The sequence below is a fragment of the Bombina bombina genome, chromosome 6, assembly GCF_027579735.1.
Source record: "Bombina bombina isolate aBomBom1 chromosome 6, aBomBom1.pri, whole genome shotgun sequence".
Classification (NCBI taxonomy): domain Eukaryota; kingdom Metazoa; phylum Chordata; class Amphibia; order Anura; family Bombinatoridae; genus Bombina; species Bombina bombina.
The window spans coordinates 1,155,147,814-1,155,291,992 of record NC_069504.1 but is presented as its reverse complement, the minus strand read 5'-3'; the positions used below and the strand labels follow the sequence as shown (position 1 = coordinate 1,155,291,992).

The following is a 144,179-nucleotide window of genomic DNA, read 5'->3' as shown; positions in this document are numbered from 1 at the left end:
TTAAACAAATTATGAGTGGTGGCACTGGGCAAGTGGGCACAGAATACGCTGTGAGCCTGACACAAAAAAGCAGACTGATGTTTCACAATCCAAAAAGTTTTTTTTTTTTAATGTACACTTACACTAATATTAAACAAGATATAAGTGGTGGCACTGGGCAAGTGGGCACAGTATACGCTGTGAGCCGGACACAAAAAAGCAGACTGATGTTTCACAATCCAAAAAGTTTATTTTTTTTAAATGTACACTTACACTACTATTAAACAAGATATGAGTGGTGGCACTGGGCAAGTGGGCACAGTATACGCTGTGAGCCTGACACAAAAAAGCAGACTGATGTTTCAAAGTCAAAAATGTTTATTTTTTAAATATTAAAAGTACTGTTACAACAAATATGAGTGGTGCCACTAACTTGGCAAGTGGGCCTGGCACACACGCTGGCAGGCAGGCAACTTCAATTAGATTACAATAGTAGACTGATGTTTCACAGTCAAAAAAGTTTTTTTTAAAAATATTTACAATACTGTTATAACAAATATGATTGGTGGCACTAGTTGGCAAGTGGGCCTGGCACACACGCTGGCAGGCAGGCAACTGCAATTCAATTGCACTAGCAGACTGATGATTCACAGTCAAAAAAGTTTTTATTTTAAATATTTACCATACTGTTATAACAAATATGATTGGTGGCACTAGTTGGCAAGTGGGCCTGGCACACACACTGGCAGGCAGGCAACTTCAATTAGATTACACTAGCAGACTGATGTTTCACAGTCAACAAAGTTTTTTTTTTAAATATTTACACTACTGTTATAACAAATATTATTGGTGGCACTAGTTGGCAAGTGGGCCTGGTACACACAATGGGAGGCAGGCAACTGCAATTAGATTACACTAGCTGACTGATGTTTCACAGTCAAAAAAGTTTTTTTTAAAAAATATTTACACTACTGTTATAACAAATATGATTGGTGGCACTAGTTGGCAAGTGGACCTGGCACACACGCTGGGAGGCAGGAAACTGCAATTAGATTACACTAGCTGACTGATGTTTCACAGTCAAAAAAGTTTTTTTTAAAATATTTACAATACTGTTATAACAAATATGATTGGTGGCACTAGTTGGCAAGTGGGCCTGGCACACACGCTGGAAGGCAGGCAACTGCAATTCAATTGCATTAGCAGACTGATGATTCACAGTCAAAAAAGTTTTTATTTTAAATATTTACAATACTGTTATAACAAATATGATTGGTGGCACTAGTTGGCAAGTGGGCCTGGCACACACGCTGGCAGGCAGTCAACTTCAATTAGATTACACTAGCAGACTGATGTTTCACAGTCAAAAAAGTTTTTTTTTTAAATATTTACATTACTGTTATAACAAATATGATTGGTGGCACTAGTTGGCAAGTGGGCCTGGCACACACGCTGGGAAGCAGGCAACTGCAATTAGATTACACTAGCTGACTGATGTTTCACAGTCAAAAAAGTTTTTTTTTTAAAATATTTACAATACTGTTATAACAAATATGATTGGTGGCACTAGTTGGCAAGTGGGCCTGGCACACACGCTGGCAGGCAGGCAACTGCAATTCAATTGCACTAGCAGACTGATGATTCACAGTCAAAAAAGTTTTTATTTTAAATATTTACAATACTGTTATAACAAATATGATTGGTGGCACTAGTTGGCAAGAGGGCCTGGCACACACGCTGGCAGGCAGGCAATTTCAATTCAATTGCACTAGCAGACTGATGATTCACAGTCAAAAAAGTTTTTATTTTAAATATTTACAATACTGTTATAACAAATATGATTGGTGGCACTAGTTGGCAAGTGGGCCTGGGACACATTGTGGGAGGCAGGCAACTGCAATTAGATTACACTAGCTGACTGATGTTTTACAGTCAAAAAAGTTTTTTTAAAAATATTTACAATACTGTTATAACAAATATGATTGGTGGCACTAGTTGGCAAGTGGGCCTGGCACTCATGCTGGCAGGCAGGCAACTGCAATTCAATTGCACTAGCAGACTGATGATTCACAGTCAAAAAAGTTTTTATTTTAAATATTTACAATACTGTTATAACAAATATGATTGGTGGCACTAGTTGGCAAGTGGGCCTGGCACACACGCTGGCAGGCAGGCAACTTCAATTAGATTACATTAGCAGACTGATGTTTCACAGTCAAAAAAGTTTTTTTTTTAATTATTTACACTACTGTTATAACAAATATGATTGGGGGCACTAGTTGGCAAGTGGGCCTGGCACACACGCTGGGAGGCAGGCAACTGCAATTAGATTACACTAGCTGACTGATGTTTCACAGTCAAAAAAGTTTTTTTTTTTAAATATTTACAATACTGTTATAACAAATATGATTGGTGGCACTAGTTGGCAAGTGGGCCTGGCACACACGCTGGCAGGCAGGCAACTGCAATTCAATTGCACTAGCAGACTGATGATTCACAGTCAAAAAAGTTTTTATTTTAAATATTTACAATACTGTTATAACAAATATGATTGGTGGCACTAGTTGGCAAGAGGGCCTGGTACACACGCTGGCAGGCAGGCAACTTCAATTCAATTGCACTAGCAGACTGATGATTCACAGTCAAAAAAGTTTTTTTTAAAATATTTACAATACTGTTATAACAAATATGATTGGTGGCACTAGTTGGCAAGTGGGCCTGGCACACACGCTGGCAGACAGGAAACTGCAATTCAATTGCACTAGCAGACTGAAGGTTCACAGTCAAAAAAGTTTTTATTTTAAATATTTACACTACTGTTATAACAAATATGATTCGTGGCACTAGTTGGAAAGTGGGCCTGGCACACACGCTGGCAGACAGGCAACTGCAATTAAATAACACTAGCAGACTGATGTAAAAGTTTTTTTTTAAAAAAGTTACACTAATGTTACAACAGATAGGAGTGGTGGCACTGAGGATGGAAGTAGGCACAGTATATGCTGGCAGCCTGACACACAGGCTGGCACTAGTGGCAGGCTGGCCTGGCAACTAAAATTAAATAACACTAGAAGAATGATGTAAAAGTTTTTTTTTTTTAAATTTACACTAATGTTACACCATATATAAGTGGTGGAAAACAGAGCTATTAACCACAGTATATGATGTGGGCCTGACACACAGGCCTGATGGAAAATGAAATTAGATTACACTAGCAAAATGATCTAAAAGTTTTTTTTTTTTTTAAATTTACACTAATGTTAACCAGATATCAGTGGTGGCACAGAAGAATTAATCACAGTATATGATGTGAGCCTGACACACAGGTCTGATAGAAAATGAAATTAGATTACACTAGCAAAATGATGTAAAAGTTTTTTTTTTAAATTTACACTAATGTTAAGCTGATATCAGTGGTGGCACTAATCACAGTATATGCTGTGAGCCTCACACACAGGCTGACAGCCAGGTAAATGCAAATAAAATTAAGAACAAAAAAAAACAAAAAAAAAACGACTGAAGTTCTAGCCCTAAAAAGGGCTTTTTGGGCTGAAGTTCTAGCCCTAAAAAGGGCTTTTTGGGGTGCTGTCCTTACAGCAGAGATTAGATGAGTCCTTCAGGACTGTTGTGGACACTAAATACACTAGCCTAGCTATCTATTTCCCTATAAAATCAGCAGCAGCAGCACTAAACCTCCTCTCACTAAAAATGCAGGATCGTAATGAATCTAAAATGGCTGCTGCCCAAGAGCTGGGAGGGTCTGTGAGGGAGTGTCTGCTGCTGATTGGCTGAAATGTGTCTGCAGACTGTGAGATACAGGGTCAAAGTTTCCTCAATGATGACGAATAGGGGGCGGATCGAACATCGCATATGTTCGCCTGCTGCGGCAAACGCGAACAAGCTAAGATCGCCGGGAACTGTTCTCCGGCGAACAGTTCGCGACATCACTACTGTGAATGTGAAACATAAGTCTGCTTTTTTGTGTCAGGCTCACAGCGTATACTGTTTCCACTTGTCCAGTGCCACCACTCACATTATCTTGTTTAATAGTAGTGTAAGTGTACATTTTAAAAATAAAAAAACTATTTTGACTGTGAAACATCAGTCTGCTTTTTTGTGTCAGGCTCACAGAGTATACTGTGCCCACTTGCCCATTGCCACCACTCATATTATCTTGTTTAATAGTAGTGTCAGTGTACATTTAAAAAAATAAAATAAAATTTTGACTGTGAAACATCAGTCTGTTTTTTTGTGTCAGGCTCACAGCGTATACTGTGCCCACTCACAGTAGCTTGCACGCATAGTAGCACTAATTAAAAAAAAAATGACAGGCAGAGGCAGGCCAACCCACAGGGGCCGTCGTGGTCGTGGTGCTGTGATTCCCTTTGGCCATAGAATAATGCCCAGTGTTAGGCCTCGTACCATGAACACGAAAAGTTCTGATGAAATAGTTGACTTTATAACACAGGACACCCAATCTTCTACAACTTCCGCTCGTAACCTTGACGCACCATCCTCCTCCTCTAGCTTATCTTCGGGCACCTCTCAAGTTACCACTCGCCCGCCTGCTGCCACCACCAACACTAGGACCACAGCCGCCTCACTTGATCTGTCAGAGCAGTTATGTACACCTCAGTGTGAAGAAAGGAGTGATGTGCAACCATCATTGACAGAGGATGTAGATAACTGTGATATGTCTCAGTCAGGCAGCATTACAGACATGGACGACGCACGGTGTGATGATGATGATGATGTTGTACCCGCCGTTGCTTCCGTTGTTGAGTTGTCAGATACAAGTGAAGGGGTTGATGATGACGATGCGTCCGTGGATGTCACGTGGGCGCCCGGTAGAAGAGAAGAAGAACAGGTGGAAAGTTCAGATGGGGAGACAGAGAGGAGCAGGAGGAGGAGACGAGTTGGAAGCAGGGGGAGGTCGTCGCAAGGAGCTAGTGGCACAGTCAGACAGCATGCATCGGCACCCGGGGTCAGCCAGACAGCACGCCAATCAACGCATGCTGTTGCCACCACCAGAATTCCGTCATCGCAGAGCTCAGCAGTGTGGCATTTTTTTATGTGTCTGCCTCTGACAACAGCAATGCCATTTGCAACCTGTGCCAAAAGAAACTGAGTCGTGGGAAGTCCAACACCCACCTAGGTACAACTGCTTTGCGAAGGCACATGATCTCACATCACAAATGCCTATGGGATGAACACATGAGGACAAGCAGCACACAAACTCAAAGCCGCCATCCTCCTCCTGGTCCAGCATCTTCAGCCACGTCAACCACTGCTGTGCTCCTTGCCCCCTCTCAACCATCCGCCAATCTGTCTCTCTTCTGGAGCAGTTCCTGCTCATCTGCCCACAGTCAGGTGTCTGTCAAGGACATGTTTGAGCGTAAGAAGCCAATGTCACCAAGTCACCCCCTTGCCCGGCGTCTGACTGCTGGCTTGTCTGAACTGTTAGCCCACCAGCTTTTACCATACAAGCTGGTGGAGTCTGAGGCGTTCAAAAAATTTGTAGCTATTGGGACACCGCAGTGGAAGGTACCCAGGCGAAATTTCTTTGCACAAAAGACAATCCCCAACCTGTACTTGATTGTGCGAAAGGAAGTAATGGCATGTCTGGCACACAGTGTTGGGGCAAGGGTCCATCTGACCACTGATAGCTGGTCTGCAAAGCATGGTCAGGGCAGGTATATCACCTACACTGCGCATTGGGTAAACCTGCTGATGGCTGCCAAGCATGGAATGCCTGGCTCTGCAGAGGAGTTGGTGACACCGCCACGACTTGCAGGCAGGCCTGCTGCCACCTCCTCTACTCCTCCTACTCCATCCTCTTCCATAACCTCCTCGGCTGAGTCCTCTTCTGCTGCTGCGTCTTGCTCCACATCAACGGCACCCCCCCAGCTCCCCAGGTACTATTCCACATCCCGGATATGGCAGTGTAAGGTTGATACAGGATTTGATTGAGATATGTTGCCTGTAATCTTATCCCTAAGTTAATTTTACTGATCACAGCTGCAAACCTTCTATTTGGAGAATGTACCACAGACTGTTATGGCAATTATTATCTTGAATGGTTGCCGTTTTAGAGAGTGGAGTTGATAGATTGAAGATTCCTATTGCAATACTATTTACAATTACAATATGATAGAGGTAAGTAAAAATACAGAGATCAGCTTGAGATCTGATATAAGTTACTTGCCAGGAGTGAACACAGGTACTGTGCTGTGAGAGCGAGCAGGAGCTGTGGTGCTGCAGCGTGTTTGTGGGCGTGAGCGAGCAGTAGCGTGTTTGAGTGACACATGACGTCACAAGCTGTAGATGCAGCAGCTGATCGGCGGTCTCGGAAAGGAATGCTTCAGAGTGAAAGCGTATATTACAAGTTTCTTCAAGTAAGTTTAACACCGGAGTGAAGAGGAATTAGGTTTGTTGAGGATGAAATCCTTCACTTAATGATTTAGCAAGTTTTGAGCGTTAGAGGGAAGCGGAGGTGAAATCAATTAGCGTGTCCAAAAGGGTGTCAGTTCTGGGACACTGTTTAGAGCAATGAGTTTGTAATCCACATAAGAGTAGAGTTAAGACCAATTGATTATATCCTTTGGTAAATAGGTGGAATCTGTGTAAATCCAGTGTGGATGCAGCTTAGGTCTCTCTGACTTCTCAGTACAAGGAATCAAAATTACTAAGCACTAGGAACAGGGCATAGGCAGGATTTAAAGGTAAGGTAGGAGGGGTTAACAGAGGTAGGCAGGTATCCAAGGGAAATCCTGACATGCAGTGTCACGCCGTCTTGGGGTTGACTTGCCTGAAAGCAGAGAGTCACACCGCAGCAGCACTCCTGTCCGCCCTAAATGCACAGGTGGATCAGTGGCTGACTCTGCACCAACTGGAGATCGGCAAAGTGGTTTCTGACAACGGAAGTAATTTTGGTGGCGGCATTGAAATTGGGCAAGTTGACACATGTGCCGTGCATGGCACATGTGTGTAATCTGATTGTACAATGCTTTGTGCATAAGTACCCAGGCTTACAGGACATCCTGAAGCAGGCCAGGAAGGTGTGTGGCCATTTCAGGCGTTCCTACACGGCCATGGCGCACTTGCCAGATATCCAGCGGCAAAACAACCTGCCAGTGAGGTGCTTGATTTGCGACAGCCCGACATGTTGGAATTCAACACTCCTAATGTTCAAACGCCTGCTCCAACAAGAAAAAGCTGTTAACGAGTATTTGTATGACCGGGGTGTTAGGACAGCCTCTGGGGAGCTGAGGATTTTTTTGCCATGTTACTGGACGCTCATGCGCAATGCCTGTAGGCTCATGCGTCCTTTTGAGGGGGTGACAAACCTAGTCAGTCGCACCGAAGGCACCATCAGCGATATCATACCATTTGTTTTCTTCCTGGAGCGTGCCCTGCGAAGAGTGCTGGATCAGGCCGTAGATGAGCGTGAAGAGGAAGAGTTGTGGTCACCATCACCACCAGAAACAGCCTTATCAGCATCGCTTGCTGGACCAGCGGCAACGCAGGAAGAGGAATGTGAGGAAGAGGAGTCAGAGGAGGAATGTGGCTTTGAGGAGGAGGAGGAAGACCAAGCACAACAGGCATCCCAGGGTGCTCGTTGTCACCTATCTGGTACCCGTGGTGTTGTACGTGGCTGGGGGGAAGAAGATACCTTCAGTGAGATCAGTGAGGACGAGGAACGGGGCATGAGTAACTCGGCATCCAACCTTGTGCAAATGGGGTCTTTCATGCTGTCGTGCCTGTTGAGGGATACTCGTATAAAAAAGCTGAAGGAGAACGAACTGTACTGGGTGTCCATGCTACTAGACCCCCGGTATAAGCATAAAGTGACTGAAATGTTACAGAATTACCGCAAGTCGTAAAGGATGGAGCAGTTCAAAAGTAAATTAAAAAGTATGCTTTACACAGCGTATAAGGGTGATGTCACAGCACAACGGGAATCTAACAGGGGAAGAGATGAAAGTAATACTCCTCCTCCCACAACCACGCCGGCAAGGACAGGACACTTTCCAGACGTGTTGTTGATGGAGGACATGCGGACCTTTTTAACTCCTATGCATCGCCACAGCCCTTCGGGATCCAGCCTCAGAGAACGACTCAACCAACAGGTAGCAGACTACCTCGCCTTAACTGCAGATCTCGACACTCTGAGGAGTGATGAACCCCTTGCCTACTGGGTGTGCAGGCTTGACCTGTGGCCTGAGCTATCCCAATTTGCAATCGAACTTCTGGCCTGCCCCGCTTCAAGTGTCCTGTCAGAAAGGAGGTATTGTCACTGAGAAGAGAAGTCGCCTAGGTCAAAAAAGTCTTGATTATCTCACCTTTATTAAAATGAATGAGGGATGGATCCCAAAGGGACTGACATTGGGCGATACATTCGAGTAAAAACAAACATAAATTTTTCTGGCCGCTGCTACAGCAGCGGCTGCAACAATACCTAATTTTTCAGGCATGTGTACATGCCTAATTTTTCTGGCCTCTGGTGCTGCACTGTGGCTTCAAAACCCAAACCAAAAAAAGGCACATAACAGGTATTAAACTGCTAAGAATAGTGCTACTTAACACACCACTCATATCTGGTGGCACAGTAGATTGCACGCGCAGTGCCCCAAATTTGAAGTAGGAGGAACGACCAAGCATCTGTTTCCATCTCCCGGTTCCTCAAAATTATCTCTGGGTTCCTAAAAACGATGCCATACCTGTACTCGATTGTGCAAAAGGAAGTCATGGCATATGGGGTCTTTCATGCTGTTGTGCCTGTTGAGGGTCGGGGACCCTCGTATAAAAAGGCTGAAGGAGAACGACCTGTACTGGGTGTCCAAGCATCTTTTTCCATCTCCCGGTTCCTAAAATCCATGCCATATACACGTCCCCTGATAGGGGACGTAACAGGGATTAAACTGATAAGAATAGTACTAGTTAACACACCACTCCTATCTGGTGGCACAGTAGATTGCACGCAGTGCTCTGACAAAATGCAGAAGGACATTTGGCAGACGGACATTTGGCAGACGGACATTTGGCCGACAGGCAGAAAGCTAAAGACTGTTCCGATTTCGGCTGAGGGCAGATACACAGAGTGCTCTGTTCTAATCAGAGCCTCGGGTGCCTCAACTACCTCTGGGAACCTTACCATGGGTCCTAGACCGCCCGTCTTGTAATTCTCTGTCTGGGAAATTATCTGTCTATCAAATCTATCTATTTATCTATCAAATCTATCTATCATCTATCTATCTATCTATCTATCTATCTATCTATTGTATCTATCATCAAATGTATCTATTGCATCTATTGATCTATTGGGAGTTTGCGGTTGTGCAAATGGACTGTTTGCGGTTGTTTGCGGTGCGTTAAACGGGGAGTTTGGTCTGTCACTGTGAAGCGGGCGTAACCCTTACACTACCTGATCGATACAATATCATAACTGATGTTTTAAAGCACGTTATTCCAAACAATTTAGGAATTTTAGGTGATTTATGCCCTTTATGGATTAAAAACAGACTCTGCATCAACTATGTAATTTTCCATGGGAGTTTTGCCATGGATCCCCCTCCGGCATGCCATAGTCCAGGTGTTAGTCCCCTTGAAACAACTTTTCCATCACTTTTGTGGCCAGAAAGAGTCCCTGTGGGTTTTAAAATTCGCCTGCCTATTGAAGCCAATGGCGGTTCGCTCTGTTCACCGGTTCGCAAACTTTTGTGGAAGTTCGCGTTTGATGTTCCCGAACGCAAAATTTTAGGTTCGCGACATCACTACTACAAACATCCAGATTTGTCTGGGATCCAGGGACCGATCCGAGCAATATCATATTGGTATAAGAATTTACAGTCAGTATCAGGATAAAAACATATCAATAAAATTAAAGATTAATTTGTGAAACATTTTAGCATAATACAGAAAGAGAGGAAATCTGAAGGAGTTTTCAGCTGGCAGATGCCGCAACATTATTGGTTAGTAGGAAAGAATCTCAAATTAAATTGATGAATAATTATTATCTTACCCCGGACAGGATTAGTAAGTGGGCACATGATAGGAAACAAGGGAATTGTTTCAAATGCAATAAAGAGAGAACGGATCTGATACACTGTCTTTGGGAATGCCCAAAAATCAGACAATTTTGGGGACAAAATCAATACTGGCTGAATAAATTTCTGCAGAATGAATACAGGGTTGTGCCTTTCCATATCTTCTTCTTTTTATGATGAACGTATACAGTTAGGAGATAGACAATAAATATGGCCATACTGGCTGTACGCAATTTAATATTTAAAAAGTGGAGATCCCCTGATGCTCCAAGTCTGGGTGAATTTGTAAATAACACGAAATTGCAAATGACTATTGAACGGCAAAGCTTAATACTAGCCACTGAAAATCAATTTAGAGCGTTTTTTAATAAATGGAAGAAAGTAATTCTATCTTGGTCTTCTGCCAGGCAAAGTCAGTTCATTGCTTCACTGAAGCATTCACTTTTTTGCAATGCTTATTTTGAAAGAACTTCTTCCCACACAGTGGTTATGAGAGATCCTGTTGGAGGGTGTGGATAGGTTGGCCTATGGGTATGGAGTTGATATATTTTCTTTTTGTTTTGTTTTTTTGTTGTTCTTTTGTTTTAATACCCCATTTTTAAAGGTCAAATGTTACTAGAAGGTCTGGGATTCAAAGGCTGTTGTCCCAGACTTTAAGTCATATATAATAGTAATGATAAAGATAACTATTGCTTTCTTTTGGATTTAAGGATTAAATGGGCATAACATTTGCCTTACCATAGATTATGATGGTTTTTTATTTAAAAGAGGAAAGAAAGAGAAAAGAAAGGTTAAGAGGGTCAAGAACGAAGGTCCAGTGTCCTAGCACAGTATGAGGGTACCAGATCATTTGGTAATCTTGGAACATATGATGTATGTCTAGGGATGTGGTGGTATACCCCAGCGCCAACTAAAACCTTGTGAGCCTAAGGCGGTGGTACCTAGCTCCCACCTATAAAAATAGAACTACGAGAGATATGCCCAGGCGCCAACAGTGAGGAGGCTAAGGTTTAGGTATATGAATAAATTCTGTCGTGTGCTACAAATATGTGGTAAAAATATTAAAACAATTTATTGTACAGAAGTAGAGATAAAACATAAAAGAGAACGGTAAAATACAATATTTCATAAAAACACAATGTTACATGTGCATGGATCCACGCTAATAAAATAAAATATAATATGAATAAAATCTTGAGAGCATAAACACATAGGAGAATTGATCTCGTTAGAGATAATTTGATATATAGAAAGTGGATGATACAGATACAATTCAGTGACAATAAAAATGATTATAATTCAATTGACAATGTTAGATAATGTAAAAATATAGAAATATAAAAATATAAAAATGTGACGGTGCTCCAATGTCCAAAAAAGCAATGTGAAATGTTCCAAAAAAATGATGAAAAAATGAAAAAATCAGTGTAAATCCTGTGTTGGAAATGCAAAGGAAAAATGTGGAATAAATATGTCAATCCTTAGTTCTCTGAGGAACTAAAATCACATGAGGAAAAAAAGGAAAAAAAGTCAGAAATGGATGTAAAGTGAAATCCCTGTGTACAGTGTTGTTGTCCTTGTCTCTTAGTGTGTGATGTCCTTGTCCCTTGAAGTGTGAGGGGCCAGGGGATCCCTGCCCCAGTGGATAATATAAAAAAGTGCTGAGTGCAAAAGTTTCAGCAGGAAAATTAATAAAAAATGAGAAAAAATGGTGAAGAAAAAATGTGCTTTAAAATGTGTTTTAAAAATTCAAAAATAGAAACCTGTGAATAGAAATAATACACAATGTGTAAAACAATTTCAAATACGTACTCCTATTGAAAAGATGCTTACCAGGTCTACGCGTTTCGGCCTTTTCCTAGGCCTTTATCAAGACTAATGGTAAGCTTTAATTTGAGGTCTTTTATAGGGGAAGTGTGCCTGTGACCGGAAATAGGAATATTTTCTGACTTCCGTTTTTTTCGTAACTTATAAGGTTGTTTTTTGTAGATTATAAGTGTTTGGATTTCTTTTGTTTGTTGCGATTTTTATATAGAAGGTTTATATAACAGCTGTGGAGGGCTTAAATCGTGTCCACTTTATACTTAATAGTCCCTAACCTCCGTGATTGTGACGTCACTTCCGGTTGGATCGATACCGAAGTTGTTATGTTTTGCCCTTCTTGTTTGGCGATCGAATCACTAGTATAGATAGACGAATGGGGGATTTAGTAATTTGTATATTTTAGCTCTTGTATTTTTCTTAAATTTGGGATTTTTTTCGATGTTAATTTGGTTCCGTTTTTCGGAAAATTCTATTGGTCGTGACGTCACGACCTGTTGGCGCTGTTCATAGGCTCAAATTGTTGCTAGGTTTTAGCAGTGAAGAGCCGTTGTTTACTAGTAACGGGGGTGTGTTTCCTTATAGTAATTTTGATAGGTGGTACTTTCATTCAATTAGTTGGGAGTTTAAAAAGGCATCTGTTCATTAATGCCAGAGTATAAAAAGTTATCTGTTTGTTCTTGACATAGGTGTGTATGGTCCTGGCGATATCTGTACTGAACTTGGTAATGATAGGCTCAAATTTTTATTGGGTTTTAGTAGTGAAGAACCGTTGTTTATTAGTAACGGGGGCCTGTTTTCTTATAGTTGTTTTGATAAGTCATGCTTGCATTCAGTTCGTCATCTGTTTGTTAATAACAGAGTGTGAAAAGTCATCTGTTTGTTCTTAACAGAGGTGTGTGTGACTCTGGCGATATACTGGATTATATCTATGCTGAACTTGGTAGTGATAAGGGGAGTCAAATTGGAGATCAGAATTAGGCGATGAATGGGGAAAAAATGAATATACCAAAAATAATTGCATACATTAAAAAATGATGTTGTAGATAAGAGCGAGGGATATTCTTACAAATTGTCAATAATTCTGATATAAAGTGACATATGTATAACGTAACTCATGTTTCAGGTTTTTTGACCTGCATATATTTTTCTAAAATTGGTCATGTTTGCAGGTAGTTTTGACCTACTTATACTTCTATATAATGTGATTATAGTATCATAGTCAGGTACTGCAGATGGGGCAGTATATACATATAGGGGAGGATGGTATATCATGAGGTCATAGTTATTCGTATGTGATCGTATGCTTTGTTTTTGTGTGGGACCATATACTGTTTCCTGGTGGGATTATTTACACTGTGGTGAGACAAGATCTAGTTCGGGGGGATTTATCCTGCCATCTTTTTGGACAGGGTTTGTGTATTGATCACCTATTGGTTTTAAACTGGATTTGTTGGGATCTAGTAGTTGGAAGCCACCTTAAGACCACTTATACCTGGTTTAGTATAAGAGGGGGTTGGTGAGTTATATATATCGACTCGTACCTAGAGGGGAAGATCTTTAGTATGATTCACCTCAATTATACTAAATTATACAGGTGGGATAAGTCTTCCCTATTATTCAATCCCTTCGGATGGAGGCAATCCAATCTGAAAATCCACTTGGATTCAGCGGTGAGTAATTTCTTTGTATAGTTTCCACCTCTCCAGTCTTTTCCGATCTTCTGGATACCCATAAAGGTCAGTTCTTTGGTATTGCCCTTATGTTTGGTGGAGAAATGTCTGTATAAGGCTGTATCCATGTTTAGTTTTTCAATCAGTAGTATATGTTCACGTATCCTATCTTTCAGGATACGTGACGTCTGGCCTATATATTGGAGGCCACATGAGCATTGTAGCATATATACTACTCCACTGTCATGGCATCTGATCAGCTCATTGATTTTGTATTTCTCTTTAGTGTGAAAATTGCAAAATGTGGTCGATTTCATACCACATCTGCACGCTTTGCATAGCGGGCAGGGAAAGAAGCCTCTTATTTCCTTTCCAAATGTGTCTGTAATGCCTCGCCTTTTCTTCTTTTCGATGCTTGGGGCCAGTCTGCTCTGTAGGTTCTTGGTCTTTCGATATACAAACTTAGGTTTGGATGGCAATCGGTCTCCTATTAGGTCGTCATCTTTCAGAAGTGGCCAATGTTTCTGAAATATTTTCTCGATCATGTCTTTGTTCTCACTGTATTCTGTGATCATGGCCACATTGAGACAATCATGCTTGCCCCCATATTTATTTATTTTTTCCTGTTGATTGCAGGTGTATTCTCTTTTGTATAACCTGCTCCGGTGAATACAGATTCCTGAATAATATTTTCTACTATAATTTTACGAAAAAGGAAAATGAGGTTGCTATGAATAATATGCAAAATACGCACTCTTGCCACTTTTTATAAAGTGATAGAGGCCCATTTATCAAGCTCTCCATAACCCTGTCCGCCTGCTCTGATGAGGCGGACAGAAATCGCCTCAATTCAACCCGATCGAATTCGATCGGGTTGATTGACAACTCCCTGCTGGCAGCTGTGATTGATTGGCCGTGAGTCAGCAGGGGGCGGGCAAATCCCAGGTGTCTTTGAGAGAAGTAAAGCCTGAAGTGGTTACTGAAAATCCCAATGATGTATTTCCATTTATTCATTCTGATTTTATTTTTAGTAAACCCAAAACGCCGCAAAACTCGTCGAGAACGCTGAGGAAATAAGAATAGGTTTAATAAAGCCTTATGTAAGGCCTTGTGGAATGGGCGGGGAAAACGGTGTAATAAAGGGGTGGCTACTCAGGTTACAGAAGAGGAGCTAACAAGAGGTCAAAAGGAACCTGAACCTGAGCAAGGGAATGAACCTGTGTATAATGCCCCCGGGCAGGATGATACTACTAGTAGTTCTTTCGGGCCCTATCAGGCAAATGATTCCTTACTACAAAATGCCCGAAGTCGGGTAGTAGAGGTAAATGGGGTACCAGTGGGTGGTTAACCTAGAAACACTTTCCCCTGTTTTATCCTTAAAAATTACCTTCTTTGGGGGGGCGAAGCTAACCGCCGTACTGTGTGGATGCTTGAGAGCAGACCTCCGGATCTATTTTTGTTTAAAATACTAAAATTCGTCAGATTTCCTACCAAATAACCCCTTATTCTTTTGAGGGAACCTTCTGGACACCCTACATAGCCCTTTCTCTGGATCTAGTGACAATATCACATTTCCAGATGCAGTTGGGGTACATGGAGGTGCAACACCTATACAGCCGCCATCCTCTAACGCCCATTTCCACCTAGGGTCGGCACTCCGGAGGGTCGGGGCTCTGCTCTGGAGTTGCAGATGTCTATTTAGTGAGATCTTGGAACTAGGACGAGTGGCTGGATGCTGGATTGGCACCATCGACCAGAGACCATGCAACCTTCTAACCTAAAGCAGCCACTACTTACGGGTTGCTGAGGCCTGAAGAATAGGACAGACGCCCGAGGACGCTCAATAGAATAACCATCTAGGAGACCTAGTGAACACTGCATATGAAGGAGCCGGGGAAGTGCGAAGTGGCGCGAACGGCTGCCATCTTGGTTCTGTAGCCTACAAAGAATATCCGGAGGTATCAGACTCCAAACCATGCCATCCACTTGCTCCTGAAGATAATAGGAGCTATAGATCTCCACCACTTCAGCTCCTGGAACTACCCTACTTGCCTCCTTGTGACTAGAGCCATTTACACTGCCGGGACCTCCGGGGCTGTTACAAACTGCTGTTTGTAACTGGCCCTTTAAATGGAAAATTGCCCTGCTTCCCTGGATTTTGGAGAAGCCTATTTGCCAGCCTCCTTCCACATGACTATGGCCCCTGGAAGATTGTGCCCCTGAGGACATATTGACTTTTGTTGGGTGTGTGTGTGGCCCTTTAAGAACCGTCTGGGGACATATTGTGACTCTGGTGAACAATGCCCCCTTTAAGACTATGTCCCCAGACCTGTGAAATGACTTGTCCCTGGCTTTCTCCCACTTGGTTCAGTTTCATTGTGTGCCATTAAGAGTTAAATTTTGTTCAGCTTCAAGAAACCTATTCTAAATACAAGTCTGCTGGGATTAGCTCTAATTAGGTTTAGTGATCAACTTTCCCATTGTCTAATCAGACTAGTATTGATAAGGTGGACTGCATTGTTTTATTGTGTGTAATGTTATCTGCTGAAGTAAATGTTGTAGCCTGTCAAAGGGAGTGTCTCTCTATCTAATATCAAATGTGTGATGGGGGATTTTATGCCTCCCCCTGAGAGTGTCCTGTTTGCATGTAACCTCAATAAAAAGGAGGCTGTGTGCTCCAGCACATCAGACCTATGTTGACCCTCTAACTTGAAGCTTTGACTCATGTTTGTAGGGGACAGCTTCAGCTAATATCACTACAGGGATTGCTGACTATGGTGCTGATGATTCTTTGGTGAGCGCTAGGAGCATCCTTTTCTACGGTCCAACTTCCAGCCAGCCTGGAGGCAACCGTAACATTTGGCGGCAGCGGTGGGATTGGCGTCCTAGCGCAAGGAGCAGCACTGGTATCGTAGGAGAGTAATTGAGGGCAACGCTAGCCACTGCGCAGCGTCCCTACCTACAGCAGCATGGAGCTGACAAGATACTGGTCAGAACCATGTGAAGAGCACCTCAACCGGATCCGTCGCTATGAGGGCGCGGATTTCGTTCCAGAAGTAAAGAGGCGGCTAGTCCGATATGGTCCAGACCCTGCACAGGAGGTAGTCAGTCGCCTCATCCGGGAATTGGCTACGGAGAACAAAGCGGCACGAGCCTTTGAGCGCCAACTGTGGAGTTTGAGGGTATGGACACCTGGTCTCTCTCCCCAGCCGCAGCATGTTCCACAGGGAGAGGGGAGCAGCGACCTCCCTCCCCAGCGGCAGTATACTGTGCAGAGGGAAGAGACAACCGGTCTCCTTCCCCAACCAGAGATACCAGAGGCAGCAGGCCTCATAGACTGGTCCTGGGAGGACCCCCAGCAGGCAGGTGGAGATGGGACCGCAGTCTCTCTACCGGCCCTACAGGGATGCTGGGCAGGCGGCCCAGATCCCCAGCGACAGACCCAGCTACAGGGAGGGGAGAGCATCGACCTCCCTCCCCAGTCGGAGTGTGCCTTCCAGGGAGAGGAGACAACCGGTCTCTCTCCCCAGCCGCAGCATGTTCCACAGGAAGCGGAGAGCATCGACCTCCCTTCCCAACGGCCGCCGGAGTATCAGGAGGAGGAGGTAAGCCAATCTCCCCCTCCCCAGCTAACTCCTAACTTGGGCCCAGGGTTAACAGTGGAGATGTTAACCCCCACTGACCCCCACGTTCCCTTTGCCACCGGGCAGGACTATGCCCCAATTCCCCCAGCAGAAGAGCTGGCATCAGGACAGAGCACTGCTGGCCTCTGCCCTACAGACCTTGTCCTTGTTACAGGACTGGCCTGCAAACCCCTCACCCCAGCAGAAGCACTGGCACCAGGGCAGAGTGCCGCTGGCCTCTGCCCCCCAAGTACCATCAGCTATTTGCCCAGCTGCGCCAGGAAGGCAGAGGATGCTACACTGTCATCCTATAACCTGGAACTTACAGGCCAGTGCTACTTGTTGTGGGGGGGCTGCTTTGCTGCTAGTGTTTATTTGTGGGTGGGTTGCGAGACTAACTTAGGCACTGACCGACAGAAGGTCAGGTGCCTGGTTAGTCTCCCTCCAAAAGGGGAGATATGTTACAAACTGCTGTTTGTAACTGGCCCTTTACATGGAAAATTGCCCTGCTTCCCTGGATTTTGGAGAAGCCTATTTGCCAGCCTCCTTCCACATGACTATGGCCCCTGGAAGATTGTGCCCCTGAGGACATATTGACTTTTGTTGGGTGTGTGTGTGGCCCTTTAAGAACCGTCTGGGGACATATTGTGACTCTGGTGAACAATGCCCCCTTTAAGACTATGTCCCCAGACCTGTGAAATGACTTGTCCCTGGCTTTCTCCCACTTGGTTCAGTTTCATTGTGTGCCATTAAGAGTTAAATTTTGTTCAGCTTCAAGAAACCTATTCTAAATACAATTCTGCTGGGATTAGCTCTAATTAGGTTTAGTGATCAACTTTCCCATTGTCTAATCAGACTAGTATTGATAAGGTGGACTGCATTGTTTTATTGTGTGTAATGTTATCTGCTGAAGTAAATGTTGTGGCCTGTCAAAGGGAGTGTCTCTCTATCTAATATCAAATGTGTGATGGGGGATTTTATGCCTCCCCCTGAGAGTGTCCTGTTTGCATGTAACCTCAATAAAAAGGAGGCTGTGTGCTCCAGCACATCAGACCTATGTTGACCCTCTAACTTGAAGCTTTGACTCATGTTTGTAGGGGACAGCTTCAGCTAATATCACTACAGGGATTGCTGACTATGGTGCTGATGATTCTTTGGTGAGCGCTAGGAGCATCCTTTTCTACGGTCCAACTTCCAGCCAGCCTGGAGGCAACCGTAACAGGGGCATCAGCAGATATATGAGCACCGGAACAACATGGTGTCGGATGTCAGCACTATCGCAGAGACTCTCCAAAGCACATGGAAGTACCCGGTCGCACAGAACACTCTCTTTTATAACAGTACTCCGGGGTTTGCCTCCTTAACATATGTTCTAATCAAATGACAATCAGTTAACCTCTAAAGAGTTAATTTTGCACTGCATAGCATAATATGGACAGCGTCAACATTTTACTTAGTTTTGTTCTCTATATTTTAAATTATATTGTATTACAGGAAGCTGCATTTTTGTCCATAATACAAAGATACAGATATCCATATTGATCATTGGCCATAATGTGTAAACCTTGCCGTTTTAGCGATATAGTATTTCTGAAAGTTAGGTATAAGGTATCATGTATTTATGTATTATAAGGGGGTTTGAGAGGGCCTCCAAAGTGATGTGTTCAAAAGAAATAGTGGCACAGATGTTATTGCAGACATTTTATTATCATTTTTAGTATTTAGAGACTAGCCTTTTTTCGATGTCGCTGCCTATATCTCAAAGATGTTAACACTGGGTGAGAGGCGCCCAGCTATTACACATTAAATTAACTATAATCTCCATGGGGCATTATGTCCAATTTAGCCATTTTTACTTGTCTATGCTCTAATTACCCTTTACATCTAATGTATTACTACAGTTTGCACTCTTAGATATAAAGCATAAGTGCCAAGGCTGTCATTTATTAAATTGCTTGTACCATGCTGCCTTAATATTATATTTATTAATTAATCCAAGGTTATACACAGGGTATTTCACTTAATACGCTACCATCACTTCTGCATGGCAGCAGTCTTCGGGGGTTGGTGGGTGGCCCCTGGAGAAATGTACAGGGATATTGAAGCAGATAATGCTGTTGATATACCAACACCGTATCTTGGGTATAAAGCGCCTGGTAGGAGTATATAAATATATACATAATACTAGAAGTGTACTATAATGTATAGCTCTTTAATGTTGTTTCTCTACACTACTTGTTTGTTTTCTCATAGAGAAGCTCTGGCGTGACCCAGATGAATAGGCAACCTTAAAATTTCATGATAATGGTGCCAGGTACTGTTTATCCTAGGTCCAGTGTGTGCTAGGTACTGTTTGTGCTAGGTACTGTTTGTGCTAGGTACAGTGTGTGCTAGGTTCTATTTGTGCTAGGTACTATTTGTGCTTGGTACGGTTTGTGTTGGGTACTATGTGTGCTATGTACTGTTTGTGCTAGGTACTTTTTGTGCTAGGTATTGTTTGTGCTGGGTACTGTTTGTGCTGGGTACTGTTTGTGCTAGGTACTGTTTGTGCTAGGTACTTTTTGTGCTAGGTATTGTTTGTGCTGGGTACTGTTTGTGCTGGGTACTGTTTGTGCTAGGTACTGTTTGTGCTAGGTACAGTGTGTGCTAGGTTCTATTTGTGCTAGGTACTATTTGTGCTTGGTACGGTTTGTGTTGGGTACTATGTGTGCTATGTACTGTTTGTGCTAGGTACTTTTTGTGCTAGGTATTGTTTGTGCTGGGTACTGTTTGTGCTGGGTACTGTTTGTGCTGGGTACTATGTGTGCTAGGTACTGGGTGTCAAAAGAAACAATCAGTAACACTAAGGGTGTGTTACTACTAGGGGGCAGACAGGACCCTATATGATTACTATGTAAATAGGCTAAGAGAGAAGAGAACAATAAATTACATGTAATAACTATAATAAAATATACTATACGAAATAATGTAAACAAATAAGAAACAATTCTTATAAATATGGGACTATGAGAAACATAGGATACAACACAAATAATAGCAAATACAGTAATACGAAATTCCTGAAAGGTTCTTATCTGGAAATACCTGTTACACTATGCAAGCGTAACTCTAGGGGGCGCTAGAAGAAATATATAAAACAATCTCTAGCATAATACTGAAGTATAGTAAAAACAATAAAAACTTAAAAATAATATAAAATGATCAGATAATAATGTATAAAGACAAAATAATAATGACAATTACAGAAAAAATGAGACATGGACTCTCATCAAATGTGATGTGATCAATATAAACAGAAAATGCAGCTTAAAACAATATATAATAAATAAATAGTATTAAGTCTCTAATAAGTTCTTATCTGTATATGATATTGATGCTCAGACAGTCCCAAGATTAGGAGGGCACTTCAGAGGTTTATTAGTCCTCCTGGGTAGCGCATATATAAGATTCTCCCTTAGATCCAGAAGTCAGCTCCTTGTCACAAAACCAGTCTGGGTAAATACTCTCTCTGTGCAAAGAAAATCACAAAGACAAGGGAAGCCTGAGGAAACAGACAGAGATCTGAGAAACTAGTTGCTTGTTTATCCATTGTTACGGTCACATTTGTGACATTTTATATTGTATTTTACTGCACCATTAAACTATGGTATTTTAACTCTTTGCTGAGAGCCTGAGCTTGATTGAAATCTACCCTGGAGTGATTTGTTGCACTGCCTTGGTCAGTGAACTGGGACACTGTGAACTTCCAGTCTGCCTCTATAAGCACAACAGAGTGCTGCTTTACTTGTGAGTATAAAATCTGTATTCACCTATTTTTACATTTGTCCAAACTATATCACACGAGGAGGCGCCCTTGTCTTTGTGATTTTCTTTGCACAGAGAGAGTTCTTATCTGGAAATGCTGTCTTCTTCTGCAATGTTATATAGATGGTAAATGTCCCAATTGGGGTGGGAATAGTCCCAGATGATGAATATGATCAAATACCAGGATGATCAATGATCAGGAACACAGATGATGACTGGAGTCAGCTGCTTTGTCAGGGAAATCAGGATCTAAGAGCAAGTTTTCTCTGTGAAAAAATCACAAAAAGACAAAGGAGCCTCCTGGTGTAATACAGTTGGCGAAAGAGATTTGTTAGGTTATCAAAAAGGTACTCACAAGTGGAGCAGCACCCAATTGTGCTAAATCAAACAGACTGGGATCTCACGTGTCCCAGCTCACTGACACTGCAAGGAAACTGATTTCTCCAACGTCTTGCCGGACTGATAGAGCTCAGACTCTCACAAAGAGGTTTACATAAAACCAAATTTTATTAATAAAATAAAAATCTCAGTGTCTCATGACACTAGATATTAAAAGTACAAACAACGCGTTTCTCAGACTGCAGTCTGTTTCATCAGCCTGAAAACTTGTTTTCTCACAGAGAAAAAACTTGTTCTTAGGTACTGGGTGTGCTAGGTACTGTTTGTGCTGGGTACTGTTTGTGCTGGGTACTGGGTGTGCTAGGTACTGGGTGTGCTAGGTACTGGATGTGCTAGGTACTGATTGTGCTAGGTACTGTTTTTGCTGGGTACTGTTTGTGCTGGGTACTGTTTGTGCTAGGTACTGGGTGTGCTAGGTACTGGGTCTGCTAGGTACTGGGTGTGCTAGGTACTGATTGTGCTATGTACTGGGTGTGCTAGGTACTGTTTGTGCTAGGTACTGTTTTTGCTGGGTACTGTTTGTGCTAGGTACTGTTTGTGCTGGGTACTGTTTGTGCTGGGTACTGGGTGTGCTAGGTACTGGGTGTGCTAGGTACTGATTGTGCTAGGTACTGATTGTGCTAGGTACTGTTTGTGCTGGGTACTGTTTGTGCTGGGTACTGTTTGTGCTGGGTACTGTTTGTGCTAGGTACTGGGTGTGCTAGGTACTGGGTGTGCTAGGCACTGTTTGTGCTAGGTACTGATTGTGCTAGGTACTGGGTGTGCTAGGTACTGTTTGTGCTAGGTACTGTTTGTGCTGGGTACTGTTTGTGCTAGGTACTGGGCGTGCTAGGTACTGGGTGTGCTAGGTACTGGGTGTGCTAGGTACTGTTTGTGCTAGGTACTGATTGTGCTAGGTACTGTTTGTGCTAGGTACTGTTTGTGCTAGGTACTGTTTGTGCTGGTTACTGTTTGTGCTAGGTACTAATTGTGCTAGGTACTGTTTGTGCTAGGTACTGTTTGTGCTAGGTACTGATTGTGCTAGGTACTGTTTTTGCTGGGTACGGTTTGTGCTAGGTACTGTTTGTGCTAGGTACTGTTTGTGCTAGGTACTGGGTGTGCTAGGTACTGATTGTGCTAGGTACTAATTGTGCTAGGTACTGATTGTGCTGGGTACTGTTTTTGCTGGGTACTGTTTGTGCTAGGTACTGGGTGTGCTAGGTACTGATTGTGCTAGGTACTAATTGTGCTAGGTACTGTTTGTGCTAGGTACTGTTTGTGCTGGGTACTGTTTGTGCTAGGTACTGTTTATGCTAGGTACTGTTTGTGCTTGGTTCTGTTTGTGCTAGGTACTAATTGTGCTAGGTACTGATTGTTCTGGGTACTGTTTGTGCTAGGTACTGTTTGTGCTAGGTACTGATTGTGCTAGGTACTGTTTTTGCTGGGTACTGTTTGTGCTAGGTACTGTTTGTGCTAGGTACTGTTTGTGCTAGGTACTGGGTGTGCTAGGTACTGATTGTGCTAGGTACTAATTGTGCTAGGTACTGATTGTGCTGGGTGCTGTTTTTGCTAGGTACTGTTTGTGCTAGGTACTGGGTGTGCTAGGTACTGATTGTGCTAGGTACTAATTGTGCTAGGTACTGTTTGTGCTAGGTACTGTTTGTGCTGGGTACTGTTTGTGCTAGGTACTGTTTGTGCTAGGTACTGTTTGTGCTGGGTACTGTTTGTGCTGGGTACTGTTTGTTCTGGGTACTGTTTGTGCTGGGTACTGTTTGTGCTGGGTACTGTTTGTGCTAGGTACTGGGTGTGCTAGGTACTGGGTGTGCTAGGTACTGTTTGTGCTGGGTACTGGGTGTGCTAGGTACTAATTGTGCTAGGTACTGTTTTTGCTGGGTATTGTTTGTGCTAGGTACTGTTTGTGCTAGGTACTGTTTGTGCTAGGTACTGATTGTGCTAGGTACTGTTTGTGCTATGTACTGATTGTGCTAGGTACTAATTGTGCTAGGTACTGATTGTGCTAGGTACTGTTTTTGCTGGGTACTGTTTGTGCTAGGTACTGTTTGTGCTAGGTACTGTTTGTGCTAGGTACTAATTGTGCTGGGTACTGTTTGTGCTGGGTACTGGGTGTGCTAGGTACTGGGTGTGCTAGGTACTGGGTGTGCTAGGTACTGATTGTGCTAGGTACTGTTTGTGCTAGGTACTGTTTGTGCTAGGTACTGATTGTGCTAGGTACTGTTTGTGCTAGGTACTGTTTGTGCTAGGTACTGATTGTGCTAGGTACTGTTTTTGCTGGGTACTGTTTGTGCTAGGTACTGTTTGTGCTAGGTGATGGTCTTAGTGTCCACAGCAGAGAGTAAACTCTTGGCACATTGGCAGGGCCCCTCTAAAGTCCTAGAAAAGGTAGAACCTGCAAATTATAAGATTAGTCAGCAAGGACGCAGAAAAGAAGAATAGATTTTTCATATAAATATCTTCAAAGAATGGAAAGAGAGGGAGTCTTGTGTAGCATTAGAGGATAGTCTCAGTTCCCCTATGTCCAAACCAGGTGGTTAAAATTGCCATGAATCTTTCTCCTGAGAGGGAAATGATAGAAACAAACATGTTTTTTTCTACTAAACCAGGCAGAACCTAGGAGATTTCCCATGATATTATTACGGATCCTGGGGTAACTGTAAATGTAAAACCCTATAGAATCCCAGAGGCAAAATGAGAGTCAGTCAGAGGAGAGATAAAGAAAATGCAAGACCTAAATGCCATTGAGGAATCTCATAGTAACTGTTCCAGTCCAATTGTTCTGGTGCCAAAACCAGATGGATCAATTCGGTTCTGCAATTACTTTAGGAAACTTAATTCAGTTTCACAGTTTGATGCATACCCCATGCTCCGTGTTGATGAGCTGGTAGAAAGACTAGCAAGGGCTCGGTTCCTCTCTACATTAGACCTCACAAAAGGGTACTGGCAAATACCCATAACAAAAGAGGCTAGAAAAAAATTCAGCCTTTTCTACACCAGATGGTCTCTTTCAGTACAAAGTTATGCCCTTTGGGCTCCATGGGGCCCCTGCTATGTTTCAGCGGCTTATGAACAAACTACTCAGACCTCATGCCCGATATGCTTCTGCCTACTTGGATGATGTTGTGATTCATAGCCAGGTTTGGGAATCCCATCTTCAGAAGGTAGAAGCAGTACTGAAAACACTCCAGAAAGCTGGGTTAACTGCCAATCCTGCCAAGTGTACAAATGGGTTGGCCGAGGCCAAATACCTTGGGTATGTTGTAGGATGAGGGATGGTAAAGGCCCAGATCAATATGGTAGAAGCCATACAAAATTGGCCCAGAACCTTTCTAGGCATTGTTGGGTATTACCGCCGATTCATTCCCCACTTTGCCACTAGGACTGCTCCTCTTACTGACCTTATGAAGTCTAAAAGTCCAGATGTTGTGAAATGGAATAGTGAGGCAGAAAAGTCCTTTGTAGATTTACGTTCAGTGCTGTGTAGCCATCCTGTAATGGTAGCCCCAGATTTTGACAAAGAGTTTTTACTGCAGACGGATGCCTCTGAAGTTCGTCTGGGGGCATTTCTTACCCAGTATGTGAATAAAGAGGAACATCCAGTACTGTATTTAAGTAGGAAAATGTTACTCAGGGAACAGTGTTATGCTACAGTGGAAAAATTATGCTTAGCAATTAAGTGGGCAATTGAAACACTGACTTAAATACTATTTGTTAGGTAGACCTGGTCACGGATCATGCCCCTCTGAAGTTGATGCATGCCATCAGATGGTTACCAGATGTTTTTTGTCTTTGCAACCATTCAATTTTGTGGTGGAGCATAGGAAGGTCTCTCTCTCTCTCTCTCTCTCTCTCTCTCTCTTTGTCCCTCTCTCTCTCTCTTTCTCTCTCTTTTCTCTCTCTCTCTTCTCTCTCTTTCCTCTCTCTCTCTCTCTCTCTCTCTCTCTCTCTCTCTCTCTCTCTTTCTCTTTATCCTCCGCTCTCTCTCTCTCCCTCTCTCTATTTCTCTTTCTCTCTCTCTTTCTTTCTCTCTCTTTCACTCTCTTTCTCTCTCTTTCTTTCGCTCTCTTTCTCTCTCTTTTCTCTCTCTCTCTTTTCTCTCTCTCCCTTTTCGCTCTCTCTCTTTTTTCTCTCTCTCTCTATCCTATCTCTCTCTCTCTTTCCTCTCTCTCTTTCCTCTCTCTCTCTCTCTCTTTCCTCTCTCTCTCTCTCTCTCTCCTCTCTCTTTCCTCTCTCTCTCTCTCTTTCTCTCTCTTCTCTCTCTCTCTCTCTCTCTCTCTCTATCTCTCTCTTTCCTCTCTCTTTCCTCTCTGACACAGATTAGCAATACATGGATGCAATTATTGCAGACACATATTTCAGAGGCTCAGGTCTAAAAAAGTATTGAAAAGGTTAAAAAATCTACATATTGTTGGCCAACTTGAGAGAGATGCATATCAAGGTATCAAATAAGACATACATCACCCCTAGATTGCATAGTAAGTGGGTAAAAGAGAATGCTAATGTCTGTGTTAAATTCCAACACACAGACCCAGATTTGTTACACCTCCTTAAAACTTGTCCGTGTATAATAAAGTTCTGGGCTATGATAGAAAGATGGTTGAACAAGCTTTGTAACACCAACTTTCGATTGGATGAAAAGCATATAATATTAGTGGACTTTTCAACTAAACTAGGGAAACTAATTATACTAATACACAACAATATACTTTGAACCACCCATATTATGACAAATAAAATAATATCTGTTACACTAATTGACTGTGGAGCATTTTAAAATAAGAGTAAAATTCTTTATGGAAAAGTGGGAGAGGTTTATCAAGAATCAGCCTTTACAGGTTCAAAAACAGTTAATATATCCATTCCGGAACTCATATTTTAAATGCCCAATTGAGAGACGAATGTTGTCTATATTTTAAGATATGGATTGGTCAGGAGGTGGTAAATCAAATGGGTCTGATTTTATTGTATATAATTGGAGGAATTGGTGTCAGGGAAATGAGGATAAACATAAAGGAATAACAGAAGGCTCAAATAAACTGTTATTATGTATTAGAGACTTTCTTTTTATCATTATTACAAATGTAATTCAAGTGAAGTATAATTAATCATTTTAAGATGAATGTTCTTGAATTGTTATCATTGAGGGTACTGTTCGGTTAAAGGGCTAGACATGACATGTTTATGGTTGGGGGGTTGAAAGGGGTTTTCTTTTATAAAATAATGGCTGAAGGGTAAAAAGTACTATTGGGAGTTATACAGATATTTCCATCTGTGTGAGTCATAATTACTGTATATCTCCTTTTATTTTGTACTAATGTGATCTCATAACAGTATATTTTCTTGCCATTGTTGTCAAGTTGTACTTCAATAAAGAATGTAATCAAAATGATAGCTACCCTTGAAATCTAAGCCTTTGTTGGGGAAAATAAGTGGGTGCGGGAACAAGAAAAAAAGAGGAACTGGTTTATTTGATCTTCCCAAATAGATGAGTAGTTGTATAGATGGATAGTTAAGAATCTCACAGTAAACAATACGGTAATTAAAAGGTTAACACTTTTCCAACTAAACAAAAAATTGCTTGTGGTCATTACATGTATGATATTTATGGCCATGAGAACTCAATTTGTGAGATTTATTGCATGCCAGTTGCATTGGGATAAGCCTGTCTATTTACCAAAGGTTTAGCCTGAGGAGAGGCCACTATCATAGTGATATGAATGTAACTCACACATATTCCCCAACAACCCTCTTACTCTTTTACAATGTGTCTTTTTTATATTTACTCAGAAAAATGCCAAAAGAGGTTTGGAGAGTGGTTGCATTAAGTAACAAAGTTGCAGAAATAGCAAAACTTGTTAAATCATTCCCATAAAATGACTAAATCTCTCCAGCTTCCCTATTCCTATGTCATCCTGTCGAATCCTTTAACTAAAGAAAAGCTAAAAAAGTGTATGATTATGAATGATGCTATACCATAAGACAGGAACATAAGAGAGTTATTAAATCCAATACCAAAGACCTTTAATTCATGCATACTGATAAAGCCTTTAATTGCTAATCTTTGTCAGCATTTTGTTAATGGCCTGTTTTACATGAGTTGTAGAACTCCGTCTTCTGGCTTTTCCTTGCACCATTTTGCGACGTCTCACTTCTCTGCAGAGTTCATAGAACATATCAGTGATGTTACCTTCACCAGTGCAAGCTGAGCATTCATAAAATGCGCACGCCAGTTCAGTGGCAAGCTTCTCTCCCTCTTCAATACTGACCTGTCTAGAATGATCAAGGTCTGCTTTATTACCCACCAAAATTACATTTATATTCTTAGGTTTTTTAACATCATCTAGCAGGTTCTTAACAGACAGCACTTCTTCAAAACTTCCCCTGTCAGTGATGTCATAGACAATTACAAAGCCTTCACCCCATCGTACATGGCCTTCCATCTGCAGACTGTCCTCCTATGATGTGCCAACAAGACAAAGTAAAAATATATTAAATATGTATTCAAAGTAAATATTTACATCATTTTTTTAAAAATTGAAGTTTACAACTGATGTTAACAAACAATTTGATGCAGTAAACTAGAATTAGATAATGTTTAAATGGCAAATTAAATTTAAAACAAATAGAAAAAATAAAAACAAACAAACAATTAGACCTGTCCTAAAACTAAAGTCCCCTTTAGAAAAAAAGACTAACCCTAAAATAAACCTAAAACCTTCTCTAAAATTGTCCTAAAAAGGGCATTTGTCAGGCAGTGCCCTAGCTGAAGTGAAAACCTATTTTGCATAATAAAAAAAACCCATACTATAACCAAGGTAACCTCCACCCCTAAAAAAAATTCCTATAATAAAAAGGTGCATCAGCAATAAAAAGGTGCATCAGCAATTTTATTTTATTTAAGTGGGAACCTCACATTAAAGCTTCAGTGTGCTGCGGGGCAGAACCAGAGGAGTGCTACCGTGGAAGAAGACAGCTCCAGAGGAGTGCTACCATGGAGGAAGACAGCTCCAGAGGAGTGCTACCATGGAAGAAGACAGCTCCAGAGGAGTACTACCATGGAAGAAGACAGCTCTAGAGGAGTGCTACTATGGAAGAAGACAGCTCCAGAGGAGTGCTAAAGTGGAAGAAGACAGCTCCAGAGGAGTGCTACCGTGGAAGAAGACAGAACCAGAGGAGTGCTACCGTGGAAGAAGACAGCTCCAGAGGAGTGCTACCGTGGAAGAAGACAGCTCCAGAGGAGTGCTACCATGGAAGAAGACAGAACCAGAGGAGTGCTACCGTGGAAGAAGACAGCTCCAGAGGAGTGCTACCGTGGAAGAAGACAGCTCCAGAGGCGTGCTACCATGGAAGAAGACAGCTCCAGAGGAGTGCTACTATGGAAGAAGACAGCTCCTGAGGAGTGCTACCATGGAAGAAGACAGAACCAGAGGAGTGCTACCGTGGAAGAAGACAGCTCCAGAGGAGTGCTACCATGGAAGAAGACAGCTCCAGAGGAGTACTACCATGGAAGAAGACAGCTCTAGAGGAGTGCTACTATGGAAGAAGACAGCTCCAGAGGAGTGCTAAAGTGGAAGAAGACAGCTCCAGAGGAGTGCTACCGTGGAAGAAGACAGAACCAGAGGAGTGCTACCGTGGAAGAAGACAGCTCCAGAGGAGTGCTACCGTGGAAGAAGACAGCTCCAGAGGAGTGCTACCATGGAAGAAGACAGAACCAGAGGAGTGCTACCGTGGAAGAAGACAGCTCCAGAGGAGTGCTACCGTGGAAGAAGACAGCTCCAGAGGAGTGCTACCATGGAAGAAGACAGCTCCAGAGGAGTGCTACTATGGAAGAAGACAGCTCCTGAGGAGTGCTACCATGGAAGAAGACAGAACCAGAGGAGTGCTACCATGGAAGAAGACAGAACCAGAGGAGTGCTACCATGGAAGAAGACAGCTCCAGAGGAGTGCTACCATGGAGGAAGACAGCTCCAGAGGAGTACTACCATGGAAGAAGACAGCTCTAGAGGAGTGCTACCATGGAAGAAGACAGCTCCAGCGGAGTGCTACCATGGAAGAAGACAGCTCCAGAGGAGTGCTACCGTGGAAGAAGACAGCTCCAGAGGTATGCTACCATGGAAGAATACAGCTCCAGAGGAGTGCTACCATGGAAGAAGACAGCTCCAGAGGAGTACTACCATGGAAGAAGACAGCTCTAGAGGAGTGCTACCATGGAAGAAGACAGCTTCAGCGGAGTGCTACCATGGAAGAAGACAGCTCCAGCGGAGTGCTACCATGGAAGAAGACAGCTCCAGAGGAGTGCCACCGTGGAAGAAGACAGCTCCAGAGGAGTGCTACCGTGGAAGAAGACAGCTCCAGAGGATTGCTACCGTGGAAGAAGACAGCTCCAGAGGAGTGCTAACGTGGAAGAAGACAGCTCCAGAGGAGTGCTACCGTGGAAGAAGACAGCTCCAGAGGAGTGCTACCATGGAAGAAGACAGCTCATGAGAAGTGCTAACATGGAAGAAGACAGCTCCAGAGGAGTGCTACTGTGGAAGAAGACAGAAGAGGAGCACTGCCGGAGTTGCCCACTTAAGGAATCGTATTCAAGTTGGTGAGTACTAACTTTTGGGGTTTAGTGTTAGAGATTTTTTGGGATTTTTCTTTTTTAATTTAGGGTTGCAAAAGAGCTTTTTTCGCTGATGCCCTTTTTAGGACATCTTTTTTAGGATAGGGATTTTTTTTTTTTATTGCAAAAGAGCTTAATCGCTGATGCCCTTCAATTTAAATAGGGCGTTGCCTGACAAATGGCCTTTTTAGGGCAAATTTTAGAGTATGTTTTAGTGTTAGATTAGCGTATTTTAGGGGTGGGCTTTTTTTTAAAGGGGACTGTAATCTGTAATGGTAGTGTTGTAATGGTAGATATTTTATTTTTTGTAATTTACAGGGTGTTAGGTTAGGGGTCTTGGGAGAGTTAGCAAATAGGAGGTATTTTGTGATGGGGGTTGTAGTGGTTATGGGATTAATAGATTAGAGGGAAGTTTGCAATTGGGGTTATGGCATTTGGGGGTTAATAGGTTAGGGGGTAGTTTGAGAGGGTATTGGCAGTTTAGGGGTTACTAGTATAGGGCGTTTATAGCAATGGGCTATGTGATATTTTAGGGGTTAATAATGTAGCGGGGTAATTAGTAGTGGGCTATGTGGTGGTTTAGGAATGCTTAGTGCAACTCTTTTCTCAGCCCAAAACTCTTTACATAAGCTTTGAGTTCACATAAATAGTTTGAGCGTTGAATGAGATTGCATTCAAGTGATTACAACTTGTACTACATGCGCAGATTTACACTCAACACCACCAATAGAATATACTAGAATCGTAAATTACCATGAGTTTGTGCAAATGACTTTGCAATCATTTAACTCCTTAATGGCCAATGACAGAATTATTCCATCATAGAACAACTGAACAAACTGAAGATGTGTCCTTAAAGGGTTAAACACTGCGCAACTTACAATACGCAGTTGAGCGAAAAAGATACTGCTTTCTCGCAAACACGTTTGCGCTTCTCATGCAAATGATTATATATATATACATACTTTATTATATCTTTTCATGTGATAACACTGAAAAAATGACAATTTGCTAAAATGTAAAGAACTCAGTGTACAGCCTGTATAACAGTGTAAATGTGCTGTCCCCTCACATTTTTGTAAATATTTTATTATATCTTTTCATGCGACAAAACTAACTAAATGACACTTTGCTACAATGTAAAGTAGTGAGTGTACAGCCTGTATATCAGTGTAAATATTTATTATATCTTTTCATGTGACAACACTGAAGAAATGACACTTTGTTACAATGTAAAGTAGTGAGTGTACAGCCTGTATAACAGTGTAAATATTTATTATATCTTTTCATGTGACAACACTGAAGAAATGACACTTTGTTACAATGTAAAGTAGTGAGTGTACAGCCTGTATAACAGTGTAAATATTTATTATATCTTTTCATGTGACAACACTGAAGAAATGACACTTTGTTACAATGTAAAGTAGTGAGTGTACAGCCTGTATAACAGTGTAAATATTTATTATATCTTTTCATGTGACAACACTGAAGAAATGACACTTTGTTACAATGTAAAGTAGTGAGTGTACAGCCTGTATAACAGTGTAAATATGTATTATATCTTTTCATGTGACAACACTGAAGAAATGACACTTTGTTACAATGTAAAGTAGTGAGTGTACAGCCTGTATAACAGTGTAAATATTTATTATATCTTTTCATGTGACAACACTGAAGTAATGACACTTTACTACAATGTAAAGTAGTGAGTGTACAGTCTGTATAACAGTGTAAATATTTATTATATCTTTTCATGTGACAACACTGAAGTAATGACACTTTACTACAATGTAAAGTAGTGAGTGTACAGCCTGTATAACAGTGTAAATGTTTTATTATATCTTTTCATGTGACAACACTGATGAAATGACACTTTGCTACAATGTAAAGTAGTGAGTGTACAGCCTGTATAGTGTAAATATTTTATTATATCTTTTCATGTGACAACACTGAAGAAATGACACTTTACTAAAATGTAAAGTAGTGAGTGTACAGCCTGTATAACAGTGTAAATATTTATTATATCTTTTCATGTGACAACACTGAAGAAATGACACTTTACTACAATGTAAAGTAGTGAGTGTACAGCCTGTATAGTGTAAATATTTATTATATCTTTTCATGTGACAACACTGAAGAAATGACACTACAATGTAAAGTAGTGAGTGTACAGCCTGTATAACAGTGTAAATATTGTATTATATCTTTTCATGTGACAACACTGAAGTAATGACACTTTTCTACAATGTAAAGTAGTGAGTGTACAGCCTGTATAACAGTGTAAATATTTTATTATATCTTTTCATGTGACAACACTGAAGAAATGACACTTTGTTACAATGTAAAGTAGTGAGTGTACAGCCTGTATAACAGTGTAAATATTTATTATATCTTTTCATGTGACAACACTGAAGAAATGACACTTTGTTACAATGTAAAGTAGTGAGTGTACAGCCTGTATAACAGTGTAAATATTTATTATATCTTTTCATGTGACAACACTGAAGAAATTACACTTTACTACAATGTAAAGTAGTGAGTGTACAGCCTGTATAACAGTGTAAATATTTATTATATCTTTTCATGTGACAACACTGAAGAAATGACACTTTTCTACAATGTAAAGTAGTGAGTGTACAGCCGGTATAACAGTGTAAATATTGTATTATATCTTTTCATGTGACAACACTGAAGAAATGACAATTTTCTACAATGTAAAGTAGTGAGTGTACAGCCTGTATAACAGTGTAAATATTTATTATATCTTTTCATGTGACAACACTGATGAAATGACACTTTACTACAATGTAAAGTAGTGAGTGTACAGCCGGTATAACAGTGTAAATATTTATTATATCTTTTCATGTGACAACACTGAAGAAATGACACTTTGTTACAATGTAAAGTAGTGAGTGTACAGCCTGTATAACAGTGTAAATATTTTATTACATCTTTTCATGTGACAACACAGAAGAAATGACACTTTGCTACAATGTAAAGTAGTGAGTGTACAGCCTGTATAACAGTGTAAATGTTTTATTATATCTTTTCATGTGACAACACTGAAGAAATGACACTTTGCTACAATGTAAAGTAGTGAGTGAACAGCCTGTATAACAGTGTAAATACTTTATTATATCTTTTCATGTGACAACACTGAAGAAATGACACTACAATGTAAAGTAGTGAGTGTACAGCCTGTATAACAGTGTAAATATTTATTATATCTTTTCATGTGACAACACTGAAGAAATGACACTTTGCTACAATGTAAAGTAGTGAGTGTACAGCCTGTATAACAGTGTAAATATTTATTATATCTTTTCATGTGACAACACTGATGAAATGACACTTTGCTACAATGTAAAGTAGTGAGTGTACAGCCTGTATAGTGTAAATATTTTATTATATCTTTTCATGTGACAACACTGAAGAAATGACACTTTGCTGCAATGTAAAGTAGTGAGTGTACAGCCTGTATAGTGTAAATATTTTATTATATCTTTTCATGTGACAACACTGAAGAAATGACACTTTGCTACAATGTAAAGTAGTGAGTGTACAGCCTGTATAACAGTGTAAATATTTTATTATATCTTTTCATGTGACAACACTGAAGAAATGACACTTTGTTACAATGTAAAGTAGTGAGTTTACAGCCTGTATAACAGTGTAAATATTTTATTATATCTTTTCATGTGACAACACTGAAGAAATTACACTTTGTTACAATGTAAAGTAGTGAGTGTACAGCCTGTATAACAGTGTAAATATTTTATTATATCTTTTCATGTGACAGCACTGAAGAAATGACACTTTACTACAATGTAAAGTAGTGAGTGTACAGCCTGTATAACAGTGTAAATATTTTATTATATCTTTTCATGTGACAACACTGAAGAAATGACACTTTGTTACAATGTAAAGTAGTGAGTGTACAGCCTGTATAACAGTGTAAATATTTTATTATATCTTTTCATGTGACAACACTGAAGAAATGACACTTTATTACAATGTAAAGTAGTGAGTGTACAGCCTGTATAACAGTGTAAATATTTTATTATATCTTTTCATGTGACAACACTGAAGAAATGACACTTTATTACAATGTAAAGTAGTGAGTGTACAGCCTGTATAACAGTGTAAATATTTTATTATATCTTTTCATGTGACAACACTGAAGAAATGACACTTTACTACAATGTAAAGTAGTGAGTGTACAGCCTGTATAACAGTGTAAATATTTATTATATCTTTCAATGTGACAACACTGAAGAAATGACACTTTGCTACAATGTAAAGTAGTGATTGTACAGCCTGTATAACAGTGTAAATATGTATTATATATTTTCATGTGACAACACTAAAGAAATGACACTTTGTTACAATGTAAAGTAGTGAGTGTACAGCCTGTATAACAGTGTAAATATTTTATTATATCTTTTCATGTGACAACACAGAAGAAATGACCCTTTGCAACAATGTAAAGTAGTGAGTGTACAGCCTGTATAACAGTGTAAATATTTATTATATCTTTTCATGTGACAGCACTGAAGAAATGACACTTTGTTACAATGTAAAGTAGTGAGTGTACAGCCTGTATAACAGTATAAATATTTTATTATATCTTTTCATGTGACAACACTGAAGAAATGACACTTTGCTACAATGTAAAGTAGTGAGTGTACAGCCTGTATAACAGTGTAAATATTTTATTATATCTTTTCATGTGACAACACTGAAGAAATGACACTTTGCTACAATGTAAAGTAGTGAGTGTACAGCCTGTATAAAAGTGTAAATATTTTATTATATCTTTTCATGTGACAACACTGAAGAAATGACACTTTGTTACAATGTAAAGTAGTGAGTGTACAGCCTGTATAACAGTGTAAATATTTTATTATATCTTTTCATGTGACAACACTGAAGAAATGACACTTTGCTACAATGTAAAATAGTGAGTGTACAGCCTGTATAACAGTGTAAATGTTTTATTATATCTTTTCATGTGACAACACTGAAGAAATGACACTTTACTACAATGTAAAGTAGTGAGTGTTCAGTCTGTATAACAGTGTAAATATTTTATTATATCTTTTCATGTGACAACACTGAAGAAATGACACTTTGTTACACTGTAAAGTAGTGAGTATACAGCCTGTATAACAGTGTAAATATTTTATTATATCTTTTCATGTGACAACACTGAAGAAATGACACTTTGTTACACTGTAAAGTAGTGAGTATACAGCCTGTCTAACAGTGTAAATATTTTATTATATCTTTTCATGTGACAACACTGAAGAAATGACACTTTGTTACACTGTAAAGTAGTGAGTGTACAGCCTGTATAACAGTGTAAATATTTATTATATCTTTTCATGTGACAACACTGAAGAAATGACACTTTGCTACTATGTAATGTAGTGAGTGTACAGCCTGTATAACAGTGTAAATATTTATTATATCTTTTCATGTGACAACACTGAAGAAATGACACTTTGTTACACTGTAAAGTAGTGAGTGTACAGCCTGTATAACAGTGTAAATATTTATTATATCTTTTCATGTGACAACACTGAAGAAATGACACTTTATTACAATGTAAAGTAGTGAGTGTACAGCCTGTATAACAGTGTAAATATTTATTATATCTTTTCATGTGACAACACTGAAGAAATGACACTTTGCTACAATGTAAAGTAGTGAGTGTACAGCCTGTATAACAGTGTAAATATTTTATTATATCTTTTCATGTGACAACACTGAAGAAATGACACTTTGCTACAATGTAAAGTAGTGAGTGTACAGCCTGTATAACAGTGTAAATATTTTATTATATATTTTCATGTGACAACACTGAGGAAATGACACTTTGTTACAATGTAAAGTAGTGAGTGTACAGCCTGTATAACAGTGTAAATATTTTATTATATCTTTTCATGTGACAACACTGAAGAAATGACACTTTGTTACAATGTAAAGTAGTGAGTGTACAGCCTGTATAACAGTGTAAATATTTTATTATATCTTTTCATGTGACAACACTGAAGAAATGACACTTTGTTACAATGTAAAGTAGTGAGTGTACAGCCTGTATAACAGTGTAAATATTTTATTATATCTTTTCATGTGACAACACTGAAGAAATGACACTTTACTACAATGTAAAGTAGTGAGTGTACAGCCTGTATAACAGTGTAAATATTTACTATATCTTTTCATGTGACAACACTAAAGAAATTACACTTTACTACAATGTAAAGTAGTGAGTATACAGCCTGTATAACAGTGTAAATATTTATTATATCTTTTCATGTGACAACACTGAAGTAATGACACTTTACTACAATGTAAAGTAGTGAGTGTACAGCCTGTATAACAGTGTAAATATTTATTATATCTTTTCATGTGACAACACTGAAGAAATGACACTTTGTTACAATGTAAAGTAGTGAGTGTACAGCCTGTATAACAGTGTAAATATTTTAATATATCTTTTCATGTGACAACACTGAAGAAATGACACTTTACTACAATGTAAAGTAGTGAGTGTACAGCCTGTATAACAGTGTAAATATTTTATTATATCTTTTCATGTGACAACACTGAAGTAATGACACTTTACTACAATGTAAAGTAGTGATTGTACAGCCTGTATAACAGTGTAAATATTTTATTATATCTTTTCATGTGACAACACTGAAGAAATGACACTTTGCTACAATGTAAAGTATTGAGTGTACAGCCTGTATAACAGTGTAAATGTTTTATTATATCTTTTCATGTGACAACACTGAAGAAATGACACTTTGCTACAATGTAAAGTAGTGAGTGAACAGCCTGTATAACAGTGTAAATACTTTATTATATCTTTTCATGTGACAACACTGAAGAAATGACACTTTACTACAATGTAAAGTAGTGAGTGTACAGCCTGTATAACAGTGTAAATATTTATTATATCTTTTCATGTGACAACACTGAAGAAATGACACTTTGCTACAATGTAAAGTAGTGAGTGTACAGCCTGTATAACAGTGTAAATATTTATTATATCTTTTCATGTGACAACACTGAAGAAATGACACTTTGCTACAATGTAAAGTAGTGAGTGTACAGCCTGTATAACAGTGTAAATATTTATTATATCTTTTCATGTGACAATACTGATGAAATGACACTTTGCTACAATGTAAAGTAGTGAATGTACAGCCTGTATAGTGTAAATATTTTATTATATCTTTTCATGTGACAACACTGAAGAAATGACACTTTGCTACAATGTAAAGTAGTGAGTGTACAGCCTGTATAACAGTGTAAATATTTTATTATATCTTTTCATGTGACAACACTGAAGAAATGACACTTTGTTACAATGTAAAGTAGTGAGTGTACAGCCTGTATAACAGTGTAAATATTTATTATATCTTTTCATGTGACAACACTGAAGAAATGACACTTTGTTACAATGTAAAGTAGTGAGTGTACAGCCTGTATAACAGTGTAAATATTTTATTATATCTTTTCATGTGACAGCACTGAAGAAATGACAGTTTACTACAATGTAAAGTAGTGAGTGTACAGCCTGTATAACAGTGTAAATATTTTATTATATCTTTTCATGTGACAACACTGAAGAAATGACACTTTGTTACAATGTAAAGTAGTGAGTGTACAGCCTGTATAACAGTGTAAATATTTTATTATATCTTTTCATGTGACAACACTGAAGAAATGACACTTTGTTACAATGTAATGTAGTGAGTGTACAGCCTGTATAACAGTGTAAATATTTTATTATATCTTTTCATGTGACAACACTGAAGAAATGACACTTTGTTACAATGTAAAGTAGTGAGTGTACAGCCTGTATAACAGTGTAAATATTTATTATATCTTTTCATGTGACAACACTGAAGAAATGACACTTTACTACAATGTAAAGTAGTGAGTGTACAGCCTGTATAACAGTGTAAATATTTATTATATCTTTTCACGTGACAACACTGAAGAAATGACACTTTGCTACAATGTAAAGTAGTGATTGTACAGCCTGTATAACAGTGTAAATATGTATTATATATTTTCATGTGACAACACTGAAGAAATGACACTTTGTTACAATGTAAAGTAGTGAGTGTACAGCCTGTATAACAGTGTAAATATTTTATTATATCTTTTCATGTGACAACACAGAAGAAATGACCCTTTGCAACAATGTAAAGTAGTGAGTGTACAGCCTGTATAACAGTGTAAATATTTATTATATCTTTTCATGTGACAACACTGAAGAAATGACACTTTGTTACAATGTAAAGTAGTGAGTGTACAGTCTGTATAACAGTGTAAATATTTTATTATATCTTTTCATGTGACAACACTGAAGAAATGACACTACAATGTAAAGTAGTGAGTGTACAGCCTGTATAACAGTGTAAATATTTTATTATATCTTTTCATGTGACAACACTGAAGAAATGACACTTTGCTACAATGTAAAGTAGTGAGTGTACAGCCTGTATAACAGTGTAAATGTTTTATTATATCTTTTCATGTGACAACACTGAAGAAATGACACTACAATGTAAAGTAGTGAGTGTACAGCCTGTATAACAGTGTAAATATGTTATTATATCTTTTCATGTGACAACACTGAAGAAATGACACTTTACTACAATGTAAAGTAGTGAGTGTACAGCCTGTATAACAGTGTAAATATTTATTATATCTTTTCATGTGACAACACTAAAGAAATGACACTTTACTACAATGTAAAGTAGTGAGTGTACAGCCTGTATAACAGTGTAAATATTTATTATATCTTTTCATGTGACAACACTGAAGAAATGACACTTTGTTACAATGTAAAGTAGTGAGTGTACAGCCTGTATAACAGTGTAAATATTTTAATATATCTTTTCATGTGACAACACTGAAGAAATGACACTTTACTACAATGTAAAGTAGTGAGTGTACAGCCTGTATAACAGTGTAAATATTTTATTATATCTTTTCATGTGACAACACTGAAGTAATGACACTTTACTACAATGTAAAGTAGTGATTGTGTACTGAGGGGTGTGATCAACCTGCGCTGGGAAAGTTACCAATAAACCACTGGGTAAATGGAGTATCCTCAAACTCCACAGAGAAAAATACAATCATACAATAGTAATAAGGATATTACTATAATAACCCTTGGCGCTAACGTGTAGCTAAAATTGGTAATGCAAAGGTTCTAATTATTGTATACTATAAACAATAAATTACCTTAGTACGATGGAAATGATAATTCCTTACAAATATGTGAAAACTGGGTAGTTGATTAAGGGATGTGCTTAAGGATGAACCAGAGTAATGGTGCAAGTAAAAAATAAACAAATTTTATTACAATCTTAATCGTGCACAGAAATACTTTTAAAACCAAATTTAAAAAACACTCTGATCAGGCGTTTGACAATGTAGTATCAATAAAATCCCTAAAAACCTCAAAATAAAATTGCATAAATAAAATAACAATAAAACAACAATGAGACAATCACTATCACAAATGGTTAATTCGAGATAGAGAACAAAGATCCCATTGGAGACCAAGGAAGATCCACGTCAGCTGGAAGTTAGTGATATTTTAACCGGAGCTGTAACGAGATGAGATCCAAATGAACAGACAGGAAGAGAGCTTGACAAAGGCCCAGACCGGGCTGAAACGCGTTGCTCCGCCCACTTTTCTAACACACAGGTGACTGGAACTAATTACCAGCGCCGAGACTGCACAGAGACCCAGAGCACAGTTTGGTCTATCTGGCGTGAGTGCTGATACGGATTATAAAAGACAAGAGGTTTCCTTCATTTCGGGGATCCATCCAGCAGTGATCTAATCCAGGACCGCTATAGAGAGACAGCTGGGACTTCATAGAGCATTTTCGGTGTAAGTAATAAGTGAACACCTTAAATTTTGGCTCTCTTCCTGTCTGTTCATTTGGATCTCATCTCGTTACAGCTCCGGTTAAAATATCACTAACTTCCAGCTGACGTGGATCTTCCTTGGTCTCCAATGGGATCTTTGTTCTCTATCTCGAATTAACCATTTGTGATAGTGATTGTCTCATTGTTGTTTTATTGTTATTTTATTTATGCAATTTTATTTTGAGGTTTTTAGGGATTTTATTGATACTACATTGTCAAACGCCTGATCAGAGTGTTTTTTAAATTTGGTTTTAAAAGTATTTCTGTGCACGATTAAGATTGTAATAAAATTTGTTTATTTTTTACTTGCACCATTACTCTGGTTCATCCTTAAGCACATCCCTTAATCAACTACCCAGTTTTCACATATTTGTAAGGAATTATCATTTCCATCGTACTAAGGTAATTTATTGTTTATAGTATACAATAATTAGAACCTTTGCATTACCAATTTTAGCTACACGTTAGCGCCAAGGGTTATTATAGTAATATCCTTATTACTATTGTATGATTGTAAAGTAGTGATTGTACAGCCTGTATAACAGTGTAAATATTTTATTATATCTTTTCATGTGACAACACTGAAGAAATGACACTTTGCTACAATGTAAAGTAGTGAGTGTACAGCCTGTATAACAGTGTAAATATTTTATAATATCTTTTCATGTGACAACACTGAAGAAATGACACTTTACTACAATTTAAAATAGTGAGTGTACAGCCCGTATAACAGTGTAAATATTTTATTATATCTTTTCATGTGACAACACTGAAGAAATGACACTTTACTACAATGTAAAGTAGTGAGTGTACAGCCTGTATAACAGTGTAAATATTTTATTATATCTTTTCATGTGACAACACTGAAGAAATGACACTTTACTACAATTTAAAGTAGTGAGTGTACAGTCCGTATAACAGTGTAAATATTTTATTATATCTTTTCATGTGACAACACTGAAGAAATGACACTTTACTACAATGTAAAGTAGTGAGTGTACATCCTGTATAACAGTGTAAATATTTATTATATCTTTTCATGTGACAACACTGAAGAAATGACACTTTGCTACAATGTAAAGTAGTGAGTGTACAGCCTGTATAACAGTGTAAATATTTATTATATCTTTTCATGTGACAACACTGAAGAAATGACACTACAATGTAAAGTAGTCAGTGTACAGCCTGTATAACAGTGTAAATATGTTATTATATCTTTTCATGTGACAACACTGAAGAAATGACACTTTACTACAATGTAAAGTAGTGAGTGTACAGCCTGTATAACAGTGTAAATATTTATTATATCTTTTCATGTGACAACACTAAAGACATGACACTTTACTACAATGTAAAGTAGTGAGTGTACAGCCTGTATAACAGTGTAAATATTTATTATATCTTTTCATGTGACAACACTGAAGAAATGACACTTTGTTACAATGTAAAGTAGTGAGTGTACAGCCTGTATAACAGTGTAAATATTTTAATATATCTTTTCATGTGACAACACTGAAGAAATGACACTTTACTACAATGTAAAGTAGTGAGTGTACAGCCTGTATAACAGTGTAAATATTTTATTATATCTTTTCATGTGACAACACTGAAGTAATGACACTTTACTACAATGTAAAGTAGTGATTGTACAGCCTGTATAACAGTGTAAATATTTTATTATATCTTTTCATGTGACAACACTGAAGAAATGACACTTTGCTACAATGTAAAGTAGTGAGTGTACAGCCTGTATAACAGTGTAAATATTTTATAATATCTTTTCATGTGACAACACTGAAGAAATGACACTTTACTACAATTTAAAATAGTGAGTGTACAGCCCGTATAACAGTGTAAATATTTTATTATATCTTTTCATGTGACAACACTGAAGAAATGACACTTTACTACAATGTAAAGTAGTGAGTGTACAGCCTGTATAACAGTGTAAATATTTTATTATATCTTTTCATGTGACAACACTGAAGAAATGACACTTTGTTACAATGTAAAGTAGTGAGTGTACAGCCTGTATAACAGTGTAAATATTTTATTATATCTTTTCATGTGACAACACTGAAGAAATGACACTTTACTACAATGTAAAGTAGTGAGTGTACAGCCTGTATAACAGTGTAAATATTTTATTATATCTTTTCATGTGACAACACTGAAGAAATGACACTTTGTTACAATGTAAAGTAGTGAGTGTACAGCCTGTATAACAGTGTAAATATTGTATTATATCTTTTCATGTGACAACACTGAAGAAATGACACTTTACTACAATGTAAAGTAGTGAGTGTACAGCCTGTATAACAGTGTAAATATTTTATTATATCTTTTCATGTGACAACACTGAAGAAATGACACTTTACTACAATTTAAAGTAGTGAGTGTACAGCCCGTATAACAGTGTAAATATTTTATTATATCTTTTCATGTGACAACACTGAAGAAATGACACTTTACTACAATGTAAAGTAGTGAGTGTACATCCTGTATAACAGTGTAAATATTTATTATATCTTTTCATGTGACAACACTGAAGAAATGACACTTTGCTACAATGTAAAGTAGTGAGTGTACAGCCTGTATAACAGTGTAAATATTTATTATATCTTTTCATGTGACAACACTGAAGAAATGACACTACAATGTAAAGTAGTCAGTGTACAGTCTGTATAACAGTGTAAATATTTATTATATCTTTTCATGTGACAACACTGAAGAAATGACACTTTGCTACAATGTAAAGTAGTGAGTGTACAGCCTGTATAACAGTGTAAATATTTTATTATATCTTTTCATGTGACAACACTGAAGAAATGACACTTTGCTACAATGTAAAGTAGTGAGTGTACAGCCTGTATAACAGTGTAAATGTTCTGTCCCCTCAAAATAACAACACACAGCCATTAATGTCTAAACCGTTGGCAACAAAACTGAGTACACCCCTAAATGGAAATGTCCAAATTGGGCCCAATTAGCCATTTTCCCTCCCCGGTGTCATGTGACTCGTTAGTGTTACAAGGTCTCAGGTGTGAATGGGGAGCAGGTGTGTTAAATTTGGTGTTATCGCTCTCACACTCTCTCATACTGGTCACTGGAAGTTTAACATAGCACCTCATGGCAAAGAAGTCTCTGAGGATCTGAAAAAAAGAATTGTTGCTCTACATAAAGATGGCCTAGGCTATAAGAAGATTGTCAAGACCCTGAAACTGAGCTGCAGCATGGTGGACAAGACCATACAGTGCTTTCACAGAACAGGTTCCACTCAGAAGAGTGCTGCCGGCATTGCTGCAGAGGTTGAAGTGGTGGGGGGCAGGGGCGAAACTACAGGGGGTGCAGAGGTCGCAATTGTGACTGGGCCCCCAAGGATGGGGGCCCAGCTTAAAAAAAAAAAAATTTAACAATAAAAAACGTTGACCTGCCACTGCCTGCACTGATATAATGTGAGTGTGACATGATGCTTCACTGGTGTCTCTGACTACAGGGGTTAGTGTTTCTGATTAACCCATTGGTGTTTATGTGTGTGTCTGTATGTATGTATGTGACTGTGTGTGTATGTATGTGACTGTGTGTGTATTTATGCATGTATGTGTATGTGTGTGTATTTATGCATGTATGTGTATGTGTGTGTATTTATGCATGTATGTGACTGTGTGTGTATGTATGTGACTGTGTGTGTATTTATGCATGTATGTGACTGTGTGTGTATGTATGTGACTGTGTGTGTATGTATGTGACTGTGTGTGTATTTATGCATGTATGTGTATGTATGTGTATGTTTGTGAAACCAGCAAATTACAGACCTTGTTACTACAGCATTGGGGGGGCGGGGGGTAAACAGTGTCACTATACATTACCACTATATACAGTACGGGGGGCTGGACCATGTCACAGACTTCTGTGGTCACTTTGTAAAGTATTGGGGCGGGTACGGTCAGGCCAGCCATCTCACCGGCAGATTACAGACTGTGTCACTGACTCACTATATACAGTATTGGTGTGTTAAACAGTGTCACTATATACAGTAATAGGGGGTCAGACCATCTCACAGACTGTGGGCACAGGGTACCTCCTTTTGCAGACATTTAATCTGATTCACATTTTTTTTCTGTGTTAAATGTAAAAAAAAAGAAAAGAAAAAAAGATATGTATCAAATTCACTTTTTTTTTGGGGGGGGGGGCCCTTCTTAGATTCTTACACCTGGGCCCTGTGGTTTCTAGTTACGCCTCTGGTGGGGGGTCAGCCTGTTAGTGCTCAGACCATACGCCGCAAACTGCATCAAATTGGTCTGCATGGCTGTTGTCCCAAAAGGAAACCTCTTCTAAAGATGATGCACAAGAAAGCCCACAAACAGTTTGCTGAAGACAAGCAGACTAAGGACATGGATTACTGGAACCATGTCCTGTGGTCCGATGAGACCAAGATAAACTTATTTGGTTCAGATGGTGTCAAGCGTGTGTGGCGGCAACCAGGTGAGAAGTACAAAGACAAGTCTGCCTTGCCTACAATCAAGCATGGTGGTGGGAGTGTCATGGTCTGTCCCTGCATGAATGCTGCCAGCACTGGGGAGCTACAGTTCATCGAGAGAACCATGAATGCCAACATGTACTGTGACATACTGAAGCAGAGCATAATCCGCTCCCTTCAGAGACTGGGCCGCAGGGCAGTATTCCAACATTATAACGACCCCAAACACACCTCCAAGACGACCACTGCCTTTCTAAAGAAACTAAGGGTAAAGGTGATGGACTGGCCAAGCATGTCTCTAGACCTAAACCCTATTGAGCATCTGTGGGGTATCCTCAAACTGAAGGTGGGGGAGCACAAGGTCTCTAACATCCACCAGGTCTATGATGTCGTCATGGAGGAGTGGAAAATGACTCCATTGGCAACCTGTGAAGCTCTATTGAAATCCATGCCCAATAGGGTTAAGGCAGTGCTGGAAAATAATGGTGGCCACACAAGATATTGACACTTTGGCCCCAATTTGGACATTTCCATTTAGAGGTGTACTTACTTTTGTTGCCAACGGTTTAGACATTAATGGCTGTGTGTTTAATTATTTTGAGGGAACAGCAAATGTACACTGTTATACAGGCTGTACACTCACTACTTTACATTGTAGTAAAGTGTCATTACTTCAGTGTTGTCACATGAAAAGATATAATAAATATTTACACTGTTATACAGGCTGTACACTCACTACTTTACATTGTAACAAAGTGTCATTTCTTCAGTGTTGTCACATGAAAAGATATAATAAAATATTTACACTGTTATACAGGCTGTACACTCACTACTTTACATTGTAACAAAGTGTCATTTCTTCAGTGTTGTCACATGAAAAGATATAATAAAATATTTACACTGTTATACAGGCTGTACACTCACTACTTTACATTGTAACAAAGTGTCATTTCTTCAGTGTTGTCACATGAAAAGATATAATAAAATATTTACACTGTTATACAGGCTGTACACTCACTACTTTACATTGTAACAAAGTGTCATTTCTTCAGTGTTGTCACATGAAAAGATATAATAAATATTTACACTGTTATACAGGCTGTACACTCACTACTTTACATTGTAGTGTCATTTCTTCAGTGTTGTCACATGGAAAGATATAATAAATATTTACACTGTTATACAGGCTGTACACTCACTACTTTACATTGTAGTAAAGTGTCATTTCTTCAGTGTTGTCACATGAAAAGATATAATAAATATTTACACTGTTATACAGGCTGTACACTCACTACTTTACATTGTAACAAAGTGTCATTTCTTCAGTGTTGTCACATGAAAAGATATAATAAAATATTTACACTGTTATACAGGCTGTACACTCACTACTTTACATTGTAGCAAAGTGTCATTTCTTCAGTGTTGTCACATGAAAATATATAATAAATATTTACACTGTTATACAGGCTGTACACTCACTACTTTACATCGTAGCAAAGTGTAATTTCTTCAGTGTTGTCACATGAAAAGATATAATAAATATTTACACTGTTATACAGGCTGTACACTCACTACTTTACATTGTAACAAAGTGTCATTTCTTCAGTGTTGTCACATGAAAAGATATAATAAATATTTACACTGTTATACAGGCTGTACACTCACTACTTTACATTGTAGCAAAGTGTCATTTCTTCAGTGTTGTCACGTGAATATATAATGATATAAGAAGATATAATAAAAGATTTACAAAAATGTGAGGTATGTACTCACTTTTGTGGGATACTGTGTGTGTGTATGTATATATATATATTATAATATATATATACATACATGCTAGTTGGTAAGCCTACCCAGAGGGCAGTCTATGTAAATAAAAAAATAAAAAAACTACAGAAAAAAATAATCACATAATCCAAAATAAAAAAAATTCAACATAATCCCTATGAAAATAAAAAAGCCCCCCAAATAAAAACACCCCCTAATCTAATGCTAAACTACCAAACTACTACTTTTTGTAAAACCCACCCCCCAAACTAAATAAACCTAACACTAATAAACCTAAACTACCCGAAAACCTGAATACCTGAAAAGGGCATTTGTATGGGCATTGCCCTTAAAAGGGCATTCAGCTCTTTTAAGAAGTGCACGTAACCCTAATCTAAAAAAAATTAAAAAATTAAACCTGTTTAAATTAAGCTAAAATTACAGAAAATAAAAAAATCTAATATTACAGAAAATAAAAAAATCTAATATTACAGAAAATAAAAAAACAAAATGATAAAACTTTAAAAAATTAAACGTATCCCTATAAAAATAAAAAAGTCCCCCAAAATAAAAACACCCCCTAATCTAATGCTAAACTACCAATAGCCCTTAAAAGGGCTTTTTGTAGGGCATTGTCCTAAATTAAAAAGCTCTTTTACATTACAAATAAACAAAGTCCCTCATAACAGTAAAACCCACCACCCACCAAACCCCTCAAAATAAAAAACCTAACACTAAAAAACCTTAACTATCCATTGACCTGAAAAGGGCATTTGTATGGGTATTGCCCTGAAAAGGGCATTTGTATGGGTATTGCCCTTAAAAGGGCATTCAGCGCTTTTGCTGCCCATCCCTAATTAAAAAAATTAATTCCCAGGTTGGTACTCACGGTTGCTGAAGTCCGGTGGAGAAGGTCCTCTTCTAGGCGTTGAAGTCTTCTTCCAAGCGGCCGACATCTTCTTCGAAGCGGGGACCTCTTCTTTCTTCATCCAGGACAGCAGAACTGAAGACCGACGACTGGGGAACTGAAGACCGGCGACTGCAGAGCCATGGAGCGTGGAGGATCCTCTTTTTCCGATCGCTGCCGTACACTAAAGAGTGAATTCAAGGTACGCGATTAAAGATGGCGTCCCTTGAATTCTTATTGGCTGATTTGATTCTTCAAATTCAAATCAGCCAATAGGATGAGGGCTACTGAAATCCTATTGGCTGTTAAAATTAGCCAATAGGATTTCAGTAGCTCTCATGCTATTTCAGGAACCATGAGTACCAACCTGGGGGTTAAAATTGTTTTTTTGGGGGGTTTGTTTTATTTAGATTAGGGATGGGCAATTCTTCAAAGAGCTAAATGCCCATTTAAGGGCAGCAAAAGAGCTAAATGCCCTTTTAAGGGCAATGCCCATACAAATGTCCTTTTCAGGGAAATGGGTACTTAAGGTTTTTTTTTTTTTGTTTTTTTTTTATAATATTTTTATTGAGGTGTTAAAGTGAAAACAGAAAGAATACAAAAACATGGTACAGGTAAATAAAGACTTGGTTTCGAAATCATAGGGTAATCACTACACGGTTTGCCTATTAAATTTCACAATGTTCAAACAGATAATCACTCAAATATGATCTACAAAACAAGAGAGAGACAGATGCGCCACATGGCCCAATATTGTTTGTTCAACACAATGTATATGATCTAGTCGTGCTAATGCAAACTCACAATTCAGGGAGCACTTCAATCAGTGCAATAGAAGCAGCCTGGGATCAATCACAGTCACCCAGCAGACCGACCTCTAGGTTAAAGTGGAGTAATCTGTAGTGGATATATAGAGAGACACAGAGGTGCCTATATGGCCTAGTACAGTTTGGACCCAGGATATATTACAGTGTTTAAAGTAATATACTCACATTTGATATAGCATCTACAGTGATGCTATTCTAGCAGGATGGGATCAATGTAGTCACCCAACAGACTTTAGACAGGGTATCCGCAGGAAGCAGTCAGCAGGTGTCCAATAAATTGGGCCAAAATAAATTGGTCCACAAAATGCACAAGAGCAAGTGTGTTTTAATAAGGTATTATATTTACTAGTAAAAACAAGTAAAAACAAGTAAAAACAAGCGACGCGTTTCTCAGCACAAAGGCTGTTTCATTAGGCTTACAACATATGATTCAAACACTTGCTATTTATAACCAAACAATGTATCAACTAAAAATGGACACACCTGTAAGGGGAGTGGTATAAGGCAACTCCCATTTGGGAACACCCTATCAGCATTTACTGTGTTGGGAGACAATATGTAAATCTCACTATAGATCATTACATTATAATAAAACGATGTTTATCAACGATACCAGTGTACTTATTTGTTTATTATTATATATTCCCATATTTATTTATCCATCTAAACAATTAATCATCCTATTGGGGACCATTGACCGATATAAAAAGATTAATATATAGATGCGTGATACGATAGTGCAAATTCCCTCTGATAGAAGCTAAAGATTGGGGAGATAGTGTATGTCTATAACCTTAAAATTGCATTTACTTACTTGAATTTGACATAGTAGTATCATATGTTGATGGAGAGTAAACTTCATGTTAGTGTATCCTACGGCGTTCACTAATTCTAACTGCGCATGCGTGTGATGTCATCTGTCGTTTTTAATCTTGCGTATACGCATGCGTGTATTCTCTGAATAACGTAGCAATAATAAGTGGTTCATCTATTCTATTTAAAGGGATTCAAGTACTAAAATGTGTGTTTTGAGTGTCATCCTAATGCTGGAAATTCGTAAGAGGCACCTCTAAGTTATTATGATGGCCGCTTGGCTACATCACGGCAATAAAATATCCTCACTATGGTTGTAGATTAAATAGCCCACCGCCCCCCCCCCCTTTTCCACTCTTTATTATCTGATAGTCAGTGTAAGTTAATAGTTAACCTTTTGCCAATTAAAAAAACCCCATATATTGATACCCATCTCTAGGCGATTATAGTCGAGAGGCTCATAGGGCTATAAGTAACTCCTAATTTGCACGGGGGATGTTACTCGCGTAGTGCGCTTCAGTTGTCATCACTAGATGTAGGTTGTTTATCACTATCAGCATGCTAATATTAGATTATGTAACCGTGTAGTATCATGGCCCATTTCAATTTCAATAAGTATATTGCAGTGTGTCTAATGTATTAGACAGAAAGACTTATGTGAAATATATATCTTAGATATCAAATATAATAAAAATTTAATCTTATAGTGACAACACCCACGTCATACTAGTGTTCACTCTTAATAGAGACTTAAATAATCTCGAGTATCTACCCATGTAGGAATGTATAATATCTTACTATCATGCCAGTGAATATTGGTGTCAAAAAATGACAAAGCATAATACATAAATAAATAAATAAATAGAAACCCCAGATAATTAAATAGTGACAATGAATGAAACAGATATTCAAATCTGCATATATGTAATTACATAGTGTGTATGTGCATAGAGATATGTGTGATGCTCCCAGTGTGGATTGTGTGTGTGTGTGACGAATAGTGACTAGTATAATATGGCTATATAATAGATATTAGCAATAGTGAAGGGATTGTGTAGTGATTGGGAGTGTGAAATAATAAGCATATGTTATATACTATAGTAGATGGTGATAAACTGTTACTAACCTTAGTATCATTAGTGTGGGTATGAATGGGATTGTATATAAGGTGATATATATAAGAGAACAGAGTGACCACTATAAAAGAAAAAAAGAGTAAAAAAGAGATAAAGGGATATTTGATTAGATACCCCTATTCAGAGCTAACAGACCATGAGTAGATGGTGAATCAGTCAGCATAGCCTAAAGGACTTATTAATACATATATCATTAAGAGAATAAGTCCGAAAGAGAAGTACAAAACATATTTAATAAGCAGGACCAATCAGATGTCAAAAGCAGCTAGATCCACACATTCGTTGAGACCGTCTGGTACCAGGGTATGAAGTTTGTGTATCCAGAAGGTCTCCCTACGACGCAGGTTAAGAAAGGAATTGTGACTGTTACGAGGTATTTGCTCGATAGGTAATATTGACAACGTCTTTGTGTTCCCTTTATGTGCAAAGGTGCAGTGTCTTGACAAGCTATGTTTGAGGTAATTCCTCTTGATGTTGTAAGTGTGTTCACCCCAACGTTTTTTTATGGCACGACTAGTGCGCCCTACATACTGGGCCCCACATAAGCAATTGACTAAATAGATCACATAGGTCGACTCACAGGATAGCCTCTTGTTGATTTTAAACTCTTCTCCCGTTTGGTTAGAAGAGAATGTGTTAGTGCCTCTTTTGATAACTCTACACATATTGCATCTACTCTTCATACATTTGTACACTCCATTTGAAGGAACAAAATTGCCCAAAAAAGTCCTTTTGTGGCCTAAAACATGATCAGAGCATGTGACCTTGTCCCTTACAATTTTGCTAGGGGCCAGTCTGTTCTTGAGAGTAGGCGCTCTTCTATAAACGATCCTCGGTTTAGAAGGAATTAATTTTTTAAGATGTGGGTCATCACCAATGATAGGCCAGTGTTTATATATAATATTTTGTATCTCGCGATGATTGCTATTAAACCCAGTAATAATTAATGGTGTCTTACCGTACTTTTCAGTTGTTTTGTCCTTATTGATCTTTTTTAGTGTCTTATCAGATGTTAGATAAGTATCCCTATCATCTTGTAAGGCTCTAAGGTATCCTTTTTGGATCAAGTCCAAAGGATATCCCTTCTCTAAGAATCTATCCCTCAAAATTAGGGATTGTTTCTTATAACTCTCAATAGTGCTACAGTTGCGTCTTATTCTTCTGAACTGCCCATAGGGCACATTAGTCTTCCAGCTCATGTAGTGATTGCTGTTGAAGTTTAAGAAACTATTACAATCAACTTTTTTGAAAAAAGTTTCAGATGTAATTGTCCCATTGGTAGAAAAAGATAAATATAAATCCAAAAATTCAATTAAATTTGATTGAATATTGGAGGTGAATTCCAGATCAAATTCGTTAATATTTAATGAGGAGGTGAAGATGGTAGCCTCCTCAGCAGTACCCCTAAACAGAATGAGTAGGTCGTCAATGTACCGGCCATAGAACACCAGACTCGCCCCCATAGGAGACCCATATATATGGGTCTCCTCAAATTTGCCCATGTATAGATTGGCAAAACTGGGTGCGAATCTGGTGCCCATGGCCGTACCCTTTACCTGGAGGTAATATGATCCCTGATAGATAAAATAGTTATGGTGTAATATAAAATAGATTATTTCACTTATGAATTGTTGTTGTCTTAGAGGCATGTATATATCGGTTGCCAAATAGGATTGGATAACCGACAACCCTTTGTCGTGTGGAATATTGGAATAAAGCGAACTCACATCACTAGTGATCCACCATAATTTGTCATCAGTTTTTCTGATGCCCAAATTATTTAATTTATTGAGGAGATCTGTGGAGTCCCTAATAAATGACGGTAGATTAATAACATGTTTCTGTAAGAAAGAGTCAATATAAGCCGAAAGATGGTCAGTCAAGCTATCAATACCTGCCACAATAGGGCGACCAGGAGGAAGAGATGTATTTTTGTGGATCTTAGGCAAGTGATAATAAAATGCCACGCTCGGGTTTTTGGGATAGAGATATTCCTTTTCTTTTTTGGATATAATACCCTCATCAAATCCTTCTTTAAGGAGTGAATATAGTTGTTTCTGATATATGGGGGTAGGATCTTTGGCTAATAATTTGTAGTAGCTATCATCTTTTAAGATCCTATCAGCCTCTAGAATATAGTCCGATCTGTTTTGGAGGACAATGCCCCCTCCTTTATCCGCCTGGCGTATTATGATGTTCTTATTCGCAGTGAGTGATACAAGGGCTTGGCGTTCTCCAGGACTTAAATTATGCTTATATTTGGCTTTTTTGGATAGTTTTTCAAAATCCCTTAATACCATTGATTGAAAAATACTGATGTGTGAATTTTTCACACGGGGAGGATTAAAGTTGGATTTGGGTTTAAAGTCTGTTTGGATATATTTATCACTCAACTGTTGCAATAGTGTGTCAGGTTCATATGTAATAACACCATCCTTTAGGTGTTTATCCATAGAATTCAAGACAATGGGATAACAATCAGTATTTTTCAAACGTTTTTCAGCGAAATATTTTTGTAAGGAAAGCTTCCTAGTGAAACTATTTGTATCCACAAACAATTGGAACATATTGGGGCCATTGGTGGGGCTAAAGGATAAACCTTTCCCCAGTACTCTGATTTCATTGTCAGATAGTGTATGATCTGACAAGTTGAATATTCCCTTTTTTAGTTTTAATAGTTTTTCCTTTTTGGCGGTTGAGGATTTTCCTCTATTTCCTCGTTTGTGTGGATTCTTTTTTGTCGTGGGGGCCGAGGGGACATGGACCAATGTTCTACACGATGGTCTGAGCCCATATCTAAAAAAGGAGTCCTATTGTGTTCATTATTACAGGATGTAGAAGGGTTAATAGGGGACTGGGGATTATCAGAATAGAGAGGCTGGAATCTATTCGTCGATTCAAACGATCTATTCATAGGTCTAGAGGGGTTGGCAGTGTCAAGAGCCCTTGAATCATTGGTGGTCACTCTTTCTTTCATAGATGGTATTTCTATGTGTGTGTCAACAGTACTATTGTATGATCTCCCCATATAGTTGTGATCTCTCGATCTTTGTAGAGAGTGTCCCATGTTGTCATTAGGTCTATAATAAACACCATCATTGGGTTTGTGTGAATGATTATATTCAATTGGTCTATCCCACGATCTATCTGGATGGAAATTGTTTTGTAGATGGTGTTGGTGTTTGTTTCCACGATGGTTGTCATGGTAAGGGTAGGTATTATTATAATGGGGTTGATGTTGTCTATAGTTACCCCGTGAGTTATTATTATGGGGTTGATGTTGTCTATAGTTATCCCGTGGGTAAGGTTGTTCATAGTTCTTGAATTGGTTATCAGATTGATAGTGTATGCCCTCTCTCACCATGTTAAATCCTAAATCTCTGTGTTTATATTGTCTGTTCGTATAAGGATTTGAGTGTCTATCTCCTTGATTATTGAAATCATGTCTCCTGGGCGTGAAGCTAGAGGTATTTTTGGGTGGATTAAAGGAATTATTATTTCTCCCATTATTCCGATTATAGGTGTATATTTCCCCTTTGGCATAATCGCCCTCATCTCTTGATAATTTTTTATTTTTCATTTTAATTATTTCACTTTGATATTCATCAGCCCGGTCATATGCTGATTTTCTGAGTCCCTCAAATTCAGTGTGATTTGTAAATTTTCCTAAATTCTGTTGTATAATGTCTATTTCCATGCCCACTTCATTGTACAATTTCTTCCTATGTTTGATCAATATATCTATAAAGGTATTAGCACAAGTATTGAGAGCATCCTCCCATTCTGTAAGGATGTCTTTATTGTCTTTAAAGGAGCAATTTTTAAAGACTCTCAAGCCTCTTGGTATCAATTTTTTGTTTTTATATTTTTGTAATGTCTCAAAATCCCACCAATGTCTATGTTCAGACTTAAGTGAGTTCTCTAATTTAGTAAATAAAGTGTACATGGAGGGATCAGAATCATTCTCAATGTGGTGTTCAGTGGTACCCAAACTATTGGTATTAGTCCTCTTGTTAGATCTTTCAAGAGCAGATAGCATAATTAACTAGGTCGACTACCCCTAGAGAGCCTAAAAGCAAAAACACACCTAGGTGTGTTAGTAAGTAATTTATAAAAAATAGGGGGCGCCCTAGAGCGTGATCAAATATCCAACCTAATATAGCAATATATGTATGTCACAAATCAATTAAACAATAAATTATAAATCAATTATTAGTATATATATTACACACAAAATATAGACAGTTGGTAGTATTCCAATGATGTGAATAATACAATTGAGGGGCCTCTAAGGAGTGAGTTGATATAGAACAGTCTTTAGGCAGCAATCTGTAAAGAACCCGGCCAGGATCCCATAAAGATGATCTACAAAACAAGAGAGAGACAGATGCGCCACATGGCCCAATATTGTTTGTTCAACACAATGTATATGATCTAGTCGTGCTAATGCAAACTCACAATTCAGGGAGCACTTCAATCAGTGCAATAGAAGCAGCCTGGGATCAATCACAGTCACCCAGCAGACCGACCTCTAGGTTAAAGTGGAGTAATCTGTAGTGGATATATAGAGAGACACAGAGGTGCCTATATGGCCTAGTACAGTTTGGACCCAGGATATATTACAGTGTTTAAAGTAATATACTCACATTTGATATAGCATCTACAGTGATGCTATTCTAGCAGGATGGGATCAATGTAGTCACCCAACAGACTTTAGACAGGGTATCCGCAGGAAGCAGTCAGCAGGTGTCCAATAAATTGGGCCAAAATAAATTGGTCCACAAAATGCACAAGAGCAAGTGTGTTTTAATAAGGTATTATATTTACTAGTAAAAACAAGTAAAAACAAGCGACGCGTTTCTCAGCACACACGCTGAAAAACGTTTGAAAAATACTGATTGTTATCCCATTGTCTTGAATTCTATGGATAAACACCTAAAGGATGGTGTTATTACATATGAACCTGACACACTATTGCAACAGTTGAGTGATAAATATATCCAAACAGACTTTAAACCCAAATCCAACTTTAATCCTCCCCGTGTGAAAAATTCACACATCAGTATTTTTCAATCGATGGTATTAAGGGATTTTGAAAAACTATCCAAAAAAGCCAAATATAAGCATAATTTAAGTCCTGGAGAACGCCAAGCCCTTGTATCACTCACTGTGAATAAGAACATCATAATACGCCAGGCGGATAAAGGAGGGGGCATTGTCCTCCAAAACAGATCGGACTATATTCTAGAGGCTGATAGGATCTTAAAAGATGATAGCTACTACAAATTATTAGCCAAAGATCCTACCCCCATATATCAGAAACAACTATATTCACTCCTTAAAGAAGGATTTGATGAGGGTATTATATCCAAAAAAGAAAAGGAATATCTCTATCCCAAAAACCCGAGCGTGGCATTTTATTATCACTTGCCTAAGATCCACAAAAATACATCTCTTCCTCCTGGTCGCCCTATTGTGGCAGGTATTGATAGCTTGACTGACCATCTTTCGGCTTATATTGACTCTTTCTTACAGAAACATGTTATTAATCTACCGTCATTTATTAGGGACTCTACAGATCTCCTCAATAAATTAAATAATTTGGGCATCAGAAAAACTGATGACAAATTATGGTGGATCACTAGTGATGTGAGTTCGCTTTATTCCAATATTCCACAAGACAAAGGGTTGTCGGTTATCCAATCCTATTTGGCAACCGATATATACATGCCTCTAAGACAACAACAATTCATAAGTGAAATAATCTATTTTATATTACACCATAACTATTTTATCTATCAGGGATCATATTACCTCCAGTTAAAGGGTACGGCCATGGGCACCAGATTCGCACCCAGTTTTGCCAATCTATACATGGGCAAATTTGAGGAGACCCATATATATGGGTCTCCTATGGGGGCGAGTCTGGTGTTCTATGGCCGGTACATTGACGACCTACTCATTCTGTTTAGGGGTACTGCTGAGGAGGCTACCATCTTCACCTCCTCATTAAATATTAACGAATTTGATCTGGAATTCACCTCCAATATTCAATCAAATTTAATTGAATTTTTGGATTTATATTTATCTTTTTCTACCAATGGGACAATTACATCTGAAACTTTTTTCAAAAAAGTTGATTGTAATAGTTTCTTAAACTTCAACAGCAATCACTACATGAGCTGGAAGACTAATGTGCCCTATGGGCAGTTCAGAAGAATAAGACGCAACTGTAGCACTATTGAGAGTTATAAGAAACAATCTCTAATTTTGAGGGATAGATTCTTAGAGAAGGGATATCCTTTGGACTTGATCCAAAAAGGATACCTTAGAGCCTTACAAGATGATAGGGATACTTATCTAACATCTGATAAGACACTAAAAAAGATCAATAAGGACAAAACAACTGAAAAGTACGGTAAGACACCATTATTTATTACTGGGTTTAATAGCAATCATCGCGAGATACAAAAAATTATATATAAACACTGGCCTATCATTGGTGATGACCCACATCTTAAAAAATTAATTCCTTCTTAACCGAGGATCGTTTATAGAAGAGCGCCTACTCTCAAGAACAGACTGGCCCCTAGCAAAATTGTAAGGGACAAGGTCACATGCTCTGATCATGTTTTAGGCCACAAAAGGACTTTTTTTGGGCAATTTTGTTCCTTCAAATGGAGTGTACAAATGTATGAAGAGTAGATGCAATATGTGTAGAGTTATCAAAAGAGGCACTAACACATTCTCTTCTAACCAAACGGGAGAAGAGTTTAAAATCAACAAGAGTCTATCCTGTGAGTCGACCTATGTGATCTATTTAGTCAATTGCTTATGTGGGGCCCAGTATGTAGGGCGCACTAGTCGTGCCATAAAAAAACGTTGGGGTTAACACACTTACAACATCAAGAGGAATTACCTCAAACATAGCTTGTCAAGACACTGCACCTTTGCACATAAAGGGAACACAAAGACGTTGTCAATATTACCTATCGAGCAAATACCTCGTAACAGTCACAATTCCTTTCTTAACCTGCGTCGTAGGGAGACCTACTGGATACACAAACTTCATACCCTGGTACCAGACGGTCTCAACGAATGTGTGGATCTAGCTGCTTTTGACATCTGATTGGTCCTGCTTATTAAATATGTTTTGTACTTCTCTTTCGGACTTATTCTCTTAATGATATATGTATTAATAAGTCCTTTAGGCTATGCTGACTGATTCACCATCTACTCATGGTCTGTTAGCTCTGAATAGGGGTATCTAATCAAATATCCCTTTATCTCTTTTTTACTCTTTTTTTCTTTTATAGTGGTCACTCTGTTCTCTTATATATATCACCTTATATACAATCCCATTCATACCCACACTAATGATACTAAGGTTAGTAACAGTTTATCACCATCTACTATAGTATATAACATATGCTTATTATTTCACACTCCCAATCACTACACAATCCCTTCACTATTGCTAATATCTATTATATAGCCATATTATACTAGTCACTATTCGTCACACACACACACAATCCACACTGGGAGCATCACACATATCTCTATGCACATACACACTATGTAATTACATATATGCAGATTTGAATATCTGTTTCATTCATTGTCACTATTTAATTATCTGGGGTTTCTATTTATTTATTTATTTATGTATTATGCTTTGTCATTTTTTGACACCAATATTCACTGGCATGATAGTAAGATATTATACATTCCTACATGGGTAGATACTCGAGATTATTTAAGTCTCTATTAAGAGTGAACACTAGTATGACGTGGGTGTTGTCACTATAACATTACATTTTTATTATATTTGATATCTAAGATATATATTTCACATAAGTCTTTCTGTCTAATACATTAGACACACTGCAATATACTTATTGAAATTGAAATGGGCCATGATACTACACGGTTACATAATCTAATATTAGCATGCTGATAGTGATAAACAACCTACATCTAGTGATGACAACTGAAGCGCACTACGCGAGTAACATCCCCCGTGCAAATTAGGAGTTACTTATAGCCCTATGAGCCTCTCGACTATAATCGCCTAGAGATGGGTATCAATATATGGGTTTTTTTTAATTGGCAAAAGGTTAACTATTAACTTACACTGACTATCAGATAATAAAGAGTGGAAAAGGGGGGGGGGGGCGGTGGGCTATTTAATCTACAACCATAGTGAGGATATTTTATTGCCGTGATGTAGCCAAGCGGCCATCATAACAACTTAGAGGTGCCTCTTACGAATTTCCAGCATTAGGATGACACTCAAAACACACATTTTAGTACTTGAATCCCTTTAAATAGAATAGATGAACCACTTATTATTGCTACGTTACTCAGAGAATACACGCATGCGTATACGCAAGATTAAAAAACGACAGATGACATCACACGCATGCGCAGTTAGAATTAGTGAACGCCGTAGGATACATTAACATTTGACAGATGACATCACACGCATGCGCAGTTAGAATTAGTGAACGCCGTAGGATACACTAACATGAAGTTTACTCTCCATCAACATATGATACTACTATGTCAAATTCAAGTAAGTAAATGCAATTTTAAGGTTATAGACATACACTATCTCCCCAATCTTTAGCTTCTATCAGAGGGAATTTGCACTATCGTATCACGCATCTATATATTAATCTTTTTATATCGGTCAATGGTCCCCAATAGGATGATTAATTGTTTAGATGGATAAATAAATATGGGAATATATAATAATAAACAAATAAGTACACTGGTATCGTTGATAAACATCGTTTTATTATAATGTAATGATCTATAGTGAGATTTACATATTGTCTCCCAACACAGTAAATGCTGATAGGGTGTTCCCAAATGGGAGTTGCCTTATACCACTCCCCTTACAGGTGTGTCCATTTTTAGTTGATACATTGTTTGGTTATAAATAGCAAGTGTTTGAATCATATGTTGTAAGCCTGATGAAACAGCCTGTGTGCTGAGAAACGCGTCGCTTGTTTTTACTTGTTTTTACTTGTTTTTACTAGTAAATATAATACCTTATTAAAACACACTTGCTCTTGTGCATTTTGTGGACCAATTTATTTTGGCCCAATTTATTGGACACCTGCTGACTGCTTCCTGCGGATACCCTGTCTAAAGTCTGTTGGGTGACTACATTGATCCCATCCTGCTAGAATAGCATCACTGTAGATGCTATATCAAATGTGAGTATATTACTTTAAACACTGTAATATATCCTGGGTCCAAACTGTACTAGGCCATATAGGCACCTCTGTGTCTCTCTATATATCCACTACAGATTACTCCACTTTAACCTAGAGGTCGGTCTGCTGGGTGACTGTGATTGATCCCAGGCTGCTTCTATTGCACTGATTGAAGTGCTCCCTGAATTGTGAGTTTGCATTAGCACGACTAGATCATATACATTGTGTTGAACAAACAATATTGGGCCATGTGGCGCATCTGTCTCTCTCTTGTTTTGTAGATCATCTTTATGGGATCCTGGCCGGGTTCTTTACAGATTGCTGCCTAAAGACTGTTCTATATCAACTCACTCCTTAGAGGCCCCTCAATTGTATTATTCACATCATTGGAATACTACCAACTGTCTATATTTTCTGTGTAATATATATACTAATAATTGATTTATAATTTATTGTTTAATTGATTTGTGATATACATATATTGCTATATTAGGTTGGATATTTGATCACGCTCTAGGGCGCCCCCTATTTTTTATAAATCACTCAAATATACCAATATAAGATAACCTCAGGTTTTTGATTTAAGGAGAGTCCCCTTGAAATATAGTATACAATCGTAAACAATGGCTTCCCTCTATGATAAATAGAGGCCTCTCTTGGACCTCCTGTAAATAGTTAAAAACTTAATAGGGAACAGTTAGGGGATATAAAGAAAATAACTGAATGGGCCACTTTTGGACCCCAATTGCAAGCAGTTGGTTTGGGGAATAGTAAACTTTAAGCACATTTAATGACTATGGAAATGCGATCAATTAATCTCTTAAAAAGGAAACAACTATATCAGTAACTATAGACATACAAAACATATGGGCATGGATAACATAAGTAACATAACAAAATAAGTGTAGGGGTGCATGGGTTAGGGAGATGTCCTGAATATTCCAATCAAAGAGTTAATTTGGTTAACGGCATAAGGAGTCATTTGCTATAAAGGATGAGGGATTCTTAAGGGTACATAGCTGTGGTATAATATGCAGCAAGTGCTGCTGTTACGGAGGCGTTCAGGAGAAAGATTATAACTTAAACAGTAGAGAGCTCACAGTAAGGGTTTCTAATTTGTCCCGCAGCAAGTTATTATAATAGGGGGGCATATGGCTCAGTACCGCGGCTAAGCAGAGACGTGGCATATAATCTGTGAGTGCATTAACCCTGCAATTGCCCATCATCACTCCCAGAGAGCATGCACGCCCCGTAGGAGAGCTGACTCGCTAGAGCATTGCTGAGGCTGGGTGTAAAACCTTAACTCCTTTTTAAGCGGCTATCCCACAGTGACCGAAATTGATATTTGCACAAACACAATACTGAACTAACAGGCTTTGTCAGTAAACTTGGAGGGGGTTATGCGGACAGGTTTAGAAAGATATTTGTCATATGAAGTCAATATAAGATGTCAAAGTAGGAGTTCCTGTGGGGAAATCATAAGCAGACTGTCTGCGGTAGTGTCTACGGCTCCCACCTTTGTAAAAGTAAAGAATCTAGCCGATTCCGGATCGACCTCTCATGCCCAAAAGTCCCCGGTATTGTGTACAGTTTAACAGGCACAGACCTCCAGGGTCCCAGTTAGGTAGCACTGAGTTCAACAGCAGATCTTGCCGTGTAACAAGCAAGGATAATATTTCCCCAGCTCTTGTCATAGGGCGATCCTGGCAAAAAAGCCCTCCAACTACTGTAGGCATATTGTAGTGCATTGCGGACTTCATATCTGTGTATCGTGACCGCTCTGTGTATGCAGGAGCACTGTACTTATTCGTCGGCATTAGTGCCGCAGCTGACCTCCTCCCGGACAAACTCCCCTCTGAAGATAGGTCCCAAAATGTTGGGAATGAGCCAGACTTCTCCATTCTTACTTGGACTGTCGATGGCGAAGGTGCATAGGAGACCGGTGATTGTAGGGGGTAGACAGAAAGATCTGTAGGTCTCGCTGTAACAGCGGGAGTGTTCAGGGAGACTTTGCAGTTGCTCTGAATCAGCTGGAGCGGTCTGGAGTTCCCCACTGTGCTAGGCGGACTCGGGGAACGCTGAGGCATATGTCTCTTCAGCTCCGAGATATCCCCAGCTAGTTCTGTAGCCCTTTCTCCGATGCCTGAAGCTGTTGATTCCTCCGGGGGCATAAGTCCTCCTGACTCCAAGATCTAGCATAGCTGCCTCTCCAGGTCCTCAAAATGGTGCCGAAACATATTCTGCATCTCCTGTTCCCATCTATCCACCGCTGCCATAGCCATCTGGGTAGTAATCATCAGTATTCCCTTGTCTGTTATGGAAACTTGTACAGTTCTTGCAATTGTAAAGATTGTTATCCAAATACTGGATATCGTAACCCCGGAGTACGGGGGGGGGTCAATGTGTGGCAGCCCCAGACCCACACTTCACAATCCACACAGGGTTCATGTTTCTTATTTAGCACTGCATAGCTGTATAATGGCTTCTAGGCCTGTGTGAAAGTCTGCAGCGTGGCTGACTCAAAGAGCATAGGCAAAACACAGTCCAATCTTCCGCTCTTAGAGTCTAACCAACCCCAAGAACTTAATCCTGTTCGTGATTTTAGGTTTATTTATTTTGGGGGGTTTGGTGAGTGGTGGGTTTTACTGTTAGGGGGGACTTAGAATTTTTTGTAACTGTAAAAGAGCTGTTTAACTCAGGGCAATGCCCTGCAAAAAGCCCTTTTAAGGGATATTGGTAGCTTAGCATTAGATTGGGGGTGTTTTTATTTTGGTGGGGCTTTTTTATTTTCATAGGGATTAGGTTTAGTTTTTTTTATTTTTGATAATTTGTTTGTTTATTTTTTGTAATTTTAGTTTAATTTAAACTTTATTTTTTTATTTTTAAAGAAATGTTAGTTTCTTTTTATTTTAATTGTAATTTTGTATATATATATTTTTTTTAATTTTAATTGTAATTTTGTAATTTATTTTTATTTTTTGCAGTTTACGCTGCATCCAGGTAAATTATTTTGGCTGCACACGCAGCCAACATTCTGTTGGCTGCCTCGCGCTGCCAACATTCCATTGAGGATGCGTGCGCAACTGCTGATGGCGATGGACATTACAAACGCAATTTATATATATATATATATATATATATATATATATATATATATATATATATATATATATATATATATAATATATATAATGTGTGTGTGTATATGTATATATATATATATATATATATATATATATATACACACACACAGTCCCAGTATAAATCCTCCCTCCTGAGGTCAACTAACTGGTTCTTCCGTAGAGGTATAATATCGTATCAAAAAACAGAAATGAACAAGGATTTTTTCAAATGCAATAGTCAAATTTATTGACGTTTCGGGGGAATTTCCTTCTGAAGAAGGGGAGACAATTCCCGAAACGTCAATAAATTTGACTATTGCATTTGAGAAAATCCTGGTTCATTTCTGTTTTTTGATACGATATATTGGCCTTCTCTGCTCTGGGATATTCCCTATCATTCCGACTCGACGCCGGGATAACAAGACTACTGGCCGAGTTCGATTTGTTAGTGGAATATCCCACAAGCATTACATTATACTTGGGCCATGGAGCCAAATGAGGTAGCAAGAGCAGTTTATCTTCAGGGACAGATGTTTGGAACCCATACTGCACAGTTGCAGAGTGTGGATTTCAAACTAGAGGCTATAATTGCTCAACTCTCTGCACTAGTTGCAGGAGGCAATACCACTCCTGTTGTTGTATCGCCAGTCTCTGCTCCTAGTACTGCGGCTTCTTCCCCTGCTTCTGGAAGCATTCCCCGGATACCATTGCCTGACAAATATGAAGGTACCACTGATTGCAGGGGTTTTCTTAACCAGTGCAGGCTGCACTTCCGTAACTATCCTTGCACCTTTCAGTCTCAACAAGGGTTACCTTTATCATTTCCTTACTGGGGTACCTCCTGTTTCCACTCCTGCCTTGCTAAAGTCACTCTTCTGCTCCACATCCCCATAGCCAGTATACAAACTCCTCCAAACCTTCCCTCAGTATATGCAGACTTTGCAGATGTGTTTGAAAAAAAAGCAACCGACGTGCTGCCAACCCACCATCCTTATGACTGCAAAATTTACCTCTTTCCCAGAGCCCCACTTCCTAAAGGGAGGACTCTCTCCAAAGCTGAAACCAAATCCACGGAGGAGTATATCCAAGAGAACCTAGCTAAAGGTTTCATTCTCCCTTCCTCCTCTCCTGCTGGGGCAGGCTTCTTTTTTGTCAGTAAGAAGGATGGTGGGCTCAGACCCTGCATCGACTACAGGGCCTTGAACTACATCACTACCAAAAATCGCTATCCTATTCCTTTGATCACTGAACTGTATGACTCACTCCAGAATGCTCGCTTCATCACCAAGCTGGACTTATGTGGGGCATACAATCTGATTTGTATCTTTCCAGGCCACAAATGGAAGACCGCCTTTAACACGAGATCAGGGCATTATGAATACCTCGTAATGACCTTTGGGTTGTGTAACGCCCCTGCAGTCTTCAGGCATTTGTCAACAATGTCTTCCGTGACCTCTTCAATCTCACTGTCATCGTCTACCTGGATGACATCCTTATTTTTTCTTCCACTCTGGAGGAGCATTAGAAGCACGTGAGACAGGTACTTCAACATCTCAGAGACAATTCCTTGGTAGCCAAACTAGAAAAATGTGAGTTTGACCAAGTTTAGATCCAGTTCCTTGGTTATGTAATCTCGAAAGAAGGTTTTGCCATGGATCCTGCTAAACTCACTGCAGTTTTAGAATGGCCTTAACCTACTTCATTAAAGGATTTAGAGATTCTTGGAGTTCTCCAATTATTACCACAAGTTTATAAAGAACTTTTTTCAAACAGTCGCTCCTCTCACAGAATTGACAAAATGGAACAAAGACTGTAAACATTGGTCCCCTGAGGCTATATATGCCTTCAATGGTCTACAAAAGTCTTTTTGTTCTGCTCCTCCTCCTCCACTCCTGGTCTGTGGTGACCCTGAATATGAGGTTGCTAAGATCCTGAACTCCAGATACAGGCAAAGACAACTGCAGTATCTGGTACATTGGAAGGGTTACTCTGTGACAGATCGTTCCTGGGTTCCTGCCCGTGATGTGCATGCTTCGTCTTTGGTCTCCAAATTCCATGCTGCTCATCCTTTGAGGCCGACTCAGGTTCCCGGAGGTAACCCTTGAGAGGGGAGCTATGTCATGCCGCGCTGCTCTAGCTTTTGCTAGGGACACGGCGTTTGCTGCTCGTTGCCTAGGGGGAGTCGGCTCCTGTCTATGTGCGGTGATGTGCGGCCTTGCTGTTGCCGAACCCTACCTACCTGTCCTTTCTGATGGTCTATCCCTGATTTCCTGCCTGTGATATTCAGGATAAAACTGCAGAAAGTAGCATATAGTGCGAACCCTGCAGCTATGTAAGTACTTCACTTACATTCACCTGTGCCCAAGTATAGGTGTTACTTTCTGTTCTCCTGGGTGTTATTGTTGCTATATGCTGACTGTTATATCATTGCTGAACTCTGCTTGTTTGACCACTCTACCTGTTTACCCCTTAACTGCTGGATTGATATACTGCTGCTGAACCCTGCCTGTCTGACCACTCTGCCTGTTTACCCCTAAACTGCTGGATTGATATACTGCTGCTGAACTCTGCCTGTCTGACCACTCTGCCTGTTTACCCCTTAACTGCTGGATTGATTTACTGCTGCTGAACTCTGCTTGTCTGACCACTCTGCCTGTTTACCCCTTAACTGCTGGATTGATATACTGCTGCTGAACTCTGCTTGTCTGACCACTCTGCCTGTTTACCCCTTAACTGCTGGATTGATATACTGCTGCTAAACTCTTCTTGTCTGACCACTCTGCCTGTTTACCCCTTAACTGCTAGATTGATATACTGCTGCTGAACTCTGCCTGTCTGACCACTCTGCCTGTTTACCCCTTAACTGCTGGATTGATTTACTGATGCTGAACTCTTCTTGTCTGACAACTCTGCCTGTTTACCCCCTAACTGCTGGATTGATTTACTGCTGCTGAACTCTGCTTGTCTGACCACTCTGCCTGTTTACCCCTTAACTGCTGGATTGATATACTGCTGCTGAACTCTGCTTGTCTGACCACTCTGCCTGTTTACCCCTTAACTGCTGGATTGATATACTGCTGCTAAACTCTTCTTGTCTGACCACTCTGCCTGTTTACCCCTTAACTGCTGGATTGATATACTGCTGCTGAACTCTGCTTGTCTGACCACTCTGCCTGTTTACCCCTTAACTGCTGGATTGATATACTGCTGCTGAACTCTGCCTGTCTGACCACTCTGCCTGTTTACCCCTTAACTGCTGGATTGATATACTGCTGCTGAACTCTGCTTTACTGCCCACTCTGCCTGTTTACCCCTTAACTGCTGGATTGATATACTGCTGCTGAACTCTGCTTGTCTGACCACTCTGCCTGTTTACCCCTTAACTGCTGGATTGATATGCTGCTGCTGAACTCTGCTTGTCTGACCACTCTGCCTGTTTACCCCTTAACTGCTGGATTGATATACTGCTGCTGAACTCTGCCTGTCTGACCACTCTGCCTGTTTACCCCTTAACTGCTGTATTGATATACTGCTGCTGAACTCTGCTTTACTGCCCACTCTGCCTGTTTACCCCTTAACTGCTGGATTGATATACTGCTGCTGAACTCTGCTTGTCTGACCACTCTGCCTGTTTACCCCTTAACTGCTGGATTGATTTACTGCTGCTGAACTCTGCCTGTCTGACCACTCTGCCTGTTTACCCCTTAACTGCTGGATTGATTTACTGCTGCTGAACTCTGCCTGTTTGACCACTCTGCCTGTTTACCCCTAAACTGCTGGATTGATTTACTACTGCTGAACCCTGCCTGTCTGACCACTCTACCTGTTTACCCCTTAACTGCTAGATTGATTTACTGCTGCTGAACTCTGACTGTCTGACCACTCTGCCTGTTTACCCCTAAACTGCTGGATTGATATACTGCTGCTGAACTCTGCCTGCCTGACCACTCTGCCTGTTTACCCCTTAACTGCTGGATTGATTTACTGCTGCTGAACTCTGCCTGTCTGACCACTCTGCCTGTTTGACCACTCTGCCTGTTTACCCCTAAACTGCTGGATTGATTTACTACTGCTGAACCCTGCCTGTCTGACCACTCTACCTGTTTACCCCTTAACTGCTAGATTGATTTACTGCTGCTGAACTCTGCCTGTCTGACCACTCTGCCTGTTTTACCCCTTAACTGCTGGATTGATTTACTGCTGCTGAACTCTGTCTGCCTGACCACTCTGCCTGTTTACCCCTTAACTGCTGGATTGATTTACTGCTGCTGAACTCTGCCTGTCTGACCACTCTGCCTGTTTACCCCTTAACTGCTGGATTGATTTACTGCTGCTGAACTCTGCCTGTCTGACCACTCTGCCTGTTTTACCCCTTAACTGCTGGATTGATTTACTGCTGCTGAACTCTGCCTGCCTGACCACTCTGCCTGTTTACCCCTTAACTGCTGGATTGATTTACTGCTGCTGAACTCTGCCTGTCTGACCACTCTGCCTGTTTACCCCTTAACTGCTGGATTGATTTACTGCTGCTGAACTCTGCTTGTTTGACCACTCTGCCTGTTTACCCCTTAACTGCTGGATTGATATACTGCTGCTGAACCCTGCCTGTCTGACCACTCTGCCTGTTTACCCCTAAACTGCTGGATTGATTTACTGCTGCTGAACCCAGCCTGTCTGACCACTCTACCTGTTTACCCCTTAACTGCTGGATTGATTTACTGCTGCTGAACTCTGCCTGTCTGACCACTCTGCCTGTTTACCCCTTAACTGCTGGATTGATTTACTGCTGCTGAACTCTGCCTGTCTTACCACTCTGCCAGTTTACCCCTAAACTGCTGTATTGATATACTACTGCTGAACTCTGCCTGTCTGACCACTCTGCCTGTTTACCCCTTAACTGCTGGATTGATTTACTGCTGCTGAACTCTGCCTGTCTGACCACTCTGCCTGTTTACCCCTTAAATGCTGGATTGATTTACTGCTGCTGAACTCTGCCTGTCTGACCACTCTGCCTGTTTACCCCCTTAACTGCTGGATTGATATACTGCTGCTGACCCCTGCTTGTCTGACCACTCTGCCTGTTTACCCCTTAACTGCTGGATTGATATACTGCTGCTGAACTCTGCTTTTCTGACCACTCTGCCTGTTTACCCCTTAACTGCTGGATTGATATACTGCTGCTGAACTCTGCCTGTCTGACCACTCTGCCTGTTTACCCCTTGTGGCAAAACTCGCCACTTATGAACTATGCAGGAATTGTTATTTAGGCTAATGGTTAAAATGTATGTTAAACTGTATGTTACTGTTTAAACTCCCTGCTGTTTCAGTTGGGAAACCCCTTCTGTTGAAGAAATAGTTGTTGTTGACTCCCAAGCTATGTGTCGTCTAGTTCTTGGTGGAAAGGGGTTATTATTACAATTACCAAGAGTAGTTACTTGCTTGTCTCTGCTTACCCAAAAGATATTACAGATCCTACTACCTCTATGCTACAATTACCAAGAGTAGTTATTTGCTTGTCTCTGCTTACCAAAAAGATATTACAGATCCTGCTGCCTCTCTGCTACAATTACCAAGAGTAGTTACTTGCTTGTCTCTGCCTACCCAAAATATATTACAGATCCTGCTGCCTCTCTACTACAATTGGTGGCAAGCGACGGGATTCAAACCACACAGCAAGTCGTAGGACATGTGATGTATATGAACAGACGGTGAATGGGGACAGATTATACCAGACTAAAGAGAACTGCATTGAAGGAATTACTGGAGGCGAGAGGAATTCTTGCCAGCAATAAAACCAAAGCAAGGCTGATTTCAGAGCTCATGGAGGGAGACCGGGTAGCAGGTACGTCCGTACCCATGGCGAACAACGAAACTGAATTCCAAAAAGAGATGCGGACCCGGTTGGCTTTTTTTTTGCTACCCCATTCGGAGGAGCTCCTGACACGGACATCAGCAGACGTACATGAGTACTTGATGGTGACCCGACAAACCACCCCGAGACCCGGAGAGGGGCTACCAGTACACTCCAGTGCTGGTACAGGGAAAGCTAAGATTCCCTACCACGCATTCAAGGATCATACCGACACTAAGGATATCAATGGGTACCTACAGGACTTTGAGCGATTATGCCAACTGCATAATATTAGTACCGCTGACCAAGTTCCCCTACTGGCTGGCAAGTTATCCGGGCGGGCTGCTGAAGCCTACCGCACCATACCAGATGAGGACAGCAGGGACTACCAGAAGGTAAAACAGGCCATCCTGACTAGGTATGCTATTACCCTGGAGGCATACCGACAGCAGTTCCGAGACCTGAAGAAGCTGGAGAAAGATACCCACACTGAGTGGGCGCATCGGCTAACCAGGGCCGCTAAAGGCTGGTTGCAGGCAGCCCAAGTCACCCAGTTGGAAGACCTTTTACAACTCGTGTTGATGGAGCAATTCTTCCAAGGGGTGTCCACTGAATTGCAAAACTGGCTGAGAGATCGAACACCGTGCACGGTACATACCGCAGCGACCTTGGCCGACGAATACCAAGACGCTCGGAGAGCTCAACGAACACAGCAACGCTCCAGTATTGGGGTCACCCCAACACCCACTGCAACTCCCACACCTCTACTACCCCATCCTGGAGGGGGAATCTACCCACCCCCTCCCCGATACCAGACTCGATCAACTATCCGTTGCCATCTTTGTAACCAACAAGGGCACATTCAGAGAGACTGTCCCAGGAACAAGAACTGATCCACCTGGAACAACCAGAACAACTTGTCAAACAACCGGGCAGCTGTACACTGCTACCAGAACGAGCCCCGACTACAGACCCAACCTGCAGTCTTCCACGAGGAACCCTTGGGCATCTTACACAAGGTAAACCCAGTACAGACCGCTGTATATAGACCTCTATATAGACCACCAGGTGGTCTATATAGAGGGCCGACGTGTCCAAGGGCTGCGTGACTCTGGGGCCACCATAACCTTGCTCCGGCAACATTTAGTTTCTACCAATCAACTCACCGGAGACTGTGTAGCTGTCCGGGTGGCCGGGGGAGCCCTTTACAAGATTCCCACGGCCAAAGTACACTTGGATTGGGGAGCAGGGTCGGGGAACGTAGAAGTGGGCCTTATGCAAAATTTGCCCGCAGAAGTTATTTTGGGCAATGACTTAGGGGAGCTGACTTCATCGTTTGCACCCCAAACCTCCCCACAAGCAGCACTGCCCGTGGTTACCCGACAACAGGCCCGCACCAACGCACTGGCTGATCACTCTGAGGCTCAGGTAAGCAATCACCCCCCTAATGTCTCTTGGGCCCCTCCACTAGAGTTTGGTAGCGAAGTGGCCACTGACCCCTCATTGCAAGTATATAGGGATAAGGTAGACCAGAATCAGGCGGGGTTGGAAGGAGAGAGGTATGGTTGGGATAAGGGGTTACTGTACAGGTATGCAGAGAAGATAGTGGCTGGATCTATTCCCCTGTCCGTTCAGCAGTTAATAGTACCTCAGAGGTATAGACGAGAACTGCTACGGGTTGCCCACGATATTCCGCTGTCAGGCCACCTAGGAGTTAGTCGGACAAAGCACCGCCTAACTCAGAATTTCTTTTGGCCAGGGATCACCAAAGATATTAGGCAGTATTGCCAGACGTGTGACACCTGCCAACGAGTAGGGAAAAGAGGAGACCGATATAAGGCAAAGCTACACTCCCTCCCCATGATAGAGGAGCCTTTTAGTCGAGTGGCGGTGAACCTCATTGGCCCCCTAGCCAAGCCTAGCCCCTCAGGGAAGAGGTATATACTCACGGTCGTGGATTATGCCACCCGATATCCCGAGGCAGTGGCTCTGGCTAATATTCATGCCGAGACCGTGGCGGATGCCCTCATCAGAATCTTCTCCCGCATGGGATTTCCCCGGGAGATTATTTCGGACTGGGGCACCCAGTTTACGGCCGAGATTACCCACTAGTTGTGGAGAGCATGTGGGGTGAAACCCATTGTAAATTCCGCTTATCACCCCCAGTCTAATGGACTCTGTGAACGGTTTAATGGAACACTAAAACAGATGCTCCGCACGTTCATGGATACCCAGAAGAACTGGGAGCGGTTTCTACCCCATTTGCTTTTCGCCTACCGGGAGGTACCTCAGCAGTCCACGGGGTTCTCTCCCTTTGAATTATTATTCGGAAGGAGGGTACGGGGTCCCCTAGACTTAATACGAGAGCATTGGGAGGGTGAAGTCACTAGTGACGGTACTCCTATCGTACCATACGTGCTGGAGTTTAGGGAGCGCCTGGAGGCCCTGACTCACCGTACGCTCCAACCTTCAGGCGGCTCAAACCCGTCAGCGCCGTTGGTATGATAGGGGCGCCAGGGACCGCAGTTTTCAGACTGGGCAGAAGGTGCTAATCTTAAAACCGGTCAAAAATGATAAACTGCAGGCCTCCTGGCAGGGCCCATACAAGGTAGTGGAACAAATCTGTGATACCACCTATGTGATCGGCCCATGTACTGGAGCAGGCGGTAGACGCATCCTCCATGTAAATATGTTGAAGCCGTACCATGAACGCGCAGAGGAGGCGAATGCTATTTGCGCCCCTGCCGCGGACGACACAGACAGTTTACCTCTTCCCGACCTCCTAGGATTGAAGAACCGGAACGAAGGTCTGGGAGAGGTACAATTGGGTGAGCGGTTAAGTCCTCGGGAACGAGCTCAAATAGCAGAGATACTGCAGGAGAAGAGAGACACTTCTCCAACGTGCCTGAATATACTCGACTGGCCACCCATAGGGTAGAAACCCCAGGTCACCTCCCCATGCGTCAACCTCCTTACCGCATACCAGAATCAGTGAGAGAACATATGCGGAAGGAGATTGACGAGATGCTACAGTTAGGAGTGATTGAGCACTCGGACAGCCCCTGGGCCTCGCCGGTAGTTCTAGTGCCGAAGTGGGACGGCACGACCTGCTTCTGCGTAGACTACCGGAAACTTAATGATAAAACCATCTCTGACGCCTACCCTATGGCCCTAATAGATGAGCTCCTAGATAAAATGGCTCAAGGCCAGTACCTCACCACCATAGATCTGTGTAAGGGGTACTGGCAGATCCCACTAGCCGAGGATGCCATCCCCAAATCAGCGTTCGTCACCCCGTTTGGCCTGTACCAATTCAAGGTCATGCCATTCGGGATGAAGAACGCTCCGGCTACTTTCCAGCGAATGGTAGATCGGCTACTGGATGGGTCCCACGAGTACGCATGCGCCTATTTAGATGACATAGCTATATTTAGCAGCTCCTGGGACGAGCATTTGAACCATATAGGTGCGATCATAGATCGCATTAGGGAGGCAGGATTAACCCTTAAGCCTAGCAAATGTCATATAGGGATGGCGGAGGTCCAGTACCTAGGGCACCGAGTAGGTAGCAGGCAGTAAAAGCCCGAACCGGCCAAGGTAGAGGCCATTGCCAAGTGGCCCACTCCCCGTACCAAGACCCAAGTGCTAGCCTTTCTAGGTACTGCAGGCTATTATAGGAAGTTTGTACCTAATTATAGTACCCTAGCCAAACCCCTCACTGACCTCACCCGTAAAATCCTTCCTAAGATTGTTACCTGGAGCCCAGAGTGTGAACAAGCATTCCAAGAACTGAAAAACGCTCTCGTAAATGCCCCTATCCTTGCTGCCCCGGATCCAACTAAACGCTTTCTCGTCCATACAGACGCTTCTATGTTTGGATTGGGAGCTGTGCTGAGCCAAGTTGGGGCTGATGGCAGCGAGCATCCTGTGGCCTACCTAAGCAGGAAACTGTTACCCCGAGAAGTTAGCTACGCCGCCATCGAAAAGGAATGCCTGGCCATGGTGTGGGCCCTCAAGAAACTTCAGCCATATCTATATGGACAACAATTTTCCCTGCTCACAGATCACAGCCGGGTATGCCGGCTTGGTTATGGGGAGCATTGTGGCAAAACTCGCCACTTATGAACTATGCAGGAATTGTTATTTAGGCTAATGGTTAAAATGTATGTTAAACTGTATGTTACTGTTTAAACTCCCTGCTGTTTCAGTTGGGAAACCCCTTGTATAGGAGACTGTTTTTTAAAAAGTGTTTGTTATTTTTGTTCTGTTGAAGAAATAGTTGTTGTTGACTCCCAAGCTATGTGTCGTCTAGTTCTTGGTGGAAAGGGGTTATTATTACAATTACCAAGAGTAGTTACTTGCTTGTCTCTGCTTACCCAAAAGATATTACAGATCCTACTGCCTCTATGCTACAATTACCAAGAGTAGTTACTTGCTTGTCTCTGCCTACCCAAAATATATTACAGATCCTATTGCCTCTCTGCTACACCCCTTAACTGCTGGATTGATTTACTGCTGCTGAACTCTGCTTGTCTGACCACTCTGCCTGTTTACCCCTTAACTGCTGGATTGATTTACTGCTGCTGAACTCTGCCTGTCTGACCACTCTGCCTGTTTACCCCTTAACTGCTGGATTGATTTACTGCTGTTGAACTCTGCCTGTCTGACCACTCTGCTTGTTTATCCCTTAACTGCTGGATTGATTTACTGCTGTTGAACTCTGCCTGTCTGACCACTCTGCCTGTTTACCCCTTAACTGCTGGATTGATTTACTGCTGCTGAACTCTGCCTGTCTGACTACTCTGCTTGTTTATCCCCTATTGCTCTGTACTGCCTTACTGTTGCCAAACCCTGCCTGCCTGACCATCCTAGTGGTTTACCTCTGGATAAAGAGAAACACTTTTTTGATACTTTGTAACACACCGCTCTTTAGTGTGACATACGTGGTGTTATTTCGACTTATGAACACATTTTCAGCATAGTCTCTTTCCGTTTTTTAAAAGTTCGGTTCTCAATGTAATGTGTTCATAAGTCGAAATAACACCACGTATATCACACTAAAGAGCGGTGTGTTACAAAGTATCAAAAAAGTGTTTCTCTTTATTCTAAACGTGTTTAAGGTGGAAGCAGCTTATAATCTCAACACAAGGATTTCTAAGATATACCTCTTTTGTGTTTTATAGCACCGTTACATCTGCAAAGTTAATGTACAGAAAATAGTTTATATATGGATGAATCTATAAGGCATGAAAAATTGTTTTAACTGGCAGACGTCCCATTAGATTTTAACTACTATTTGAATATTTTATTTTTATCTTTGCTGTATTTTAAATAAAATAAACTTTATTGTAATTTGGGCTTTGTTTCATAGATGTTCTGAAGGTCGATTTAGGAGTATATAAATACTCCTTTTGATTATTGCACTTTATAAACTGCACATAATAGGTGTTTTGAAGGTAATTTTACCAATATATTTAACATTTTGTTTTGCACACTGCACTTTACATTAACAAATATATTATTTACTAAAAAAAGATTTTCTAATCATGGATAGCTAAATTAGGGCACATCTTTATTTATGTATAGACATACCATTTAGAAAACAAACAGAAATATCTGTAATTAATATCCACATCACACTAAAATAAAATGTTTATTTTTTAAGATCTCACACTTATAATTGGAATCAAGTGATATTCACAACTTTTGATTTGTTTATTGCATTATTCTCTCTTTGAAATTTACATAAACAGACTTCTACACTTATTTCCTTTAGCTATCGTTAGCGCCCTCACTTTATCACACAAACACCAATTAACCCTTAGAACAGATTGATTTCCTTTAGCTATCGTTAGCGCCCTCACTTTATCACACAAACACCACTTAACCCTTAGAACAGATTGAAGGATCTTTCTCACAGTGAGAGGTTTGGAATTTTTTTTTTTATCCAGCGCTCTACTTACTCACATATCTGAATTTCTGAAATACGGAGTTTAGCTAAGGAGAGCGTGAAGTCCTGCAGCCATTACAAATCAGATTACTCGGTTTTCAGTGTATGATGCTTACTGAAATGGGGAGCTTAGCTGGTAGAGCGTGAAGTCCTGCAGCCAATACAAATCAGATTACTCAGTTTTCAGTGTATGATGCTTACTGAAATGGGGAGCTTAGCTGGTAGAGCGTAAAGTCCTGCAGCCAATACAAATCAGATTACTCAGTTTTCAGTGTATGACGCTTACTGAAATGGGGAGCTTAGCTGGTAGAGCGTGAAGTCCTGCAGCCAATACAAATCAGATTACTCAGTTTTCAGTGTATGATGCTTACTGAAATGGGGAGCTTAGCTGGTAGAGCGTGAAGTCCTGCAGCCAATACAAATCAGATTACTCAGTTTTCAGTGTATGATGCTTACTGAAATGGGAGCTTAGCTGGTAGAGCGTGAAGTCCTGCAGCCAATACAAATCAGATTACTCAGTTTTCAGTGTATGATGCTTACTGGAAAGGGGAGCTTAGCTGGTAGAGCGTAAAGTCCTGCAGCCAATACAAATCAGATTACTCAGTTTTCAGTGTATGATGCTTACTGAAATGGGGAGCTTAGCTGGTAGAGCGTGAAGTCCTGCAGCCAATACAAATCAGATTACTCAGTTTTCAGTGTATGATGCTTACTGAAATGGGAGCTTAGCTGGTAGAGCGTGAAGTACTGCAGCCAATACAAATCAGATTACTCAGTTTTCAGTGTATGACGCTTACTGAAATGGGGAGCTTAGCTGGTAGAGCGTGAAGTCCTGCAGCCAATACAAATCAGATTACTCAGTTTTCAGTGTATGACGCTTACTGAAATGGGGAGCTTAGCTGGTAGAGCGTGAAGTCCTGCAGCCAATACAAATCAGATTACTCAGTTTTCAGTGTATGATGCTTACTGAAATGGGGAGCTTAGCTGGTAGAGCGTGAAGTCCTGCAGCCAATACAAATCAGATTACTCAGTTTTCAGTGTATGATGCTTACTGAAATGGGGAGCTTAGCTGGTAGAGCGTGAAGTCCTGCAGCCAATACAAATCAGATTACTCAGTTTTCAGTGTATGATGCTTACTGAAATGGGGAGCTTAGCTGGTAGAGCGTGAAGTCCTGCAGCCAATACAAATCAGATTACTCAGTTTTCAGTGTATGACGCTTACTGAAATGGGGAGCTTAGCTGGTAGAGCGTGAAGTCCTGCAGCCAATACAAATCAGATTACTCAGTTTTCAGTGTATGACGCTTACTGAAATGGGGAGCTTAGCTGGTAGAGCGTGAAGTCCTGCAGCCAATACAAATCAGATTACTCAGTTTTCCGTGTATGATGCTTACTGAAATGGGGAGCTTAGCTGGGGAGAGCGTGAAGTCCTGCAGCCAATACAAATCAGATTACTCAGTTTTCAGTGTATGATGCTTACTGAAATGGGGAGCTTAGCTGGGGAGAGTGTGAGATCCTGCAGCCAATACAAATCAGATTACTCAGTTTTCAGTGTATGATGCTTACTGAAATGGGGAGCTTAGCTGGTAGAGCGTGAGATCCTGCAGCCAATACAAATCAGATTACTCAGTTTTCAGTGTATGACGCTTACTGAAATGGGGAGCTTAGCTGGGGAGAGCGTGAAGTCCTGCAGCCAATACAAATCAGATTACTCAGTTTTCCGTGTATGATGCTTACTGAAATGGGGAGCTTAGCTGGTAGAGCGTGAGATCCTGCAGCCAATACAAATCAGATTACTCAGTTTTCAGTGTATGACGCTTACTGAAATGGGGAGCTTAGCTGGTTAGAGCGTGAAGTCCTGCAGCCAATACAAATCAGATTACTCAGTTTTCAGTGTATGATGCTTACTGAAATGGGGAGCTTAGCTGGTAGAGCGTGAAGTCCTGCAGCCAATACAAATCAGATTACTCAGTTTTCAGTGTATGACGCTTACTGAATCGGGGAGCTTAGCTGGTAGAGCGTGAAGTCCTGCAGCCAATACAAATTTACGCCTAGACTTAGAGTTTTGTCGGTAAAGACCCGCGTAGCTAACGCTGCTTTTTTTCCCAGCGCACCCTTTAAACAACGCTGGTATTGAGAGTTGTCTGAGTTGCTGCTTTAGGCTCAGAAAAGGGAGCATTGAGCATAATTTAGCTCCACTTCAATCCTCAATACCAGCGTTGCTTACGGTAGCGGTAAGCTGGCAAAACCTGCTCGTGCACGATATCCCCATAGGAAACTATGGGGTAGTTTGGGCTAAAAAAAACCTAACACCTGCAAAAAAGCAGCGTTCAGCTCCTAACGCAGCCCCATTGTTTTCTATGGGGAAACACTTTCTAAATCTCCACCTAACACCCTAACATGAACCCCGAATCTAAACACCCCTAACCTTACACTTATTAACCCCTAATCTCCCACCCGCAATGCCGCCGCTACTATAATAAATTAATTAACCCCTAAACCTAACTCTAACCCTAACCCTAACACCCCCGTAACTTAAATATCATTTTAATTAAACAAAATAATATTCTTAAAATTAAATAAATTATTCCTATTTAAAACTAAATACCTATAAAATAAACCCTAAGCTAGCTACAATATAACTAATAGTTACATTGTAGCTAACTTGTATTTATTTATTTATTTTACAGGCAACTTTGTATTTATTTTAACTAGGTACAGTAGCTATTAAATAAATAGTTAATAACTATTTAATAGCTACCTAGTTAAAATAAATACAAAATGACCTGTAAAATAAATCTTAACCTAAGTTACAAATACACCTAACACTACACTATCATTAAATTAATTAAATAAATAAACTACAATTAGCTAAACTAAAATACAATTAAATAAACTCATCTATAATACAAAAAAAAAAAAAACACTAAATTACAAAAAAAATAAAAAAAATTACAAGAAGTTTAAACTAATTACACCTAATCTAAGCCCCCTAATAAAATAAAGAATCCCCCCAAAATAAAAAAATGCCCTACCCTATCCTAAATTACAAAAGTAATCAGCTCTTTTACCAGCCCTTAAAAGGGCTTTTTGCGGGGCATTGCCCCAAAGTAATCAGCTCTTTTACCTGAAACTAAAAATACAATACCCCCCCACATTACAACCCACCACCCACATACCCCTACTCTAACTTGAACTTGAATCTGATTGTTTGATTCCATCAGCCAATCAGAATTTTCCTACCTTAATTCCGATTGGCTGATAGAATCCTATCAGCCAATCGGAATTCGAGGGACGCCATCTTGGATGACGTCCCTTAAAGGAACCTTCATTCGTCGTCTAGTCGTCGGAAGAAGAGGATGGATCCACGCTGGAGGTCTTGAAGATGGAGCCGCTCGTCATCGGATGGAAGAACATAGAAGATGCCGCTTGGCTGAAGATGTTTGCCGGTCCGGATGTCCTCTTCTGCCCGGATAGGATGAAGACTTCTGCCCGAAGATGGACTTCTTCAGCCGCCGCTTGGATCAAGACTTCAGCCGGAGGATGGACGTCTTCAGCCCCCGGCTTGGGCTTGGATCAAGACATCGGAGCCTGGACCAATCGGTGATACCCGGTGTGGTGAAGATAAGGTAGGAAGATCTTCAGGGGCTTAGTGTTAGGTTTATTTAAGGGGGGTTTGGGTTAGATTAGGGGTATGTGGGTGGTGGGTTGTAATGTTGGGGGGGGTATTGTATGTTTTTTTTCCAGGCAAAAAAGCTGTTTTCTTTGGGGCATGCCCCGCAAAAGGCCCTTTTAAGGGCTGGTAAGGTAAAAGAGCTTTTCTAATTTTATTTTAGAATAGGGTAGGGCATTTTTTTATTTTGGGGGGCTTTGTTATTTTATTAGGGGGCTTAGAGTAGGTGTAATTAGTTTAAAATTGTTGTAATATTTTTAATATGTTTGTAAATATTTTTTTATTTTTTGTAACTTAGTTCTTTTTTATTTTTTGTACTTTAGTTAGTTTATTTAATTGTATTTATTTGTAGGTATTGTATTTAATTAATTTATTGATAGTGTAGTGTTAGGTTTAATTGTAACTTAGGTTAGGATTTATTTTACAGGTAATTTTGTAATTATTTTAACTAGGTAACTATTAAATAGTTATTAACTATTTAATAGCTATTGTACCTGGTTAAAATAAATACAAAGTTGCCTGTAAAATAAATATTAATCCTAAAATAGCTACAATATAATTATAATTTATATTGTAGCTATATTAGGGTTTATTTTACAGGTAAGTATTTAGCTTTAAATAGGAATAATTTATTTAATAAGAGTTAATTTATTTCGTTAGATTTAAATTATATTTAACTTAGGGGGGTGTTAGGGTTAGGGTTAGACTTAGCTTTGGGGGTTAATACATTTATTAGAGTAGCGTCGAGGTCCGATCGGCAGATTAGGGGTTAATAATTGTAGGTAGGTGGAGGCGACGTTGGGGGCGGCAGATTAGGGGTTAATAAATATAATATAGGGGTCGGCGGTGTTAGGGGCAGCAGATTAGGGGTACATAGATATAATGTAGGTTGCGGCGGTGTACGGAGCGGCAGATTAGGGGTTAAAAGTGTAATGCAGGTGTCAGTGATAGCGGGGGCGGCAGATTAGGGGTTAATAAGTGTAAGGTTAGGGGTGTTTAGACTCGGGGTACATGTTAGGGTGTTAGGTGCAGACTTAGGAAGTGTTTCCCCATAGGAAACAATGGGGCCGCGTTAGGAGCTGAACGCTGCTTTTTTGCAGGTGTTAGGTTTTTTTTCAGCTCAAAATGCCCCATTGTTTCCTATGGTGGAATCGTGCACGAGCACGTTTTTTAAGCTGGCCGCGTCCGTAAGCACCGCTGGTATTTAGAGTTGCAGTGGCGGTAAATTATGCTCTACGCTCCATTTTTGGAGCCTAACGCAGCCCTTCTGTGAACTCTAAATACCAGCGGTGACATCACAGCTTTTTTGGAGTGCTATTTAGCACCCAGGGCTGGATGCTGCTGAGTCACATGATGTGTACCTGGTCCGGTCTTGGAGTGCAGTTCCCTTCCATGTTTTGTATTTTCTCTGGGTGATTACAGCCACCTGTGCACCCCTTCTTTGTTCTCAGTCTGTTTGGCTTTGTAAGCTCGCATGATGGTGTGGCTGTGTTAGGGACTCAGGCGATGGAAAGGACCTTGACGTGGTGCCTGAGCTTTCCCATTTGGCCAGATGCGGTGACTAACCTTTCCAGTTGTGATTTTATCTTAGCTGTGAGCTAGCTGGTGAGTGCTGGGTTTTTCTATGTGTTATATATATATATATATATATATATACACACACATAAACATTTATGTATATTTACATAAATATACATATTTAGACATGTATATGTATCTATCTCTATGTTAAAGCATTTGCCTGCCTTTTTTCTAACAGTGACCTCATTCATATATTTGAGCCCTTATTTAAAAAATATTTTTTTCAGTTTTAATTTGACTGTAACTGTACTGTTAAATGTATTTTTGATGTGTTTTGTGCAACTTTTTTGTCTTTCGTAACAGTTAACCAGAGCTCTGATATCGCGCTAATCCTACGTATGTTAAATACAATTGCTTTCAAGCAAACTCGTTTACTTTCAACTGGTAATATGCACACCATTTCCGTCATATGCAAAAAAGCTTAGAAATTCCCCTTATTGCTTGCACGCTACAGTTAGCTTGTCAGAAAAAAACTGATTAAGAAAATTGCTGCTTTGAAACATAAATTTAAAGTTTATTTACTAATCTACATGTATATATTTTTATGTGAAATTATATTATATCTGTAAGTAGGATAAATAATTGTTCCAGCTTTAATAATATTCATATATGGTTATCTCCAGTTTCTGCCGTCGCTCCACTTAAAGCTTGACCACAATGAATAGAGGCCTGCTGCCTCTAAGCTTCTATCCCTTACCATCTCTTTTCGCCTGTCCCAATGGACAACATCTCCAAAACACTGTGAAGGCAACTCCATAGACCTGGTCTTCACAAATCTCTGTGCTGTTTCCAACTCCCTTAACCTCCCCTTTCCTCTCTCTGACCACCATCTACTAACTTTCTCTCTTACTCTACCTGCTACATCTTTGCAAGCCCCCAAAAAACTGCTACCTTACAGGAATTTAAATGACTTGGATCTCACAGACTTTTCCACTCAACGGAGTCCTCTGCTCTCTGACATTTCATTCCTCTCTTATCCAAACCTCGTGACTCTACAGTATAATAAGGCACTAAAATCAACACTTGACAAATCTGCACCCTCCACTCTTCGACGTACATCAATCACACGACGGCAACCGTGGCACACTAAACGGACCAGATATATTTAGCGATGCTCACGGGCTGCTGAATGGCAGTGGAGGAAATCACGCACCTGTGCTGATTTCCAGCATTATAAATTGGCCAAACAAGTTTATTTCTCCTCCCTTGTGTCATCTCACGCATCCAACCCCAGAATGCTGTTCTCAACCTTTAGTTCCCTTCTACTTCCGCCTGCCCCCCCACCCACTACCAACCTCACTGCTCAAATTATTGCTGATAACTTCAAAAATAAAATTGACACCATTAGAAAAGAGATCTGCACCTCACACCCCTTAAACCCAGCTATCCTACCCACCCCTTCTATTAACAAAAATCTATGCTACTTCCCTCCTGTAACAGAGGAAGAAGTCTCTGCACTCCTATCCTTGGCTCATCTCACAACCTGCCCACTTGACCCTATTCCTTCACGACTTATTCCCTCTCTCTCTGCTTCACTAACCCCTACCCTAACTCATCTCTTTAACCAATCTCTCACCGCTGGCACATTTCCTGACATATTCAAGCATGCGTCAATCATCCCTCGCTTGACCCCTCCACCCCTTCTAACTATCGACCGGTCTCCTTACTTCCCTTTGCTTCAAAATTATTGGAACAACTAGTCTATAATCGGCTAACTCAATTTCTCACAACTAACTCCTTACTTGATCCACTACAATCTGGTTCCCGCCCTAAACACTCAACAGAAACTGCTCTTGCTAAAGTAGCAAATGACCTGTTATCAGCTAAAGCAAAAGGCCATTACTCCTTACTAATTCTTCTTGACCTGTCCGCAGCTTTTGACACAGTTTACCATCCTCTCCTCCTAATAATACTACATTAATTTGGCATCCAAAACACAGCCCTCTCCTGGTTTGCATCATATCTGTCAATTCAGTTTCCTTTAACAACATACCTTGTGATCCTATGCCTCTCTCAGTTGGAGTACTGCAAGGCTCTGTCTTGGGCCCCTTGCTTTTCTCTCTCTATACATCCTGCCTTGGAAAACTTATAGCCTCCTTTGGATTCCAGTACCACTTGTATGCTGATGATACCCAAATCTATCTTTCCTCTCCCGATATCTCTCCCTCTTTACTCAACCAGATTTCTGACTGCCTCTCTGCAATTTCCTCTTGGATGTTTTTACACTACCTCCAACTCAATCTGTCCAAAACTGAGCTGCTTCTTATCCCCCCCTCTTTGAGACATCCAACACCTGACATTTCTCTGATGGTTGGAGAGACTATTCTCAACACCTCACGCCAGGTCCGCTGTCTTGGGGTCACACTAGACTCAGAACTCACATTCAACCCACATATACAAGCGCTTACCAAATCCTGCCATTCACACCTAGGCAACATTTCCAGAATTTGTCCCTTCCTTACTCAAAAAACTACAAAAATACTTATTCATTTCCTCATTTTGTCACTCATTGATTATTGCAATCTACTCCTAAATGGCCTTCCAAAACACTTCCTCTCCTCCCTCCAATCTATTATGAATGCTTCTGCTAGACTCATCCACCTAAGTCGCAGATCTACATCAGCTGCTCCGCTCTGCCAGTCTCTACACTGGCTCCCCATACACTCCAGAATATAATTTAAAGTATTAGCCCTAACCTACAAAGCACTCAACAGTCTAACTCCCAACTATATTTCCTCTCTCATCGTGAAATATTCCCCATCCTGTCCTCTTCGATCAACCTCTGACCTACTTCTCTACACTCATGTTATCTCTACATCCCTCTCCCGCCTCCAAGACTTCACATGTGCTGCTCCTGTCCTCTTGAACTCTCTACCCCGATCCATAAGACTGTCTCCAACCTTATATAGCTTCAGACGCTCCTTGAAAACTCACCTATTCAGAGAGGCTTACCATCTCTCCTCTATCCCTCATCCGAAACAAACTTAATACATGAACTGCCTGACTCACTGCTGCAAATACAACTGATGTAACAACTTTACCCCAACTTTATGTCTCTGCACCCTTAACCTATAGACTGTGAGCTCTCCGGAGCAGGGCCCTCTTCCTTCTGTATTAGATTTGTTTAGTTTTGCTATGTTTTGTATTTTATCACAAATCTTTGTCATTGTATAGCCCTATCATTGTACCCAGCGCTACGGAATTTGGCGGTGCTTTACAAATAAATGATAATAATAATAATATCATGACAAATCTCAGACTTTATTTCCCCTGAATGCTCCAGTCCTCCAGTGTTTGTGACGTTCAGGAGCTAGACATGCGTTACATATAGTACCTCTGAACCCTCCGAACATTTGTGGCTAGGTTTAAGGGACATTGGAGGTTGAGGGATGGAGGCCATCACTGTTTTGTTGGTGGGGTTGGGCACTCACTAGTGGATAGTGGGTGTGATTATGGGTTTGGACAATGGGCGTTTCTGGATTGGTCTAAGGGACATACTGCAAATAGGGAGATAATGCTATCTCAGAGGAACAGATGGACAAAGACTCACTCAGAGTTTCACCCTGGCTTTATCTTTATGAACATTTATTTCTTCCCTTACATGTTATAAAAGTATAAACTCAAAAACGTTTTTCTTAGAAGTTTTTTTTTTACTTAAAATTACAAAATGGTTTCCTTTTTGAATACTACCTTAGTCCACTAGATAAACTGTAATATTTGCCTCACAGGTTGTTTTTTGGGGGTGCGTTTTGATCTACAGGGTCATTTAAGCAGACGGAACATTAATTTAAATAATACACACAGCTGATTTGTTTTTGGCTCACTTAAAGTGAAGTTAATACCCCTAGAATTTATCAGTGATTACAATATAATAATGCAAAGAACAGATAGGGGGCGCCCTTGAAAGATAGAGTAAAGATAAATTGTGGTTACAATTGTGATAGAATAAAGTTATGATTTAAACCCAAATGGTGAGAAATATACAAGATAAAAAAGGGTACCAATAATAATACTAAAATTGAATAATTGTGTCAGAATATCTCCCACGATTCCATCACTGGGTTACCATGAACTCTATAGCTGAATCTAGCATTCATAATATGTGCTTGTCGCACATTACAGGCCTAGAATGAATATATTATCTAAGATCTAGACTTTTATTAGTTTTATATATGTATATATACATGTTGTCAATTATGAACTTGTCTCATTTATGTATCCATTCTAATAATATTGTGTTTACACATTTATGTTTTAATATATGATGATGACTTTATATTTATGTATTGGTCAATTGTAATGTTTGTGAATAGCTCTAACCCTACACAGCATGTACTCTAAGCCACACACCCCTCAGGTGTTTCTCATTTCCTAAATTAATTAGATTTGTTTGTTTGGGATATATAGCAAGTGTTTTATGCATGTTTTATTAAGCCTGATGAAACAGCCACTGTCTGGCTGAGAAACGCGTTGCTAATTTTTACCTTTTTATTAAAATAAGTTATTACTTACCACTTGCTGCCTGTCTTTTAATTATTTTTTACCCCACAAATATGATTTTTTGGACCACCGAGAGTTCCTGATCTGCTGGAGTTTTAAGTCTACTGGGTGACTATATTGATCCCAGCTTGCCACTGCAGCACCAAGACTGGTGCTCCACCAAATGTGAGTGAATACAATACACTTATACCATATATTGTGTTTCCAACAGTACTAGGCAATATAGGCACCCTTTTGTGCTTTATACTACCCCCTACAGGTCATTACACCTTGCTCAGGGGCCAGTCTTCTTGGTGACTGTCATTTCTCTTGTGCTTTATACTTCCCCCTACAGGTCATTACACCTTGCTTGGAGGCCAGTCTTCTGGGTGACTGTCATTTCTCTTGTGCTTTATACTACCCCCTACAGGTCATTACACCTTACTCGGAGGCCAGTCTTCTGGGTGACTGTCATTTCTCTTGTGCTTTATACTACCCCCTACAGGTCATTACACCTTGCTCGGAGGCCAATGTTCTGGGTGACTGTCATTTCTCTTGTGCTTTATACTACCCCCTACAGGTCATTACACCTTACTCGGAGGCCAGTCTTCTGGGTGACTGTCATTTCTCTTGTGCTTTATACTACCCCCTACAGGTCATTACACCTTGCTCAGAGGCCAGTGTTCTGGGTGACTGTCATTTCTCTTGTGCTTTATACTACCCCCTACGGGTCATTACACCTTGCTCGGAGGCCAGTGTTCTGGGTGACTGTCATTTCTCTTGTGCTTTATACTACCCCCTACAGGTCATTACACCTTGCTCGGAGGCCAATGTTCTGGGTGACTGTCATTTCTCTTGTGCTTTATACTACCCCCTACAGGTCATTACACCTTGCTCGGAGGCCAGTGTTCTGGGTGACTGTCATTTCTCTTGTGATTTATACTACACCCTACAGGTCATTACACCTTGCTCAGAGGCCAGTCTTCTGGATGACTGTCATTTCTCTTGTGCTTTATACTACCCTGTACAGGTCATTACACCTTACTCGGAGGCCAGTCTTCTGGGTGACTGTCATTTCTCTTGTGCTTTATATTACCCCCTACAGGTCATTACACCTTGCTCGGAGGCCAGTGTTCTGGGTGACTGTCATTTCTCTTGTGCTTTATACTACCCCCTACAGGTCATTACACCTTGCTCGGAGGCCAATGTTCTGGGTGACTGTCATTTCTCTTGTGCTTTATACTACCCCCTACAGGTCATTACACCTTGCTCGGAGGCCAGTGTTCTGGGTGACTGTCATTTCTCTTGTGCTTTATACTACCCCCTACAGGTCATTACACCTTGCTCGGAGGCCAATGTTCTGGGTGACTGTCATTTCTCTTGTGCTTTATACTACCCCCTACAGGTCATTACACCTTGCTTGGAGGCCAGTCTTCTGGATGACTGTCATTTATCTTGTGATTTATACTACACCCTACAGGTCATTACACCTTGCTTGGAGGCCAGTCTTCTGGATGACTGTCATTTATCTTGTGATTTATACTACCCCCTACAGGTCATTACACCTTGCTTAGAGGTCAGTCTTCTTGGTGACTGTCATTTCTCTTGTGCTTTATACTACCCCCTACAGGTCATTACACCTTGCTTGGAGGCCAGTCTTCTGGGTGACTGTCATTTCTCTTGTGCTTTATACTACCCCCTACAGGTCATTACACCTTGCTTAGAGGTCAGTCTTCTTGGTGACTGTCATTTCTCTTGTGCTTTATACTACCCCCTACAGGTCATTACACCTTGCTTGGAGGCCAGTCTTCTGGGTGACTGTCATTTCTCTTGTGCTTTATACTACCCCCTACAGGTCATTACACCTTGCTTAGAGGTCAGTCTTCTTGGTGACTGTCATTTCTCTTGTGCTTTATACTACCCCCTACAGGTCATTACACCTTGCTTGGAGGCCAGTCTTCTGGGTGACTGTCATTTCTCTTGTGCTTTAAACTACCCCCTACAGGTCATTACACCTTGCTTAGAGGTCAGTCTTCTTGCTGACTGTCATTTCTCTTGTGCTTTATACTACCCCCTACAGGTCATTACACCTTGCTTGGAGGCCAGTCTTCTGGGTGACTGTCATTTCTCTTGTGCTTTATACTTCCCCCTACAGGTCATTACACCTTGCTTGGAGGCCAGTCTTCTGGCTGACTGTCATTTATCTTGTGATTTATACTACACCCTACAGGTCATTACACCTTGCTTGGAGGCCAGTCTTCTGGCTGACTGTCATTTATCTTGTGATTTATACTACACCCTACAGGTCATTACACCTTGCTCAGAGGCCAGTCTTCTTGGTGACTGTCATTTCTCTTGTGCTTTATACTACCCCCTACAGGTCATTACACCTTGCTTAGAGGCCAGTCTTCTTGGTGACTGTCATTTCTCTTGTGCTTTATACTACCCCCTACAGGTCATTACACCTTGCTTAGAGGCCAGTCTTCTGGGTGACTGTCATTTCTCTTGTGCTTTATACTACCCCCTAGAGGTCATTACACCTTGCTTAGAGGCCAGTCTTCTGGGTGACTGTCATTTCTCTTGTGCTTTATACTTCCCCCTACAGGTCATTACACCTTGCTTGGAGGCCAGTCTTCTGGGTGACTGTCATTTCTCTTGTGCTTTATACTACCCCCTACAGGTCATTACACCTTGCTTGGAGGCCAGTCTTCTGGGTGACTTTCATTTGATCCCAGACTGCTCCTTCCACACCATTAGGGGTGTATTACCACATGTGAGTGAAACCATCACCTTTTTTCCCCTGACTCCTATTACCCTACGATATTGGGCCATGTGGCACTTCTGTTCTTCTCTTTCCATAATATAATAAGTTTACTATGATCGCTAATTTTTTTTTTTGCATTTGTTGAAAAAATTATATTTTTATTAATTATGGGTTTTCCTACCATTACAGGGCAAACTCCACCCATCCTTTACTTCCTATATTTCTGTTATGTGACGTATGGAGCGGTCCCACCCACTCTATACGTATCTCTAATGCACGGTCACGAAGATCCTCTTGAGTCTACAGCGCATGCACTTCGCCGCAATACCGGTCTCCAATGCGCTAGAAACATAGTAGTCAATGAATAACAATAATGTATTCATTCAGTACTATGTTATTTGGGAACAGCTTTTTAGAAGTTTTGGAGCCGTCCTTGAAAGCAGATAACATCTCATGTTTCTTGCCTAAGCAATCCAATTTGCATGCGCCAAACGGGAGCGTGCTCCATACATAATTCGGCCGGAAAAGCAAACAAAAAACCATAACACAAGTGATTCTCGATTTCCCGCATGCGCAGATCCATCAATAGGTGGATGACGTTGCTTCACGGCCGCCTAACGGCCAGAATTTCAGTTGGCCAAAAGAAAAACGTGATCAGGAAGTAATATTAAAAAAAATAACGGGCTGAATTTATCGTTGGTAAATTTCTGATTTTATTTAGGATAAAACTTAATTTGCACACAAGTAACAAAAAATTCATGAATGGAAGTCCTATTAATTTTAACCCTAATATGTTACTACGGTTAGCAATAGAGGAAACTTTACTTTCACTTTAATCAAAGCAATTGAACTGTACTGCCAGCTCTATTTCAGCGTGTAAACTTGTTTTTTTTTTACCTTTAGCTAAAACTAGATCTCGCCTTGAAATAAAAACAATGCACATACAGATTTTTTTGTATGCAGTAAATGAATCACCTGGCCAGCTGTGTCCAGAATTTCCATGGAAACCATCTCATCATCAATTATTGTCTGATGATGATATGTTGATTCTAAAAAGAGAAAGAAATATAAAAATTAGGCAATGATGAAAATATATATATTTTTCTTAAGAATCAATAACACTTAAAAATGTTAACACATAGACAGATTAAAATATGTTTTATATATATAATGGTTGTTACGGTACCAACTGTGTACCAAGGGTTAACCCCAGATGAACAATGTCCTGCATAGACAATCAGCAATTCACAACCCAGCCAGTTTCAGGTTTAAAACAGAATGACATTTATTAAAAGGCAGCACACAGATTTATACAGGTTTTTGACCCCCCCTCAGATGGGGGTTGAAAGAATGTTGTACATTAGATAAAAGGGAGAAGCGCCCTTGACATGATACAATAGAATTATATTACTTAAATACTTTACTTAGGCAGATAACAACTTAAACACATTTGGCTTGTCTTATCACCTAGCGTCTGTTCTCTGAGGGTGATTAAACAATGGCCTGTTTATTACTTAAATGTAATTATAGCATACAATAGCTGAGGCCAGAAAACCTGTCTTTAGAAATTAGATTCTTAAAGCTAAACACAGTTAACTCTTTCAGTCCTGACAGAAGGGTCTGTCACATAGCTCCCCCCTTGTGGAACACTCCGGCAGACCCGGCTTGACCCTTTTGCGGGTCAACCTGGGGATGACCGGACTAGGAGGTGGTAGGCATGTCAGTTTGCTGGGACAATCCATCTGTATTCCCGTTATGAGAGAGAATCCCTGTCTGTATAAATAAGGGTTCAACCTCTTCAGTGCCCCGACTAGGGCTAAACAGTCCTTCAAAATATCATCGGCTTCTTTACGTGGTTTTTGTACCTGCTCTTTATAGGTATCCACAATCCCTTCATACTGACATAGGGTGCCCTTGAGTTGCTGCACCTCCCTATGAGCCAGTGTCAGCTTCTCCTCCAGTGTCACTAAGTTTGTCCTTAATGTTTCATGTTCCACTCTCAAGCTGGTGTTTTCTGCAGTCTGTCGGTGCAGCTTGTCTAGCAGAGATTCCTGTTCTAAACGTGCTTTTTCCTCTGCACTCCTCTTCTCTCCCGCTAGCACTGTTACATGATTATTTAACGTGACCATTTTATCCTCTACGTGACTCTTCTCCTTCATCAGCGCATTGTAACGTGACTCCCACATATCAATAGCGGATAGAGATTTACTGAGCTCAGCGTCCTGGGGCTTAGCAGCAGGGGGGTCAGTCTCTGCTGCACGGATCTGAGCACGGGTAGTCACAGGGTTAACATCAGCGGGACCCATGGGAGCATAGGCAGAAACAAGGGGGACCAAGGTATTTCCAAGGAGAACATCAGCTGGTAAATCCTTCATGACCCCCACATTCACAGGTCTAGCGCCCCCTCCCCAATCCAAATGCACCCTGGCAACAGGCAGGCGGAACACAGTGCCCCCTGCTACCCTCACAGCCACAGTGTCTCCTGTGTGCTGTTTCTCAGACACCAAGTTCTTTCGAAGCAAGGTCATGGTAGCACCAGTATCCCGTAGACCACTGACCTCCTTCCCATTCACTTTAACCAGTTGCCGGTTATTCCGGTGGGCAGCTTGCACAAGGTCTGCCTCATGTAGGATGCCCCAGCATTCTTGCGCCTCTACATAGCGGGCCGCAGGCTGAGGATTACGTGGGATTCCGCTAGCGGGTCTTCTCCAGGACTGTGCTTGGTTCGCTGCGTTTAGGGGACACTCTGGTCTTTTGTGCCCTAGTTGCTTACATCCAAAGCACCGAATAGGTTGTGAGTAGCCCCGCGAATTGAACCAGGCTCTCTGAGGGTGGTTCGTGGCCCGAGACCGTGTGGTATAGCGGTGTGCTGGGGGTTGGTAACTGGCAGGTGCTGGGGTGACTGGGGGTCTGTACTCCACTCTGGCAGGGGGCTTAGTGGTAGCAGTGTCCAGTTTGCGGGCATCCGTATACTCATCTGCCAAGCGAGCCGCTTCATGCAGGGTGGAGGGTTTACGGTCCCGAACCCACTCTCGAACTCCTGCGGGTAACTTGTCGAAGCAATGTTCCAACAGGAATAGCTGCAGCACCTCTTCCCCAGATACGGCTTGGCACCCCGCTATCCAGTGAGCTGCTGTGCGGTGCACCTTACATGCCCACTCAAGGTAGGAATCACCAGCCAATTTAACAGTGTCTCTGAACCGCCTCCGGTATGCCTCCGGTGTAACCGCATACCTGGAGAGCAGAGCCTCTTTTACAGTATTATAATCCCCGACTTCCTCATCTGGAATGGCCCGAAAAGCCTCACTGGCCCGGCCGGATAATTTTCCGGATAATATCGTGACCCAGTCCTCTGCGGGTACCTTGTGTAGTGCACATTGCCTCTCAAAATCCGCAAGGTACCCATCAATCTCTCCTTCTGTTTCCAGGAAGTTTTTAAAAGCTGCAAAATTTACTTTTCCCTTTTCCACTGGGGTTGCTGTGACTTGGGCTGCTGCAGCGCCGCTTTGGCGAAGTAGGTTGGCCTCCACAGCTGCTATGACCCGGTCGATAATTTCGGCAGATGGGTTGGGGCCATAATATGCCAGTCTTATTTTAACCGCCCGATCAAAGCTTGCTTCTTCAGGGGTTCTGTCTGATATGCTGGGCCCATTGGTTCCTTCTGTCCCTGGTACTCTTTCCATCTTAGTCAGTATTGTAATAATCCCCCTCTTCCTGAGGTTACTGGCTTGTGTAGTTGCTCTTCTGGGCGATAAGGATTCTCCCGTCGCTTGCCACCAATGTTACGGTACCAACTGTGTACCAAGGGTTAACCCCAGATGAACAATGTCCTGCATAGACAATCAGCAATTCACAACCCAGCCAGTTTCAGGTTTAAAACAGAATGACAACTTTATTTGAAGGCAGCACACAGATTTATACAGGTTTTTGACCCCCCCTCAGATGGGGGTTGAAAGAATGTTGTACATTAGATAAAAGGGAGAAGCGCCCTTGACATGATACAATAGAATTATATTACTTAAATACTTTACTTAGGCAGATAACAACTTAAACACATTTGGCTTGTCTTATCACCTAGCGTCTGTTCTCTGAGGGTGATTAAACAATGGCCTGTTTATTACTTAAATGTAATTATAGCACACAATAGCTGAGGCCAGAAAACCTGTCTTTAGAAATTAGATTCTTAAAGCTAAACACAGTTAACTCTTTCAGTCCTGACAGAAGGGTCTGTCACAATGGTAAAGTCAGATATTGGGTAATCCTAGGATTACCCGAGTAAAAACGAACATTACCCAAGCGGCTGTGGGTAAAGTCCGATGTATGATCATAAATCCCCTCAGAGTGCGGAATCACTGCATCAAACATATATATACGATGCACTGTAATTCACACATCTTCACTACCTTTTTTTCCTTTGCCTGGGGGGTTTAAGGGGGAGGAAGCCCCCCTTGTAAACCTCATTCCACAATGTTCACTTGGGGTGGATGCCAGAAGAGCGTCAGGGTGCCTTCCTTGAACCCCCCAGACGGAGTCAAAAGAAAAAGTGTAGATGGGGGAATTACAGTATATCAGACTTTACCCAGAGCCTCTTGGGTAATGTCCGTTTTACCCAGGTAATCCCAGAATTTCTTACTTTACCCATAACACACAGACAAACACACATACATATATATATATCATCTGAAAAAGGCACTGATAGGACTATAAAAAGCAGCAAGCTGTAAAAGGTGTGAGTGGCATAAATATAACTACTTAACCCGTAACACACATACACACACACATACATATATATATATATATATATCATCTGAAAAAGGCACTGATAGGACTATAAAAAGCAGCAATCTGTAAAAGGTGTGAGTGCATGGCATAAATATAACTACTTAACCCGTAACACACAGACACACACACATACATATACAGGGAGTGCAGAATTATTAGGCAAATGAGTATTTTGACCACATCATCCTCTTTATGCATGTTGTCTTACTCCAAGCTGTATAGGCTCGAAAGCCTACTACCAATTAAGCATATTAGGTGATGTGCATCTCTGTAATGAGAAGGGGTGTGGTCTAATGACATCAACACCCTATATCAGGTGTGCATAATTATTAGGCAACTTCCTTTCCTTTGGCAAAATGGGTCAAAAGAAGGACTTGACAGGCTCAGAAAAGTCAAAAATAGTGAGATATCTTGCAGAGGGATGCAGCACTCTTAAAATTGCAAAGCTTCTGAAGCGTGATCATCAAACAATCAAGCATTTCATTCAAAATAGTCAACAGGGTCGCAAGAAGCGTGTGGAAAAACCAAGGCGCAAAATAACTGCCCATGAACTGAGAAAAGTCAAGCGTGCAGCTGCCAAGATGCCACTTGCCACCAGTTTGGCCATATTTCAGAGCTGCAACATCACTGGAGTGCCCAAAAGCACAAGGTGTGCAATACTCAGAGACATGGCCAAGGTAAGAAAGGCTGAAAGACGACCACCACTGAACAAGACACACAAGCTGAAACGTCAAGACTGGGCCAAGAAATATCTCAAGACTGATTTTTCTAAGGTTTTATGGACTGATGAAATGAGAGTGAGTCTTGATGGGCCAGATGGATGGGCCCGTGGCTGGATTGGTAAAGGGCAGAGAGCTCCAGTCTGACTCAGACGCCAGCAAGGTGGAGGTGGAGTACTGATTTGGGCTGGTATCATCAAAGATGAGCTTGTGGGGCCTTTTCGGGTTGAGGATGGAGTCAAGCTCAACTCCCAGTCCTACTGCCAGTTTCTGGAAGACACCTTCTTCAAGCAGTTGTACAGGAAGAAGTCTGCATCCTTCAAGAAAAACATGATTTTCATGCAGGACAATGCTCCATCAAACGCGTCCAAGTACTCCACAGCGTGGCTGGCAAGAAAGGGTATAAAAGAAGAAAATCTAATGACATGGCGTCCTTGTTCACCTGATCTGAACCCCATTGAGAACCTGTGGTCCATCATCAAATGTGAGATTTACAAGGAGGGAAAACAGTACACCTCTCTGAACAGTGTCTGGGAGGCTGTGGTTGCTGCTGCACGCAATGTTGATGGTGAACAGATCAAAACACTGACAGAATCCATGGATGGCAGGCTTTTGAGTGTCCTTGCAAAGAAAGGTGGCTATATTGGTCACTGATTTGTTTTTGTTTTGTTTTTGAATGTCAGAAATGTATATTTGTGAATGTTGAGATGTTATATTGGTTTCACTGGTAAAAATAAATAATTGAAATGGGTATATATTTGTTTTTTGTTAAGTTGCCTAATAATTATGCACAGTAATAGTCACCTGCACACACAGATGTCCCCCTAAAATAGCTATAACTAAAAACAAACTAAAAACTACTTCCAAAACTATTCAGCTTTGATATTAATGAGTTTTTTGGGTTCATTGAGAACATGGTTGTTGTTCCATAATAAAATTAATCCTCAAAAATACAACTTGCCTAATAATTCTGCACTCCCTGTATATATCATCTGAAAAAGGCACTGATAGGACTATAAAAAGCAGCAAGCTGTAAAAGGTGTGAGTGGCATAAATATAATTACTTTACCCGTAACACACAGACACACACACATACATATATCATCTGAAAAAGGCACTGATAGGACTATAAAAAGCAGCAAGCTGTAAAAGGTGTGAGTGGCATAAATATAACTACTTAACCCGTAACACACATACACACACACATACATATATATATCATCTGAAAAAGGCACTGATAGGACTATAAAAAGTACAATATAAATGTATCCAATATAAAAATACATGTTAAAGCTCCTGCTGGGGCTGTTGGATATATAAAAAGCAGCAAGCTGTAAAAGCATGGTGTGAGTGCATAAATATAATTACTTTACCCATAACACACAGACACACACACATACATATCTATATCATCTGAAAAAGGCACTGATAGGACTATAAAAAGTACAATATAAATGTATCCAATATAAAAATACATGCTCCTGCTGGGGCTGTTGGATATATATGATGTTCTGGGGCTGTTGGATATATATGATGTGCTGGGGCTGTTGGATATATATGATGTGCTGGGGCTGTTGGATATATATGATGTGCTGGGGCTGTTGGATATATATGATGTGCTGGGGCTGTTGGATATATATGATGTGCTGGGGCTGTTGGATATATATGATGTGCTGGGGCTGTTGGATATATATGATGTGCTGGGGCTGTTGGATATATATGATGTGCTGGGGCTGTTGGATATATATGATGTTCTGGGGCTGTTGGATATATATGATGTGCTGGGGCTGTTGGATATATATGATGTGCTGGGGCTGTTGGATATATATGATGTGCTGGGGCTGTTGGATATATATGATGTGCTGGGGCTGTTGGATATATAGGATGACTATATAAAAAGCAGCAAGCTGTAAAAGCATGGTGTGAGTGCATGGCATAAATATAATTACTTAACCCGTAACACACAGACACGCACACATACATATATATATATATCATCTGAAAAAGGCACTGATAGGACTATAAAAAGTACAATATAAATGTATCCAATATAAAAATACATGCTCCAGTTCCTGCTGGGGCTGTTGGATATATATGATGTTCTGGGGCTGTTGGATATATAGGATGACTATATAAAAAGCAGCAAGCTGTAAAAGCATGGTGTGAGTGGCATAAATATAATTACTTTACCCGTAACACACAGACACACACACATACATATCTATATCATCTGAAAAAGGCACTGATAGGACTATAAAAAGTACAATATAAATGTATCCAATATAAAAATACATGCTCCTGCTGGGGCTGTTGGATATATAGGATGAATATATAAAAAGCAGCAAGCTGTAAAAGGTGTGAGTGGCATAAATAGAACTACTTAAACCATATTTTTGGAGGTTTATACTATTAAATAATCTCTGGATGTCAGATTTGGAGATTTGATTAACTACTGTGTGTTGTAACCCAGTAACAGCTCAGTCATACAGCAGCCGAAGTCAAAGAGCAGCTGCAGTTTCCACTTTGGACCAACAGCGCTTTGTGGGTCCTGAGTGAAAGTTTACCTATGTGTTTAACCTCTTTACAGGGATTACATACATTCGGCTAGATTACAAGTTTTTGTCGGTAAGGCTTGCGGTGCTAACGAGCCTTTTTTCCCCACCGCTCCCTTAAAGGGACAGTCTACACCAGAATTGTTATTGTTTTAAAAGATAGATAATCCCTTGTTTACCCATTCCCTAGTTTTGCATAACCAACACAGTTATATTTATATATTTTTTACCTCTGTAAACATCTTGTATTTAAGCCTCTGCAGACTGCCCCTTTATTTGTTCTTTTGACAGACTTGCAGTTTAGCCAATCAGTGATGGCTCCCAGGTAACTTCACGTGCACGAGCACAGTGTTATCTATATGAAAAACATGAACTAACACCCTCTAGTGGTGAAAAACCTGTTAAAATGCATTCTTAAGAGGCGGCCTTCAATGTCCAAGAAATTAGCATATGAACCTCCTAAGTTAAGCTTTCAACTAAGAATACCAAGAGAACAAAGAAAAATTGGTGATAAAAGTAAATTGGAAAATTGTTTAAAATTACATGCTCTATCTGAATCATGAAAGTTTTTTTTGGACTAGACTGTCCCTTTAAGACAACGCTGGTATTACAGGTTTTTTAAACCTGGCGTTAGCCGCAAAAAGGTGAGTGTAGAGCAAAATTTAGCTCCACATCTCACCTCAATACCAGCGTTGCTTAAGTCAGCGGTAAGCTGGCAAAACGTGCTTGTGCTCAATTTCCCCATAGGAAACAATGGGGCTGAGCTGGCTGAAAAAAAACCTAACACCTGCAAAAAAGCAGCGTTCAGCTCCTAACGCAGCCCCATTGATTCCTATGGGAAAAGGAATTTTATGTCTGCACCTAACACCCTAACATGAACCCCGAGTCTAAACACCCCTAATATTATACATATTAATCCCTAATCTGCCGCCCCCGCTATCGCTGGCACCTACATTATATTATTAACCCCTAATCTGCCGCTCCGGACACCACCACCACCTACATTATACTTATGAACCCCTAATCTACTGCCCCCAACATCGCCGACACCTACATTATATTTATTAATCCCTAATCTGCCCCCCCAACGTTGCTGCAACTATATTAAATTTATTAACCCCTAATCTGCCGCCGCCAACGTCGCAGACACTATTATAAATGTATTAACCCCTAAACCTAATTCTAACCCTAACACCCCTCTAGCTTAAATATAATTTAAATTAAACTAAATAAATTTATCATCATTAAATAAATTAATCCTATTTAAAATTAAATACTTACCGATAAAATGAACCCTAAGCTAGCTACAATATAACTAATAGTTACATTGTAGCTAGTTTAGGATTTATATTTATTTTACAGGCAACTTTGTATTTATTTTAACTAGGTACAATAGTTATTAAATAGTTATTAACTATTTAATAACTTCCTAGTTAAAATAAATACAAATATACCTGTAAAATAAACCCTAACCTAAGTTACAATTACACCTAACACTACACTATAATTAAACTAATTACCTAAACTACCTACAATTGATTACAATTAAATTAAAGGGACACTTAACACCTGCCTGCTAAAATCCTTAAATCTTGCTCCTTCTAATCAATCAAAATGAAGTTAGCATGAATGTCTATGCCCACTTATCACCTTACCCCAAATTGTTCAAAAAAGGGTTTTCAATAACAATGGTATACCTGTGCTCTATGGGTGTATGCATGCCACCATATTGTGACGTGCGTTACACACAGGTACACCAGTCACATGACACGCACGCATATTGCTCTATTATGTATTTGCTGCTTAGAAGGAATCACATATGCAGCACACGCTCACTGTGATGCATACAACAGCAGCACATGTGATTCTTGCAGAGCGTGTGCTGCAGTGTTTGTGGAGATAATCTAATAGTAATAAGAATTATTAACACAGCAATACATAAGTTAGTAAATGCGGCGTCATGAACAAGAATTGAAAGTAACAAGCTCTGGGAAGGAAGGGGGAGATCAGTCTGGAAATAAAGGATACGTCTTGCATAGGAAAATACAAGCTCCGGCTATATACAATGGCTGCTAAGCACTCCTGACCCTGCAGTGCATAATACTGCACTGGGAGATCCTTACCCTTCCAGCCCGAAAGTTAGATTACACCTTGGGCTCAAAGCATGACTCCACATGCCCGCTAACAAAAGGCAGCCTAGTCTGTCAATGCCAGGGAGCGTTTGCAAACTCCACAACTGCAGCCTGTTACCAGCGTCTGGAAACTCTACATACTGGGGAGCATGTTCAAACTAATGTCATTCACTTAGCCGGCTAGTGACTAGGCTGCCTTTTGTTAGCAGGGGGCGTGTGGAGTGACATTAGTGTGTGGAGTGACATTAGTTTTTGTTAGCCGGCTCCCTGGCAGTGACAAACGCTCCCTGGCAGTAGTGATGTCGCAAACCTAAAATTTTGCGTTCGCAAACAGCGAACGCAAACTTCCGCAAAAGTTCGCAAACCGGCGAACCGGGCGAACCGCCATTGACTTCAATAGGCAGGCAAATTTTAAAACCCACAGGGACTCTTTCTGGCCACAAAAGTGATGTAAAAGTTGTTTCAAGGGGACTAACACCTGGACTGTGGCATGCCGGAGGGGGATCCATGGCAAAACTCCCATGGAAAATTACATAGTTGATGCAGAGTCTGGTTTTAAGCCACAAAGGGCATAAATCACCTAAAATTCCTAAATTGTTTGGAATAACGTGCTTTAAAACATCAGGTATGATGTATCGTTCAGGAAGTGTAAGGGTTACGCCCGCTTCACATTGACAGACCAAACTCCCCGTTTAACGCCCCGCAAACAACCACAAACAGTCCATTTGCACAACCGCAAACTCCCCATTTGCACAAGGTTGGATACCAAGCTAGCCATGTCCCGTTCCTTGTCCTCACTGATGTCGCTGCGCGTGCAATCACTTCCTGGGGTAACAGAAAATGCTCCACCCACAAGATGCTCCTATTATATTACTGCACTGAGGATGCTGCCTGTATCTGTGTGTCCTGCTCCCTGGCTGGAGAGCACAGGGGACACCAGGTCGAGCTGCTGAATGAGGCTTCTGAGAAGAAAAAGAAACTGAGAAATGTTCTGCAGAAACTGACAACAAAGAGAGAGGAGACTGAGAAAAGAGTCCAGAGTCTGCAAAAGCACAGGAGAGGGGTGCAAGAGAAAGCAGCTGGTGTAACAGAGAGACTCACTTCCCTGATTAGGGACATCAGGAAACAGCTGGAAGACCTAGAGAAGCGAGTCCTGAGTGAGATCACCCGGCAGCAGGAGCAGGTTTTACTCACAATCTCTGATCTGATCCAACAGCTGGGAAAAAGAGAACGACGAGCTAACCAGGAAGATTTGTCACATTGAGGAGCTGTGCAATGTGACTGACCCATTAACTGTCCTACAAGAACAGGAATCACACAGAGATGAGATGCTTGGTCGGTCCTCCCACTTCCAATTTGGGGCACTGCGCGTGCAATCTAATGTGCCACCAGATAGGAGTGGTGTGTTAAGTAGTACTATTCCTATCAGTTTAATCCCTGTTATGTGCCTTTTTTTTGGTTTGATTTTTGAAGCCACAGTGCAGCACCAGAGGCCAGAAAAAATTGGCATGTACACATGCCTGAAAAAATAGGTATTGTTGCAGACGCTGCTGTAGCAGCGGCCAGAAAAATTGATGTTTGTTTCCCTGGCAGAAAGTGCCCTAAAACATGGCGGCTTGAACCCTAGTTGGTGGCGGATAAGTCACGCAAGTCATCTTGCATTCGGAGATAAAATACAGCAGAGTGTGGACCATTTTTAGCCCAAGGCAGCTCATCTCATCAGGCCTTTTTTACTCGAATGTATCGCCCAATGTCAGTCCCTTCGGGATCCATCCCTCATTCATCTTAATAAAGGTGAGGTAATTGAGACTTTTTTGACCTAGGCGACTTTGTTTCTCAGTGACAATACCTCCTGCTGCACTGAAGGTCCTTCCTGACAGGACACTTGAAGCGGGGCAGGCCAGAAGTTCTATGGCAAATTGGGATAGCTCAGGCCACAGGTCAAGCCTGCACACCCAGTAGTCAAGGGGTTCATCGCTCCTCAGAGTGTCGAGATCTGCAGTTAAGGCGAGGTAGTCTGCTACCTGTCGGTTCAGTCGTTCTCTGAGGCTGGACCCCGAAGGGCTGTGGCGATGCATAGGAGTTAAAAAGGTCTGCATGTCCTCCATCAACAACACGTCTGTAAAGCGCCCTGTCCTTGCCGGCGTGGTCGTGGGAGGAGGAGTATTTCTTTCACCTTTTCCCCTGTTAGATTCCCGATGTGCTGTGACATCACCCTTATACGCTGTGTAAAGCATACTTTTTAATTTATTTTTGAACTGCTCCATCCTTTCCTACTTGCGGGAATTTGGTAACATTTCAGTCACTTTATGCTTACACCGGGGGTCTAGTAGCATGGACACCCAGTACAGTTCGTTCTCCTTCAGCTTTTTTATACGAGGGTCCCTCAACAGGCACGACAGCATGAAAGATCCCATTTGCACAAGGTTGGATGCCGAGCTACTCATGTCCCGTTCCTCGTCCTCACTGATCTCACTGAAGGTATCGTCTTCCCCCCAGCCACGTACAACACCACGGGTACCAGATAGGTGACAAAGAGCACCCTGGGATGCCTGTTGTGGTTGGTCTTCCTCCTCCTCCTCCTCAAAGCCACATTCCTCCTCTGACTTCTCTTCCTCACAATCCTCTTCCTGCGTTGCCACAGGTCCAGCAAGCGATGCTGATAAGGCTGTTTCTGGTGGTGATGGTGACCCCAACTCTTCCTCTTCCTCTTCACGCTCATCTACGGCCTGATCCAGCACTCTTCGCAGGGCACGCTCCAGGAAGAAAACAAATGGTATGATGTCGCTGATGGTGCCTTCGGTGCGACTGACTAGGTTTGTCACCTCCTCAAAAGGAGGCATTGCGCATGAGCGTCCAGTAACGTGGCAAAAAAATTCCCAGCTCCCCAGAGGCTGTCCTAGCACCCCGGTCATACAAATACTCGTTAACGGCTTTTTCTTGTTGGAGCAGGCGGTCGAACATTAGGAGTGTTGAATTCCAACGTGTCGTACTGTCGCAAATCAAGTGCCTCACTGGCAGGCTGTTTCGCCGCTGGATATCTGACAATTGCACCATGGCTGTGTAGGAACGCCTGAAATGGCCACACACCTTCCTGGCCTGCTTCAGGACGTCCTGTAAGCCTGGGTACTTATGCACAAAGCGTTGTACAATCAGATTACACACATGTGCCGTGCATGTGCCATGCCGTGTCAACGTGCCCAATTTCAATGCCGCCACCAAATTACTTCCGTTGTCAGAAACCACTTTACCGATCTCCAGTTGATGCGGAGTCAGCCACTGATCCACCTGTGCGTTCAGGGCAGACAGGAGTGCTGCTGCGGTGTGACTCTCTGCTTTCAGGCAAGTCAACCCCAAGACGGCGTGACACTGCCGTATCCGGGATGTGGAATAGTACCTGGGGAGCTGGGGGGGTGCCGTTGATGTGGAGCAAGATGCAGCAGCTGAAGAGGACTCAGCCGAGGAGGTTATGGAAGAGGATGGAGTAGGAGGAGTAGAGGAGGTGGCAGCAGGCCTGCCTGCAAGTCATGGCGGTGTCACCAACTCCTCTGCAGAGCCAGGCATTCCATGCTTAGCAGCCGTCAGCAGGTTTACCCAATGCGCAGTGTAGGTGATATACCTGTGAACACAAAGGAAGAATGATATAAAGGATATCAAAATTCCCAAAGCATGCACTTGCAGCACTCTAGGCCCTAACTAAGGAACAGAATTCCCCAACAGGATTTTAAAATATAACCTTTATTAATTGTAAAATTAAAAAAACAAATTTGTTTGGTTAATGCAAACACAATTAAAATACACTCCAGTACTGAGATCAGTGTGATAGGTTGTCAGTTCGATCACTTAATATTAAAATTCGGCCTCTATGAATTCACCGTTACTAGTGATCTGAATAATAACCTGGTAGATTTGCTAGGTGGTGTTACCATAAATTATAACCTATAATGTAGAGCTCATATGTAAATTCATATCTGGGTGATCTGATGTCAACTCAAATAAATTCCAACTGTCTTCGTTGAGTATAGTGTTAAATTAGGTTATAAACACACATTATTATTCGGTCATCAATTCCATATTTGATATGTATATGAATCAGTTGCCCAGTGGTGTGTAGGTATTTGAAAATCCAAAGAAGAACAGTCAACTTTAATGATTTTAATTGCAACGTAATCAGAAATTAATATACTTCTGGTAATTTACAGTAAACTATCAATAAGCCACTGTAATATAGTAGGAGCTCATATGATTCATATCACTAACTGTAATAATAAAGTTCAAAATTGCATAATTGTTAGTGTACAAAACGGAAAAAACCTAAAGTCAGGTCACAGTATAATATGTAGGTGTATAGAGCACTGTATTGAAGTACCAATACCCTCTAGTCTTATAGATCTCACAACATAATAATGGGTCTAGGCTAGATATTAATAATGGTTTAGTGCTGGCTGCACTACAATAATAGAGTAATTCAGATAGCTGTAATTATCGATGTATTCAAAATTGTATAAATATTATAAGTAGTTCAGCTAAATCTGGAACTCCACAACCAAATAGTTCTAAATTGTGTCCATTTCATAATGAAATAGTCTGAAATTATTAGTTGTAATTGCGGTCGCTATCGGCTAGATTTAGAATTTTGTAATTATTTTAACTAGGTAACTATTAAATAGTTCTTAACTATTTAATAGCTATTGTACCTGGTTAAAATAAATACAAAGTTGCCTGTAAAATAAATATTAATCCTAAAATAGCTACAATGTAATTATAATTTATATTGTAGCTATATTAGGGTTTATTTTACAGGTAAGTATTTAGCTTTAAATAGGAATAATTTATTTAATAAGAGTTAATTTATTTCGTTATTTAAATTATATTTAATTTAGGGGGGTGTTAGGGTTAAGGTTAGACTTAGCTTTAGGGGTTAATAAATTTATTAGAGTAGCGGTGAGGTCCGGTCGGCAGATTAGGGGTTAATACTTGAAGTTAGGTGTTGGCGATGTTAGGGAGGGCAGATTAGGGGTTAATACTATTTATTATAGGGTTAGTGAGGCGGGAGTGAGGCAGATTAGGGGTTAATAACTTTATTATTGTAGCGGTGAGGTTCGGTCGGCAGATTAGGGGTTAATTATTGTAGGTAGCTGGCGGCGACGTTGTGGGGGGCAGATTAGGGGTTAATAAATATAATATAGGGGTCGGCGGTGTTAGGGGCAGCAGATTAGGGGTACATAGGGATAACGTAGGTTGCGGCGGTGTACGCAGCGGCATATTAGGGGTTAAAAAGTATATGCAGGGGTCAGCGATAGCGGGGGCGGCAGATTAGGGGTTAATAAGTGTAAGGTTAGGGGTGTTTAGACTCGGGGTACATGTTAGGGTGTTAGGTGCAGACATAGGAAGTGTTTCCCCATAGAAAACAATGGGGCTGCGTTAAGAGCTGAACGCTGCTTTTTTGCAGGTGTTAGGTTTTTTTCAGCTCAAACAGCCCCATTGTTTCCTATGGGGGAATCATGCACGAGCACGTTTTTTAAGCTGGCCGCGTCCGTAAGCACCGCTGGTATTTAGAGTTGCAGTGGCGGTAAATATGCTATACGCTCCCTTTTTGGAGCCTAACGCAGCCCTTCTGTGAACTCTAAATACCAGCGGTATTTAAAAGGAGCGGGGGGAAAAAAGCCAGCGTTAGCTACGCGGGTCGTTACCGACAAAACTCTAAATCTAGCAGTATGTTTTCTCTATAATCAGAGTTGTTAGCATAAATGACACGTGTGTAGCTGGTATTAATGCAGTCAGTTTGAAGATTAGAGAGTGATCAGGAAATTAAATCATCTTAGTTTTGATCAAACCTGTATTTAAACAGTTAGTTTTATCAGTTAAACTGTGTCTGTTACAGCCTTGATTGTGCCTGTAATCAGTCTTACTGAGTTAGTAACATAGTAACGATATGAGTGTAGTAAGTAATCTTGTACGATCGTGGTCAGAGAATGTTAATTGGTAACATTAAATTTGATCCTACCCAAACTCTTGCGAAGCAGTTTTTTATAAATTATTTTTCTAAGATAGACTACGTCTGGCACAACCCAGACCATAGATATAGCCAGTTATATTCTGTAATGAACGATATAAGCACAGCTTGTGCTGCTGTTATCAAGTGGTTTTGCAAACATCCATTAGTCATACGATTGGTTAGGCACACTTTCATTCAGGAACTGTGTTAGCAATATGATAAAGTCCGGCACGACCCAGACTATGTAATTAATGTTACTCAGTTAGCAAACACAGCATGTGCTGCGATTATCAAATGGTATAACACACGTTCACAGATCCTTAGTTTGTTTAACGCACACTCATTCAGGTTTAAGTCTGGCACAACCCAGGCTGTATAAATAATTACTATCGTTCAGTTGGCAGTATGGTAGTGACAACGTTGCAAATAAATATAACTGAAAAAATTTTTTTGGAGCAATTTAGACAGTTACTGTTCATCTAATATGACCCAGATGAAATAAATAAACCACTCAATTATTAGGGTAACTCTAAACAACACATAGATTCTCGGTACTGGGCAGTTAAAATAACACACAAATAGAGTGTGAACGAGTTCACCACTCTCCCCTGACCCGTTTTGCCCGATAGGGCTTTTTAAAAAGGCGATATACCTGCCCTGACCATGCTTTGCAGACCAGCTATCAGTGGTCAGATGGACCCTTGCCCCAACACTGTGTGCCAGACATGCCATTACTTCCTTTCGCACAATCGAGTACAGGTTGGGGATTGCCTTTTGTGCAAAGAAATTTCGGCCGGGTACCTTCCACTGCGGTGTCCCAATAGCTACACATTTTTTGAACGCCGCAGAGTCCACCAGCTTGTATGGTAAAAGCTGGCGGCCTAAGTGTTCAGACAAGCCAGCTGTCAGACGCTGGGCAAAGGGGTGACTTGGTGACATTGGCTTCTTACGCTCAAACATGTCATTGACAGACACCTGACTGTGGGCAGATGAGCAGGAACTGCTCCGGAAGAGAGACGGAGTGGCGGATGGTTGAGAGGGGACAAGGAGCACAGCAGTGGTTGACGTGGCTGAAGATGCTGGACCAGGAGAAGGATGGCGGCTTTGAGTTTGTGTGCTGCTTGTCCTCATGTGTTCATCCCATAGGCGTTTGTGATGTGAGATCATGTGCCTTCGCAAAGCAGTTGTACCTAGGTGGGTGTTGGACTTCCCACGACTCAGTTTCTTTTGGCACAGGTTGCAAATGGCATTGCTGTTGTCAGAGGCAGACACATAAAAAAATGCCACACTGCTGAGCTCTGCGATGACAGCATTCTGGTGGTGGCAACAGCATGCGTTTATTGGCGTGCTGTCTGGCTGACCCCGGGTGCCGATGCATGCTGTCTGACTGTGCCACTAGCTCCTTGCGACGACCTCCCCCTGCTTCCAACTCGTCTCCTCCTCCTGCTCCTCTCTGTCTCCCCATCTGAACTTTCCCCCTGTTCTTCTTCTCTTCTACCAGGCGCCCACGTGACATCCACGGACGCATCGTCATCATCAACCCCTTCACTTGTATCTGACAACTCAACAACGGAAGCAACGGTGGGTACAACATCATCATCATCATCACACCATGCGTCGTCCATGTCTGTAATGCTGCATATCACAGTTATCTACATCCTCTGTCAATGATGGTTGCGCATCACTCATTTCTTCACACTGAGGTGTACATAACTCCTCTGTCAGATCAAGTGAGGCGGCTGTGGTGCTAGTGTCGGTGGTGGCGGCAGGCGGGTGAGTGGTAAGTTGAGAGGTGCCCGAAGCTAAGCTAGAGGAGGAGGATGGTGCGTCAAGGTTACGAGCAGAAGCTGTAGAAGATTGGGTGTCCTGTGTTATAAAGTCAACTATTTCATCAGAACTTTTCGTGTTCATGGTACGTGGCCTAACACTGGGCATTATTCTATGGCCAAAGGGAATCACAGAACCACGACCAAGACGGCACCTGCGGGTTGGCCTGCCTCGGCCTGTCATTTTTTTTTCAATTACAGGGAGTGCAGAATTATTAGGCAAGTTGTATTTTTGAGGATTAATTTTATTATTGAACAACAGCCATGTTCTCAATGAACCCAAAAAACTCATTAATATCAAAGCTGAATAGTTTTGGAAGTAGTTTTTAGTTTGTTTTTAGTTATAGCTATTTTAGGGGGATATCTGTGTGTGCAGGTGACTATTACTGTGCATAATTATTAGGCAACTTAACAAAAAACAAATATATACCCATTTCAATTATTTATTTTTACCAGTGAAACCAATATAACATCTCAGCATTCACAAATATACATTTCTGACATTCAAAAACAAAACAAAAACAAATCAGTGATCAATATAGCCACCTTTCTTTGCAAGGACACTCAAAAGCCTGCCATCCATGGATTCTGTCAGTGTTTTGATCTGTTCACCATCAACATTGCGTGCAGCAGCAACCACAGCCTCCCAGACACTGTTCAGAGAGGTGTACTGTTTTCCCTCCTTGTAAATCTCACATTTGATGATGGACCACAGGTTCTCAATGGGGTTCAGATCAGGTGAACAAGGAGGCCATGTCATTAGATTTTCTTCTTTTATACCCTTTCTTGCCAGCCATGCTGTGGAGTACTTGGATGTGTGTGATGGAGCATTGTCCTGCATGAAAATCATGTTTTTCTTGAAGGATGCAGACTTCTTCCTGTACCACTGCTTGAAGAAGGTGTCTTCCAGAAACTGGCAGTAGGACTGGGAGTTGAGCTTGACTCCATCCTCAACCCGAAAAGGCCCCACAAGCTCATCTTTGATGATACCAGCCCAAACCAGTACTCCACCTCCACCTTGCTGGCGTCTGAGTCGGACTGGAGCTCTCTGCCCTTTACCAATCCAGCCACGAGCCCATCCATCTGGCCCATCAAGACTCACTCTCATTTCATCAGTCCATAAAACCTTAGAAAAATCAGTCTTGAGATATTTCTTGGCCCAGTCTTGACGTTTCAGCTTGTGTGTCTTGTTCAGTGGTGGTCGTCTTTCAGCCATTCTTACCTTGGCTATGTCTCTGAGTATTGCACACCTTGTGCTTTTGGGCACTCCAGTGATGTTGCAGCTCTGAAATATGGCCAAACTGGTGGCAAGTGGCATCTTGGCAGCTGCACGCTTGACTTTTCTCAGTTCATGGGCAGTTATTTTGCGCCTTGGTTTTTCCACACGCTTCTTGCGACCCTGTTGACTATTTTGAATGAAACGCTTGATTGTTCGATGATCACGCTTCAGAAGCTTTGCCATTTTAAGAGTGCTGCATCCCTCTGCAAGATATCTCACTATTTTTGATTTTTCTGAGCCTGTCAAGTCCTTCTTTTGACCCATTTTGCCAAAGGAAAGGAAGTTGCCTAATAATTATGCACACCTGATATAGGGTGTTGATGTCATTAGACCACACCCCTTCTCATTACAGAGATGCACATCACCTAATATGCTTAATTGGTAGTAGGCTTTCGAGCCTATACAGCTTGGAGTAAGACAACATGCATAAAGAGGATGATGTGGTCAAAATACTCATTTGCCTAATAATTCTGCACTCCCTGTAGTGCTACAATGCGTACAAGTTACTGTGAGTGGGCACAGTATACGCTGTGAGCCTGACACAAAAAACCAGACTGATGTTTCACAGTCCAAAAAGTTTTTTTTTTAATTTACACTACTGTTACAACAGATATGAGTGGTGGCACTAGTTGGCAAGTGGGCCTGGCACACACGCTGGCAGGCAGGCAACTGCTATTAGATTACACTAGCAGACTGATGTTTCACAGTCAAAAAAGTTTTTTTTTTTTAAATTTACACTACTGTTACAACAGATATGAGTGGTGGCACTAGTTGGCAAGTGGGTCTGGCACACACGCTGGCAGGTAGGCAACTGCAATTAGATTACACTAGCAGACTGATGTTTCACAGTCAAAAAAGTTTTTTTTTTTAAATTTACACTACTGTTACAACAGATATGAGTGGTGGCACTAGTTGGCAAGTGGGCCTGGCACACACGCTGGCAGGCAGGCAGGCAACTGCTATTAGATTACACTAGCAGACTGATGTTTCACAGTCAAAATTTTTTTTTTTTTAAATTTACACTACTGTTACAACAGATATGAGTGGTGGCACTAGTTGGCAAGTGGGTCTGGCACACACGCTGGCAGGTAGGCAACTGCAATTAGATTACACTAGCAGACTGATGTTTCACAGTCAAAAAAGTTTTTTTTTTTAAATTTACACTACTGTTACAACAGATATGAGTGGTGACACTAGATGGCAAGTGGGCTTGGCACACACGCTGGCAGGCAGGCAACTGCAATTAGATTACACTAGCAGACTGATGTTTCACAGTCAAATTTTTTTTATTTTTTTTAAATTTTACACTACTGTTACAACAGATATGAGTGGTGGCACTAGTTGGCAAGTGGGCCTGGCACACACGCTGGCAGGCAGGCAACTGCAATTAGATTACACTAGCAGACTGATGTTTCACAGTCAAAAAAGTTTTTTTTTTTTAATTTACACTACTGTTACAACAGATATGAGTGGTGGCACTGGGCAAGTGGGCCTGGCACACACGCTGGCAGGCAGGCAACTGCAATTAGATTACACTAGCAGACTGATGTTTCACAGTCAAAAAAGTTTTGTTTTTTTAAATTTACACTACTGTTACAACAGATATGAGTGGTGGCACTAGTTGGCAAGTGGGCCTGGCACACACGCTGGCAGGTAGGCAACTGCAATTAGATTACACTAGCAGACTGATGTTTCACAGTCAAAAAAGTTTTTTTTTTTAAATTTACACTACTGTTACAACAGATATGAGTGGTGGCAGTAGTTGGCAAGTGGGCCTGGCACACACGCTGGCAGGCAGGTAACTGCAATTAGATTACACTAGCAGACTGATGTTTCACAGTCAAAAAAGTTTTTTAAAAAAATTTTACACTACTGTTACAACAGATATGAGTCAGTGGCAGTAGTTGGCAAGTGGGCCTGGCACACACGCTGGCAGGCAGGCAACTGCAATTAGATTACACTAGCAGACTGATGTTTCACAGTCAAAAAAGTTGTTTTATTTACATTTACACTACTGTTACAACAGATATGAGTGGTGGCACTAGTTGGCAAGTGGGCCTGGCACACACGCTGGCAGGTAGGCAACTGCAATTAGATTACACTAGCAGACTGATGTTTCACAGTCAAAAAAGTTTTTTTTAAAAAAAATTTACACTACTGTTACAACAGATATGAGTGTTGGCACTAGTTGGCAAGTGGGCCTGGCACACACGCTGGCAGGCAGGCAACTGCAATTAGATTACACTAGCAGACTGATGTTTCCCAGTCAAAAAAGTTTTGTTTTTTTAAATTTACACTACTGTTACAACAGATATGAGTGGTGGCACTAGTTGGCAAGTGGGCCTGGCACACACGCTGGCAGGTAGGCAACTGCAATTAGATTACACTAGCAGACTGATGTTTCACAGTCAAAAAAGTTTTTTTTTTTAAATTTACACTACTGTTACAACAGATATTAGTGGTGGCACTAGTTGGCAAGTGGGCCTGGCACACACGCTGGCAGGCAGGCAACTGCAATTAGATTACACTAGCAGACTGATGTTTCACAGTCAAAAAAGTTGTTTTATTTACATTTACACTACTGTTACAACAGATATGGGTGGTGGCACTAGATGGCAAGTGGGCTTGGCACACACGCTGGCAGGCAGGCAACTGCAATTAGATTACACTAGCAGACTGATGTTTCACAGTCAATTTTTTTTTATTTTTTTTAAATTTTACACTACTGTTACAACAGATATGAGTGGTGGCACTAGTTGGCAAGTGGGCCTGGCACACACGCTGGCAGGCAGGCAACTGCAATTAGATTACACTAGCAGACTGATGTTTCACAGTCAAAAAAGTTTTTTTTTTTTTTTAATTTACACTACTGTTACAACAGATATGAGTGGTGGCACTAGTTGGCAAGTGGGCCTGGCACACAAGCTGACAGGCAGGCAACTGCAATTAGATTACACTAGCAGACTGATGTTTCATAGTCAAAAAAGTTTTTTTTTAAAAATTTACACTACTGTTACAACAGATATGAGTGGTGGCACTAGTTGGCAAGTGGGCCTGGCACACACACTGGCAGGCAGGCAACTGCAATTAGATTACACTAGCAGACTGATGTTTCACAGTCAAAAAAAGTTTTTTTTTAAAAATTTACACTACTGTTACAACAGATATGAGTGGTGGCACTAGATGGCAAGTGGGCCTGGCACACACGCTGGCAGGCAGGCAACTGCAATTAGATTACACTAGCAGACTGATGTTTCACAGTCAAATTTTTTTTATTTTTTTTAAATTTTACACTACTGTTACAACAGATATGAGTGGTGGCACTAGTTGGCAAGTGGGCCTGGCACACACGCTGGCAGGCAGGCAACTGCAAATAGATTACACTAGCAGACTGATGTTTCACAGTCAAAAAAGTTGTTTTATTTACATTTACACTACTGTTACAACAGATATGAGTGGTGGCACTAGTTGGCAAGTGGGCCTGGCACACACGCTGGCAGGTAGGCAACTGCAATTAGATTACACTAGCAGACTGATGTTTCACAGTCAAAAAAGTTTTTTTTTTTTAAATTTACACTACTGTTACAACAGATATGAGTGTTGGCACTAGTTGGCAAGTGGGCCTGGCACACACGCTGGCAGGCAGGCAACTGCAATTAGATTACACTAGCAGACTGATGTTTCCCAGTCAAAAAAGTTTAGTTTTTTTTAATTTACACTACTGTTACAACAGATATGAGTGGTGGCACTAGTTGGCAAGTGGGTCTGGCACACACGCTGGCAGGCCGGCAACTGCAATTAGATTACACTAGCAGACTGATGTTTCACAGTCAAAAAAGTTTTTTTTTTTAAATTTACACTACTGTTACAACAGATATGAGTGGTGGCACATAGCAAGTGGGCCTGGCACAAACGCTGGCAGGCAGGCAACTGCAATTAGATTACACTAGCAAACTATTCGCCGGCGAACTATTCGCGACATCACTACCTGGCAGTGACAGACTAGGCTGCCTTTCGTTAGCGGGGGGCGTGTGGAGTGACATTAGTGTGTGGAGTGACATTAGTTTTTGTTAGCCGGCTCCCTGGCAGTGACAAACGCTCCCTGGCAGTGACAGACTAGGCTGCCTTTTGTTAGCGGGCGTGTGGAGTCATGCTTTGAGCCCAAGGTGTAATCTAACTTTCGGGCTGGAAGGGTAAGGATCTCCCAGTGCAGTATTATGCACTGCAGGGTCAGGAGTGCTTAGCAACCATTGTATATAACCGGAGCTTGTATTTTCCTATGCAAGACGTATCCTTTATTTCCGGACTGATCTCCCCCTTCCTTCCCAGAGCTTGTTACTTTCAATTCTTGTTCATGACACCGAATTTACTAACTTATGTATTGCTGTGTTAATAATTCTTATTACTATTAGATTATCTCCACAAACACTGCAGCACACGCTCTGCAAGAATCACATGTGCTGCTGTTGTATGCATCACAGTGAGCGTGTGCTGCATATGTGATTCCTTCTAAGCAGCAAATACATAATAGAGCAATATGCGTGCGTGTCATGTGACTGGTGTACCTGTGTGTAACGCACGTCACAATATGGCGGCATGCATACACCCATAGAGCACAGGTATACCATTGTTATTGAAAACCCTTTTTTTGAACAATTTGGGGTAAGATGACAAGTGGGCATAGACATTCATGCTAACTTCATTTTGATTGATTAGAAGGAGCAAGATTTAAGGATTTTAAGCATGTGTTTAGTGTCCCTTTAAATAAACTAAATTACGGAAAACCCCTCAGTAAATTACAGAAAAAAAAGAATTACAAGAATTTTAAACTAATTACACCTAATCTAATCCCCCTAATAAAATAAAAAAGCCCCCCAAAATAATAAAATTCCTTACCCTACACTAAATTACAAATAGCCCTTAATAGGGCCTTTTGCGGGGCATTGCCCCAAAGTAATCAGCTCTTTCACCTGTAAAAAAAATACAATACCCCCCCAACATTAAAACCCACCACCCACACACCCAACCCTACTCTAAAACCCACCCAATCCCCCCTTAAAAAAAACTAACACTACCCCCCTGAAGATCTCCCTACCCTGAGCCGTCTTCACCCAGCCGGGCACAAGTGAACCTCCAGAGGGGCAGAAGTCTTCATCCAGGCGGCATTTTCTATCTTCATCCATCCGGAGCGGATCCATCTTCAATCCAGCCAACGCGGAGCCATCCTCTTCCATCGATGTCCTAACGAAGAATGAAGGTTCCTTTAAATCACGTCATCCAAGATGGCGTCCCTTGAATTCCGATTGGCTTATAGGATTCTATCAGCCAATCTGAATTAAGGTAGGAAAAATATTTTTGGCTGATCCAATCAACCAATAGGATTGAAGTTCAATCCTATTGGCTGATTGGATCAGCCAATAGGATTGAGCTTGCATTCTATTGGCTGTTCCAATCAGCCAATAGAATGCGAGCTCAATCCTATTGGCTGATCCAATCAGCCAATAGGATTTTTCCTACCTTAATTCCAATTGGCTGATAGACTCCTATCAGCCAATCGGAATTCAAGGGACGCCATCTTGGATGACATCATTTAAAGGAACCTTCATTCTTTGTTAGGACGTCGATGGAAGAGGATGGCTCTGCGTCGGCTGGATTGAAGATGGATCCGCTCCGGATGGATGAAGATAGAAGATGCCGCCTGGATGAAGACTTCTGCCGCTTAGAGGACCTCTTCTGTCCGGATTGGATGAAGACTTCTGCCCCTCTGGAGGTCCACTTTTGCCTGGCTGGGTGAAGACGGCTCAAGGAAGGGAGATCTTCAGGGGGGTAGTGTTAGTTTTTTTTAAGGGGGGATTGGGTTGATTTTAGAGTAGGGTTGGGTTTGTGGGTGGTGGGTTTTAATGTTGGGGGGGTATTGTATTTTTTTACAGGTGAAAGAGCTGATTACTTTGGGGCAATGCCCCACAAAAGTCCCTTTTAAGGGCTATATGTAATTTAGTGTAGGGTAGGGAATTTTATTATTTTGGGGGGCTTTTTTATTTTATTAGGGGGATTAGAGTAGGTGTAATTGGCTTAAAATTCTTGTAATTCTTTTTTTTTCTCTGTAATTTAGTGTTTGTTTTTTTCCGTAATTTAGTTTATTTAATTTAATTGTAATTAATTGTAGGTAGTTTAGGTAATTTATTTAATGATAGTGTAGTGTTAGGTGTAATTGTAATTTAGGTTATGATTTATTTTACAGGTATATTTGTATTTATTTTAACTAGGTAGTTATTAAATAGTTAATAACTAGTTAATAACTATTGTACCTAGTTAAAATAAATACAAACTTGCCTGTAAAATAAAAATAAACCCTAAGCTAGATACAATGTAACTATTAGTTATATTGTAGCTAGCTTAGGGTTTATTTTACAGGTAAGTATTTAGTTTTAAATAGGATTAATTTATTTAATTGTAGTAATTAGTGATGTCACAAATAGTTCGCCGGTGAATAGTTCGCGGCGAACATAGCTTGTTCGCGTTCGCTGCGGCGGGCGAATACATGCGATGTTCGATCCGCCTCCTATTCATCATCATTGAGTAAACTTTGACCCTGTATCTCACAGTCTGCAGACACATTTCAGCCAATCAGCAGCAGACACTCCCTCCCAGACCCTCCCAGCTCCTGGACAGCAGCCATTTTAGATTCATTCTGATCCTGCATTCTTAGTGAGAGGAGGGATAGTGTAGCTGCTGCTGATTTTATAGGGAAATTCATAGCTAGGCTAGTGTATTCAGTGTCCACTACAGTCCTGAAGGACTCATCTGATCTCTGCTGTAAGGACAGCACCTCAAAAAGCCCTTTTTAGGGCTAGAACATCTTTTTTTTTTTTGCCTGTGTAATTTTGACTGTGAAACATCAGTCTGCTAGTGTAATCTAATTGCAGTTGCCTGCCTGCCAGCGTGTGTGCCAGGCCCACTTGCTAAGTGCCACCACTCATATCTGTTGTAACAGTAGTGTAAAATTTGTAAAAAAAAACTTTTTTGACTGTGAAACATCAGTCTGCTAGTGTAATCTAATTGCAATTGCCTGCCTGCTAGCGTGTGTGCCAGGCCCACTTGCCCAGTGCCACCACTCATATCTGGTGTAACAGTAGTGTAAATAATTTAAAAAAAAAACTTTTTTGACTGTGAAACATCAGTCTGCTAGTGTAATCTAATTGCAGTTGCCTGCCAGTGGTGGCACTGGGCAAGTGGGCCTGGCTGGCACACACGCTAGCAGGCAGGCAACTGCAATTAGATTACACTAGCAGACTGATGTTTCACAGTTAAAAAAGTTTTTTTTTTTTAATTATTTACACTACTGTTACACCAGATATGAGTGGTGGCACTGGGCAAGTGGGCCTGGCACAAACGTTGGCAGGCAGGCAACTTCAATTAGATTACACAGGAAAAAAAAAAAGCAGCCCTAAAAAGGGCTTTTTGGGGTGCTGTCCTTACAGCAGAGATCAGATGAGTCCTTCAGGAATGTAGTGGACACTGAATACACTAGCCTAGCTATCAATTTCCCTATTAAATAAGCAGCAGCTACACTGTCCCTCCTCTCACTAAGAAAGCAGCTTCCGAATGAATCTCAAATGGCTGCTGTCCAGGAGCTGGGAGGGTCTGGGAGGGAGTGTCTGCTGCTGATTGGCTGGAATGTGTCTGCAGACTGTGAGATACAGGGTCAAAGTTTACTCAATGGTAATGAATAGGGGGCGGATCGAACATCGCATATGTTCGCCCGCCGCAGCGAACGTGAACAATCTATGTTCGCCGGGAACTATTCGCCGGCGAACAATTCGCGACATCACTATTAATATGTATACCAAGTAAATGTGTAGCAAGTAATACTGTGAGAAGAAGCAGGAGGCATGAGGGCACAGTAACACTGAAAGAAAAAACAGGTCATCTTGCACCTTGGGATGAAACTGGTAATGTTGAATCTGCAGCAAATACATTATCTTGCAGAGGTCAGCATTCTGCAGGCAATCTGACCTGCTGACCATACATTGATAGACATACAGACATCAACATAGATAAACAGACTGCACATACTATTTGTATATAAAATAAAGTATTTGGGCTTATCTTAATACAAGATGTTTCACAAACACATTTAATTGCAAGGACTAGTTTCCATTATATGTACACATGTATTTCCCTTGCAAACCTCATCCCAGCTATCTCCAGAAGAACTAAACGGAATTCCAATCAGAGAGAAAGCAGGAAGCTGAAAAGACATGACTCTTTCCTGCTTGATGAGCACAATTTTTCTTTGTTGAAACACTGACATTTTTATAAAACAACTTTAAAATAACTCAACTAGACACACATGCCTGTTGTTTAGGGCTTGATTTATTAAGCCCGTTTCTCCCCTATGACTGCTGGTTCACACAAGGAAACCTGCAGTCAGGATTTATCAAGCCATGGTCATCAGACAGCTGCTTCCCTACCCTTCTCTCCACCTCTTAGGTGGAAAATTTAAATCTCCCTGGTTTTCTTCTAACTATGGAGTTTGACAGCTCATGCCCAAGCGTGAATGTCAAGATCCAGGGTGTTCATACTTTGTTTTTAACTCACAAGGTGCATAGCCAGCTTAAATTTAGTTCATCACACCCTCCTTCCTCCCCCTCCTTCCTATCCAGGGCAGGCTGAGACCTCCATGTCTCCATGTCTGTCATAGAGTCTCACCCGCTTAAGGTACAATAGCCCTATTTCTGCTGAGGGTAGCTAAATAAGCCTAGAGCAAGCCATACAGAAATGATGTAAGCACTATGTGTTCCACACAGTGTGGGGATAATCACACAGCAGAACTGCTGACAGTATTGCATTTAGTGTATTGTAGGAGGTGTTACTGCACATTATTAGAGGATCTTACTTTCCCTCTAACCAGACTGTGCTCAAGCTCCTCCCACCAGCAGCAGCTGTGTTTACTGAATCGTTTCTGTTCTCTGTCCAGGGGGAACTTAGTTCCACCTGCAAAAATAGTGCAGAAACTCCGTTTCCATGCATTCCTGCTGGACTTGACCCCTGGTACTGACCTATTAGCCAGAGTCAGTGGCTCCAAGTCATCCTTGATCAGGCTGTATAGATTAGATTTGTGCATGTTAAGCAATACCTCTCAATAATGGTCATGTACCTCAAAGTGAAATAAAACCCTCTGCCAAAATACTGTACGGCCAATGCCTATCTTTTGGTGTCTTGTAGCTCTAATTCTCTCCTGCTCTCAAGGCGTCCCAGTCAGTCTCCCATGATTTCATTGCAAGCTTCACCCCTATGCAGTCTTTTCTAGCCAGCCACTCTCACCAACTGACCAGGCCACTCATGTACATTTGATTAGTTCTGCATTCTCTTCTCTTCTGTCTTTTCTCTCTCTCTCTCTCCCTTTCTCTCTCTCTCTCTCTCTCTCTCTCTCTCTCTCTCTCTCTCTCTCGCTCTCTCTCTCGCTCTCTCTCTGCATGCTATCTGTTATTTAAAAGTCATGTTTACATTCAGTGAGTAATTACTTTTATTGTGGGTTAATAGGGTTAATGGAGTTCATCTGTGTGTGCTGCATTTGGATAGAGTGGTGCATTTCTTTAATAAAAATAATTTTAATGTAATTTTCTGATAGGTATAATTGGTATTGATATATGTATCAATTTCAATATCTTGTAAATGTTGTTTGTTGCTTTTTAACACTAAAATGATGATGGGACATTTTCTTTTATTGTTTGACATCAATTGATTGTCATTAACTATAGCCGTTGCCATTACTGGCATGGACACCACCATCTTGTTTTTCTAAGGTCCTGACATGCACAGAAAGGTGACTGATAATATTATCATTTGGTGGCTGTGTTGTATCAGCCAATCTGTAGGTGTTGAGCGTTTGTTCAGTGCCTTTAGCTGTTGAATATTATTTTTCGTTGAAATGTAGTCGATAACTTGCTGTCGAAAGTATTGTGATCCCTGAAGCCAATTCTGTCCATGCATTGTATGGGCAACTTTTTCAATATCTAATCCAATCTTTTTCCAATATCGATATGGTGTTATAGTTTAGATTGTGATGTTTCCAATGTTGGGAAATTCATATTGGAAGCTGATAAACATGATCAACAAGACAGAAATCAACGCCAAAAATGTTTTTTTTTTATACATTATTTGTGCATTATTTAACACTCACGCTCTAACTCTGCTAGAAGTAATCTTTTTGTGCACATCGTTACAAGATGAGTGTAAAGAGTTTACGATCACGCGCTAACCCGATTCAAAAAGCCAACATTAGAATATTGCGACTGCATTAACGTATTCCCCCACCTACTTGCATGCAAACTCAATCTCATATTCTTATGTGCGCTAACCTGACATGAAAATATGAAAATTACACATTCCAATGTTATTCACATAGAAAAATATGTTATTTATTTATCAATACATATTTCTATATAGATCTGAAGGTATGTTGGTACAATATATATTTATACCTACAGCACTGTGCCAAAGTCTTAGGCCACCATTACTTTTGTTGTTTTTAGCAAAGTTTTAATGACCATCCATGGTCTCTTTATTAGTGATGTCACGAATAGTTCGCCGGCGCATAGTTCCCAGCGAACATAGCATGTTTGCGTTCGCCTCGGTGGGCGAACATATGCGATGTTCGATCCACCCCCTATTCGTCATCATTGAGTAAACTTTGACCCTGTACCTCACAGTCAGAAAACACATTACAGCCAATCAGCAGCAGACCCTCCCTCCCAGACCCTCCCACCTCCTGGACAGCATCCATTTTAGATTCATTCGGAAGCTGCATTCTTAGTGAGAGGAGGGACAGTGTAGCTGCTGCGGATTTAATAGGGAAATTGATAGCTAGGCTAGTGTATTCAGTGTCCACTACAGTCCTGAAGAACTCATCTGATCTCTGCTGTAAGGACAGCACCCCAAAAGCCCTTTTTAGGGCTAGAACATCAGTCTGCTTTTTTTTTTTCCTGTGTAATCTAATTGCAGTTACCTGCCTGCCAGCATGTGTGTCAGGCTCACAGCGTATACTGTGCCCACTTGCCCAGTGCCACCACTCATATCTGGTGTAACAGTAGTGTACATTTAAAAAAAATGTAGCAGAGAGGCAGTAGGATCTGTAATATCTTTTGGGTAGGCAGAGACAAGCAAGTAACTACTCTTGGTAATTGTAGCAGAGAGGCAGTAGGATCTGTAATATTTTTTGGGTAGGCAGAGACAAGCAAGTAACTACTCTTGGTAATTGTAGCAGAGAGGCAGTAGGATCTGTAATATCTTTTTGGTAAGCAGAGACAAGCAAATAACTACTCTTGGTAATTGTAATAATAACCCCTTTCCACCAAGAACTAGACGACACATAGCTTGGGAGTCAACAACAACTTATTCAACAACTGGAAAAACAAACACTTTTTAAAAAACAGTCTCCCCTTCCAGGGGTTTCCCAACTAAAACAGCAGGGAGTTTAAACAGTAACATACAGTTTAACATACATTTTAACCATTAGCCTAAATAACAATTCCTGCATAGTTCATAAGTGGCGAGGTTTGCCACAATGCTCCCCCAGAACCAAAGCGGCATACCCAGTCTGATCCCAACGGATTGGCTTGGGGAGGTCCGGAGGAGTGTTCACAGATCAAGGTTCAAGTTCAGTTTGTCTGGACAACACATCGGCGTTGCCGTTTTGCTTCCCAGGTCTGTAATGTATTGTTAAGTCAAACGGCTGCAGAGCCAAACTCCAGCGCAACAGCCGGGCATTGTCTCCGGATACCCTGTTCAGCCACACCAACGGGTTGTGATCTGTGAGCAGGGAAAATTGTTGTCCATATAGATATGGCTGAAGTTTCTTGAGGGCCCACACCACGGCCAGGCATTCCTTTTCAATGGCGGCGTAGCTAACTTCTCGGGGTAACAGTTTCCTGCTTAGGTAGGCCACAGGATGCTCGCCGCCATCAGCCCCGACTTGGCTCAACACGGCTCCCAATCCAAACATAGAAACGTCTGTATGGACGAGAAAGCGTTTAGTTGGATTCGGGGCAGCAAGGATAGGGGCATTTACGAGAGCGTTTTTCAGTTCTTGGAATGCTTGCTCACACTCTGAGCTCCAGGTAACAATCTTAGGAAGGTTTTTTCGGGTGAGGTCGGTGAGGGGTTTGGCTAGGGTACTATAATTGGGTACGAACTTCCTATAATAGCCTGCAGTACCTAGAAAGGCTAGCACTTGGGTCTTGGTATGGGGAGTGGGCCACTTGGCTACGGCCTCTACCTTGGCCGGTTTGGGCTTCTGCTGCCCGCTACCTACTCGGTGCCCTAGGTACTGGACCTCCGCCATCCCTATGTGACATTTGCTAGGCTTAAGGGTTAATCCTGCCTCCCTAATGCGATCTAGGATCGCCCCTATATGGTTCAAATGCTTGTGCCAGGAGCTGCTAAATATAGCTATGTCGTCTAAATAGGCGCATGCGTACTCTTGAGACCCATCCAGTAGCCGATCTACCATTCACTGGAAAGTAGCCGGAGCGTTCTTCATCCCGAATGGCATGACCTTGAATTGGTACAGGCCAAACAGGGTGACGAACGCTGATTTGGGAATGGCATCCTCGGCTAGTGGGATCTGCCAGTACCCCTTACACAGATCTATGGTGGTGAGGTACTGGCCTCGAGCCATTTTATCCATTAGCTCATCTATCCGGGGCATAGGGTAGGCGTCAGAGACGGTTTTATCATTAAGTTTCCGGTAGTCTACGCAGAAGCGGGTCGTGCCGTCCCGCTTCTGCACTAGAACTACCGGCGAGGCCCAGCCTTCTGTCCGAGTGGTCAATCACTCCTAGCTGTAGCATCTCGTCAATCTCCTTCCGCATATGTTCTCTCACCGATTCTGGTATGCGATAAGGAGTTTGACGCATAGGGAGGTGACCTGGGGTTTCTACCCTATGGGTGGCCAGTCGAGTATATCCAGGCACGTTGGAGAACGTGTCTCTCTTCTCCTGCAGTAGCTCTGCTATTTGAGCTCGTTCCCAAGGACTTAACAGCTCACCCAATTGTACCTCTCCCAGACCTTCGTTCCGGTTCTTCAATCCTAGGAGGTCGGGAAGAGGTAAACTGTCTGCGTCGTCCGCGGCAGGGGCGCAAATAGCATTCACCTCCTCTGCGTGTTCATGGTACGGCTTCAACATATTTACATGGAGCATGCGTCTACCGCCTGCTCCAGTACATGGGCCGATCACATAGGTGGTGTCACAGATTTGTTCCACCACCTTGTATGGGCCCTGCCAGGAGGCCTGCAGTTTATAATTTTTGACCGGTTTTAAGATTAGCACCTTCTGCCCAGTCTGAAAACTGCAGTCCCTGCCGCCCCTATCATACCAACGGCGCTGACGGGTTTGAGCCGCCTGAAGGTCGGAGCGGACGGTCCGAGTCAGGGCCTCCAGGCGCTCCCTAAACTCCAGCACGTATGGTACGATAGAAGTACCGTCACTAGTGACTTCCCCCTCCCAATGCTCTCGGATTAAGTCTAGGGGACCCCGTACCCTCCTTCCAAATAATAATTCAAAGGGAGAGAACCCCGTAGACTCCTGAGGTACCTCCCGGTAGGCGAATAGCAAATGGGGTAGAAACCGCTCCCAGTTCTTCTGGGTATCTATGAACGCGCGGAGCATCTGTTTCAGTGTTCCATTAAACCATTCACAGAGCCCATTAGACTGGGGGTGATAAGCGGAATTTACAATGGGTTTCACCCCACATGCTCTCCACAACTGGTGGGTAATCACAGCCGTAAACTGGGTGCCCCGGTCCGAAATAATCTCCAGGGGAAATCCCATGCAGGAGAAGATTTTGATGAGGGCATCCGCCACGGTCTCGGCATGAATATTAGCCAGAGCCACCGCCTCGGGATATCGGGTGGCATAATCCACGACCGTGAGTATATACCTCTTCCCCGAGGGGCTAGGCTTGGCTAGGGGGCCAATGAGGTCCACCGCCACTCGACTAAAAGGCTCCTCTATTATGGGGAGGGAGTGTAGCTTTGCCTTATATCGGTCTCCTCTTTTCCCTACTCGTTGGCAGGTGTCACACGTCTGGCAATACTGCCTAATATCTTTGGTGATCCCTGGCCAAAAGAAATTCTGAGTTAGGCGGTGCTTCGTCCGACTAACTCCTAGGTGGCCTGACAGCGGAATATCGTGGGCAACCCGTAGCAGTTCTCGTCTATACCTCTGAGGTACTATTAACTGCTGAACGGACAGGGGAATAGATCCGGCCACTATCTTCTCAGTATACCTGTACAGTAACCCCTTGTTCCAACCATACCTCTCTCCTTCCAACCCCGCCTGATTCTGGTTTACCTTATCCCTATATACTTGCAATGAGGGGTCAGTGGCCACTTCGCTACCAAACTCTAGTGGAGGGGCCCAAGAGACATTAGGGGGGTGATTGCTTACCTGAGCCTCAGAGTGATCAGTCAGTGTGTTGGTGCGGGCCTGTTGTCGGGTAACAACGGGCAGTGCTGCTTGTGGGGAGGTTCGGGGTGCAAACGCTGAAGTCAGCTCCCCTAAGTCGTTGCCCAAAATAACGTCTGCGGGCAAATTTTGCATAAGGCCCACTTCTATGTTCCCCGACCCTGCTCCCTAATCCAAGTGTACTTTGGCCGTGGGAATCTTGTAAATGGCTCCCCCGGCCACCCGGACAGCTACACAGTCTCCGGTGAGTTGATTGGTGGAAACTAAATGTTGCCGGAGCAAGGTTATGGTGGCCCCAGAGTCACGCAGTGTAACAAACTGCTATTTGTAACTGGCCCTTTAAATGGAAAATTGCCCTGCTTCCCTGGATTTTGGAGAAGCCTATTTGCCAGCCTCCTTCCACATGACTATGGCCCCTGGAAGATTGTGCCCCTGAAAACATATTAACTTTTATTGGGTGTGTATGGCCCTTTAAGAACCGTCTGGGGACATATTGTGACTTTGGTGAACAATGCCCCTTTAAGACTATGTCCCCAGACCTGTGAAATGACTTGTCCCTGGCTTTCTCCCACTTGGTTCAGTTTCATTGTGTGCCATTAAGTGCTATGTGACAGACCCTTCTGTCAGAACTACAGAGATAACTTTGTTCAGCTTCAAGAAGCATTCTAAATACAAGTTTGCTGGGATCAGCTCTAATTAAGTTTAGTGATAAAACATTCCCATTGTCTAATCAGACTTCTAGTAGTGATAAGGTGGACTGCATTGTTTTATTGTGTGTAAAATGTTATCTGCTGAAGTAATGTTGTGGCCTGTCAAAGGGAGTGTCTCTCTATCTAATATCAAATGTGTGATGGGGGATTTTATGCCTCCCCCTGAGAGTGTCCTGTTTGCATGTAACCTCAATAAAAATCAGGCTGTGTGCTCCAGCACATGAGACCTATGTTAACCCTCTAACTTGAAGCTTTGACTCATGTTTGTAGGATACAGCTTATAATCACTACAGGGATTGCTATGTTTTTCATACTCCCTTAGCTACAGGGATTGCTACAGAAGGAAGAGGTTCGCCTACTGGAGCCTAGTCGTAGGTCCAGGGCGCAGAGCAGACGGCGAGATACCAGCCCAGCAGCGGCGGTTCATATAGTCTGCATTACTGATGGTGGCTACGCAGTAGTTATAGTGTCCACGGTGCTGCTGCTCCTTTGGTGAGCGCTAGGAGCATCCTTTTCTACGGTCCAACTTCCAGCCAGCCTGGAGGCAACCGTAACATTTGGCGGCAGCGGTGGGATTGGCGTCCTAGCGCAAGGAGCAGCACCACAACAGCACTGGTATCGTAGGAAAGTTATTGAGGGCAACGCTAGCCACTGCGCAGCGTCCCTACCTACAGCAGCATGGAGCTGACAAGATACTGGTCAGAACCCTGTGAAGAGCACCTCAACCTGATCCGTCGCTATGAGGGCGCGGATTTCGTTCCAGAGGTAAAGAGGCGGCTAGTCCGATATGGTCCAGACCCTGCGCAGGAGGTAGTCAGTCGCATCATCCGGGAATTGGATACGGAGAACAAAGCGGCACAAGCCTTTGAGCGCCAACTGTGGAGTTTGAGGGTATGGACACCTGGTCTCCAGCGAGAAAGTGAGTCACAGGGAGCGGAGAGCAACGACCTCCCTCCCCAGCGGCAGCCGGAGTTACAGGGAGAGGTGAGCAGCGACCTCCATCCCCAGCAGCAGTATACCGTGCAGAGGGAAGAGACAACCAGTCTCCTTCCCCAACCAGAGATACCAGAGGCAGCAGGCCTCATAGACTGGTCCTGGGAGGACCCCCAGCAGGCAGGTGGAGATGGGACCGCAGTCTCTCTACCGGCCCTACAGGGATGCTGGGCAGGCGACCCAGATCCCCAGCGACAGACCCAGCTACAGGGAGGGGAGAGCATCGACCTCCCTCCCCAGCCGGAGTGTGCCTTCCAGGGAGAGGAGACAACCGGTCTCTCTCCCCAGCCGCAGCATGTTCCACAGGAAGCGGAGAGCATCGACCTCCCTTCCCAACGGCCGCCGGAGTATCAGGAGGAGGAGGTAAGCCAATCTCCCCCTCCCCAGCTAACTCCTAACTTGGGCCCAGGGTTAACAGTGGAGATGTTAAACCCCACTGACCCCCACGTTCCCTTTGCCACCAGGCAGGACTATGCCCCAATTCCCCCAGCAGAAGAGCTGGCATCAGGACAGAGCGCTGCTGGCCTCTGCCCTACAGACCTTGTCCTTGTTACAGGACTGGCCTGCAAACCCCTCACCCCAGCAGAAGCGCTGGCACCAGGGCAGAGTGCCGCTGGCCTCTGCCCCCCAAGTACCATCAGCTATTTGCCCAGCTGCGCCAGGAAGGCCGAGGATGCTACACTTTCATCCTACAACCTGGAACTTACAGGCCAGTACTACGTATTGTGGGGTGGCTACTTTGCTGCTAATGATTATTTGTGGGTGGGTTGCGAGACTAACTTAGGCACTGACCGGCAGAAGGTCAGGTGCCTGGTTAGTCTCCCTCCAAAAGGGGAGATATGTTACAAACTGCTATTTGTAACTGGCCCTTTAAATGGAAAATTGCCCTGCTTCCCTGGATTTTGGAGAAGCCTATTTGCCAGCCTCCTTCCACATGACTATGGCCCCTGGAAGATTGTGCCCCTGAAAACATATTAACTTTTATTGGGTGTGTATGGCCCTTTAAGAACCGTCTGGGGACATATTGTGACTTTGGTGAACAATGCCCCTTTAAGACTATGTCCCCAGACCTGTGAAATGACTTGTCCCTGGCTTTCTCCCACTTGGTTCAGTTTCATTGTGTGCCATTAAGTGCTATGTGACAGACTCTTCGGTCAGAACTACAGAGATAACTTTGTTCAGCTTCAAGAAGCATTCTAAATACAAGTTTGCTGGGATCAGCTCTAATTAAGTTTAGTGATAAAACATTCCCATTGTCTAATCAGACTTCTAGTAGTGATAAGGTGGACTGCATTGTTTTATTGTGTGTAATGTTATCTGCTGAAGTAAATGTTGTGGCCTGTCAAAGGGAGTGTCTCTCTATCTAATATCAAATGTGTGATGGGGGATTTTATGCCTCCCCCTGAGAGTGTCCTGTTTGCATGTAACCTCAATAAAAATCAGGCTGTGTGCTCCAGCACATGAGACCTATGTTAACCCTCTAACTTGAAGCTTTGACTCATGTTTGTAGGATACAGCTTATAATCACTACAGGGATTGCTATGTTTTTCATACTCCCTTAGCTACAGGGATTGCTACAGAAGGAAGAGGTTCGCCTACTGGAGCCTAGTCGTAGGTCCAGGGCGCAGAGCAGACGGCGAGATACCAGCCCAGCAGCGGTGGTTCATATAGTCTGCATTACTGATGGTGGCTACGCAGTAGTTATAGTGTCCACGGTGCTGCTGCTCCTTTGGTGAGCGCTAGGAGCATCCTTTTCTACGGTCCAACTTCCAGCCAGCCTGGAGGCAACCGTAACACGCAGCCCTTGGACAAGTCGGTCCTCTATATAGACCACCTTGCGGTGGCTTTGTAGGTTGTCCGAAGCGGCCTGTACTGGGTTTACCTCATGTAAGATGCCCAAGGGTTCCTTGTGGAAGACTGCGGGTTGGGTCTGTAGTCGGGGCTCGTTCTGGTAGCAGTGTACAGTTGCCCGGTTGTTCTGGTTGTTCCAGGTGGATCGGTTCTTGTTCCTGGGACAGTCTCTCTGAATGTGCCCTTGTTGGTTACAAAGATGGCAACGGATAGCTGATCGAGTCTGGTATCGGGGAGGGTGGATTCCCCCTCTAGGACGGGGTAGCAGAGGTGTGGGAGCTGCAGTGGGGTTTGGGGTGACCCCAATACTGGAGCGTTGCTGTGTTCGTTGAGCTCTCCGAGCGTCTTGGTATTCATCGGCCAAGGTCGCTGCGGTATGTACCGTGCACGGTTTTCGATCTCTCAGCCAGTTTTGCAATTCAGTGGACACCCCTTGGAAGAATTGCTCCATCAACAGAAGTTGTAAAAGGTCTTCCAACTGGGTGACTTGGGCTTCCTGCAACCAGCCTTTAGCGGCCCTGGTTAGCCGATGCGCCCACTCAGTGTGGGTATCTTTCTCCAGCTTCTTCAGGTCTCGGAACCGCTGTCGGTATGCCTCCAGGGTAATAGCATACCTAGTCAGGATGGCCTGTTTTACCTTCTGGTAGTCCCTGCTGTCCTCATCTGGTATGGTGCGGTAGGCTTCAGCAGCCCGCCCGGATAACTTGCCAGCCAGTAGGGGAACATGGTCAGCGGTACTAATATTATGCAGTTGGCATAATCGCTCAAAGTCCTGTAGGTACCCATCAATATCCTCTGTGTCGGTATGATCCTTGAATGCGTGGTAGGGAATCTTAGCATTCCCTGTACCAGCACTGGAGTGTACTGGTAGCCCCTCTACGGGTCTCGGGTGGTTTGTCGGGTCACCATCAAGTATTCCTGTACGTCTGCTGATGTCCGTGTCAGGAGCTCCTCCGAATGGGGTAGTGGAAAAAAAGCCAACCGGATCTGCATCTCTTTTTGGAATTCGGTTTCGTTGTTCGTCATGGGTACGGCCGTACCTGCTACCCGGTCTCCCTCCATGAGCTCTGCAATCAGCCTTGCTTTGGTTTTATTGCTGGCAATAATTCCTCTCGCCTCCAGTAATTCCTTCAATGCAGTTCTCTTTAGTCTGGTATAATCTGTCCCCATTCACCGTCCGTTCATATACATCACATGTCCTACAACTTGCTGTGCGGTTTGAATCCCGTCGCTTGCCACCAATTGTAGCAGAGAGGCAGTAGGATCTGTAATATCTTTTGGGTAGGCAGAGACAAACAAGTAACTGCTCTTGGTAATTGTAGCAGAGAGGCTGTAGGATCTGTAATATCTTTTGGGTAGGCAGATACAAGCAAGTAACTACTCTTGGTAATTGTAGCAGAGAGGCAGTAGGATCTGTAATATCTTTTGGGTAGGCAGAGACAAACAAGTAACTACTCTTGGTAATTGTAGCAGAGAGGTAGTAGGATCTGTAATATCTTTTGGGTAAGCAGAGACAAGCAAGTAACTACTCTTGGTAATTGTAGCAGAGAGGCAGTAGGATCTGTAATATATTTTGGGTAGGCAGAGACAAGCAAGTAACTACTCTTGGTAATTGTAGCAGAGAGGCAGTAGGATCTGTAATATCTTTTTGGTAAGCAGAGACAAGCAAGTAACTACTCTTGGTAATTTTAGCAGAGAGGCAGTAGGATCTGTAATATCTTTTGGGTAGGCAGAGACAAACAAGTAACTACTCTTGGTAATTGTAGCAGAGAGGTAGTAGGATCTGTAATATCTTTTGGGTAAGCAGAGACAAGCAAATAACTACTCTTGGTAATTGTAGCAGAGAGGCAGTAGGATCTGTAATATATTTTGGGTAGGCAGAGACAAGCAAGTAACTACTCTTGGTAATTGTAGCAGAGAGGCAGTAGGATCTGTAATATATATTGGGTAAGCAGAGACAAGCAAGTAACTACTCTTGGTAATTGTAGCAGAGAGGCAGTAGGATCTGTAATATATATTGGGTAGGCAGAGACAAGCAAGTAACTACTCTTGGTAATTGTAGCAGAGAGGCAGTAGGATCTGTAATATCTTTTTGGTAAGCAGAGACAAGCAAATAACTACTCTTGGTAATTGTAATAATAACCCCTTTCCACCAAGAACTAGACGACACATAGCTTGGGAGTCAACAACAACTTATTCAACAACTGGAAAAACAAACACTTTTTAAAAAACAGTCTCCCCTACCAGGGGTTTCCCAACTGAAACAGCAGGGAGTTTAAACAGTAACATAAAGTTTAACATACATTTTAACCATTAGCCTAAATAACAATTCCTGCATAGTTCATAAGTGGCGAGGTTTGCCACAAAAAACAACACTTTTTTGACTGTGAAATAATAGCAGACAGCTGCCAGTACCCAAGATGGCTGCCAATAAGGCAGATGGGGAGGGTTAGAGAGCTGTTTTGGTTGGGGGATCAGGGAGGTTGGGGGCTAAGGGGGATGCTAAACCACAGCATATGTAAATATGCTAAAAAAATTAATTTTTTTTAAAAAACCTTTTATTTTAGTACTGGCAGACTTTCTGCCAGTACTTAAGATGGCGGGGACAATTGTGGGGTGGGGGAGGGAAGGGAGCTGTTTGGGAGGGATCAGGAGGTCTGATGTGTGAGGTGGGAGGCTGATCTCAACACTAAAGCTAAAATTAACCCTGCAAGCTCCCTACAAACGCAGTGGCATTTAGCGGCCTTCTAATTACCAGAAAGCAACGCCAAAGTCATATATGTCTGCTATTTCTGAACAAAGGGGATCCCAGAGAAGCATTTACAACCATTTGTGCCATAATTGCACAAGCTGTTAGTAAATAATTTCAGTGAGAAACCTAAAATTGCGAAAAAATTTAAGTTTTTTTTAAATTTGATCGCATTTGGCGGTGAAATGGTGGCATGAAATATACCAAAATGGGCCTAGATCAATACTTTGGGTTGTCTACTACACTACACTTAAGCTAAAATTAACTCCACAAGCTGCCTACATGCTCCCTAATTAACCCCTTCACTGCTGGGCATAAAACACGTGTGGTGCGCAGTAGCATTTAGCAGCCTTCTAATTTCCAAAAAGCAACGCCAAAGCCATATAAGTCTGCTATTTCTGAACAAAGGGGATCCCAGAGAAGCATTTACAACCATTTATGCCATAATTGCATACGTTGTTTGTAAATAATTTCATTGAGAAACCTAAAATTTGTGAAAAAGTTAACAATTTTTTTTTTATTTGATCACATTTGGTGGTGAAATGGTGGCTTGAAATATACCAAAATGGGCCTAGATCAATACTTTGGGTTGTCTACTACACTACACTTAAGATAAAATTAACTCTACAAGCTGCCTACATGCTCCCTAATTAACCCCTTCACTGCTGGGCATAAAACACGTGTGGTGCGCAGTGGCATTTAGCAGCCTTCTAATTACCAAAAAGCAACGCCAAAGCCATATAAGTTTTTAAAATTCGCCTGCCCATTGAAGTCTATGGCGGTTCGCCCGGTTCGTCCGTTCGCGAACTTTTGTGGAAGTTTGTGTTCGCCGTTCGTGAACCCAAATTTTTAGGTTCGCGACATCACTACTCTTTATTAAAGGGACATAATACTCATATGCTAAATCACTTGAAACTGATGCAGTATAACTGTAAAAAGCTGACAGGAAATTAACACCTGAGCTTCTCTATGTAAAAAAGGAAGATATTTTACCTCACAATCTCCTCAGCTCAGCAGAGTAAGTTCTGTGTAAAAACTTATACTCAGCTGCTCCCAGCTGCAGGTAAAAAAATAAAAAAAATGAAGAAATGAACAGCAGCCAATCAGCATCAGCAGTGCTGAGGTCATGAACTCTTTTACTGTGATCTCATGAGATTTGACTTAACTCTCATGAGATTTCATAGTAAGCTGAATAGGGAAATAATATGAGAGTGCATGAGGCTCATCCCCTAAGCTGTCCCAGGACAGACACACTAATATGCTGCTTAGAAATCCTTTACAATGGGAGGTGGCTACTGAGAAACTTTTGAGGTAAAATATCTTTCTTTTTTACATAGAGATGTTCAGGAGATATTTTCTAGTCAGCTTTTTACAGCTATACTGCATCATGTTCAAGTGTTTAAACATTTGGGTATTATGGCCCTTTAAGATAAAAACAGAAAATACAGGAAATATGTACACAAAATATAAAAAACACAATTTTCAGAACAAACTGGCTTCTTCAGATAAAAGTCAGTATTTAGTGTGACCTCCCTTGGCACTAAGCGCATCTTGAGCTATTTTGGGGAGACTGCCCTGAAGTTTTCTGAAGTAATCTTCTGTTATATTATACCAGGCTTCTTTCAGCACTTCCCAGAGTTCTTCTTTAGATTTAAGTTGTCTTTTATTTCTTTCTCTGTCCAGGTGATTCCATACGGCATCTATAATATTCAGGTCTGCACTCTCTGGAGGCCAGTCCATGACTGTCAGTGTTTTGCCAGCTGGTTTTCTCTACAAATATGATATCACTTCATTAGTGTGCTTGGGATAGTTATCATGCTAAAAATAAAACCATTCCCAATCAGGCGCTTTCCAGAAGGAATGGCAAGATGAATTAAAACCTGTCTGTACTTTTCAGCATTCATGATCCCATCAATTCGGACAATATCGCCAACACCACTGGCAGAAAGGCAGCCTCAAACCAGGACAGACCCTCAACCCTGACCCTCAACCCTATTTCACTGAAGGCCGCAAGCACTCATTCTTCCATCTCTCTCCAACTCTTCTTCTCACATATTGTTGACGTGGACCCAAAAATTTCAAACTTGGATTCGTCACTTCATCATAATACTCTTTTCCACTGATCTTTATTTCAATATTTGTGAGCTTTAGCATACCTTTTCACCCTGTTCCCCTTTCGAAAAAGGGGTTTCTTGGCTGCTACCCTTCCACAAAGACCATTCCTGATCAAACTTCTTCAGACTGTAGAAGGGTCAACTTGGCATCCTAATAAAGCTGCCAGATGCTAAGCCAATTTCTTCGTCTTCCAGTCCTTTGTTTGCTGATTTCCCTTTGAGTGGCCTTGCTGATGCAAAAGTATGATTTTATATCTGTCAAATTCTGTGATCATTGGCATTTTGAATGGAATGATGTGATTGAAATGTTGTCTTATTCGCAAGCTTCCAATGAATTAAATTCTTACCACATGTGTATGTAATGCTCAAGCATGCCTTGCACAAGCCTGCTGTAATAGACCTTTTGCACAGCAGTAATTTTGACATGAAATAGTAGGACAAATACAGTTGTTAGCAATGACATTAATTAGGGTTTCATTCCATTTAGGTTTACGAGAGCCAGGTTCCTGCTATTGCTCAAGTGTAAGGGGAGGTTACATTAAATACTTGCCACTTTAGCCTATAGAAGTTGTTTATTTTCTGATTTTTTTTCCTGTTTTTTTAAATAGTGTATAAAAATATCCTGTATTTTCTGGTTGTATTCTAATTAAAAGACTAAGGCCTAGATTTGGAGTTTGGCGGTAGCCGTGAAAACCAGCGTTAGAGGCTCCTAACGCTGGTTTTAGGCTACCGCCGGTATTTAGAGTCACTCAAAATAGGGTCTAACGCTCACTTTTCAGCCGCGACTTTTCCATACCGCAGATCCCCTTACGTCAATTGCGTATCCTATCTTTTCAATGGGATCTTCCTAACTCCGGTATTTAGAGTCGTGTCTGAAGTGAGCGTTAGACATCTAACGACAAAACTCCAGCCGCAGGAAAAAAGTCAGTAGTTAAGAGCTTTCTGGGCTAACGCCGGTTCATAAAGCTCTTAACTACTGTACTCTAAAGTACACTAACACCCATAAACTACCTATGTACCCCTAAACCGAGGTCCCCCCACATCGCCGCCACTCGATTAAATTTTTTTAACCCCTAATCTGCCGACCGCCACCTACGTTATCCTTATGTACCCCTAATCTGCTGCCCCTAACACCGCCGACCCCTGTATTATATTTATTAACCCCTAATCTGCCCCCCACAACGTCGCCGCCAGCTACCTACACTTATTAACCCCTAATCTGCCGTCCGCACGCCGCCGCCAGCTACATTATCCCTATGTACCCCTAATCTGCTGCCCCTAACACCGCCGACCCCTATATTATATTTATTAACCCCTAATCTCCCCCCACAACGTCGCCTCCACCTGCCTACACTTATTAACCCCTAATCTGCCGAACGGACCTGAGCGCTACTATAATAAAGTTATTAACCCCTAATCCGCCTCACTAACCCTATAATAAGTAGTATTAACCCCTAATCTGCCCTCCCTAACATCGCCGACACCTAACTTAAATTATTAACCCCTAATCTGCCGACCGGAGCTCACCGCTATTCTAATAAATGTCTTAACCCCTAAAGCTAAGTCTAACCCTAACACTAACACCCCCCTAAGTTAAATATAATTGAAATCTAACGAAATAAATTAACTCTTATTAAATAAATTATTCCTATTTAAAGCTAAATACTTACTTGTAAAATAAATCCTAATATAGCTACAATATAAATTATATTTATATTATAGCTATTTTAGGATTTATATTTATTTTACAGGTAACTTTGTATTTATTTTAACCAGGTACAATAGCTATTAAATAGTTAAGAACTATTTAATAGCTAAAATAGTTAAAATAATTACAAATTTACCTGTAAAAGATATCCTAACCTAAGTTACAAATAAACCTAACACTAGACTATCAATAAATTAATTAAATAAACTACCTACAATTACCTACAATTAACCTAACACTACACTATCAATAAATTAATTAAATACAATTGCTACAAATAAATACAATTAAATAAACTAGCTAAAGTACAAAAAATAAAAAAGAACTAAGTTACAAAAAATAAAAAAATATTTACAAACATAAGAAAAATATTACAACAATTTTAAACTAATTACACCTACTCTAAGCACCCTAATAAAATAACAAAGCCCCCCAAAATAAAAAAATGCCCTACCCTATTCTAAATTACTACAGTTCAAAGCTCTTTTACCTTACCAGCCCTGAACAGGGCCCTTTGCGGGGCATGCCCCAAGAAGTTCAGCTCTTTTGCCTGTAAAAAAAAACATACAATACCCAAGCCCCCCAACATTACAACCCACCACCCACATACCCCTAATCTAACCCAAACCCCCCTTAAATAAACCTAACACTAAGCCCCTGAAGATCATCCTACCTTGTCTTCACCATACCAGGTTCACCGATCGGTCCAGAAGAGCTCCTCCGATGTCCTGATCCAAGCCCAAGCGGGGGGCTGAAGAGGTCCATGATCCGGCTGAAGTCTTCATCCAAGCGGGGCAGAAGAGTTCTTCCATCCGATTGAAGTCTTCATCCAAGCGGCATCCATCCGGAGCGAAGCGGCAGCATCCTGAAGACCTCCACCGCGGAACATCCATCCTGGCCGACGACTGAACGACGAATGACGGTTCCTTTAAATGACGTCATCCAAGATGGCGTCCCTCGAATTCCGATTGGCTGATAGGATTCTATTAGCCAATCGGAATTAAGGTAGGAATATTCTGATTGGCTGATGGAATCAGCCAATCAGAATCAAGTTCAATCCGATTGGCTGATCCAATCAGCCAATCAGATTGAGCTTGCATTCTATTGGCTGTTCCGATCAGCCAATAGAATGCGAGCTCAATCTGATTGGCTGATCGGATCGGCCAATCGGATTGAACTTGATTCTGATTGGCTGATTCCATCAGCAATTCAGAATTTTCCTACCTTAATTCCGATTGGCTGATAGAATCCTATCAGCCAATCGGAATTCGAGGGACGCCATCTTGGATGACGTCCCTTAAAGGAGCCTTCATTCGTCGGTAGTCCGTCGGGCCAGCAGGATGTTCCGCGTCGGAGGTCTGCAAGATGGATCCGGAAGAAAGAAGATTGAAGATGCCGTTGATAGAAGACTTCAGCCGGATCATGGACCTCTTCAGCTCCCGCTTGGATGATGACTTCAGCCGGATCATGGACCTCTTCAGCTCCCGCTTGGATGATGACTTCAGCCGGATCATTGACCTCTTCAGCCCCCTGCTTGGGCTTGGATCAGGACATCGGAGGAGCTCTTCTGGATCGATCGGTGAACCTGGTATGGTGAAGACAAGGTAGGAAGATCTTCAGGGGCTTAGTGTTAGGTTTATTTAAGGGGGGTTTGGGTTAGATTAGGGGTATGTGGGTGGTGGGTTGTAATGTTGGGGGGGGTATTGTATGTTTTTTTTTACAGGCAAAAGAGCTGAATTTCTTGGGGCATGCCCCGCAAAGGGCCCTGTTCAGGGCTGGTAAGGTAAAAGAGCTTTGAACTTTAGTAATTTTGAATAGGGTAGGGCATTTTTTTATTTTGGGGGTCTTTGTTATTTTATTAGGGGGCTTAGAGTAGGTATAATTAGTTTAAAATTGTTGTAATATTTTTCTGATGTTTGTAAATATTTTTTTATTTTTTGTACTTTAGTTAGTTTATTTCATTGTATTTATTTGTAGGAATTGTATTTAATTTATTTATTGATAGTGTAGTGTTAGGTTTAATTGTAGGTAATTGTAGGTATTTTATTTAATTAATTTATTGATAGTGTAGTGTTAGGTTTAATTGTAACTTAGGTTAGGATTTATTTTACAGGTAATTTTGTTATTAATTATTTTAACTATTTTAGCTATTAAATAGTTCTTAACTATTTAATAGCTATTGTACCTGGTTAAAATAAATACAAAGTTACCTGTAAAATAAATATAAATCCTAAAATAGCTATAATATAAATATAATTTATATTGTAGCTATATTAGGATTTATTTTACTGGTAAGTATTTAGCTTTAAATAGTAATAATTTATTTAATAAGAGTTAATTAATTTCGTTAGATTTAAATTATATTTAATTTAGGGGGGTGTTAGTGTTAGGGTTAGACTTAGCTTTAGGGGTTAATACATTTATTAGAATAGCGGTGAGCTCCAGTCGGCAGATTAGGGGTTAATGTTTGAAGTTAGGTGTCGGCGATGTTAGGGAGGGCAGATTAGGGGTTAATACTATTTATTATAGGGTTAGTGAGGCGGATTAGGGGTTAATAACTTTATTATAGTAGCGGTGCGGTCCGCTCGGCAGATTAGGGGTTAATAAGTGTAGGCAGGTGGAGGCGACGTTGTGGGGGGCAGATTAGGGGTTAATAAATATAATATAGGGGTCGGCGGTGTTAGGAGCAGCAGATTAGGGGTACATAGCTATAATGTAGATGGCGGCGGCGTGCGGACGGCAGATTAGGGGTTAATTATTGTAGGTAGCTGGCGGCGACGTTGTGGGGGGCAGGTTAGGGGTTAATAAATATAATATAGGGGTTGGCGGTGTTAGGGGCAGCAGATTAGGGGTACATAAGTATAACGTAGGTGGCGGTCGGCAGATTAGGGGTTAAAAATATTTAATCGAGTGGCGGCGATGTGGGGGGACCTCGGTTTAGGGGTACATAGGTAGTTTATGGGTGTTAGTATACTTTAGAGCACAGTAGTTAAGAGCTTTATGAACGCTCACTTCAGCCACGACTCTAAATTCCGGAGTTAGAAAGATCCCATTGAAAAGATAGGATACGCAAATGGCGTAGGGGGATCTGCGGTATGGAAAAGTCGCGGCTGAAAAGTGAGCGTTAGACCCTTTCCTGACTGACTCCAAATACCGGCGGTAGCCTAAAACCAGCGTTAGGAGCCTCTAACGCTGGTTTTCACGGCTACCGCCAAACTCCAAATCTAGGCCTATGTTTTTGTTCACAGGTAAGTTTTTATTTATTTTAAGATAGTTATATTGTAAGTTTAATTTAAAGTTAGGGGTGTGAGGTTTAGGGGTTAATAGGTTTAGTTTAGTGTTGGCGATGTGGGGGCCAGCAGTTTAGGGATTAATAGTTTTTTTTATAGTAGTAACAATGTGGGGGGATGCTGTTTAGGGGTTAATAGGTTTATTTAGTGTTAGCGATGTGGGGGTCGGCGATTTAAGGGTTAATATGTTTATTTAGTGTTGACTATGTAGGTGGGCGGCAGATTAGGGGTTAATAAGTTTAATATAGTATTTGCAATGTGGGGGGATGGCGGTTTAGGGGTTAATAGGTTGTTTATGGGAGTTAGTGTACTTTGTAACATTTTTGTTATGAGTTTTGTGAAACATATTTTTTTGGCGAAATCCATAACTACTGGTCTCAGATCGCGGAATGGATCATGGCGGTATACGCTATAACACTGGCGGTATACGCTAGAACATTAAAGCCCAACCGTACAATCTGTAGTACGGGAGACCTCAAAATTCCACACTCAAAAATAATTTTTTAAATGCGGAATGGAGACTTGCGTAAACGCTAAAATGCTAGCTGTATAGCTGTACCGCCGTGACTTGTAATACGGGAGACCTGCATATTCCGCATGCAATGGCCAAGTTTTCAGTGGTATAGCCATAGTGCAACACTTGTAATCTTGCAGTTTGTTAGACACCACATCTCCAACACATATTACTTGAAGTATAATATTTGTTTTTTTAGTCTGGTAGGTGTAAAATACCACTGTAATATTTTTAAATGTAATTCTAATACAGCCAGATTACGAGTTTTGCGTTATATTTGTGGCGCGGCTGATTCGCCTTAGTTATCAAAGGCTCGAGACCGGCAAAAGTAGAATTTTGTGACGTAAACTTCGATCCGCCGGACTCAGTCCGACACAGATCGATTCTTACGTCACTCCAGATGTTCCGCACACAAGTGCGGCACAATCTCACTACTTTTGCTAGTTATCAAAAAACTAGCAGGTACGCTCGGCACTTTTACGACCCAGCGTACCTGGTTTTCAATCCGCCACCCCTGGAGGCGGCGGATCCCATAGGAATCAATGGGAGTCTGACCATAGCGAAAGTACAAGTTCGCTGCTGACAGACATCCCATTGATTCCTATGGGAGCTGTCTACACCTAACACCCTAACATGTACCCCGAGTCTAAACACCGCTAATCTGACCCCCCCTACACCGCCGCAACTAAATAAAGTTATTACCCCCTAAACCGCTGCTCCCGGAGCCCACCGCAAGCTACTCTATACATATTAACCCCTAAACCGCCGCTCCCGGAGCCCACCGCAACTATAATAAATGTATTAACCCCTAAACCGCCGCTCCCTGAACCCGCCGCAACCTATATTAAATGTATTAACCCCTATCCTGCCCCCCTACACCGTCGCCACCTATAATAAATTTATTAACCCCTAATCTGCCCCCCCTACACCGTCGCCACCTATAATAAATTTATTAACCCCTATCCTGCCCCCCACTACGCCGCCGCCACTGTAATAAAATTATTAACCCCTAAACCTAAGTCTAACCCTAACCCTAACGCCCCCCTAACTTAAATATTAATTAAATAAATCTAAATAAATTAACTCTTATTAACTAAATGAATCCTATTTAAAACTAAATACTTACCTTTAAAATAAACCCTAATATAGCTACAATATAAATAATAATTATATTCTAGCTATCTTAGGATTTATATTTATTTTACAGGTAACTTTCAATTTATTTTAACCATGTACAATAACTATTAAATAGTTATTAACTATTTAATAGCTTACCTAGCTAAAATAAAGAGAAATGTACCTGAGGTTATTTATTTATTTATTAAACCCTAATCTGCCGCTCCGGACATCGCCGCCACTATTAAAATTTATTAACCCCTATTCTGCCGCTCCCCAACATCGTCACCACTATAATAAACCTATTAACCCCTAAACCGCCGCCCTCCTGTATCGCAAACACTATTTAAATATTAACTCCTAATCTGCCGTCTGCCCACACCGCCGCTTTAATATACCTATTAGCCACTAAACCACAAGCCCCCCACAACAAAATATACTAAAATAAATTATTAACCCTTAAACCAATGACCTCCCACATCACTAACTCTACATAAATATATTAACCCCTAATCCTAACCCTAACGTAACCCTAACCCTAACACCCCCTAACTTAAATATAATTAAAATAAATCTAAATAAACCTTATAATTATTAACTAAATAATACCTATTAAAAACTAAATACAAACTTACCTGTAAAAAAAAAACTAAGCTAGCTACAAAATAACTGTTAAATTGTAGCTATCATAGGTTTTATTTTTATTTCACAGGTAAGTTTGTATTTATTTTAACTAGGTAGACTAGTTAGTAAATCGTTATTAACTATTTACTAGCTACCTAGTTAAAATAAATAAAAATGTACCTGTAAAATAAAACCTAACCTGCCTTACTCTAAAACCTAACATTACAATAAAATGAAATAAATTAAATTAATAACATACAATTTACTAACTTACAAAAAAAATAAACACTAAATTACAAAAAATAAAAAACGAAATTATAAAAAATAAAAATGAATTATTCCTAATCTAATAGCCCTATCAAAATAAAAAAGCCCCCCAAAAATAAAACAAAAACTCCTAGCCTACACTAAACTGCCAATAGCCCCACCCATCACCCACCACCCACCCAACCAAACCCCCCAAATAAAAACATATCTAAATAAACCTAAGCTAAACATTGCCCTGAAAAGGGCATTTGGATGGGCATTGCCCTTAAAAGGGCATTTAGATCTTTTACAAATTGCCCAAAACCCTAACCTAAAAAAAAAAACCCACCCAAAAAACCCTTAAAAAAACCTAACACTAACCCCGACGATCCACTTACAGTTATCGAAGTCCGGACATCCATCTTCATCCAGCCGGCGAAGTCCTCATCCAAGTGGCAAGAAGTCTTCATCCAGGCGGCCTCTTCGATCTTCATCCAGCCGGCGAAGTCCTCATCCAAGCGAGAAGTCTCCATCCATTCGGCATCTTCTATCTTCATCCATCCAGCGTGGAGCGGGTCCATTTTCAAGATATTCGGCGTGGAGCATCCTCTTCTTACGGTCGTCGGCTTAAACTGAAGTTTCCCTTTAAGTGACATCATCCAAGATGGCGTCCCTTACATTCCTATTGGCTGAAAGATTTCTTTCAGCCAATAGGAATTAAAGGGGAAAACAGCCAATAGAATGAGAGCTCAATCCTATTGGCTATTGGATCAGCCAATAGGATGAAAGCTCAATCCTATTGGCTGATTGCAACAGCCAATAGGATTTTTTCACCTTTAATTACTATTGACTGATAGAAATCTTTCAGCCAATAGGAATTTAAGTGACCCCATCTTGGATGACGTCACTTAAAGGGACACTGAACCCAAAATTTTCTTTCGTGATTCAGATAGAGCAGTAATTTTAAGTAACTTTCTAATTTACTCCTATTATCAATTTTTCTTCGTTCTCTAGCTATCTTTATATGAAAAAGAAGGCATCTAAGCTTTTTTTTCTTGGTTTAGTACTCTGGACAGCAGTTTTTGATTGGTGGATGAATTTATCCACCAATCAGCAAGGACAACCTAGGTTGTTCACCAAAAATGGGCCGGCATCAAAACTTACATTCTTGCATTTCAAATAAAGATACCAAGAGAATAAAGAACATTTGATAATAGGAGTAAATTAGAAAGTTGCTTAAAATTTCATGCTCTATCTGAATCACAAAAGAAAAAATTTGGGTTCAGTGTCCCTTTAAAGGGAACCTTCAGTTTACGCAGATGACTGTAAGAAGAGGATGCTCCGCGCTGGATGTCTTGAAGATGGACCCGCTCCGCGCCAGATGTATGAAGATAGAAGATGCTCTCTGAATGAAGACTTCTTCTCACTTGGATGAGGACTTTGCTGGCTGCATGAAGATCGAAGAGGCCTTCTGGATGAAGACTTCTTGCCGCTTGGATGAAGACTTCGCCGGCTGGATGAGAATGGATGTCCGGACTTCGATAACTGTAAGTGGATCGTTGGGGGTTAGTGTTAGGTTTCTTTAAGAGTTTTTTGGTTGTTTTTTTTTTAGGTTACGGTTTGGAGCTAAATGCCCTTTTAAAGGGACAGTCAACACCAGAATTTTTGTTGTTTTAAAAGATAGATAATCCCTTAATTACCAATTCCCCAGTTTTGCAAAACCAACACAGTTATAATTATACACATTTTACATCTGTAATTACCTTGTATCTAAGCCTCAGCAGACTGCCCCCTTATTTCAGTTCTTTTGACAGACTTGCATTTTTAGCCAATCAGAGCTGTCTCCATGGTAAATTCACGTGCATGAGCTCAATGTTATCTATATGAAACACGTGAACTAATGCCCTCTAGTGGTGAAAAATAATCAAAATGCATTAAATTAGAGGCGGCCTTCAAGGTCTAAGAAATTAGCATATGAACCTCCTAGGTTTAGCTTTCAACTAAGAATACCAAGAGAGCAAAGCAAAATTAGTGATAAAAGTAAACCGGAAAGCTGTTTAAAATGACATGCCCTATTTGAAACATGAACTTTTTTTTGGACTTGACTGTCCCTTTAAGGCCAATGGCCATCCAAATGCCCTTTTCAGGGCAATGTTTAGCTTAAGTTTATTTAGATAGTTTTTATTTGGGGGGTTTGGTTGGGTGGGTGGTGGGTTTTACTGTTGGGGGGTTGTATTTTTTATTTCAATGTAAAAGAGCTGATTTCTTTAGGGCAATGCCCCGCAAAAGGCCCTTTTAAGCACTATTGGCAGTTTATTGTAGGCTAGTTTTTTTTTTCTTTTGGGGGGCTTTTTTCTTTTGATAGGGCTATTAGATTAGGAGTTATTTGTTTTTTATTTTTGATCATTTCATTTTTTATTTTTTGTAATTTAGTGTTTATTTTTTTTGTAATTTAGATAATTGTATTTTATTAATTTATTTAATTTTATTGTACTGTTAGGTTTTAGAGTAAGGCATGTTAGGTTTTATTTTACAGGTAACTTTTTATTTATTTTGACTAGGTAGTTAGTAAATAGTTAATAACTATTTACTAACTAGTCTACCTAGTTAAAATAAATACAAACTTACCTGTGAAATAAAAATAAAACCTAAGCTAGCTACAATGTAACTAACTAACTAACTAACTATTAGTTATTTTGTAGCTAGCTTAGGTTTTATTTTACAGGTAAGTATGTATTTAGTTTTAAATAGGAATTATTTAGGTAATAATTGTAAGGTTTATTTAGATTTATTTTAATTATATTAGGGTTAGGGTTATGGTTAGGGTTATGTTAGGGTTTGGTTTAAGGGTTAATAACTTTAGTATAGTGGCGGTGACATTGGGGGTGGCAGATTAGGGGTTAATAAGTGTAATGTAAGTGACGGCGATGTTAGGGGCAGCAGATTAGGGGTTAATAACTGTAATGTAAGTGGCAGCGATGTTAGGGGCAGCATATTAGGGGTATAACTGTAATGTAGGTGGCGGCGATGTTAGGGGCAGCATATTAGGGGTATAACTTTATGTAGGTGGTGGCGATGTTAGGGGCAGCCGATTAGGGGTTAATAAGTATTAAGATTAGGGGTGTTCAGATGTGGGGTTTTTGTTAGGGTATTAGGTTTAAACGTAACTTTTTCTTTCCCCATAGACATCAATGTGTTACGGGTCTTTTGTTTCCGCAATCGCAGGTGTTAGGCTTTTTTTTTGCCGGCTCTCCCCATTGATGTCTATGGGGAAATTGTGCACGAGCACGTCAGAAGAAGTGCTTGATTTCAGTGCGGGATGGAGCTCACCGCCACCATATCGCCCGCACAAGCCTGCTTTTTGTAAACTTATAATAGCAGCGCTATAGGGAGGTGAAATAATGCCGAAAATGTTGCGTTCGTTAATTTCCCTATAGCGCTCAAAATTCATAATCTGGCTGATCTGCTGGAGACCTAGGGTTTAATAATATTTGGGACATATCTATATTTAGGTCACTATTTAATATCTAAATATAATAAGGTACAAACCCAAGGGTGACTTGTTGTAAAACTAATAAGTAAGAGAAATGTTGTGCCTGGTTAGTGCACTGCTAAATAGAGCTAGGGATTTTAGCATATTCCTGCTGAATGCTTTTGTTATAGGAATGACACTGATATAAGACTCCTGATAAGATAATACCACGGATAAGATATACCACTGATAAGATATACCACTGATAAGATATACCACTGATAAGATAATACCACGGATAAGATATACCACAGATAAGATATACCACTGATAAGATATACCACTGATAAGATAATACCACGGATAAGATAATACCACAGATAAGATATACCACTGATAAGATATACCACTGATAAGATAATACCACGGATAAGATATACCACAGATAAGATATACCACTGATAAGATATACCACTGATAAGATAATACCACGGATAAGATAATACCACAGATAAGATAATACCACGGATAAGATATACCACTGAAAAGATATACTCCTGATAAGATATACCACTGATAAAATATACCACTGATAAGATAATACCACGGATAAGATAATACCACGGATAAGATATACCACAGATAACATAATACCACAGATAAGATATACTCCTGATAAGATAATACCACGGATAAGATATACCACACATAAGATATACCACTGATAAGATAATACCACAGACAAGATATACCACGGAGAAGATAATACCACAGATAAGATATACTCCAGATAAGATAATACCACGGATAAGATATACCACAGATAAGATATACCACTGATAAGATAATACCACGGATAAGATATACCACAGATAAAATAATACCACAGATAAGATATACTCCTGATAAGATAATACCATGGATAAGATATACCACTGATAAGATAATACCACGGATAAGATATACCACAGATAAGATATACCACTGATAAGATATACCACTGATAAGATAATACCACGGATAAGATAATACCACAGATAAGATATACCACTGATAAGATAATATCACAGACAAGATATACCACGGAGAAGATATACCACTGATAAGATATATCACTGATAAGATATACCACTGATAAGATAATACCACAGATAAGATATATCACGGATAAGATAAACCACTGATAACATAATAAAATGGATAAGATATACCATGGGTAAGATATACCACTGATAAGATAATTCCACGGATAAGATATACCACTGATAAGATAATACCATGGATAAGATATACCATGGATAAGATATACTCCTGATAAGATAATACCACGGATACGATATACCACTGATAAGATAATACCACAGATAAGATATACCACTGATAAGATAATACCATGGAGGACTTCCGGTGGGCGCGCGCTTCAGGAGGACGCAGGGTTGCTGGGCTCCGTGTTTATGAGCCGGCAAACTTGCTGAATACTCCCTAAAAGTGCCCGGTAACACTACAATCCTTGGCAGGGATACATTCCTTCACCTGCCCGGACACCATAAAGTGAGGAGCCTGACATCCCGCTCCCCCGCCGACAGTCCATATACAATACAGCTGGGACAAGATCGCGGCAGCGATCACAGAGACCGGACCTTCCCCGACAACGGTCAGTCACAGAATAGTACAGAGCTGGAGTCAAAGATTAAGCGAGGAAGGGAATCAAACTCCTAATAAGACGCAGATCACTGAACTTGATCCTGCGGGTAAGTGGCGCAGCAAGCTTACAGCAGCCATATTGGGAACAGGCCTCAGTGTTAACACGCAGGTGCTGGGAACAACAAACCCTCCTCATCACTCCGGTCTCACACACACTCTCTCTGGGACTTAACTCTTCGTCTGTGAGGGGGAATAGACTACGCTCCACACAAAAGACTTACAATCAATAACTGCCATATTACAGACACAGAAAGAGAGTGAGCAATAACACACGTGGGGTGCGCACCATAATTCAAGCTGGAAATTTTTTCTTTATTTAACGCAGTTCCTGTTTGTCATATCAGGGGTATTGTGTGCACAAATAATCATACTATTAGCCCTGCAAAGATCTGCTTGAAGACCCCTGCAAATAGTGGGGACAAAGAGGTGACATCCATTGATTTGATCGTGGGCCACACAACAACGCCAGACATCTTAAGTCAGTGGTTGCAGGGATAAAGAGCTATTTTGTTGATCAAGGTACTCCTGAGAAAAGAACCCCTTTTTTTTTCTATACATTACTGACGATGGCAGTGGATATGGAGTAGAAACTCCCGGTCTCCCCCCCCCCCCGCTGCGGGCCCCCCTGGCTCCCACATCCCCCTCATACACACATATCTATGGCCAAAGTTTCAGAACTGAAGTAAAATGAGAAGCTGACAGTTTTATCTCAGCCATATCCTGAAAGTTATCTGCGAAGCACAACTATCCTCAAACACAACCTCAATAGCTTACAAGAGTGATCACTATCAGAATAATCAAGGCATGAGAAGATCGCCTCCTTTTCTGTCTTTTATTTCTACTGCGCCATTAGCCCTGCTGTGTTAGTGGGTGCTAGGGCAAGCCTCATTCTGCATGCAAAGATATTATACTTTATACAATAAAAGAACTGACAAGATGGCAAGTAGGCAGCGTCAGAATGATAGAAGACTTAAAAGTCAAGCAGAGGTTCACTCTCCACCAATTTCAGCATCTGAACTTCTGGAATCAACATCACAGGAAACCCATCAAATTGTATCACAGCTTTCAGCGCTGTTCCTCCCCAAAATAGAGCAGCTACAGACAGGGCTGGACACTATTACCACTGATCTGAAAGTATTCTCCTCTAGACTCACTACAGTCGAGCAAAGAGTCTCTGATGCTGAATCTCAACAAAGAGAATCCGTACTGAATGTTGCACAGCTGCAAAGACAAAATAAGTTCCTCCAGGAGAAGTTAGACGACCTAGAGAATAGGTCGAGGCGAAACAACAATCGAGTAGTAGGCCTCCCCGAGACCATCCCAGGTTCAGATCTCGTTGACTTTTCAGAAAGAACACTTCCTAAGCTACTAGGCCTGACAACCGCAGCCATTCCCTGTGTAGTTGAAAGAGCTCACAGGATTGGTTCACAACAACAGAAAGGGCAAAACGCACAGCCCAGACAAGTTATGATAAAATACCTCAACTTTAAGGACAAGGCTCTGCTCCTGAAAGCATATAGGCAAACATCTGACTTGACCCATGAAGGTAGCAGAATTCATCTATTTCAGGACTATTCCGCTGAAGTATCAAAAAAGAGGAGAGAATTTACGCCATATTGCAAAGAACTACTGGAAAAAGGGGAATCCATAGCTCTCCTATACCCGGCCCGCCTTAGGATACAAACGGCACAAGGCCCAAAAATCGTTGAAAATGTACTATAACTTAAAGTCTTCATGAGGACCCACAATCTAAGGAGAAACGCCCATCTAGAAGAGGAGCTGAACGAAAACGAACTCGAAGACGACGAGAACTAATGGGACTGTGTCCAGATAAACTCAATCTTATTATGAAACTTTTGTAAAACTCTTGCTTGAGGAAAGAAAATGATTTGATAAGGCTGATAAGGGAACTCCTTGCTCTTACTCAAAGCTGCCCAGGCCTGGCTTGGCATTGGCTCTATATCCTTTTCATGGGGGGTGCGGGGGGTGGGGGGTGGGGGGGGGGAGGGTCTTTGAATGTTCATATTGTTCATATTGTTAACCTGTTCTGTTACAACTGTTTGCAGTGCCCTGCCTCAACTGTTTATGTTCGTATTGTTTGGTTTTGCTTGTTTGTTATCTTTTACAGCAGGACCTTCCTGAAGTAGTGGTAGACCTTATTGCTCCTTCTGATCTTCTAAGCCGAATTGATTAGAGAGTTGGAGTTAAAGCTTTATCAACACCTTACAGTCAGGTAACTCTCCGGGGTGTCAGCTCAAACCCATTCCTCTTATAGATAGACAATACATATCATACACGTAGCAAGGGAAGTGTGACACACAATAATCATGGGAGTCCATATTGTATCCTGGAATGTGGGTGGCATCACATCGCCCATAAAGCGGAAGGCCATCCTTAAATACCTAAAATCCAGAAAGGCAGACATAGCCATACTAGAGGAAACCCACCTAAAGCCTAGTGAGCATCAAAAACTCAAACAGCAATGGGTAGGAGAAGTAATATATACGCCATACGAAAGTAGCAGAGCTAGAGGAGTCGCTTTCTTATTTAGAAAGGGCCTAGATTACAAGATCACCCAAACTTTTTCAGACCCCCTAGGACGATTTGTTCTTCTCAAAATAACCCTGGAGGGACTCTCTTTGGTATTAGGGGGCATATATGGACCACATACTCATAAAAAAGAATTCTGGGGTAATTTAAGGACATATATTCTGAAGATAGCGGATGCACCAGTGATTTTGGGAGGTGATTACAATATTGCACCACAGGTTCCTGCAGATAGGTATAGAAACCCACAGCGGACTCTATCTGGTCCCAGTAGACTACACAATGTGAGGAGAG

General features: G+C 41.3%; 1 protein-coding gene across 1 annotated transcript; it reads right to left on the bottom strand.

Moving 5' to 3' along the window:
• Positions 1–27,386: 27,386 nt before the first annotated feature.
• RERG (RAS like estrogen regulated growth inhibitor) lies at positions 27,387–141,201 on the bottom strand. The gene is made up of 3 exons (XM_053719729.1): positions 141,168–141,201; positions 87,464–87,537; positions 27,387–27,794 (listed from the first exon to the last, which is right to left on the bottom strand). The coding sequence occupies exons 1-3, from the start codon at positions 141,199–141,201 to the stop codon at positions 27,387–27,389; spliced, it is 516 nt and encodes a 171-aa protein (XP_053575704.1).
• Positions 141,202–144,179: the final 2,978 nt, after the last annotated feature.

Coding starts and splice junctions, on each gene's coding strand:
- RERG (XM_053719729.1), bottom strand. CDS start 141,201: ATGTCAGGCTCCTCACTTTATGGTGTCCGGGCAG. Junction 87,538..141,167: donor ACTTTATGGTGTCCGGGCAG/GTGAAGGAATGT, acceptor TTCTCTTTTTAG/AATCAACATATCATCATCAG. Junction 27,795..87,463: donor TTCTGGACACAGCTGGCCAG/GTGATTCATTTA, acceptor GGCACATCATAG/GAGGACAGTCTGCAGATGGA.